The 144179-nt window shown below is 40.5% G+C and overlaps 1 protein-coding gene and 1 non-coding gene across 7 annotated transcripts; both read left to right on the top strand.

Moving 5' to 3' along the window:
• Nucleotides 1-23746: 23746 nt before the first annotated feature.
• Nucleotides 23747-143062, top strand: Prickle1 (prickle planar cell polarity protein 1). Of its 6 annotated transcripts, none has more exons than XM_074083148.1 (9): nt 23747-24005; nt 130846-130956; nt 131714-131899; nt 134069-134182; nt 134821-134958; nt 135571-135774; nt 136916-137102; nt 138016-138879; nt 140739-143062. In XM_074083148.1, the coding sequence occupies exons 3-9, from the start codon at nt 131768-131770 to the stop codon at nt 141596-141598; spliced, it is 2499 nt and encodes an 832-aa protein (XP_073939249.1). In that variant the 5' UTR covers nt 23747-24005; nt 130846-130956; nt 131714-131767; the 3' UTR covers nt 141599-143062. The 6 variants fall into 6 exon arrangements, with proteins under 6 accessions (XP_073939249.1, XP_073939250.1, XP_073939252.1 ...); XM_074083149.1 differs by having other exon boundaries at nt 130846-130960; XM_074083150.1 differs by lacking the exon at nt 23747-24005 and adding an exon at nt 122386-122721.
• On the top strand, nt 52658-52793 carry LOC141410619 (small nucleolar RNA SNORA51). The gene has a single exon (XR_012435455.1). It is a non-coding gene; the product is annotated as a small nucleolar RNA SNORA51 (small nucleolar RNA).
• Nucleotides 143063-144179: the final 1117 nt, after the last annotated feature.

The following is a 144179-nucleotide window of genomic DNA, read 5'->3' as shown; positions in this document are numbered from 1 at the left end:
CAAAAATTTGATAACAGGGGTTATTCCTAAATTTGTATTTAGTCAGTTCATCTGCTTGATAGTTTGACCTATGAGTTGATACAAAGATTTTCTTAGAAAATGTGGTATCTATACACAATGGAATTTTATGCAGCCATGAAGAAGAACAAAATGGTATCATTCGCTGGTAAATGGATGGAATTGGAGAACATCATTCTGAGTGAGGTTAGCCTGGCCCAAAAGACCAAAAATCGTATGTTCTCCCTCATATGTGGACATTAGATCAAGGGCAAACACAACAAGGGGATTGGACTATGAGCACATGATAAAAGCGAGAGCACACAAGGGAGGGGTGAGGATAGGTAAGACACCTAAAAAACTAGCTAGCATTTGTTGCCCTTAATGCAGAGAAACTAAAGCAGATACCTTAAAAGCAACTGAGGCCAATAGGAAAAAGGGACCAGGAACTAGAGAAAAGGTGAGATCAAAAAGAATTAACCTAGAAGGTAACTCACATGCACAGGAAATTAATGTGAGTCAACTCCCTGTATAGCTATCCTTATCTCAACCAGCAAAAACCCTTGTTCCTTCCTATTATTTCTTATACTCTCTCTTCAACAAAATTAGAAATAAGGGCAAAATAGTTTCTGCTGGGTATTGAGGGGGGGAAAGGGAAGGGGCAGAGTGGGTGGTAAGGGAGGGGGTGGGGGCAGGGGGGAGAAATGACCCAAGCCTTGTATGCACATATGAATGATAAAACAATAAAAAAAAAAAACCAAAGATTTTCTTAGAAATAGCTAAAGTAGAGTAAAAGGAACACTAGAAACAGAAATCTTTTTCTCAAAACTTCTGAATTTGTTCATTGATTATCTGTGTGATTGACTCACAACCTCTCTACATTGATTTCTGTATAGTATGGGGGTTAATAATTCAAACTTCACAATGTGATGGGGAGGATTTGATAAACTAATATAAGTGGAAATAGTATGTAAGTACAAACTATCTGTGGGTAGATGATACATTTTAAATGAGGGTCCCATTCAGCTGAGGGAAGCCTGGGACATAGTGACTAATGCCTCTCATTCTATAATCTAGTGTGAGTAGACTCTGAGCCTCTCTGGAGCTTTCAACTGCAAGTCAGGTTAGCAGTAATGCTGAGAGATGGGCCAAGGGCAGTGACCCAGGGTTGTCTTATAAGGCAAAAATGTACCTCACATTTACTATTATTAATTCACTATTGTAGTATACATTTTTAAAACATTGTGCATAGATTAACCTACGTACACCTGACCACATCCATGCAAGGTAAATACTACCATGATCATCTCCATTTTACAGAATAGAAACCTGAGACAAAGAAGAAAGGGTAGATAAAACAAAGAGGGATTTAAGGCCACTCAGCTTAGTAGAATCAGAAATAGAACCCACACTCTGAGGCTGTAATCCCAGTTCCTAAGACTCTCATCCTCACTCTGGAATGGAACAAAGCCCTGAGGACTCCATGTCAACAAAGAGCTGAGAGGACTAAAGGGGCCTGGAGTCTGAACAGAGCACACCTGGGTGCTGGGTACAGAGCCTGGGCACTGGAGCCAATGTTAGGACAGTAGGTATCAGCACTGGTAACCAATAGTTAGGCAGACTAAAGCGCAGAAAGAAAAAACAGTGACCAGACAGTTTGCACAAACCTCAGCGGACACAGCAAGGACAAACACTGATGTGCAGGACAGGGCAAGGCAAGATATTTCACCAGGACCAAATGCTCACTGTGTTACAACCAAACACTTATAGTAAAGGCAATGTGGAGCCCCTTAAGTAGGGCTAGGAGGGACCACTAAGACAAGCATTTACAGAGAATACAAGAGACTTTTGACAAAAACTAAGGGTTTCTTTTCTTAAGAAATCTTGAAGGCTGGAGACCAATATCAGACCATATGGTGAAAACAAATTTTTAGGCTTATGATTGCCCAAGATCTTCTGCCTGCTGTTCCCTCTGCCTGGAAGTCTCTTTCCAGGTCTCTAGAATCTTTCTCTAGCTTCATCCAGATGTCAGTTCAAATGTTGCTCCTCAGTGAAACACCCCACTGCTTCTATGTCCTTCTTCTGCTAGCTGTAAGCACTTTGTTTATGTGTGCTCTATGAGAAGGATTTTGCTCCTTTACTGCTTTATTTCCCATGCCTAAAACCATGCCTAATACACAGTAGATGCTCAGTAAATATTTGACTGATTGAACAATGTGATTATGTCAGCCCCAATGCACACATATTCAGGATAATAGAGCTACAAGGGAACTTACAGTGTGATCTGGTAGCTAATTTTTTTTCCCTTTAATTGGCAAGATGAATTTTTTTAAGGCCTGAAAATAAGCAGGAAACATCCTAACAGCTCTTCTTGAACCCTGAAAGTGTGGGGGAAGGCACTTTCGAGGAAGAATTTTAGACAACTGTTTGGAAATCACTTAGCTTGACCAATTACTTCATTTCTCAATTGAGGAATTGAAACCTGGAGAAGTTATATAGTTTCCCCCAAGTTCACTAAGTCCAAAACAAATTTTCATGAACTCCAGTCTAAATGAATACCATATTTGCAAGTTACCGTTCTTGTACTAGGAAGAGCAAAGTTTCTGCTTCTAGAAGACCCTCATTTATGGGATGATTATCCTGAGTGCAGGCTCCAGGAGTCATGGAATACTACAAATCATAGCTCTGAGTAAAGAGTTTTATTTCTTACTTTCAGTTCTAATAAATAAAATCTGACAAGCACAGGTAATGGTGCAATGTGAGCTTCCTCTACCTTATTTACATCAAGCCCTAGTTTGCTTACCCAGGATCTTAGCCTCATCTCTTTTTGCAGTTCAGGGATGTTCCTCTCTCCCCCAGTCCTCCCTCCTCCTCCAGACAAAGTTGTGCTGCACATGTTCCACATCTGTCAAAATGCCTTGCAGCTAAGCACTCCAAAATACTTACACACACATTTTCTGAGTATGTCTGCATGGTGCCTGTGTGCTTTCTCTCTTTCTTTCTCTCTCTCTCTCTCTTTCTCTCTCTCTCAACACACACACACCCCACTCTGCTAGAGTAGGATTTTCCATCCAGTCCTTGGCAAGCCAAGCCTCCCTTCATTTGGCATACCTCTCTTCCTCCTCTCCTCCTCCTCCTCCTCGGTCTCCTCCTCCTCCTCCTCCAGATTCTGCCAGGCCTGACTCATTTGACACTTTACTCCATTCCATGGTTCCTGCAGATGTCAGGGGGAGTAGGATCATTGGCTATGAGGACCAAGTGATATGTTATTATGGAAAATTCTTCTCCACATGAAACCCAGCCATCTGGCAAAATGTGTAAAGAGGGGAAATCAAACCAGGAAGGAAAAATCCATGAAACTTTTGCCCATTTTAGATTGGGAAGGAAGATAAAAACAGGAGATGATCTACTCAAACCTACTTGTAGTTAACCCAGAACATAAAACAAAACAGGAAAGATCAATGATAGAAACACCTGTATTCCAGTCCTATGTGCATAATACCAGGTCTGAAATTAAGTTTTGCCAAGAGAAACTTGTAGGAGGAAACATTTTTAATGGTGTTAGTTGAGAAAGAAATTTGTATCCTTGTCTGACATAACATGTGAATAAGATTTCTTTGTCTTACTTTTCCCAAGCAAAAGTAAAACTATTATAAGAAAGAGTTTTCCTTGGGTTTCCTGTTTGTTTATTTCTAAAAAATTTAATGTTGACAATAAAAAAAATTAGGCTCAGTGGTAGAGGGCTTACCTAGCATGCATGCACAAATCCATCCCTGGGTTCAATCCCCAGCATCACAAAACATTTTAATTTAATTTAAAAATTATATCACATTGCACTTTTATGCCTGTGCATGTTCTGAATACTTGCCCTGATTTTTAAGTATTCTACTCAGGTAACCTGAAATCTGAATGGAAGGTCAAAGGACAGAGCTAGATTCATAATATATTCCTTCTCATAAAAAGCTATAGATCAACCACAACGAAGATTTTTCCACTTTATTTTCAACTGAGACAGAATGTTGGCAAGAAGCAGGGAAAGAATGTTCTTTATGAGAAACAGGCAATGCTGACTTTCCCCTAGCATGGCTCTGACAAGCAGAAAGTTATTTTCTGGTAATGAAAATACAAGAATATTTTGTGTTTGAATAATAATCACATTTGAAGCAGCCATGTCATAATTGGGATATGAATGATCTATGTCAAAAGGGAGTGGTGGATTATCAAAGCAATTTTAAGGGATTCTTGGTTCACCTGATATGCAAGAAGAAGACAATATACAAATTTCAAAACATCCTGTCAGTGTTTCAAGGATAAATGATGCCTGGTTCCTATGAACACTATGTGTACTATGGAAGGATCCAGGAGTCAGCATTTTATCTGCCCTAGAACACCAGGGTCTTCTGGTTGGTTGTATGTCCATGGATGTGAAACTTCAAACTTTGACTCTGTCTTTTAAAGTTTATTTCTTTCCTGTTTGTGACCACATCGTGCTCTTTGTCATTTGTTATACTTAGTTTGGGTCTCTGCTTCTTGCACATGCACAGATTTCCTCTTAGGAATGAGTTTGTCACTGTGAATAAAAAAAGAAACTCTCCCATTTCCCAGCTTGATGATGAACGGTTTGTTTACATTTCTCTCCCTTCCTCTCTGTATCTTCCACTGCTTCTTGCAGTATGGCAGGACTGGCAGAAATACTGACTCAGGAAGTGCACAGTAGCTAGGATTCCTTCTACGAGAAACAACAGAATAAAACCTTACATTTGATCAGGCCAAAAAAAATAGAGGAGGAGGGATTTATCATAAAGATACAGAAGTGATTTGCACAACCCAAGGACAAAAAAGGAAGACTAGAACTGAAGTGGAGTGGGGTGAAGAATTTGTGCACCTCTACTCACAACTCTCCTGCATCATCCTTCTTCTTGTGGTACTAGTTTGTCTACCAAGTGAATATAAAATGGATCCCATTGTTCCCAAGTTCAAATATAAAGGCTCTAGTTTCTTAAAGAGCAGAATGCTCCTTCAAATCCCAGGTAAAAGATTTTAATTGGTCCAACTGCCCATCCTTGACCTAATTCACAGTGGCCAGGGAATAGGGTTATAGTCCCATGACCTTTTGGGAACCCACCATAGGAAAGGGTGAGCAAGTGGTTGACATGATAGGAAGGCACAGAGTGATAGTGGCAACTCTGTAACTAAACCAGGAAAACCAACTAGGAAATGAGGTGGGGGGTGACAGGAAGTGAAAAACCAATTTTTTTATCCATCAAGAAAACAATCTGTGACAGGCAAGGTTTAAACTGTAAACGTGGAACATAATACTAAGAGTAAACGGATAACTTGGGTGATCTATGGGAAAGCATACTTTTTCTCTCCTCAGGAATCCTCAGGAAGATAACCCCACCACTGCACTGTAGTGAGGAAGGCATCTTATTCTGATGCCTTTCTTTGCAAACTTCCTGTAAGATTCTGAGTCAGGGAGAAGTGAGGAGATTTGACTGGGGTGGAGCAAGGGACTCCATTCCTGTGGTGCCCTAGAGACCTAAGGAGAGCAGCTGCCAGAAAGCTTGTGTCATCCACAGAATTAGAGTGGCTTCAATCTGCTTCTTTGGCTGTGGCTTCTACTGCCTAAAGCAAGGAACAGTTTAAGACCAGACTCTCAGTAAAGACAGCTCACACTACTGAACATCTCCCAGACCCAGAGCCCAGTGTCCTGGGTGTTGTAAAGTCCCTGCATGTCTGTTCTATATCACCGCAGCCACAGCGTTTCCTAAATATAAACGAGGCATTGAGAAAATGAAGTCTTTGCAAAAAGCGAAGGATGCACATTGCGCAACACAAAGCAGGAGGCTCTTATGAACCTTTCCTAGAGACCATCACAGGCTGAAGCCCAATGGACAGTTGTGGAACACGGCAGGGAATTTGGGATAGCGCATTTTTAAAAAAGAATGAGTGGCCTTAGGATGTCTTGGGTACCAACATAAAATTTAATAATGTGCATTTGATATGTGTCTAACATAGGACCATCCTAGAATATTTGCATCTTTATAAAGTTAAAGCAAAAATAATAAAATAAATAAAATTAAAGCAATTAAACAAGACATCAGCAGGCAGGAAACAGCACTAAGAGTTTAGCGTTGGGCAAGTTTGCCAGATCTCCCACATACACAGCAGCCCACTCCCAGGACTCAGGAACACTGATGTGTCACCTTCTTTCCCATCTGTCCTGAACACTAGTTCTCTATGAAAACATGGCAGGAGCAACAGAGCCTCTCCCTGTCTTCCTCTCTCCTCTTCTGCTTAGAACCTTATAGAGAACAGGAGAGAAGAAGGAGGAATTAAGAGAAGTGGGCAAATATGAGACTGCTAAAAAATCAAAGAATGGTGCTGCTCACATTAACACCAAAGCAGAAGTGTACAACAGACATTTTGTCAACTCAGTAATGAAAAAGATGCCTTAGAGCTCGTACACTCTCTGAGAAGGAAGATGAACTTTGTGAGTTGCTGCACTTCTTGCCAAAGAGTTCCCCAAAGACTCTAGGACCTTTTGTCTCCAGAAGGAGTGCTGGTTGCAGAACCTTCTTAAATATCTTTGAGATTTTAGTTTCTGTCACCCTCATCTTTCTTGGTAGCATAGCATCAGTGTTACTGAAATCTAAATCTGCTCTTTATCTAAGAAACTTCATTCTTTCTTTTAGTCATCATTAATTTATCAAATACTTTTGGGGGTCTACTAGGTCCCCAGCACTGTCTCAGAGGCTGGGGATGCAACAATGAATAAGAAATAGACCTGGCTCTTCAAGGACTGTTGTTGGATAAAAATAATATGCATCAGCTTCCTGGAATCCCCTGAAACCTGAAACCCAGCATGGTCATTTCTAACCCTACTGAGCAATGTGCAGCACAACATTTCTATACACTTTCTACAGTCAAATGGTCACAGTGTTGAAACTGTGACCTTTTTGGCAGTACTGGGGTTTGAAATCAGAGCCTACACCTTGAGCTACTCCACCAGTCCTTTTTTTGTGTGTGTGATGAGTTTTTTTCAAGATAGGATCTAATGAACTGTTTGCCTGGGTTGGTTTCGAACCGCAATCCTCCTGATCTTTACCTCCTAAGTAACTAGGATTACAGGCATGAACCACCAGTGCCCGGCTAAGATGATATTTTCTGATAATGAAAGTACCAAATGCCAAGGTGATGTACCACCCAACATATAAGGAAAATCAAGTGTAAAAAAAAAAAAAAAGGTAAATAAATGACAGTTTTCAGAGAGACAGTCAGGCTGTCGAAGTACAAAACAATGCAACAAAGCTCCTTCAAATGAAATGTGTAAGAAAGAAAGTTAAAGTGCATGTCTCCATTCTGAGTGAGGTTAGCCTGGCCCAAAAGACCAAAAATCGTATGTTCTCCCTCATATGTGGACATTAGATCAAGGGCAAACACAACAAGGGGATTGGACTATGAGCACATGATAAAAGCGAGAGCACACAAGGAAGGGGTGAGGATAGGTAAGACACCTAAAAAATTAGCTAGCATTTGTTGCCCTTAATGCAGAGAAACTAAAGCAGATACCTTAAAAGCAACTGAGGCCAATAGGAAAAAGGGAACAGGTACTAGAGAAAAGGTTAGATCAAAAAGAATTAACCTAGAAGGTAACACCCACGCACAAGAAATCAATGTGAGTCAATGCCCTGTATAGCTATCCTTATCTCAACCAGCAAAACCCCTTGTTCCTTCCTATTATTGCTTATACTCTCTCTACAACAAAATTAGAAATAAGGGCAAAATAGTTTCTGCTGGGTATTGAGGGGGGGAGGAGAGGGAGGGGGCGGAGTGGGTGGTAAGGGAGGGGGTGGGGGCAGGGGGGAAAATGAACCAAGCCTTGCATGCACATATGAATAATAAAAGAAAAATGAAAAAAAATAAATAAATAAAGTGCATGTCTCAGGTTAGAGGCAAGACTCAAGTATAGCACCTGCCTAGCAAGCATGAGGTCCCGAGTTCTAACCTCATACCATCAAAATAAATAAATATTTTTTTCTTAAAAATTAAAGCACGTCTCAAGAGTCAAAATACCAGGACTTAGGTAGAGTTAAGTGCAGTCAAGCGTGTACTTCTAAACCATAAATCTTGCTGCACCTTTACTGAAAAATCTTCCTTGACTCTATATTGCTCAGATAACAAAACCTAAGTACACAAACTCACAAAGTAGTTCATTCATTCAGTAGAACCTACAATATGTTATGCAACATTCCATGCAATGAAGACAAGCCCATGGTCATTGCCCTCAAAAGTCAATCCAAATGACAACACAGATTTTTTAAAAATGAAATAACCATAATACATTATCCTCAGTACCATAATCAACATTAGTACACTGTGCCATGTAAGTACAATGATGGAGAATCAAACACCCTCCCAGAGAGCAGGAAAATAAGAGGAGGTCCTAGAGAAAATGAATATTTTGCATGAAGACAGCAGGATAAGTGAGGACTCCTAAAGAGATAGAGGAGGAAAGCGCAACATGGCAAATTAGGGAAGACAAAGAAAGCAAAGTATGACTTCACTCATCATTGTATACGGAATTATCCAGTTCTTTACAGTATCGGTCAGCCAACCCAGCCAAGATGGTTATGCCTTGAACACACACAGGCTGTGGGAACGTGTAACTCTGGGCTTGGAAATAAGAATTTTCCTAGGAATGTGTTCACGTATGTGTCCTTCACCTTTAGGGAGATTTCTCAAAAGTATTGGTTATGAGAGTAGAAAACTACATGTACCACTGGCAGTCACTAGTTTTATATACTTATGTGCCTTAAAATTGTATCAATATATTTATCAATTGCTTTTATAATCTAAAAATCAAAGATGCTTTAAGTAAAAAGCGAAAGGAAAATTTGCCAATGATCCAGCTTATTTGACACATGTCAGTAATATTAATGGTATAAGCATAAAGATAACTTGTTAATAACCTGGCAATTTAGACTACACACACAACTGAATGATGGTATCTATTTACTCAACAGACATCTTTCTGGTACCAGCCTTGCAGCTAAATCACAGAAATGATGCAGCCCTTCCTTCATGAAGCCTGCATTCTGGTAGGATAAAACAGATGCTAAGTAGGAATATGAGTTTAGAAGATAATGAAGGTGTGACAAGTGCCAGAGGGAAGTACTCACAGTGATAGGCAGGTGCTCCTCTCTGGGGCAGGAATACTGAGGCACAAGGTCTCAAATGAGATGGAGAAGTTTTACTTCCAGAGTGTAACATCTCATTTGAGTTTCTACATGGATAGAATGAATAAAGATGGTATAATGGGAGAAAGAATGACTTTGGAACTGGATACATGGAATCTGGTTTGGCCACTGTAGGTAAACTGCTTCTCATTTCTAAGTGTATTCTTCCAGATTTGGCCATAATACTCACATAACTGAGCAAGTGATGGAATTAAAGGATGAAAAGGTGATAGAACATGGGCGCTATTATTATCCCCATTATGCAGATAAGAATATCAAGCATTCAGAAGATAGAAATGGGCTTAAACAGACCTATCTCATGCTTTTGGAATACTGCAGTTTGCTGATCCCATATTTGTTCCAAGCAAACAGTCAGGACTCAGTCAGCTTCTCTTCACTTGAGACAAATAAGGGTTTAGAACACAAAAATCCTTTTATAAACTTACCCTGAGAAAATAACAAATATTACCAGATGCTGGTGGCTCATGCCTTTAATCCTAGGTACTTTGGAGGCTGAGATCCGGAGGATCTTGGTTTAAGGCTAGCCCAAACAAATAGTTTATGAGACCCCATTGTCAAAAGAACCAGAGCAAATGGACTGGAGGCATTAGAGAGCCAGTTTTGTAAGCATGAAGCCCAGTCTCGCTAAAAACAAAACAAACAAAGAACAAATACAAAAAAAATTAAAAAGAAAATAATGGATAAACAAAAAGAATAATCTAAAGAATTCTCATTTCTATGCAAGTTCATTAAAAGACATTTTAACATAATTGTCTTACAAAGTTATCATATAGTCATTAAATTGTGGCAGTAGACTAATAAATGATAGGTGAAGTGTTTCACCATATATTAAGTGAAAAGCGAGTTTCAGTGTAATCAATTTTGTAAAACTCCACAGCACATTTTTTGTGTGCTTTTCTAGATGTTTCAACATATTTAGAATGACCTCGTGTTGAAATAGAAGTTATCAAAACATTGCTCTTATGGAATGGCCCATTTGTCTTTGTTTATTCATACAATACATTTTTCCTTATGAAATAGTACTTCTCTTAACAAAGATTAAACGTTTCATCCATCCGTTGCATTCTCTGGAATTTGACCACCACTGATAGAAAAGTACAGCCCCCTGGCATTTGGTCTTTCCCTGTCTGGATGCTGTAGAATGCTTTCCTCCAAGTTCAGTGCTTCCCCACTCTTCTCAGAGGCAATGAAGAGGGCAGGTGAAATGTGTGTTTCTCCAATAGTCAGGAGAGGTACCTGGTTCTTTGCTACTTAAAACAATTAAAGCATTGATCTTTAAAGTGGAACAGAGGTAAAGAATGGGTGTGAGAATGACACACTTAATTTAACAGCCATCCTGCCACAGTAAGGAAACCGGACCCCATTGTCTCTGACTTTAACTGCAAATCTCATCAGCAGTCTTCTGTGACTATAACTACAAATGTTACCTTTATGGTTAGGCGGCCCTAAAGCACAATAACCTATAAAACAGATAAATAGAGGAAGCATTTTTTGCACTGTTTACAGGTCATCAACTATTTGGTTGAAAGAAGGGTGGGATCCCGAGCCAGGCCACTGTGCACTAGAGATCAATTAAACCCGAACAGTTTCCGGTAAAGAATCCTACCTTTTCTTCTTCTCTGTGTCTGGCAAGGAACTGCTAGCTAGCCAAGAGACTACAGGAAGATTAGCAAGGAAGTAATTTTAGTGTACTTCTGAGAAAGCACAATGGGTTCACGTGTAGGAGGTGTGAGGAAGGAGGAGGGAATGGGCCTCTGTAACTTGACTACACGTGGTAGCTGGGGCTTTGTTGCTTCCAGCAGGACTGCAGTGGGAGGAACCTTAAATCAGACCCCTGTCAGTGTTTGCCTCTGCTGCTGTAGCTTTGGGACAGGGCTCTTATTTTGCAGATTCCAGAATACTCCCCAGGAGATGTCTTAAACCAGAGAAGAAACCCAAGGAAGACTGGTCACCATCTCTAGGGCTCTTTAACCACTACTGTCATTAACAAGCCCTGCGTTTTGTAGAAATCTGAATGAAGGGATCCAAAGACTACTTAAAAACAACAACAACAACAACAAGGAAAGGGGGCAGGGGTTATGACTTAGTGGTAGGGCACATGCTTAAGATGCATGAGGCTTTAGTGTTGATCCTCAGCACCAAAAAAAAAAGGAGAGGAAGGAGGAAAGGGAGAAGGGGAGGAGGAAGGAGGGGAGGAGGGGAGGAGGGAAAAGGGGAAGGGAGAAAGGGAGGGAGGAAGGAAGGAAGGAGGGAGGGAGGAAGGAAGGAAGGAAGGAAGGAAGGAAAGAAGGAAGGAAGGAAGGAAGGAAGGAAGGAAGGCTATACTCAATTTAATTTCTCTGATTCCCTCACAATTCTATGCTGGTATCTTTTCCTCACCACATTACAGGCCTGGGTCTCTCAGTTTATCATCCTCCCTGAATAGTAGATTGATTTAAAGTTTAACTCCTCACCCTTGCTTTTCTGTTTCACTAAATGAAAAATTTAGCTTTTCTGGCAATTATTGATCTGATGTCAGTTCTTCATTCTGTGGGAAATGATTTATGGCCAAGTTGCATGATGGGCATTGATCCAGGGCTTTTGATACTCCTTTTGCAGCATTTATTTTTCTAATAGTCTGAGGCTGGTGGCATTCACTTTCTGACCAACCATAGCATCATCTTCAGTGGTACATACAGGAGTCAATGATAACCTCCCCCAGGTTTTGACTTGTACCTGGACTGTTTGGTACCAGATCCAACTCCAAAGTGCCTACATGGGCCAAGAGAAGATAAGGATCCTTTCCATCTGACTACATGGCAGGTTCTCACATTCCAGGAGTGGCCTCTAAAGCAGTTGGACCTGTTGACCAATTACTACCTTCAAGAAGAGTGAAACAGTCATTATGTCAAACTCAACTCCCTCCTTTATCAGACACACTGTCACATACATAGGCATGGGCAGCACTGAACAATTTCATCCAAAAGATTTCCCATTCAGTAGCACAGGACTTCATTCTGGGGCTGATCTTGGAAGACAAATTCTGAATGGTAGCCCCGATTTTGAATGGTAGCCCTATTCAAAATCAAACATGACTCAGGATTTCAATTAAGATTCCTATTGATCAGAAATAAATGATGATTTAGGCAAATTTTTCTCTCAAAATACTGTTGGCCAAAGTCTGATCTCTGCTTTTTCCTGGGAAAGAAATTGGGGAACTAAGTGAAGTATTTCTTTAAATTCTTAAGCAGATGAAGAGCTCAGAAATGAGAAAATCTCCCACATTGTCTGTAGAATCTATGGCACCTATTGTTCAGTATTTTACGCCAGTGCCTTTGGGTCAGTATCCCATTGGCAAATTTCTTAAAAGCTTAAGATTCTCCCCTTAAAGGTTTTTTATTACAATTTTTAAAAGCCTTTCTTTTATGATAAACCTTAATCCTTGAGGACTTTTCAGCTTGTCATATTTCCTACACCTTATCTTGCTTAGGGAGAAAGACTGGGGGCCAGGAGGAGTGAGCTTTTTCATTATACTTCATTTTACCTTTTGAATGTTGAAACTTATGCATGATAGCAACTTAGAAGACTGTCTGTTATCCTGTTATTAACTCCTTCCCATTTTTTGGTGAGAGTGACTAGGTTTGGCCTTGTTTTATTTATTTTCATAATCTCCTTATTAAAGTTTGTGGCATTATTTGTTTGGAATTAGACTAGATATATTCAAATGTATCAAATAAATATTCAAATACAAGCACATGCCAACATACCACACACACATACAAACACAAGGTCATACATCCAACCCTAGTTGAAAACCCACTGTTCCAACCTCCTTACACTGACAAATGAGGAAGACAAAGGTGAAGAAGACTTATACCACACTCTGGTAATGGGGGATCAGGGCCCAGATATCAGGTCTTCATAATCCCGTCTCTTGTTCTTTTCATTAAACTTGAAAATGTATTTTAAATGATTCAAAAATTGGTTTGATTTATGAAAGCACAATTGCATACCACTTGAAAAACTTAACAATAGCAAAAGCAAAAGGTACCTCCAAGAACTAATTTTCATCTTCATAGGAAAATGAAATGAGCCCAAAGATGTTTTTTCTTTAGTTGTGCTATTTATAGTCAGTAACTTGTGTTATTTTGAGGAAAAGGTCATTCATACAGTGAGTTTCTGCTCTGCTGGTTCCTTCTTTCCCGTTGCTGTAAGCTAAAATATAAACTCCTTAGCCCAGCATCCCAAGTTCTTCAGATTTCTTTTTTTTTTCTTTTCAGTGTTGGAGTTTGAACTCAGGGCCTCATACTTGCTAGACAGGCACCCTACCCTTGAGCCACTCAACCAGCCCTTTGTTTGTTTGGGCTGAGTAGTTCTGTGATAGAGTCTCGCCAACTATTTGCCTGGGCTGTCTTCACCCTGGGATCCTCCTGATCTCTGCCTCCTGAGTAGTCAGGATTACAGCATGGGCTGCTGGCTCCTGGCTAAATTCTTCAGATTGCTACTTTCCCCTACTCTATTCCACACACAATGTGTTCTGGATTCCTAGACATGCCATTTCCTCTGGTGTTTTCATGAGGACTGTACATGCTGCCCCCTCTGCCTAGGACATCCCTCTTTTTCTGACACCACCCTGCCCCAGTAACCCTTCCAGGCAGACTCACTGTTACTTCCTCCAAAAGACTTGCCTGGCCTTACACATACCATTGGTCTACCCTTCCTCTGTTCTCCCATGAGCCCTGTGGAGTTGCCTCTTTGGACATTTATCTCACTATTAGGTGAAAATTTATGATATTTATCTCCTTGAGAAAATCAAGCTCAAGAACAGGACAGCTGTCTGTTTTGCAGTTGTCTACCTAACATTGTGCTCAGCATATAGCAGTTGATCAATACATGTTCTCAGAAAGAAGACAGAGAGGGACAAAGGTGGGCTCTCATTTAGGATGCAAACTGAAAAAGTCCTCCTCTATGCTTCCCTTTGGATTGTGGTCAAGGAAAAGAACATCTTCCCCATGGCTAGTAGTCCAGAAATAGCTACTTGAAAAGCACCTTTACAGAAAATCATGCAGCCTGGGTCTTGGGTAAGAAGGCAAGCAGACACACACACCTTGATGCCTTTTTCTCTCTTTACATCTAGGTTCGTGCCTGGAAGCTACAGCTCAGTGGAGCATTCTCTTTGCCCTAAATAAAGGCAAAGGAGCATAACTCTTAAGGTGTTATGCTTACTTAATAGGTATTATTCACAAAACTGGGAATGGTAACTTACCAGCCTATGATGAATGCCATTACTTTGTTTTACCACCCAATCCCTACTCTCTTGAATTTTCCTTAATGACACTACTGTCCATACCTGGGACAGAACAGAAGGAAAAAGTAGAAGCTTGACTGTTGATTTCTAATTCCTACTGTGCCAAGTAACTGGGAGCATTTTATCTCTTTCAGGACTCTCAGGTTTCTTGTCAATAAAAATTGAATGTTTGAACTATGTCTACCACTGGTCTTTTAGATTTTAAAACTATGATTCTGGCCAGGCATATTGGTACACACTTGTAATCTCAGCACTTTGGAGGTAGAAGCAGAAGAATAGTGAATTTGAAACCAATCAGGTCTATGTAGCAAGACCCTGTCTCAGGAAAACAAAAACAAGAACACAAAAAATTATGGAAAATATGGAATGAGATACTGAGTAAATATAATAGTAATAAGTCAATATTTAGTGCAGGTATAATACCAAGTATACAGTTACATGTGAAGGATCTCAGAAGTCTAAGAAATGACTTGTGCCTTCCAAGGACCAAGAGTCAACACTGAAAACATGTCAAAAATTACCAAGTCATGCAAAGTGCAGGGGAGGGGTTGAGATGATAAAAACTTAGAGGCCATATAGCTGATATGCTACCAAAACTCCCCCAGAATAGGGAGAGAATGAACCACCAAGATGACAGTAATTCAGCTTGCTTCCCCATCCATATCATGCTCATGAACCACTGCAGAAAATAACCTGTGGTTTTCTGTGAGACACATTAAATCACCTTCAACCTTTAGTTCAAAAAGAGAAAACAAAGAAAATGCGGTCTTCTGTTATTAACCTTCAAGACCCTGATAGAAATAGTGTTAATAATAATAATATAACTTGCCAAGTGCCAGTCACTGAGTCAATGGGCAGTTGCACTATGAGAAATTGTATTACTTAGATCTGTTTTCAACAACCTTGCATCTCTGGAAAGCACTCCCTGACAGCCACATCTACCTCAATTGCAGGACGAAAATAGCATCAATACCTTCCTGTCGTGGTTGTGACAAGAGCTTCATTTTCCTTCTCTGTGTTTTGAAAGTTCCCCTTTTTCTTTTCCTTTTCCTTCCAACACTTGTCACCCACATACTTCTCCTGATTGTTGTAGAGGGAACCAATGAGCAAAGATACAAACATTCGACTGTATTCATATTTCTTTCTGCCCTGCTCTAGGATTGCCTATTTCTGCCTACTTAACCAGATAGGAAGAATGAGAGAACTATAGCTGCTTATAGGCACATTCCAACTTCTGATGAGAGATTTCATACAACTTGCACATGCAGAAGGTCAAGTTCCAGGCAGAAGTATGGTCTGGGAATCTCACCACCTTGAGTCATTCACTTAAGGAAAATTTATTCCTGATTCTTTGACTTCATTTTAACCTCCTTAATCACATGGGATTTTTTTTTCTCTGTTCTCATATTGAATTATTTTGCTTTGGTGGCTAAAATGGTACTTTTTAGCAAGAGTGGGTTGTAAGTCTGAAACTCTATAAAAAGGATTAAGTGTGCTGATTTGTGTGGCATCCTAATTTCCTCCATTTCTCTTGAAGCCTCCTCAAACTTCATTATTTTACAATGTAGAAAGCAAATTAAAAGAGAAATTCCCTGTCAGAGCACTAATTCTGAAAATTAAAATATTGCCATCTGATTATTGTTTTGGTCTCCCATTTGCTTTTTAACCTAATGGATTTAGTAAACTAATTTCCTTTATGCCTTTCATTCAATCACATAATGAGTGACACATTATTTTGTTAATGCTTAAGGACAGTCATGTAGAGGAGAATGTGTTCTAGTCACATGATTAGCTCATGATCACAAAGCTGATTTCTAGGACATCACTGGCTCTCACTTGCCAGAAAACCACATCCTGTAGGGAAAGGGCTAGCTTGGGAGCCAGTTCCAAGGAGCTCAAGAAAGGGCTGCCCTAAACCCCTTACCGCCATTTGACTACCATATCTGGATTTTTAGAATTAGCAAGCAAAACTAGTAGTTTCTGCCTGAGAAATGGCATGGTGCCACCTTCCAGTTTCCCTGCCTCTTATTAAACACTAGGGAAAAAAACAGAGTGTAAATCTAGCACTTTTCCTCTGAAAGTTGGTCCTTTTTTGTACTTATATCCCATAATCACACTATTGAACATGCAATTTTTCTTCTTATGCTTGCTTGAGATTTATTTTCATGCCCCACACATCCTAGACTCTGGGGGGAGTTGGGATAGGGAATGCAAGTGTGCCTCGGAATAGTGGAAGGGTAGAATTACCCAGACACAAACATCTGGGACCTCTGCCCCAATAACACTGAGATGGAGGGGGAAAGCTGCTTCAGAAACTGCAGGTCATACTTAAAGATATTTATGGAACGTCATGTGCTATCTATAGAAGATCTGTAAGCCCGGGGCCAAAGGCAGCACAAGAAGAAACATTTTGAAGCTGGAATCAGTGAGAGTTTTTTTTAGTAGAAAGGAGTGTACATACAGTAAAGCCTAAGGTCTAGCGTTTCAGAGGTACAGGATTGATTTTAGTGCTTCAGTGACTTAGCTATAAATTCAAGCTTTTTTAGATGGAGAGATGTGTGAGAGAGAGAGAGAGACAGAGAGAGAGAGATTGAGAGAGAGAGAGAGGAAGGGAGAGAGAGAAGAGAGAGAACAAAGTACCCAGGGGTATTTTGAGAAAGGACATCAGAAACCATCATGCCCCTCTCTTAAGTTTTTATCAGCTGCCAAAGTGAACAAATCAGTCTTGAGTGTCTCTATGTTGAACCAAGAAGATCTTGGAATATAGCAGATGGGGTTGTAATAGCTGTGAGCAAAGGGGACATTTGTATTTCCTTTTTCTCTCTTTCTCAAACTCAGAGGTATGTGAGATCAATAGTGTCAAGTTTGAAGTATAAATAAGGAAGCCAGAATCAGAGAAGCAAAATAAACAAAACCACAGTCTGTTCTCCAGTCTACATCTTATATTTGGGTGGTGATGATCTGGAATTAACCTTGCTCCCCCAAATTGGGTATTTACTATGTGGTTCCTCCAAGTTATAGCTATGTCCCATGATGTAGACACCGTTGAGTTGTTGCTCCCTAATTTGACCACTGAGACTCTGGTCCACACTTGAACCTCAGCTCCTTTGGTTGAGTGATAACAACCTGATTCAACTTCTTCCTTGAAGGCTGGACTCTGCCAAATGCTCTGTCACTTAGCAGAAAAGACAGCAAATGAATGATTACAAAGATTTCTGTCACAAAGGAATAGGCCCTGACCCAATGTCCTCCTTCCACTCACCTTTGAGAAGAAGAAAAATGGTCCTCGGTTTCAACACATGTACTGGGTAGGCTCAATTTCCTCAAGAGATTATCAATTGGGCTCAGTTAATTTTTAAAATGGAATAGTTGAGTATTGCCCAAGGATTATAAAGTCGAGATTGATGAAGAATATACAGATGAGCTGGTCCACTTTACAGATCTACTGTAAATGACTGAACCCTCTGTGGTCCCTGAGGCTTAACCATCAGGCCTCTGAGGGCCTCCAGCAAACCTCTAAGTTTGGGGATTTGATGGAGCCCCAGAGTTCCATAGGATACAGGTTTTCTCTGGACAATTTAAAACAGTAGAAGAGAGCAGGCACTACTCCCTTCTCAAAATACTCTCTTCTGTATTCACTCACACCACTTTCTTCCTGACTCCTTTCTTTCTCTTTGGCTTCTTCTTAGTCAATTTTCAAGGCTGTTACTTTCTCTTGTCATTCAGAACTGAACTCCCCATGTTCCCCCACCAAACTCGGCCCTACTTTTAAGCTCATTATGACCCAATCTCTTCCCCCCCTCCAGACTCATCCAAACATTCACCACCTCCACTCTTCCCTTCCACCCCAACTGTAGCCAAAACAGATGTATTTCAACCCTTTTTATTCACCCTGTTCATAGTTACCTCCTGTCCTTTATACATGATATTTCCTAAAATGCTTGGCCATGTATATGTACACACATCTTTCCCCAGGTGAACACGTTTTTTTAGGTGTGTCTTCTTCTAGGAAGTCTTCCCTAACTCTCCCTCTGCTCTGTGAGGATGATGTTGGAGACATCACTCTTGATTCTTCTAGTCTTTTCCAGAACAGTGCTTCCATCTATTCTTTGATTTAGCAATAAGTTGGGCTTCTCCTAAGAACAGAGTTGTTTAACCTTTGATAATGTTTCAGTTGTGTAAGAGTCACATAGCCTTATCACACTGGCTGCTGAAAACCTGAACACTGAATTGTGCTCCACTCTTTAGGGATGAACTTAATGAGTTTGTCTCATTTGTTTCTCATCTTTTGATGCCTACTTTCAAATTGTATTAACTTGCTATGTCATCTTGTTATATAGCTGTAAGTAAACATTGATCTCTTTTTGGAGTGAGGCCAGATATAACTAATCAAATAAATAAATGAAGTGATAAAGGAGTGGGAAGCTGAACAGAGAAAAATAGCAGCTAAATGGCAGAAGAATATATCAGTTAGTATTTTTCAATTTGCAAGTCACTTACAGCCCCAACTAGTTTCAACAACAAGAAAGTATTAATTTAGCCTGAAGAGATCAGTCGTACATTGTTTTCAGGTAGGGTTTGATCCAGAGGTTCAAAGCATGTATTAGATCCTGCTGTCTCTTCATCTCTCACTACTGACCTCCTTATGCTTGCGTCATGCTCAGGCTTCATGTGGTGGCAAAAACTGTTGCTGCAGTCTAGACCTTAGTACAAAAGGTTTACAAAAGAGCAAGAGGATACCTTCAGTCTATGGGTATGAAACCCATAGGAATAGAGTTTGTTTTACTGTTGAATTCTCGGCAGAGAGGAGACTGATATTTAAGTAAAAAATAAATAGTTGTTCAATTGTTGTTGGAGAATTCCTAAAAGATCTCACACAAATCTTAGGACCTGATCCAGGCCACATGCCCATCTCTGAATTAACCTTTCAATCAGGGGATCCAGTGGTCCCTTTATCCAGGCCTGGGCCACATGATCTTAAATCCAAAACCAGGGATAAGTCTGTAGCTAAACCCTGGGCACTGACAGCAGGAGGAAGGGATTCCCTGAAGGAAATCTGGGGCATTACAAAGAAGGAGAAAATGCTGGGCAGACAAAACACAAATATGCACATCAGTGGACTACCAAGAAGGTGATATTTGCGTAGAATTTGGAGGATAAGCAGGAATTAGCTAATAAAGAGGGCAGTTATCAGTGGATAACTTTCTAGGTATGGTCAAAGCACAGAGGTATAAAATAGCTTGATGTTTTCAAAGAATTGTAAATAGTATAATATGGTTAGAGCAAACAAAGATAGGAGTAGCAGGAAAATGAGCTTGAAAGATAGGCAGAGTGCAAACAGGAAGGACCTTTTGAACTAATCCAAGAAGTGTGAACTTTGTCCTGAAACCCCAAGAAGCCTGTGTAGGATTTTCAACATGGTAGTATGCTTCCAGCTAAGCCCTGGCTGGTCACCACAGGGTGGAGACTATGTACCTGCAAAGACTGGGTACCCTGTTGATTCTGCAGGTCAGAGAAGGGAGTCCTGGATGTGGAAGACCAAGAGCCTCAGGGAACAAAAGCCAAGCAAAGCCTAAGAATCAGTCCACTGGGTATAAAATGGGGACTCAACACTGTGGGATCCTTGCTAGTGTAAATCCCACACTTGTGGTGTAGCTGATGTGCACTCTTCCTCTTTGGTGTGTGCTCTTCAGTGAGCCAGGAGTGCTCATGGCATGACTTGGCTGGGCATTCCATTTGATTGCTGTCTCCGCCATAACAAAGCACAGCAAATCGAGTGGCCTCGACAACGGAAATTTATGCTCATGGTTGTGAAAGAGGGAAGTTTGAGATCAAGTTGTGGTTGACCTTCTGAGGGTTGTGAGGAAAAGTCTGTTCCTCATCTAAGCTGCAGGTAATGCTTGGCAATTGTTGGCTTGCAGAAGCATCACCCAGATTTCTCCATTCATCTTCACCTGGTTTTTCTGTGTGTCCAAATTTCCTGTTTATAAAAAACAATCACCACATTGGATTAGGGCTCAATCTAGTGATCTCGTTTGAACTTGATTATCTCTGTAAAGACTCTGTCTCCAAATAAGGTTACATTCTAAGGTAAGGACTTCAGCAGGTGAATTTTTGGAGGCATAATTCAACACATGGGTTTAATTTTTACAAAAGGTATGATATCATGTTTATTTCTAAAGACACAGAAGAGAATCCCATTAATAGAAGAGACTCAGAAAGTAATCCAACAGTCTAAAATGAAGAGTGCTTTTATAGATTAAATTTTTTTAAGTTTCTTTTTTTAAAAAACTGGGCCTGGTAGTACACACATGTAGTCTCAAACACTTGAGAGGCTGAGGAAGAAAGGATGGCAAAATCAAGGCCAGCCCGGACAATGGAAACAAAATAAAAGAGCTGGGGAATAGCACAGTGGTCGACCACTTGTTCAGCATACGTGAGGTTCTGAGTTCCATATCCAGTACTGTGGTCTGGGGATTGTTTTTCTAATGTGCAGGATTTTGCATGGAGACTGGCATAAAGAAGGGTGATTAGGAGAAGATGGAGAAGATGTCTTACAAAATGGCATCAACACAAGCTTTCCACCAGTTGAGTCTTTCCTGCAGCCCAGACATCTGATCTTCCCAATAGAATTGGTGAGATTGGCAACATTCTTCTAGGCTCCATTTGGTAACCAATAAGGCTGAGGTGTGAAGTCAAACTGCTCTGACCTTAGACCATCACCTTGACTGCTCAGGTAATTCTCCTGGTTGAAGACCAAGTGTTCATATTTGCACTGGATCCAAAAGATGCTTCCAGCACACAGCCAAAAGATGCAACAGCCTCTTGAGGGAACAAATTTTTTGTCACTCACAGTGCATAACATGTTTGATCAACATAACAGATGCTCAATAAACAAAAACCTTTGTGAAGTCACTATATAACTGTAAGTCCTCTGATTTCAAACTCATTTCTTCCTATAAGATAGTAGCATTGCTCCCAATTAATAAGGAGGTCCAAATGCAGGCTATAACAATATCCTCTCTTGCAGGCACTGATGGCCCACACCTGTAATCCTAGCTGCTGAGGAGGCAGAGATCAAGAAGATCAAGGTTCAAAGCCAGCCAGCAAACAGTTTGCACAAGACCCTATCTTGAAAAAACCCATCACAAAAAAGGGCTGGTGGAGTGGCCCAAGGTGTAGGCCTGAGTTCAAGCCCCAGTGAGGCAACAATAATAATAATAATAATAATAATTCCTTTCTATAAGTTTCTCTCAGTCAACTCTGCCAAATGCCTACTGGCCCACTGGAGAGGACTTTCTCAGACTATGAGGCACAGGAGTTAAATGATGCCATCTTCTCTTGATTCTATTCCACTCCATCACTCAGTTTTTTGAGAACCTACATTCAGTTGAAGGTTTTAGGTAAGAAAACAGACAGGAGCCCAAAGATGCTTAATAAAGAGAGTGGACTCATTGCCTTTAAAAGTACTAATTTTCACTACTTCTGTGAATGGAACGAATCATTTTGTCAGTTTTCTTGTACAGTTCTGGAGGTTAGCTAGAAGCCCCAAGTTATAGCTTCATAGAAGTATTTGGATGCCTGGTAAGGCAAAGACACACAACTTAAAAGGCCAAGTCCAATGAAATGCTGAGGGAAAAGACAGCCTAGTTTCTTCCCAAAATTCTCATCAGTTACGAACACAACTAACGGGTGAGCTATTTCAAAAAGCCACAGGTTTGTTACCTGAGTGATCTGCCCTGCTTGGGTATCTAGAGTTTCTATAGTGTAAGGAAATCTGAATTAGACTTGTAATTAAACAACACACAGAGGGGAGGCCAAACAGTCTCTCTGACTTTGGCTTTCGGTGAGTGTTTTGTTGCTTTACTCCCAATGAATATGCAAGAGACTTGCTGTGCTTAAAAGTCTCAAAAGTTCTTAAAGGGATAAAATAAAAAAATTATCAATCAACATTACTACCCTCCCCACTCGCAATACACACACACACACACACACACACACATCCTTATCTTCTTGAAGATGATAGGGCATCTTAGAAGGTTATTGAAGGGTTGGAGAGGTCCGCAGTGCTCCAGCTTTGCAAAGACACCTGTCATTTCAGAGTGACCAGCTGCCACTGGGGTCTGCCCTCTGCGGCCCGGGGGAAATAGTACCCCCACGGTGTGAGACTCACTGATCCGGGGCTGGAGAGGGTAGGGGGATGAAGGGTTTAAGGCGACGCAAATGTCAGTCAGGGCAGAACTTTCAGACAGGCTGAGTCCCAGTTCGCCGTGGGCGTGGGCTAATGTGCCCAGAGACCAGGCCTGGGAATTGGGCAGGCTGAAAACATGGAGAGCAGTTTGGTCAATGAAAAAAAGATCATCAGCATCGAATGAACGCGCTGAATGCGGCATTGAGTACGCAACGCTAACTCGGGTCTGGCTCCAGACCCGGTAGTGGGCTGAGGTCCCTCAAGCATTCCTCACGCGCCAGGGTTTTCTTTGAAATGACCAGGGCCTTTGAAGACGGCAAGGAACGAACTAGAGACTGAAGTTTTGGTTTCTTGCTCTGAAATACCACTCTTGTGGCTCCGAAGCAGAGGCTCAGAAATGCCGGTGGGATTACAGGAGATAGGATAGAGTCCAAATGGGTCCTCTACCGGACAAAGCGCGCCGGAAGGAATCTGAAAGTTTAATTAACTAAGACCCCTGTACACGTACACCAAAGGAAAAGGAATACTAACAGGCATTCCCCAAAATTGTTTGATCAGAGGAAATTGGACTTGTCTTTTTCCCCCCTTCACCCTTCCTGTCCTTCAATCCATCAAGGTTGGTTTAAAAAAAAAGGGGGGGGGGGAGAATCCAATCGGGGGCGGGGTTAGAGGAGACCACTGAGCTACACTTGAGAACCTGGGCCGCGCCTCGGTGAACTTCTAGCAGATCACCCGCCTGCAGCGCAGCCAGCCACAGCGCGCGGCGCCAGTCCCTGTCCCGCTCGCGGCTGGCACGCACACCTCGCCCCGCAGTTCTGCACCCGGGCGCCCGCGAGATCCAGGCACCAACCTCGCCTTTCGGGGCCGAGCACCCATTGCGCGTGGGCGCGCGCCGAGCGACCTCAATCCCGCGGTGGTGTCCGCGCTCCGCGTTTTCGCTCGCGCCCGGCCGGGCCGGCAGAGGGCGGAGTGTTCGGTGGCGCCGCGGCGCGGAGCTCGGACTCCAGAGCGCACTCCGCCTGCAGCCGGTGCCAGCGCCGCCTCTCGCGGCCGCCGTCGCCCGACAGCGCGCCTGGAGCATGCCAGCAGCCTCGCGCCGCCTGCGCTGACTCCCAGCGACGCACTGCGGCCGGCACGGTGACTGTCCCGGCTCCCGATGGTTCGCGCGCTGCTCACCCTCGCCCGCCCCTGAAGCCACCTACCGCAGCCCTGCAGACGAGGACAGAGGAGCAGAGGATCTGCCGGCCGACTTGGCTCTCCCTGGCGCGGGGTGAGTGGCAGCCGGGTTCCCGGGCGGGCTCTGCAGAAGGCGCTGCGGCGCCGCGGTGCGGGAGCAGCGCCGCAGGGCCGGGGCGCCCTCGCTGACACCACAGGGGACTCTGAGACATCCATACTGAGTTGGTGTCGCAGAAAAAAGGGAGAGGGGCATAATCGGTTTGTTGGGCTCTGTAGACCCTGAAAGCAGGTACTGGGCTACAGCACCAAGAGGGCTTTAATGACCCGCATGCCTCCTGTTTGCTGCACCACCATCTACACTTCCACTGATAGCTGCTACGTGGAAACCAGTTCTCTGGCTTGAGAGTCGGGGCGTTGCGGGACGCCGAGGAGGCCGGGGTGCGTTGCAGGTCTTGCAGCTGAGGATCGCCTGTCACCTACTGGCGTCCGGAGGGGAGGGTCCTGCTCTCTCTAAATGCGGCGAGGAAAGGGCCGCCGATTGCTTTTTTGGCAGGGGTGAAGCAGATTTCCCTCTGTCTAGGTGACCGTGTTTTCTGGATGCAGCACGTAGCTGGGAAAGAATGGGAGCGTCTTCTCCCTTCAGGGAGAAAAGTTGAAGAAACTAGGCATGTTAATGATTAGCCGGAGCGGGACTCAGGATGCAGCAGAAAGCTGTTGAATTTTCATTGCCCTCTAAGAAAAACAAACTGCATTGCCAATGACTATTGCCGGTGCGGGTTATTTGGGGGACTTTGGGAAAATTGTCCACAGATTGTCTTCAGGAGGCTGAATGAGGAACGGGATGCGGTGGGAGGGGGCGTCCAGGGGAGGTTGGAGGGGGAAGAGGAGGAGGAGGAGGATGGCTGGCACCACGCTGAGTTCCAGCTCGCCTAAGGAGGATTCAGCAATCACTAGCCAATGCGTTTTGTGGCTGATTTTTTTTTTAACGGCAGAGGCAGAACTGCGGCCATGAACAAGGTGAAGAACGCACCGTGAACATGTCTAAATCTTGCCTCTCCTGCGGAGCCCAGATGCATTTTTGTTGTAAAAAGAATGCCTATATTAGTGGCTTTTAGGATCTGTTTTATGAAGGACAAATTACACCTAATGAAATTGTGTCTCCTATCTGTCCCTGCATACAGTTTTGTCTACGGCCTCGTTTTCATCATCACTGGGAAGGCTAGGTCTGCGTTGATGTTATATAATTGACATGGTTCACCATCGGATATTTGAAAATGTACTTTTGGAGTGAAGGGAACTTCCATCTGTCTGTTCAGACAGGCCCAAGGTGTAGACGTGAGGGTTGCTAATGTTTGCCCAAGTCCAGCTCCAGATGTGTGAGCTCAGCTGTTGCCTGTCACTTAGGTGACAACTGGCCCTTTCCCACTAAGCCTTTGCTGTCTCCATTATCCTCAGTGAAGTGTCAATGTTCAGCCAGCCTTCTATTATCAAGAGTGGGACTCTAGCCCCTTGGGAGGTGGCAGCCTTGTTTGACCATCCCCAACAATGTCGGTTTTCAGACTGTAGAAAGGAAGAAAAAAAAATCCCATGACAGCAAGGTAGATACATTTTGAATTGAGCACCAACTTAATCTAAAAATCCTGTTTTAATCAAGACAGCTCTGTAAGGATGACGCAATATTTGTCAAGCCTTTTTCTCTGGAACAATATTTACTCCCACCAGGGGATTTTAAACTTAAACAGCAGCCATTTATCTTGCTGTCTGGTGGATCCCGGTTCATTTTCCCTCGGATGTGGTCCTAGCCTACGTGGTTGGGCTTGGCCTGGGACAGGAATCTGTCATTGTAGCCAGCTGGAGTCTGAAGAAAGCAAAATGCAGCACCTGCTGGTACCAGAGGGTTTCTAAATGCCTTCAACTGGCGATCAGGAAACACAGAAGGAGATATTTTACAAGCTCTTCCAGAAATGTTTATACAAAGGATTTAAAGGTTAACAATGCATGTGCTCTACATATTAAAACTGAAAGGTGCTAGAAATAAATGGATGTTACCCACAGTTAAGGGTTATCACACTTGCCGATGAACTCAAAAAAACTCCAAGTTTAATAAGTCATGCCTAACCTAGTGATTCTACTTATACATAAACCTGAAAAGAAAAGGAAAGGGGAGAGCAATGGAGGGAGGGAGGGAGGAGGGAGGGAGGGAGGAAGGAAAGAAGGGGAAGGAGGGAGGGAGGGAGGGAGGGAGGGAGGGAGGGAGGAAGAGAAGGAGGGGATGGTGCATAGATAGATCAATTGATGCGAGTGAATGGGTTTAATAAATTATTTTTTCTGTCCTTAATTTGGTACTAATTGGTAATTTACCACTTAGCCTGTTGATTTTTAAAAGAAAAGTGATATATTTTGCTAAAGTGACAGATTCAATCAGTTCTGCCAGCAATACCAATGAAGCTTAAAAAGTTTTTAGAATCAAGGGCCATGGGACCACCATTTGTTTCTACAATAAAAGGTATTATAATGAATCAGCTTGGGGCACAAAAATAAAATCTAATATGAGCTGGAAAGAAAAAGAACCCTTACAGTTCCTGAACACTTGAACTATTATGGAGTTGTTCCTAATATTCTCTCTTAGGATAACTCTGTAAATGACCAAAAAAAGTTAATTTTTGTGGTTTCCTTCAGGGTTTTTCAAAGTAAGCTGATATAAGCTTTAAAAGTATCATCGTAAGATAATATCTCTAAAATCTATAATTACTTGAAAGTGAAATGCAAAAGGTGGAATATTGTGAGTGACTATTTCTAGTACTCATGAAATGGAATAAGAATCTTTGAAAATTATTTTCCAATAGTTAAGTAACTCTTTAATGGCCTATACCTATATTTTAGGTTGTCTAAAATGAACAATTTGCAGTAAAGATTGTCGTTTACTTGGATTCTAATTACGGCAATTAATTTCTTGGATAAAGTAGTTTATAAAGAGTAAAGCTTTCCTTTCAAAGAAGAAAAGTAATTTAAAAAGTTAAAGTGATTCTCATATGTGCATAAAATGCTAATGATGTCATCTGACCCGAAGAGACTCCTCCTCTTTGGCAAAATAGTACTCTCTGTCTCAGTCTCTCTCTCTCTCTCTCTCTCTCTCTCTCTCTCTCTCTCTCTCTCTCTCACACACACACACACACACACATCTTCAATAGTATCCACTGTTTAACTTTGATTACTTTGAGAAAATTAAAATTGCTTGAATGCATGTGTAATTGTCCCACAATAAAGAGGAGTTGGGAAAGTAAATGAGTTGAGTTTCCTGGTTGGCTGGGGTTCCCAGAGACCATGACTGCTTTATCTTCTGGTCACAGAGTGAAAGAGTGCATATTTGGCACTAATCTCTTTAGAAGGTGTGGGTGAGAGAATGAGGAAAGTACAGTAATCCCAGTCCTGCATTGTTACAGTTCCTCAAAATCTCAGGCAGCATATGGAGCCAGTGCTCCACACACAGTGCCAGGGACCAAGATGGCCAGGGGGAAACTGCAGTGACCCAGAGCTTCTGCAGTCCCCACCTCTGGACACCCAAGTGTGGTACCTCAGCACCCCCAGTTACTGGTGATGCACCTCCTTGTTTTTGGTGGTGCTGAAGCCAAGGCAAGGAGGCCAGCCTTGTGTGTTGATGAATGAAGATTTTGGAGCAGTGGAAAAACTTGGTCCAAAGTTGCTTGGGGAACCCAGCAAGCCTGTGTTTCTTCCCTGCTCTTCTCTCCTGGAAAAGGGAGCAGGAGGGAAGAGGCAATGCTTTACCAGTTGGAGTATGTTGATGTCATGACACTTCTGGCACAGATATGACAGAATAATCGGATCACTTTCATGTGCCAGAATGACACGATTTTTCCAAGAGCTGTTCCTGAGCCCCTGGTCCACTGGCACAGACTATTTCCAGTTACTGAGGGGATCAAACCTCTTAAAGAGAATGCAGTAATTCTTCCTATGTCTCAGCTTGTGCGCTTGTTTAGACTAAACTCTAAACGCACTTGGTCACTTTTGAAGGGATCTCTTGAGGAACAAGAATGATTGCCCAGCCTGAACTGATTAGACCCTTCCGAGTTCATTTTCCTTTGGAGATTTGACAGTTAAAAGTCCAAATGCCAACTAGGCAGAAGCCAATGTAAATGTTTTAAAACTGGGAGCCTTAAGTGAGCAAGCAGCTGTCATTCACCTTACTTAACTGCCCCCCCACACACACACCACCTTGCCCCTAAAAGTTTTGTCTTGAATGATCCTATAAGTCAACTGGCCAGTTAAACTGTGGCTGCATTTTGGTCACTGATAGATTTGGGGTAAACTCTGGGGAGGAATGCCTTCCGTTTCTAGTGGATTAAACTTCAGGAGAGAAGTTTGGGCTGTGTTATTTCAGTTGTTCTGGGCTTGAAGTCGCAGGCTTCTTCTAAGAGTTTTACTCTAGTTGCTAACTTATAGCTCCCACCAGCTTCTCTCTGTGTCCTTCTTTTCTCATTGGATCCCTGGAAAGAAAGATTTGTCAATAATGCTGTGGAAATACTGCAGTGAGCTGCAGCCCCGTGGTCCACTCCTCTGTGCTGCGTGCTTTCGCTCAGCTGCCCTTCTTTTATCCAAGGCTCAGATCCCACAGCTCACAATTATGGTCTTTGACTTTGGTAACAATTCTGTTTGAAATGTTTCCAATTACACACAATATTGGCAGCACAGAGCAGCTGCATGCCAAAAAGCATTTCAAAGTGTGTTCCAAGAATCAGGCTGTGATTGCTTTTAATTTAAATAAAGGCTATTTGGTTTCCTATGATGTTTTTTTATAACCACCTTTCCCTCCATTTGTGTTGCCTTTTTAGAAAAAAATAAAAAAGTCTACTATAAAGTAGCCAGCCCTTAATGTGATGTAATATTGGCCCCAGTTTTCTAGTATACCTTTGCTTTCAGCAAGTGCAAGAGACTTCTTAATAAAGGAATTTTAAAGAAACATTGTAATGCAATGTGGAGTCCCCAAAGAGGGGAAGGTTATCTGATAACAAATTGGAAGTAGCTAATGTTTTCAAGTTTTCCTCTCTTCATCTTTAGGGACCTAACATTCATAATTATCTTTTTTTGTCACTGGATATCATTTGATACATTGTCGTCTTTCTTCAGAGCCTCTATTTTTCTTTTTGAATGCCCATGAAGAGGTTTTAAAAAAAAACATAAGGACAGAGATGGGTTAATAAGAACATTCTTAAAACTAAAGAGGAATGAACAAATAATTTCAGCATTCTGTAGGAAACCAAACCCTCCAAATCTGCCTCCTCTGTGGACTTGAAATTTCTGAACAGTGAAGCCTTTGAAAACTGTGGTGGCTTAATCTTTTAATAGCTACCAGTTATATTTGACTTATTCGATTTGAAAATAAGCAAATAGCCACTCTAAGGACTTGGAGTGAATGGATGGGTAATAGGACTTCAGGGCAGGGTGGGGAGGTTCTGTTTTCAGGATGGCTGGCTGCCCTCCCCCGAAGCATAATACCCATAGCTCAAGGAGACCCAATGGGTGAGATGCTAAGATGACCCTAAATAAGGTATTTTCACGTAGGCTCTTTCAATCCTAGCAAGCATGAACACTAGAATATAGTGCTTCTTTGGGTTGAACAGTAGTCAACTTGCATAAATGCCAACATCTCTTCTGGCTTTTTGGAAATTTTCCATCACATAATAAATAGTGCTGTATAGTCCAAATTTGTAAATGCCGTGTTTCACATAGCCTCTGTAGAGACAGCTGAAATTAACCCAGGCTGCCAGGATCGTAGGGATTCTGGAGGTAAAGTTACTGCTTAAATCCAAGTATGATGAGTAACCAACACTATTAGAGGCCTTGGATCAGATTTAGAAGGTGTGAGTTAGTCTTAGTGCAGCAGGTGCTATGAGAAATGCCCACCAACCAATATTTAGGGGTTCTTTTTTCACCCCTTTCAGTTAATCAAACCTCCTTGGAGTAAATACACTCCACAGAGGTAAAATGAGATTTGAGTTACTCCACCAGCTGAGCATTCCAGCCTGCCAGACACACCCACCCCAACCCCGCCCATCACCATAGTAACAGAACTCACAGTAGCTTTGGTTGAATTAGAAAGCCTGTGAAAACCTTCTGTATTGGCCAGTTCCTCTGCCCTAGTTAATACTGCTTTCTGTAGACACACACACACACACACACACACACACACACACACACACACACACCCCAGTCTAATAATAGTAAACGATATCAGTCAACTGATTTAAGCTATATTATAGCTCCACCAAGGTCAAGGGTATTTGTGCTTCTTTTCTTTCTCTTATTTCAGTGACAAACAGATAATCTGATAATTTTTTGAGGAAATTCATAACTTGTTAGCTGAAATTGTTATTTCCAGTTCTGCTATTTATATGTGTGAATAATCAGAAACTTCTTATGGAGGATCTGAAAAAAGACTAGGTAGTGTGGCATTTTGTTTTGCTTTAAAAGGTCTCTTCCAAACCATCTAGGGAACTGTTAGATTTTATGTGAGAAGACTGCCTGGTGCTCTAATGTGGAAGTACTTGTTCTCAGGTATGTGGAAAGGAGATGACATTGAAACCCTTCCTGTGACATTAATTAATAGGCATGTTCAGTGCTTGATGTATGTGCATGTTACATACTTTTGAGAGAGAAAGTTAGTTTGTGGTGCATTAGAGAGCCACAGATGTTTCTGGTAAGAAAATCGGTATGCTTTGTGGGAATTCTGGGTTGCTTCCTGATTCCTTGCTCGTTACACTGATCTGATGAATAATTTCACTGAGTTGCCTCGGCTGTCGTGTACATGAGTCTGAAGGAAGGAGCTGAGCGGATCAATAACCTGCCCCCCTCACCTGGTTCTGAAATGCTTTAGTCTTTTATGTCTTCGTGAATGTGAAGGGAGGGAATAAAATATACAGAGGAGGTGTTTGTGTTTCACTAACTTAACCCCGTAAGGTCCCATTGTGGGACTTCAGGAAGTTTAAACAGCATGGCAGGCTAATAGCCAACGTGTCCTCAAACTCTGCCAACAGCGTTAAAAGCAGACTGGGCACTCTCTCTCCATTTTGAGGATTGGAACCATATCTTTAACCTTCTGAGTTGTAAGGAATAAACCAGGAAAATCATTCTCTTTCTCTTCCACCTCCTTACCCATGGGAACCAGAGTTACAATTCATTCCCTTGCTGAAAGGAGAAGCTGATAGGAGGAATGATGTTTGTTTGTGCAGAAGTGTTTAAACCAGCCTGATTTGGTTGTTTAAGCAGGAGACAACCAGATTACTATAGTATATGGTGGGTCTTTCCTTGATTTTACGTTTGTGCTGCCTGTAGATAGTGGCTGTCTTTAATTTTGGTTCAGTAACAGTTGACAAAGTATGTTGTCAGTTTATCCTGTTTCTTCCTGTGCAGAGATTTCAGCATAGACAGCAGTGAGGTGATATATGAAAATAGTGCAAAAAAAGACTGTTTCCCTTCAGGCTTTATCAGAAAACTTCTTGTCAGTCTCTCAGCCTCTCTCTTTTCTGGGCCTCAGTTTCCTCATACATAAAATGAAGGAATTAGGCTAGATCCATGCACATGGAGTTAGCCATAAACACCTGTGGAAATTTTTCAGAGTACAAATGTACAGAGATTTGAATGCAATGCAGTAGATTTGGAGTGGGTTTTCTATGTGTGTGTTGTTTGTTTGCTTGTTGGTTTTGATACTGGGATTGAACCCAGGATCTTAAGTGGGCTAAACATTAGCTCTGCCTATGAGAGCATCCCTAGTCCTTGGGTGGAATCTTGAACATCTAGCTGGAACCAGGTGATTACAATGCACAGCTGTGGTTGGGCCACTAAATTAGATGGTGTCTAAGATTTCCTTCCGGTTCTAAAATTTTATGTTGCTAATCCTACTAGAATGAACTGGTTGCCTGTCTGACTTTCTTTTTCTTCCTCCCTGTCTGTCTCCTTCCTTCCCTCTCCCTTTCTCCTTCCCTCCCTTCCTTCTATTTTTCCCTCCATCCCTCTGTTTTTCTTTGCTCATTCATTCATTTATTCATCCTTTTATTCTTCATGGCTACTTTCATTAACATTGCTGTCAAACTACTATAGATGTCATTTTAGCCTAGTTCTCGTAAGACCTTTGTTCCATGCCTGTGACAGATGGTAACTCATGTCAGAGAGGAAATGTGTCTGTTCACCAATGCATCCCAATACCTGCCACAGGGATGATACGTAGTAGACCCTCGGCAAATATAAAGAGCCCAGAAAGCCAAGAAGCTTCTGAAAAATACATTATATTTTCAAATAATTTGTTCAGTATATTTTTTGTCAGCCTGTAGATACTTTTTAGGTAAAGTTCCTCCAATTTTTAAATAGTGTGTATAATTGTTCCTCTGAAAAACAACCTACATCTATTATTTTCCTTATTCTTCCATACATTTAGCATACTTATTGTATTTTTTCTCCAGATTAAAAATTGGCCCCATTGCTTTAAATTTGGAGGAACTTTGCTTGAAAAGGTATCTGTCCAAGGTGCAATAGTTTTAGAAAGTACAATTGATATCTATTGCAAAATAAGTTTATCCTATGCCCCCTTACATACATGTTTTAATTAGCATGTATTAATTGTACAAAGGGGTTTCTTTGTGATATTTCCATATATGTATGCAATGTTCTTTGATCAAATTCAGCCCTTCTATTACTCTTTCTTATCTCCCCCATTTAAACTGTTTTTAACAGGTTTCACTATTCTACTTTCATACATGCATTTGAAGCACGTCGATCACATTCAGCACCCTTCACCCTCTCCTTTTGCCCACATCCTTCCACTCCCCCTCCCACTAGTTCCCACATCCAAACAGTACCCCCTTTTGTATTTGTGTATTTCTTTTATTCTTTTAGGTCTGAATTCTACATATGAGAGAGAACATGTGATATTTGTCTTTCTGGCTTATTTCACTTAACATGGTGATCTCTGGTTCCATCCATTTTCCTGCATACAACATAATTTCATTCTCATCCATTCGTTGGTTGGGAGGCACCTAGGCTAATTCCACAGCTTGGCTATTGTGAATAGTGCTGCTACAAATATGACAAATATGAGTGTGCAGGTGTCTCTAATGATGCTGACTTACATTCCTTTGGGTATATGCCCAGGACTGATAATAGCAGGATCATATGGTTGTTCTATTTTTAGATTTTTGAGGAACCTCCATACTGATTTCCATATCTCCTTACATTTTGAGTTCCTGCATTTGTTGAGTGAATGAATTGAATGAATTTCAATTTCCTATGATCATACAATATTTCTCAATTTAAGAGATTTAACCTAGCCAAGGGAAGGTATGGTTGCATACACCTGTAATCCCAGCTACTTGGAAGGTAAAGATTGGGAGGATCACAGTTTAAGGCCATCAGGGGGAGGTAGCAAGGCCCCACCTCAACAAGTTAGGCCTGTGATTCCAGCTATCTGGGAGGCATAGGTAGGAGGATCATGATCTGAAGCCAGTGTGGACAAAAGTGCAAGACCCTATCCAAAAAAATAGCTAAAGCAAAACAGGGATGGGTACATGACTTAAGTGGTAGAGCACCTGCCTAGCAAGCATGAGGCCCTGAGTTAAAACCCCAAAATAGCCCCAAAAAAGTGTGTGTGTGTGTGTGTGTGTGTGTGTGTGTGTGTGGTGTGTTTCCCAGCCATATCACCATAAAAATTTCAAAACTTACCTGGTAATTTATAAGTTTACTACAATTTTAAGTCCTGTTTTTGGTGATACTGGGATTTGAACTCAAGGCCTCACCCTTGCTAGGCAGGCACTCTACCACTTGAGACACTCCACTAGCCCATGACTCCTATTTTTAAATATTTCAAATTGTAAAGATCAGAATTTTTAAGTAGATTTTCAATAATACAGGTTACATAATTGTGTATGTGTGTATATATATATAATATACATTATGTATATAATATTATATATATATAAAGAGAGAGAGAGAGATTTTTGTCCTTTTCAACAGTGAAATTATCAACTCCCATCTCTTTGGACTAGCAAAGTGATCTTTAAACTTGTTAATGATAGTTATTTTCTATAGCCAGCCATTATTTCATCCTTTTACAGAGATAATTCACACCCTATCGTTCACAACAAGAAGTGCTTTAAAGTGTCTAATCTATGCTATACAGAGGTTATGTCCACAATGAATGCATTTTTGTTCCTGGTATCAGAGAACCTCAATAACATGTGATTAACACACTCAGTTTTTCTCATAATTACCATAATGTATTTGAAAGTTTCTTTATCAAGCAAGGGAGAATTCTGATTGCATATGTTACCTAAAATTGATTGATAAGAGTTTGTTGTTCATCTTGTTCCTTTGATTTTTGTCTTCCTCTGTCTTTAAAACTTTGAGGGTTTCTTACCAGTATTGTAATACAGTAGAACCTACACAGACTGCACAGAGAACTTAAGAATGTAAACCCATCAGCGTTTCTATGCTGTCTCTATATAGCAGAAATAAAAGGGGACATTGACTATCATCTAGATATCATCTAGTTTCCTGGATTTTGTTGTTGTTATATGTTATCATTCTTGTTGGAGGGCTTTTTTTTTTTTTTTAAATCCCCTTCCTTCATACTGGGGTTTGAATTCAGGACTTTGTACCTGAAAGGCTCTGTCACTTGAACCATACCTCCAGCTCTTTTTGCTCTGGTTATTTTGGGAACAGGGTCTCACTTTTTTACTCAGGCCATCCTGGATCTTGATCCTCCTATTTTAAGCTTCCCAACATCACTGGGATGACAGGTCTCTGCCACCGTACCCAGCTTTTTTTCCATTGAGAATGGAGTCTTGCAAACTTTTGACCTGGAACCTCCATTCTCCCAGTCTCAGCCTCCCAAATACCTGGAATGACAAGTGCAGGCCACCACACCCTCCTAGTTTGTGAGCGTGGGTCTTGAAAAGTTTTTGCCTGCTCTGGCCTCAAACTGTGATCCTCCCAAACTCAGCCTCTCAAGTAGCTAGGATTATGGGCATAAGCCCAGTACTTGCGGGACTTTTTTGTTGTTGTTGCTTTGTTTTATTCTTAATTAAAAGATCAACTTTAAAACCCACCATTCTAAAACGTAGCTAACTGTCTAACCTCCTTTGCATTTCTTCACCATGTAGGTGTGGCCAGTTGCAAAGTCAGCTGACTTCAGTGCATTTTTTCCCTTTTGTATGCACAGTGACAAATCAAATAGTCCGGGTCTCAGAATAGAAGTTTCTACCTGAAATATCTACCTGGGCTGCTTGCACAGTGTAAAACAAAACTCTTGCTTTTAGATACTATGTTAAGAGATACTGTGAAACATTTTAATCAGGAGAAAAGATTAAGCCATAGCTAAACAGAGTTTAAAGATCATTGGAAATAAACTGAGAGCTGATTCAAAGTATGGCGTCAGGCCTCAATCTTCACAGGTTTGACTCTCCTGAAGTTTCACAGCTAATCTCCTTGTTTGTTCTGGATTTCAAGTTAATAGAAAAGCACACGTGGGATCATAGCTCACCTCACCTTTCAGGTCTCAGCTCAAAAGTTATCTGGTATCAGATAGTCTTCCCTGATCTCTATAGAGTAACAGCCTCTCTGCCTTCCCCAGCTCCACCCCCACTCCCCAGAGCTGGAATCTGCTGCCCTGTTCTCCGTAATAGTTATTGCTCTCAGATCCCTGGCAGCTTTAGGTGCCTGCTACAAGAAGGTGCCTCTGTGCTTTCGTGTCTACTGCTTTATCTGAAGCTCCTACAGAAGTATGTGGTGCATAGTAGGTGCTTAATAAATGTAAGCAGAATGAATCAGCTCCCAAAACAATAATGTGTGATGCTGAGAGAAAGAATTTGGAGCTTAAAGAATCTCTTTCTGATAATAAGACAATACAGTTAGCAAGTGCTACCCTCAGTTTACAGAATGGGCACTGTGGACTATTTTTTAAATTACTTTATTAATTAATTAATTAATTTTTGGTGCTGAGGCTTGAGTTCAGGCCTTCACCTTGAGCCACTCTGCCAGCCCTTTTTTTGTGTGATAGGTTTTTTCGAGATCGGGTCTCACAAACTGTTTGCCCAGGCTGGCTTTGAACTGCGATCCTCCTGATCTCTGCCTCCTGAGTAGCTAGGATTACATATGTGAGTTACCAGCGCCTAGCTGGACCATTTTAATATCATGTGTAAGGTAAAGACAAGTAGAAGTCTGAGATGTAAGGTTTATTGTTTGGGAGGGGTGGAGTAATTGTTTTGTTTTGTTCCAGGAGAGTTTGGGCTGGCTTCCCTCTTATTTAAACAAAGCCAAGAGTGGTGATAGTCAAAGAAAGAGACTGATCAAATATCCCTCATACTTTTTCTCTACCCCACAGTGATCGATGAACCATAATCGCACTGCAGAGGAATTCCATGGTAGTACAAGGTGGAATATCTGCAGTAAGGAGGTTATCCGACTTACCTCTTCCCAGCGCACTTACGCTAGCTGGTTAAAACAAAGCCAAACAAAACACATAGAAGTAGTTGAAGTGGGGACGTGACTTAGTGATAGGGTACTTTGCCTGCATGCTCGTTGGCCCTGGTTGTGATGGGTAGCACCAGGCACACAGAAGAAAAATAGAGGTAGTATCTTGAGAAGCTCTGGTGTTTCCCTGTAGTTAAAAGGACAACAGACCGTCCTTCACTTTTGAAATCCCCGGATCTAAATTCCAGGGTTGAAAAGCTAGTCCTCTAAGTGATTTCAACCAACTTGCTGAGAAACTTAGTTGCTTGAAAGTATTATTTTAATGTCTCAGGTTCCAAGGTCTAATTGACAGTGAGTCGCAGCTTCCCTGTTAAGAAGCTGTCCAGAAATTATCATGTTTTAACCTGGGGTTCCTGACTGTAATAAGACTAACACATGTAGAGTATGTCTACAAAGCCCTTTCAGATTCATCTCATTCATCTTCACTGATCTTTGTGTGGCAGCCTAACCAAGGTTATTCTAATTTATTACTGAGGGATGCCTAGGAACTTGGCAGTTCCTAAAGAAATGCATGTTTGCAGTTAAAGTTTTAGAAAGAAAGTAAAAACAGCAGGAAGGGAAAGTAAGCAAGCACTGTAGATCACCCAAAATTATTTGGTTGATGTTTCATTGTCTGCAAAATATTGCTGTGTTCTACGTGAAATGCTTTCAGATAATTATTGCCTCTCCTACTACTGACTTACATGTGATCTTGGATGAGTTACTTAATTTTCTGGACTTCTTATACCATGGTGCCTCAGTTTCCTAATTTATAAAATGAAGGGTATGGTACTTTTTCTTAAACTCAAATTTTATTTGTTTCTAAAACATTGGATTTTGAGACTGTACCTTTTGTGATATAAATAATAAGTAACAGATCTGAAGTGGTATTGTTACTTTTTTATTAACATCACTATGACATTACTATTTGAATTTCTGACTCAAACTACTTAACAATCTTAATCTTGAGCTACTTAATTTTAATATGAATTAAAAATATTCATATTACAGCCCTGGGTTCAAACCCCCATTCCACCAAAAAAAAAAAAAAATTCATACTAGCTAGGTTCAACTTACAGCTTTATTCATTATTCAGTGTGGTCAATTGAAAATTCAGCAATAACTATATTTAAGTATCTAAGAGAATATACACTTCCTCTTACCCAAAGTCTATTTTAAATAGGTTATATAATGTTCAACATGACAGCTTTAAAAAACTGCAGTGACATTAAAGAACAAATTATTAATCTGCTGTAGTTACAACTACAGCAAAAATTATAAATGTGAGTACTGTGTTAATGCATGAGAAATGTGGAAGATTTTGAAAGTAGAACTTAAAGCACCGTCTACTTACTTGTGTAATTACATGGTGATATGACTGTTTAAGATGTGTGTGTCCATTGACCAAATTAGAATTAATTTGGGGAGGTTGATAACTCAATTTCCATTCTTAATATTTTAAAAACCCTGGTAACATTCTTTGTTCCACAGTCTCTAGATAAAAGGTGATGAAATGAAGTAAATAGTGAAATTCTTTCTGTGTTCATCTTAGCTGATACATGTTGGCATATGTCACCATATCTATTGGCCTGGGCATTCCTCTAGTAGCATTGTGATTAATTAAATCACTGACTTTTCAGCAAACCCTCAGGACCTCAGATCTTCACATTCTAATTAGGCTGAGCCCAAAGTTGTGAGCAGCTCAGTGGGGAAGCATTGTGTCGCCTGCATTATGTCTAAGAAGGCCCAGTTTGTGAATTGCTCAGATAAGCACAGCAATGCTCTGTGACTGTCTCCTAGCAAATTCCTAAGTGATTGTGAAGTGCTCTACCAATCGGAAGGACTATATAAATGTGACATTAATAATCACCAGTTTGAATCTGGGTCACTTCAGCCATGACTCAAAGATCAAACGCCATGCAGCGGTAATGAGTGTGTGAAAATGCTGGGGGAAGGTCTTGCTTTTCTTAATGACACCTTTGCGGGCCTTCTCAGCACACTGTTAGAGGTGGAGTGGAATCCAGTGGCCTGTGCCCAGAGTCTGAAGGCCAGCCCTCCAGGGTAGAGTTGGCACACTTTCGCAGAGATGCTTTACCGAAGGCTCACAGTGGCTTATGTTGTTCTTGCTCCTTAAATAGCTATATAGACCCCTTCATCTTTTCCTGACTATTTATTCACTTCAAAGTGATGAGAGCTTTTGGCTCTGCCTTTTTTTTTTTTTTTTCTCTGAAAAGCAAAGAGAAATGGCACTCACAAATGCGGGTTAGCTGTTTCCTATTAAGCTTTGTCATTTTTGTTTCAACTTGGAGACATGGTCTTCCTTATAGCATACCTTTATCAGATGCTTGTGGTATGCCAGGCATGGTGCTAGACTCTAGGAATACACATTAGGTAAGAGTGATCCAGTCTTTAAAGAACTCACTGGTAGAGAATGAAGGCCTACAACCACTTATTGCCAATATATTGTAGTAAAGGCAGGAAGAGAAAAATGTTCTGGATATCATAGCATCACAAAGGGGAAGACAGAAGTCATCTGTCCTGTGTGGATTGTTGTGGAAGGCTTCAAGAAAGAGGAGAAGAGTCTTAAGGATGAATGTGAGCTGGCCAGATCATTTGCATTAGAGAATGAGTTATTCTAGGGCTGGCAGAGTGGCTCAAATGGTAAGAGTGCCTTCCTAGCAAGCAGGAGGCCCTGAGTTCAAATTCCAGTGCTGAAAAACAAAACAAAACAAAAAATCCTTAGAGAATGAGTCATTCTAGGTAGGAGGCAAAATATAGGCAGGAGAGAAGGCATGATGCCCAATGAGTTGCAATCTTTCTATTTGGCTAAAAGATTCATTCTACTCTGACACCCCTTTACAAAATAGAAGGAAGACAGGAATTTTGACAACTTTCATTGTGATCCTGGCTTTCTTCTGTATGGCTAAAAATAAGAGCTTGCTCTCTCTCTTCCTCCTTCAATGTTGTCTACCTGGTCAGCTTACCAGCTATTGACACTTGTGTCTTTTCATTGTTTAGTTGGACCAATCGGAACTAATTTACTTTTCAGTTGTACTGCCAGGTTTGCGTTTCTGCCCCTCAGTGTTTAGACAACATTATAAACTGAATGTTACATGTTTATGACATTTGCTTTTAGTACTGGAAGAACTTACCATAAAAGCCAATAGTTGGGAAAAAAGAACCCTGAATGTCACCAAGTGGTCTCCAGATGTGTTTTATTGTGTCATTATCTCTGTTTTGTTTTCGTAAAATCTTTTCTTTTTATCTTAAAAAAAAACCTTACCAAGGACTGGAGGTGTGGCTCAAGCAGTAGAACACCTGCTACAAAGCCTGTCTGCTTTGTAAGCTCAAAGCCCTGAGTTCAAACCCCATACCACCAAAATAAATAAACTTACCAAGTAGAAATGGTAGACCATAGGCTACTAAGAGATGAATTATTCTCTTCACTTCTTGATTATTTCTTGAACTGTTTAAAAAAAACAACAACACTATGATTCAGCAGGAAAAATTAGCAACTATACATTAAGCAAATCATATTTATTTGTAAAGAAAAACTCATTTCGTAGGTTGGAAGGTTCTGCTGAGTTTCTATGTAGTTCATCAATGTGGCATTATTAAAATTGTGATTTAACACCCTTTAAACGTCTGCCATCTAGTTGTTCCCTGAGCAATCGGGACATTTTCAGACGGTCTGGCACGGGGTAAATACTTTGTAGCATATGTGGTTGAACATGCCAGTTTCAGAGAACTTTCCAAGCTTTAATTAATTTCCACAACAGCCAGATGCACTTTGCTTTACTGATGGGATGTCCACAGACAGTGGGGCTCAAGGGTATTGCCCGGATTCATCCAGCAAAACAACTTTCAAACTTTTTTGCTTAGCTAACACTTTTCTCAAACATAAGAGTATCTGGAACCCTCGCATGTCAAGCTCTCTGCTTTTATTGGGAGGCAAAAAGCAGTTCATTACAGGGCTCCCATATTTACCCAGAAATCAAAAAAAAAAGGTGATGACCAGTTAAATTTGAATTTCAGGTACACAAAGAATAACTTTTGAGTAACAAGTGTGTCCCAACTATTGCATATCCCTAAAAAATGTTCGTCTATCTAAGCTCGTTTAATTTGGCATCTTGTGTTTTTTTCCCTGGCAACGCTAAGCTTGTGGGTGTAGTGTCACTCCTTCACCTCCCTAGTCTCCTTCCAGCCAGGTGAGGTTCCTGTTTCCTTGAGCACAGTTTGAAAACCACAGATAGGAGAAAGGCATACAAATGCTAAGAAAGAATAATGCATTTTTCTTCTCTGTCTGAAATTCAGGGAATATTGTACTTCCTTGGCCGTAAATCTCCATGATTTATGCATCCGACACTACCGGTGATAATTTTAAAGAACTGTGATTTTCTTTTTTCTTAGGATAAAATCATTTAGTCTTCCAATCTTTGGCAACACGGTTTAAGTCTTCCACATGTAGAAGCTCACAACTTAACTCCCATGAGTAAGGAGAGCCGATGGTGTGCGCCCAGTTGCAGTTTGGCCCATAGAGCACATAAAGAGAAAAGTGAATAGAAGTGATGATAGCGACTCTGATGTGACCCAGGGTAATTGTCCCTCACCACCTACCCTTTCATTTTAGTCTATACGGCAAGTGTGTCCTTTAGTGGCCCTGGCTTCATGACAATGTCTGGTGAAGCAATTCTGTTATTCTGCTGCAATGTTTTAAAGCCACCTTTGGATATTACTCTCATTTCTCAAGCCATCTATTCCAGAGTATTTTTATTTATTTGGCCATTAAATTTCTCAGTGTAAATTAGTACAGTCTAATTAGCAATTAAAAGCCATTAAATTTGTTTGGGGGGGGAGGCAGGAATAATCCTCCAATGCCCAAAAGACTCCCAGATTAACTGATTAAAAAATCTTTTTAAAAATATACTAGAAATGAAGGAGCCTGCCTGTCCTGGAGCTAAGGCACCCCAACTGCGTTAGGTTTGATATTCTGCGTGGGTGGCCTGCAACTCTAGGTAAAATGTTAGGAGTGGTTTATTTCTTGGTGGCTGCATTAGGAAGGGTAGGATTTAGTTCTTTGGGCCTCTCTCAGTCTTCCTAAAAACTGTGCTGTAAGGATGTTACTTTTCAAAAAAGAAAAACATTAGAGATATATTTTAAACAATGTTTTCATGTTTAAATGTTCCAGAGCTGTAGATGGAGACTGTTTGAGATGTAGATAATGTTTTTATTTACAAATGTTTACATGTCTTTCAATCTTAATTTTAATATGAAGTCTACCCAAGTTGCTTACACTTAAAATTTATTTCTTATGGGTACAAGACCCTGAGTTCAAGCCCCAGTACCACAAAAAATTACTAATTATTCTTTCATTCATCCAGCAAATAGTTGTTGAGGAAACATAACATAGACATAGTTCTTTATGTCACAGGAAAGGGATGGTGACTGGAAGGAAAAAGAAAGGAGAAAGACACAACCCGTGATCTCCTTTTTTCAGGACTTTACTCTGCAATGGGACAAGGCTGGGAGTATACTCATACCAGTCACCTGAAATGGAGAGGAAAGATGGCAGGCCTCGATTAGCACGGGAGCTCTTTGATGCTCAGTGATGGTGGGGACTTTCTCACCAGGCTGTGTGTCACTATCTGTATCTGAAGACCCAAAACACCATAAAAGCAAGGGAAGCTTCCGTTGCATAAGGTGGAGTTAATTAAAGCCATGAGAGGCCCTGCTTATTTCCCAACCACAGGCCTGGGCCAGTGGATTCAGCTGCTTCCAGCCCCAGGACTGGCTGGAACTGAGGCTGGTGGAATGCCTGGGCTGGAAGGGATAGCTTCACCATTAAGTAGGCTGCTTTTGAGAAGTTTGCTCTAGCCCACTATATAAGTATATGAGCATTTTCTTTTTTCAATTAGCTTCTTCTTATGTTCTTTTAGAGGAGGAAATAGCCTGTGGCTTTATTCCTCTAACACCTCTTCAAAAAAATAAATTAAAAAAAATCCCTGGAGGTGTGGCTCAAGTTGTACAGTACCTGCTTTGCAAGTGCAAAACCCTGAGTTCAAACCCCAGTTCTGTATTGGTGGTATAGTGGTGAGGATAGCTGCCTTCCAGACCCCAGTCCTACAAAAAAAAAAAAAAAATTCCTTTTTTACTGGGCTTGAGGTGAAGTTAAGTGTTAGAATGCTTGCCTCGCACACCCAAGGTCTCTGTTTTGATCCTTAGAACTGCAAAAATTAAATGAATATATAGTAGATAGATGGATAGAAAAATCCCTTTTACTGTTTTTGTTTTCTTGGTGGTACTGAGGTATGAACTCAAGGCCTCACACTTGGTAGGCAGGCTCTCTACCACTTGAGCCATGCCTCCAGCTCCCAGCTCTGTTTGCTTTAATTATTTTTCAAATAGGGTCTTGCAGTTTTGCCTAGGGAGGCCTTGAAAAGCAGTATCCCTACCTATGCCATCCATGTAGCTGGGGTGACAGGTGTGCACCAGCACACCTAGCATTTTTTGTTGAGATTGGGTCTCCCAAATTTTTTTTGCCTGGCCTTGAACTATGATCCTCTCAATCTCTACCTCCCAAGTAGCTGGGATTTTAGATGTGAGCCACCGCACCTGATCCCTGGTTTATTTTTATTTTTGTTTTACTATGAAACCCATACCAACTCTATAATATGCAGCAGCCCAAAATATGTGAATTTATCTCTCTATAATAGTAACATGTGAGGATACCGCAGAAAAGGGAGACTACATTTTACTCTTATTTCTCAGTGGTCAAATGTGAAATTTGTTAGGTCATTTGAGGGGATTTGTGTGATAAAACCTAGGAAATTCAAAGGTTTTGTATTTGCTAAGACAACTTTTAGGGTCAAAATTAAATTATTCATGCTACTTTTGTATATTAAATTGAACAAAGTCATTGTTACATTAATATGTAAATGTGAAAAGTAATCTCCCACACTTATAATTATTTTTAAATAAGGCCAAACATTTTCTTCTTTCTTTTGATTACCTATGTAAAAGATACAGTTTTCAAGAATTAACTGAATATGAAACTTTTTATTTGTTAAGGTGCACATTTGGATTTAGAAATCCGCTGAAATAATTATGAAAAGTTTTTTAAAGAATTTACTTCATTTAAAAATCAGCTAGGTGTTTTCTAGAAAGAGAGATAAGAATGCTATTCACAATTGCTTAATCATAGTTCCGTGAGCTGTTGAAATCAAATGTCTTGATTCATTGAGCTGCCAGGTGGAATTTTATCTAAAACTAGTACTGCTTCTTTCATACTTTAGGACTCCCATGAATTTTATCACAAAATCACTTCATACCCCATTTGGAAGGCAGCCACTTAAGCATGGAATATGACAATTGTTTAACAGTGCATGGTAAAACTTAAGTAATTTCTGACTCATGGAAGGGAACTGCATCTCATTGAAGCGCCCAGGGTAATTCAGATAGGTGGACAACCACCCAGGTGTCTTGGCACTGCTCCAGTGGGGATTGGCTAATGAGCTCATAGCGCTGAGGTCTACTAGGCCGTGCCTCCCTTCTAGGCCTACTCGTCCATTATCACCTAACATCATGCTAGGACATTGATTCCACATTGATTCACAGAGGAATATGTGAGCCTCCATGACGCTCTAGTCAGTGGCAGGTGTCCTCTGTGGATCTCTAACTTCAGAATCTGTGCTGTTTAGCTGGTGACATACTTTCAACTCTATCACCCTGAACACAATATCCAAATGCCACACTGCTCATCTTAAACATGAGCTTGGTGGAGTGATAGGGTCCCATGCCTGATCCATCTGTTCCAGGGATTGTCACCACAAAGGGGTGAATTTGTCTTATTTGGAAGGTCGTGTTTAATTGAAGAGGTCAGTAAAGGATGATAAATGACTGCTTTTTACTTTGCGTCTGTGCCTCACTTTTTCTTGAAGACCACTGAACAGTACAATCAATTTCTTTAATCGGCATAGCTGAGGCCATAAGAATGACATACATCTCAAAAAGGCTGCTATTATCTAAAACCGGAGTTAATGAGTCCAGATAGTGACATGTATAAAGAACATCCAAAAACTAATTTGCTTGCAGAAATCCTCCCGCATCCAACAGGGAAGAAAGGAGGCACTAGATGGCAGTCTTAAACAAGCTTGAAATGACCTTTCCCCAAACATGCAACACCAAAAAGCAGCCACTTCTATTCTAAATCAACTTGGACTTGAGCTCTGCTTCATAGAAACTGTCAATCTGATGGCGTTATGAAGTTCAATGTCACATTATAGAATTCTGTATTTTAAATTAAAGATGATTCCATACACCATTGTGTCAGTCCATTGCTGAGCTAATTTTGGTTCTGAGTTATTTTAATGCCTTTTTAAATTTCACATTTTAAAACGCTGTCAGTGAGCTTTTTAGACTTCAAAAACTAGACAAAAGTGATGGTATATCCATAAAGTGGAAGATTATGCAGCTCTTAAAAAGTAAAGATATAGAAGTAAAGTCATGAAAAGATATTAAAGGTGTTTTTAAGTGGAAGAGGAAGATTATGAAATAGTCTTTGGAAGTGATTGCTCTTTTTGGAGGTGGTATATACTCACCTGTGCTAATCTGGTGATTGGGATGATGGATTTTTTTTTTTCTTTCAACTTATTATTTTTCTACCAAAAGCATATTTTTCTGCATTTTGATAGAGCTTTTAAAATACACATAATAACATCAAATTACCTTCTTGATCTAATATGGGCTTCTTCAGAACTCTACTTACTGTCACTGTGTTTTTCCATCAAGTGTACTTACTACCTTACCTTGTGTGCTTTCTCTTGGGAGTTTTGTTCTTTAACAATATGAAAAGTGTCACTCATGTTTCAAAGACTAGTGAAAATGATGCCATATATATCAGCAAATTCTAACAGATCTCAAGGACAATTGATGCATTTAATTTAGTTTAATTTTGTGTCTTTGGTTCATCTCTGGTGGGTGCTTGTGGACCAGATTCCATTCACAATGAGTGTTTATTAAACATCAAAGATGTGCAAATCACACATTATTAGAAATTTTAAATATTGGGGTATACAATAGGAGGTGAATTTTGTAAAGGCTCTGATGTTTCTGTGTGTGCGAATCTCACCAGTATCTGTGGATTGGTTTAAAGAGCAATGTGTGTCCCACCTAAATTAGGTGATTGTCCTTGTAGTTCTTACCTTCCGTCTTGGATGGCATTAGAAAATTGATGTTCTTTATAAAAAAAAAAAATAATGACAACACATCAAAAGTTTAATTCTAATTCCATTTGGGAAATGCCCCCAGAAACAATCTGAAAATTTCTGTACCAGATTATTATTATAAAGAAAGTTCATGAAGTGCAGTTTCATTCAGAAGTCAGTATAGACTTTGAAGACATTGGAGATTATTAAAGAATGTATCCTGCCCCTAATAGAATGTCTGGCACAGAATGCGTACTTGTGCAAAAGTGCAAGACCCTATCTGAAAAATAACTAAGCCAAAAGGGCTGAAGGGATGAAGCTCAAGTGGTAGAGCACCTACCTGGCAAGCTTGAGGTCCTGAGTTCAATTCCTAGTACCACCAAAAACACAACAAAATTAAAAATGTAATATTTGTGTTTGTTTACACTGACTCAGATACTTTTGAGTAATAGTTTTAAACATGGATATCTGTTAACTCTTCTTAGAACTCTGTTTACTTTCAATTTGATAGTGGAAGTGTTCTTGTCTCAGATAGTTAAATAAATGCAAATTAAATGTAAGTGAATCCCTTTTGTAATAATTGAATTATTGTTCTTCATTCCCGGTGGAATTGAGCTCCTGGATACATAACAGTAAACATATCCTTTGCTTTTGTTTACATTCCATTAGAACTTTGGAATCCAAATAATTCTGAGACCAAGAAAAAGAAATACAAACACCAAACTCCTTCTACAACTACATTTCCAAAGATAATTCTTTGAATTCTTTAGTGTTGAAATGATGAAGATCAAGAAATATAAGTTACAATGCCCATATTTTAAAATACGCCTTCCAGAAAGTTTTCAATAGTGTTTGGACTTTGGCAAGATGAGTCAGATTTTCTTGACATAATTTTACTTTGGAAATTGTTCCACAATGGGGTAACCAGACATCCTGGTCTACACACATCATCCGTCCTAATTATTAATTGCATCTGTTGTACTCTAAAAATGTCCTGGTTTACATAATAAATGATAGGTTCTTTGTTTAAACATCAAACAATCACTCAGGGTATCTCTTTGTCTTACAAATAAACGCAAAAAGAAGTTATTGGGCTTTTTTAAAATGTCATATTTGAGTAGTTTGAGAAAAAAGAATTCATAGTCTTCTTCCTCATCCTGCTTGTGCTTTACTTGCCATGTGGCTGTAATTGAGCACTGTCTTCCAGGGCCATGACATGGTCCTGGTCATAATTTAATCATTTTTATTAAGTCTGCTGAGACTTGCATGCAAACTCTGTCTCCGGTGGTAATCCAGTGTTTAGGGACAGTAATCTCCCTCAAGCTATCTTTGCAAAGTTTCTTCCTCTTTATATATTTTTTCCTCTCATTTTTTAAGATATCAAAGCTACTTGTCATGTAAGGAGAAGGTTCCATCTCTTCTCCAGTTTATGGAATCATATCTAAAGTTTATCTTGCATATCTGCCTACAAATTTCTTGCCTTATTTTGGCTCTTCCTTGTGTTTTCATTGTCCGATCCTCACACCTTTGTTTATTCTTACACTCATTCATTTAGTCATTTGTCATTCATTGCTAGTTCTACTTTTTTCAAGCTGTCTTCAGAATTCATTGTAGTTAGTTCTGTATCAGCTGATTTCTAGTACATTCAAAGCTCTTCTTAACTTTAGTTCTAATATGTACATAAGATTTTGAGTTGTTGTCTTCTTTTCTTTCTTTGATGATCCTGGGGTTTGAACCCGGGGCCTGGTGCTTACTAGACAGGTGCTCTGCCATCTGCCACTTGAGCCATGCCTTGGATTTCAATCCTCCTACCTGTATTTCCCACAAAGCTGGGATGACAGGCCATGAGCCACTTTGTCCATCTTATAACTTGAGATGGGGTCTTGCTAACTCTTTGCCTAGGCTGGCCTTAAACCTAGATCATTCTAATCTCTGCCTCTCGAATAGCTGTGACTACAGGTATGCACCATCTCACTCACCAAGTCTGCCTTTGTTAAATATTACTAATATCTTTCAATCAATTTTATCTTTTATTTAATATCCTCAAATTCAATTCATTTTCTTTTCACACAACCTCTAGTGAGTTTTCCTTTTTCATCCTAATCTTTCTCCTTATAATATTACCACCATGCTAGAATGTAGACTTTAATTTTTTCTAATACAAAAATAAGGCCTCTTAACTTTTTGGTTGATTTGAAAATGAGTGGGAGGTTACATTTTACAGTTTTCTTCTGCATAGCCATAAAGTGGTAGCTTAGTGATCTTGACAAAGTCCCAGTGTGGAGTGTGAATGTGTGTGTGTATGTTTGGTTTGTTTTTGTTTTGCGACAGCACCTTGCTATGTAGCCTAGGCTGGCCTTGAACTCCTGATCTTCCTGCCTCAGCTTCCTGAGTGCTGATATTACAGCCACAGTGCCAAGCTCCCAGCGTGGTTTTCAATTAAGAAATACCTTAATACTAACTAATACTCTGGCCATTCTTAGACATGACTTTTCATCAGTAGTATAGATAAGCGTCGAGTCATTCTCATTAAAAAGAGACATCTAAGGGCTGGTAGAATGGCTTGAGTGGTAAGAGCACCTGCGTGGCAAGTATGAGTCCCTGAGTTCAAACCCCAGTACCGTTAAAAAAAAAAAAAAAAAGGATTTTTTTTTTAAGGTAAATTTCACTTTACAACCCAATCAAATTTCTAGTGAGGACTTGTAATATGCAGATTAGCCTATAATTAAAAGCTGTTTGGGACCTTTTAAAAGTATGACCTTGAAATTTAAAGCAATTTACTTCATTAATTCTTGGACAGCATAGAGTAGACCTGCTACAGTCTATGACATATTAGAAGCACACACCCACAGAAGGTAAATGTCATCCATCAGCTGTCCTATGACTGCTACAAAAATTCCTAAGTTAAATAGAGTAGAAAAAAATAGTATTCAGGAAAAAAGCTTGGGTGGAGTAATGGGAAAGTCTGGTAAAGAACAAAGGTCAGAGAGTGACTGGGAGGGGTAGGAAAGGCCCTTTCTTAAAGAAAAATGCCTGGACCACACATAACTTTTCTAATGTGTGTGTGTACTTAATGGATCTTTTCCTCAACACACACAACAAAGAAAAAGCAGAATAAAGTTTGTTTCTGAGTATGTCGTCCCACTCTCGGCTATATTTCCCCACCCTGCTGTAGCAGGTGACAGTTTATTATTAGCAGTAGGCACATGAGGGATGCTGACTTGATAAGTCTAACCTTTACGCCACTTCCCTAACATGATCTTTCTAATATCTTCAGAAACTTTCTGAGGCTTATCTCCCTCTCATCTTGTCTGGCAGTGTGACAAATGCCTCAGGGAAGGGGAAGGATATAACCTGTCCTCAGGGGTTTATAGCACTCAGGCCTCACAAATCCTGGGAGGCATTTGGGTTCTTTTTGAGGATGGAACTTGATTAATATTTTTCCTATTACTTTCCAAAGTTATCAGAACTCCCAATGGCATATGGGCTTTTTTTGCATGAAGATGGGGCTTTTAACTTGCCAAGATTAAAGTATATTTTTTTCTAGAATCAGATAGACATTTTCACTTGCCTAAACTTCCTTGTGAATAGTGGTAGGACCTGTGTGAGATGCCTGCCCAGGATTGGGGAGACTGGCTTCAGCCATGACAAAGCACAAAAATAGCTAAATCGTAGTCCACAGTAAATATAGAAATAGTAAATATTATCCTTTAATGGAAAAAATTCTCTGTCTCTGTCTCTCTCTCTCTCCCCCTTCCTCCTTCTCTCACTACTTCTCTCCTGCTTCCCTCTTTTTCTCTGGCATCTTTTCCACACTGTCCAAACAACAGTCCCAAATAATATATAGACTTCAAAGATCAAAATTCCTAAAAGTTGAAAAGAAATTTACCTGTGGTATCTAAAAATTAAATGCCCCACCTTAAGGTTGAAGCTCTGGGATCTGTTTCTTTCTCTTCCACCATATTGACAACCATTTGTTAGCACGTTAATTTTGTGAAATGTTTAAGAAACATGGAGATAATCGTTTTATTTGCCTGTGATCTGTGTGTTGCATTAGGCCTCTCAGCGCAGGCTCCAAACTTCACACCTGGAATGCAATGTCCCCCAGTGTTTGAACTTGGGAAAGATGTGGTTTGTCAGTCAAATCCGGTAGAATCAATACCAGAGCCAAGAGGTAGGCCAGCTGCCTGTATCTGATGAGAGAGTTCAGGGAATTTCCCTGGAATAGGTTTTAGTGAGGTTATTTTGGTCTATGTGCTTAGACATCTGTACATCAAAATAACTCTTCTAGATTCAAGGTCTTCAGCAGCGCAGGTGCACGTAGCAGGCTGTGTTCTACAGCCTCTGGGAAACAGTCTGAAAAGAGATATGGTGGCGGTAATGAGGAAGAAAAACTGCTTTTGCTGTGGCAGTTTTCATGCATGGCTAGTACTTCACAGAGACAAAAGCACATTTTTTGTTTTTTCTCTTCCTTTCGGTAATAGAATGCCCCCTTTTTTAGAATTCCTTAGTATCTGAGATTCTTAATTTCCTACAATAATTTGCATGTAAAACTGCAGCCTAAAAGTAAGACTTGGTGCAAATGAAAATGTGTACAATCAATCATGCAATTTAGTACACCTGGTTCAATGTCAGGGTTTTTTTTATTTGTTTCTTTTTTTTCTTTTAATCCCCTGCCTTTTTGACTAAGGAAAATTAATTCAATATACTTGCACTTTCAGCAATGTCTTTGCTTTCTCACTATGGTACCCCTGATATTTATACTGCTATCCACCATATAGTTCAGCTCTCTGTTATTTGTAGGAAAATGAAGTTCCTTAGATGAAAACAAGGTCATAAAAACCAAGAAAGAACACTTTATTACTTTCTGTAAGAAGACTTTTAATTTTAAAACAGTGTTGCTTTGTAGTTTAGTAACCCAAAGGCAACAGACAGGCTTGTCTCGGGAGCCTGTGGTCCAGCACCGATCCACTGGCCCCGGGTAAAGCCAGCCTAGACCCAGACAAGCAGCGTCCTGTTGGGAGACCTTCCCTGCATTTTCCACAACAGCCTTGGAATTTTCCTAAGGCAATTTCACATCTGGAATTTTAAAGAAAGTTTGCCCTTCAATAAAATGGTAGTAAATCTTAGGAAACATTGTGCCTTTTTTTTGTTTTAATTAACCGGGCATTTCTCTACTAAACCATTAACAAATTACTGACTGTTCCCTCCCCTTTTCACCCCTAGGGGTAATAATGGACAAAGATGCAATTATTATTAAGGATGCATTAATTATGAAATGCTTTTTGCATATTATTCACAAATTAAGGTGACATGATTATTCTGTGAGATTACCTTGTACATAACACAGATTCCCTTGTACATTTCTCACAAAAGATTATGTATGCATTGATCTAAGGCATAACTTAATTATGTTTTATTTATGCACCATTACTTTAATCTGAAGATGCACAGTTTGCATGGTTAAATAGTACCGAAACACATTTCTAATAGGTGGCTGTGTGTGGCATGTCTTTATCCAGCCGTTAGAAACACTGCCTAGCTTGGAAGCCTGATTTGGAGGCTGTCATCACTCCAATCTGCCAGTCACTAAGCATGTGAAGTGTCTCTTGAAAAGCCAATTTTAATGACTGCAGCCTGCTATTAGAACAGTCTAATCAAACTCTGAAAGAGACAGTTTCTTATTTTAAAATGTCAAAGCTGCTTACAGATTGATTGAAAAAAATTGTGATGTTTTTGCAATGACTAACTTAGTGTGTATTTGAAGAGCATTTTTTTTAATATATGGGAAACTGTGTGGTTGCATAAAACAATCATGAAACCTAAAATTTTGATTTGCCAGGTTTATAAAAACAAGATGACTCCCACAGAAACCTTGGAGTTGTAATAACTCAAGCATTCCCCAAATTGTTCATGACAGATAATGAGGGATAGATCCAGTTTTTTCTGACTCTAAAAGCAACTTTTAATGGACAGCAGTAAAAATAGAGCATTTGCAGAAAGGAAGAGAGGATGGGATATAAAATCTGGAGTTCTGTTTCCTGTTTTGATTATCATGTCCCCTATCTTATGGGAAGTATCTATTGGGAAGAGAGCCCACAAACTAAAGAGTATCTGCTGCTCTGGTCCAAAGGAAAGACTCAGATACTTGATCTTGCAAATTATTTAGAGTCTCAATAATTAGAGACTCTAAATTATTAGAGTCTCAATGCATTTTTCCCAAATGAATGTCCATTTGCAGCTAGCTTGTGTCCTTCCTTTTGTCCCAGCCTTCATCCATTTTGACAAACATTTACTGAGTCAGTCCTCGCTCCAGGCACTGTTACTAGGCCAGTCCACAAAAGGTTAACACTTACTGTGTACATGCCCAGTATTCTCATTTTCTCTTAAAAGCGTTCAGCCATTGTCTCAAACAGTCCACAAAGCTCAACACGTGGTGCGGATCTTCCTGTCACTAAGTGGGACCCAGCCACCATCACTCCAGTGGAATTGAATGGTCAGGTCTTGGTCCGGGACCAAACACCAAACCATAAAGGTCTCCAAAGGCCAGGAAGCATCTCACTCTAGCCTGGGCATCCCACGCCGTGTAGGTGCTCAGAAATATTTGTTGAGTAACGCATAAAGGCATTTGTGAAGCACAAAGACTGCACGCCTCAAATTTCTCCATTATGCATTTTAATCCTTTGAAGCCCACAATATTATAAAAAATTAAGAAGTTGGGGATTGACCTCTTGGACTTATTGACTAATTATAAAACGCATTTGTTCAGTCATTGGATAAAGATTTATATTAAGGCCCTACTTTACACCAGATCCTGTCTCTGAACAAGGGTCATGAGCAAGATGCAAGGGCACAGACTTGTCTGACAGCTTGTGTGTGGAGGAATACTGACTGTGACACTCATACTTACTAGCCAGATGATCGCAAGCAGGCTGTGGAACCTTTTCTGTAAAGTGATAGTAGTCCCTCCTTGATAGGGTGGTTGTGAGGACTGCATGAACTGCCGAATATAAAATATTTGGACCCCGGCCTCTTGGTACTTATTACCAAGAGTATGTGTTCTTACACTGACTGTACAGAAAGAGGAGGGAAAGTAAACTCATCCCACATACTCCTGAGCCCAGGGCTTGAGCCTGGTCTGCATTGTGAGTGGGAAGACATGGGATGGGAGAAAAAAAAATGCTTGGACCCCATGTGGGTCTTAGTTGTTATTTGCTTGGTGGCTGTGGGGGTGGTTGTTGTTAGAACATGTCTTGTGTCTTGTGATAAAGCTGAGCAGAGGGAAGTAGCCAGGTGTCCCACGGTCTTCCTGGCCTCACAAGAATTTGAAGCTTCATCCTGGGCTCTGGGAAGCCATTGAAACCTTTTAGGCAATGGGAGTTGTAGGATCTTAGCCTTTTGCCTCTGCCAAGACTGGAAAACCTTGTTTAGAGAATTCTGCAGGCAATTGCTTAAGGCAGCCTTGCAAGTGGCCATTTGAACATAATCAATAGTGCTTTGTGCCCAAAGCACAGAAAAGAATATGGAGTTCATTCAGTCACTGAGTGGGGTAGAAAATGTTTGCCTACCTTCTAAGTGAAATTCAGAGATACTGTAATATTACAGGCCTAACCTCCCCAGGCTATTTGTAAAGAAAATCAAATTTGGTGATTAAATAGTGTAATTGTTTTTATTTTCTAGGCCCTCAGAATAATAGAAGGTTTGTATGCGTTGGGGTTAGGAACTAGGTTATTGCTAATACTATGCAACCAAGTCGCACAGAAGAAAACACTCCAGAAATAATGGTCACTCCAGGAGGAATCTGGAGAGATGGCTTTGAAAAGCTGTTGCTTATTGTTACCTTGATTTCTTACTGTTAGAGTTTTTAGAATATATTAGAGTTTGCAAGTACTCATTTGTCATTATTTCAAAATTTGTGTATTAAGCCATGAGAAGCCATAGCAAAAACATTTTCAGTCCTGAATGCTTGGGTCTTTTAGAACTTGACAAAACATTAGAATTATGATCTTTGTGTTACCTTCTGAGAAAAAAGTTGATTCTGTGTATGTAGTATCCATGTATGTGTTAAAGTGGGAATAAGAAAAGCATGAAAAGAAGAATTGCCATGCTGATTTTATACTCCTGCACAAAGATTATTGTTTTCCACATATGCGAGCACGATAATGCTATTTAATAATTTAAGAAAGCAGTAGGGTTAAGTTATTGTACCATTTTGTCTATTCTAACAAAATTTACATATTCTAAAGGACTTTGAAGTTTTTTTTTTTTTTAGAGCTACCCATCAGGAAGAGTTGAAAGTCCATTTTGTTATATTCACATAGGAGTTTTCATAGCCTACTGACTGCCCAGGAGAAAGAGTTGGGGAAAGGCACCTGAGCCCAGGTTTTAGTGGGAAGTTCTGGTTTACAACCTGCACTGGGAACACAACTTGGCTTTGTTGGCATCAACAACTTCACTCCCTTTATTCTCTTGGGTTTGGCCAAAAGTCTTTTGTAAACTTGAAACTTCTCATTTGCTGATAGGAATTTGCCTTTGCCTTCCTTTTCTATAGTTCTTCCTTGAATAACTTGTGAAGTATTAACCAGTCAAGAAGGAAAAAAACGGAAGTCATCTCCCACCTTTGGAATGTATCAGCAGCCTAGTCCATTCTCCTGTTTACAAGATAATTAAGGAAACGTCCACAGTTTTCTTGGAAATGGAATCTTTCTCCAGCTACTATTTCCGTCATTTTTATAGACCTTAGTTCTAAAAGTTTCCACTTTGAAACTATGAATTATTTTTCTTTTTATCCTTTTTGCCCAGATATGTGTTTTTTTTTTTCCTAATTCCTTTCCAGTAAGAATAACGGCTTAATTACACGAGAGGCTCATGTGCACTACCTCTGGAGCTGAAGGAGTTCGGTTATGAGAACCTTTATAGCCTCTGCTTCTGCAATGCTCTCCTCAATCTGGTGGGTGTTATTATCTGCAGTTTTTCAGAGGAGGACTTCTCCGGGTCATCTGAGTAGACTGAAAAAGCCAGGCGTGAACGCTGACTCCTGGCCCTGTTCACCCCCTGCTTAGCTGCTGGGTGGTGGTGGCTTTCACTCCATCGCCTTTGCTTTTCCTAACGGTGATCCATGTTTGACAGGTGAGGAAAGCCAAGGTCAAGCTAAGAACACAACAAGGTGATCCAGCTGCTAAATGATGATGCTGGGGACACTTACATCCCTCTCTGACTCTAGAGCCCATCTGTTTCAATAACATGATCCATAGTATAGACTTGTGTGTTTGAACAACTGTAAGGAACCAGGCGGCTGGGGGGGGGGGGTGAGGGGAGTGACCTATAAATATTCATGTTCTAGGCAACCATCTCCCCGTTTGCCAAACAATGGGTTGTGTTTACGGAAGTAGGAAGTGCAGTGTAATGACATGAAATTACTTTCCTGAATGCAGACGAGTAGTGAGTGGTTGCTGGAGAGCTCGGTTGGTATCCATTACACTCCACACAGTCCATCTCCTTTACCCACTTGCCATACTGCAAGTGAAAGACAGTACTAGTGACTAGTGGAGCATTATAGAAATGGAGTAAGGGTTCTTGTTTTGGGGATGTTGGGACTGAAGTTTGAACTTACAGCTTCATGCTCACACAGCAGGCACTCTACTGCTTGAGCCACACCTCCAGTCCCTGTTGGGTTTTTGTTTGGTTTGTTGGTTGGTTTTTTTTGGCTTGGTTTTGCTTTGGAATTTTTGTTGTTATTATTTGGTGGTTTTGGTTTTTTGCTCTGGTTATTTTGGAGGTAGGGTCTTTCTTTATGCCCAGGTTTACCTGGACTGAGATCCTCTTATTTATGCTTCTCCTTGTAGCTGGAATGACAGGCATGAGCCACCACACCCAGCTATTGGTTGAGATAGAGTTTTGCTACTACCTTCCCCCTAACCCCCATCCATGAACCATGATCCTCCTGATCTCAAACTCCCATGTAGCTAGGATTATAGGTGTGAACCACAGAGCCTGGCTGGTTTAGTTAGTTTTTTGTTTTTGTTTTCTTTGATGGACTGGGGTAGCATAGGTCAGCTACTTCTTACTAATTGACTTCAAAATCCAAATTCCTAGGCTGGAAGTAGTGGCTTATACCTATAATCTCAGCTACTCAGGATGTGGAGATCAGAAGGCTGTCAGAGTCCAGCCTGGATAAAAAGGTATCAAGACACCTTCTCAACCAACAAGTCAGGCATGGTTGTTCACTTCTGTAATCACCACCACCACCTACTCAGGAGGCATATGTAACAGGATCACAGTCTGAGCTCAGCCCTGGGAAAAAAGCACAGACCCTGGGGGGGCAGGGGAAGCATGGCTCAAGTGGTAGAATACCTGCCTAGCAAGCACAAGACCTTGAGTTCAAACTCCAGTCCCACCAAAAAAATAATAATAATAATTAAAAATCCTCTTGAAGTTGGTTAGTAACTACATAGTCTCTACTTCATGAAATTAACTGGGCTCTAGCACCAGACCCATTCAAAAGCAGACAGTCTACTGGCTTTTTTTCAGAAGGGAAATGTCCAAATAAACATCTCTTCCTCCCTTGGGCCACACACGGAGAGAAGACCCAGCTTGCAGCTCTTGGCTCGCTCATGTGTGTTTCTCCTTTCTTTGCCCTTCTCGTCCCTTATTTATTTGCTATCAGACAGAGATGGCACTCTTATTCTTCACAGGTGGATCAATATTTACAGCCATTCTGAGGAGAGGGTGTTGGCTGTCCCAGTTCTGCAGGCTGCTGTGTAACAAAAGCCACCTGTTGGCCTGGGACCCTCCACATCTGCCAGAACTGCCATTCACGTTGCCAGCACCATTTGTTTGGAGTTCCTATGACCATCTTCCTGTTTGCTAAGAAAGGAAAATAATTCTGCTCCACGGAGAAGTATCAGACCCAAAAGGCAGCTATGTCGTTCACAGCAGACATTTCTTTCACCATCTTTATTTTTTCTCACGATCACCTCAATGTTCTGGTGTGTGATCACAGCCATCTGTACAATTATAGTCATTTAGCTGACTACAAGTTTAAAATTGAAGGTTGCATAGGTGCATATTAACAAGGGCGGTGCTGATAAATAAAAAATAGAGGCAGCTGATCACAACAGTATTTTTAAATTAATGAATGCAATTGGCTTTAATTATAAAAAGTACATATGTCTCACAGCTTCCTCAATAAGGCTTTTTTATGCTGACTGTGGCATATTTTGCCTCAAATAATTGCAGAGCTGAGCTTTATCATTTTGCAGATGGTCTCTATTAATTCTCAAGGAGAGTAAATGATTGCAATTAACCAAGGACTTGGGATTTGGGAGTTCAGACCTACTACTTGAGGCCCAAATCTATATGTCATCCTCTTTCTCAAGGTTTGTCAAAAAAAAAAAAAGAAAAACCCTTTTGACAATTGCATGATGTCTCCCACTTTATAGAAGGGCTTTTCTGGAAGGAATTGTGAGAGTTGTGCTAACTCCCTGTTGCCTTGCTGGTTCTAAGCTTTCGTGGGTGTTTTTTGTTCATTTGTTGTGTCAGTAGTTTGGGGCATGTGTGGAAATAATTCTAGGTAAATTTTGGTGGTACTGGGGTTTGAACTCAGGGCCTCATGCTTGCTAGGCAGGCGCTCTACCACCTGAGCCACTCTCCCAGCCCCAAGGTTATTTCTTTTAAGCAAACGTTACTTTGCTTCTTTGTACAGATGTTGTACAACATATGTAAGGCTCAGAGAAATATCCCTAGTCAAGTCCCCGATTCTGCATTCAATCAACTCATGTTTGTAGCATGTTTCATCACCCTTGTTGGTTTAACCAAATGGCACCAATACTGCTTTCTTGCTTCCTCATTTTAAAGTTTAGTCATTATCCAACAAATTTGGGGTTGAGTGGGCTACAGTGTGCCTGGCTGGAGGCTGGGCGGAGAATAGTTTTGTTCCTGATTTCAAGAGCAGGTCAAGCACTGTGAGCCGTCATGATACTGTGTGGCATGTGAACAGGGGAACATCTCAGCACCCAGGGAGGTGGAAGAAAGAATCAGAGCAGAGATGCTACTTGAACTTAGGCAGAAGGACAAGTAGATGTTTCACTAATTAGACGTTGTAGGAAGGCAAATTTCAAGGGAACAGTGTTGGAAGCTCAGGGGAGACTGGTAGACTGGGACCAGATAATGATGGCCTTTGCTAAAAGGAGTTCAGATTTTATCCTGTAGGGGATTCTCTTATGGCAGCAGTCTGGAGAATGGAGAGATTTGAGGAGGTGAGCCCAGACTGGGAGATAAGCGAGCAGGCTGCAACAGAAGCTGGGAGGAGAGGGAGAAGTCTACAGGCACTTACTTGAAGGTTTCCAGTTGAGACAACCATGCTTTCTATGGGACGGGGTGAGGGAGGAGTGATGTGTGCCCTGTGTCACTCAGATGGAGAGGGCCATGTGTGGTGGTAATGGGGTGAGGACAGGGGATTCCACAGAAGAATGATATGGCTTGGAGTCACAATAGTTCCTAAGTTGAGAGCTCTGCATATGACTCACGAGAATGTCAAGATCAGCTTAATAAGAGCTCTCTTACCCTTTCCTGCCTCATGTTTTTTCAACTTTCAATTTTGTGTCACACAGTCTCCTTTGGACATGGATGCTGCTGGAGCTGCTTTGGTGTCCTTCCCCTTTCCAGGCTTCACAGCTTGCTACCACAGGTTTCTGGAAATTGAGGAATGCAAGGATGGGTGCAAACAAATATTATCCCTACCATATATAGAAAGCTAGGAGCCACGTGGGTTCTCACCCTCCTGCTTAAACCAAATCAGTGTCTTGGGAGGTTCAGGGGTGCATCTTGACTATTTGTATAAATTGGAGGTAGGCAGACAGGACAGCACAAGAATGATGATTTCCAACTTGCTCACCTCCCTTCCAAATCTTGACCTGTAAGACTCAATCCAAATTCTGCCTCCATTTTTTATCAAATTTCTGCAAAGCGAACCAGTCCTAACTCCTGGGAGCTCCAGTAGTGTAGGTTATTCTTTTCTTTATTTACCACATGGGACTTGCTACCTGTGTCGTTATTCTGGGGCACATGGATGCCTGAGGATGAACTCTCTCGTGGAGTGGCCCACCTTATCCCTTTGGGGTCTCCCATGCTGTCTTCTGTATTGCTTTATGCTTACGAAGCACATGGAGGTTTTTTTTGTGTGTTAACACAGTAGGAGAATTTAAGGTGTATTTTTTCTACTCCATATACTTTAAATTTATAGCCTTCATTTTCCCTTCTCATAAATAAACATTAACAATTATAAATAGATTGCCAACTTTATTACATATATACGTTTGTCAATATTGTAGTTGTGGAAGTGGATGTATCCAAATTGCAGCTTTTAATCTGAATTGACCTAATGATACCAGTTCATATTATTCGAACACAGTGTATTTTAACTTTAAAATGTTATTGGTTAGGGTTGGGGATGTGACTCAGTGGTATAGCACTTGCTTAGTATGCATGAGTCCTTGGATTTGATCCCCAGCACAGCCAAGAAATCTTAAAAAATAAAAATAACATCATCGATTAGGTTTATTATTTTCTCCACTTTGAAGATAGCAAAACTGGGCCTTGGAGAAGATAAGCAGCCTGTCTAGAAACACCCAGATGTGAAGGGGCAAAACTGGGTGTGAACCCAGCTGGGTTCAGCTCCAACTCCAAATTCTGGGCTTTTCCTCTCGTATTGTGTCCCTGGCTCTGGGGCATCTATTATTTCACATAGTCTGTTCAGGACTTTATAACTACCATTGTTACCTCAATAATGTGAGATAACAAACTGAGGTCATTAGGTCTGTCTGTCTGTCTGTCTTCCAAGCCCTTGCTCTTTGCACCATACACCACTTCCTTATTAGCACTTGCCAGGAAGATGGTGGATGTTTGGTGTAGCTCACCTCCAATATCCTTTCCATTCTAAGATTCTAGGTGATAGGAGACATATTGGTCATGGTAGTAACATTTTAGGGATAGAAGTTATCCTAGCTCCACAAGTAACCTCACATCTCCTATAAATATTCCTTTAAATGGGCTTGGAGCTTATTCAAAGCAAAACTGGGTATGTTTTGTCAGAACTATTAGCAAATTATCAAAATAGAAAGAATTTCTCTTTCTGTTCCTTTCTTGCCAAATAGTTGAAATACACTGAAGGCAAAAGTCCCAAAGACAGATAACAGAAATGGAAGCACTGGGAAGTCCACAGGCCACATAAGTCAGCCAGTAAATTTAAGAGTGTTATGGCCAAGTACTAAATGGAAGATTCACTACTTAAAAAGGTTCCAAGTAAGGAAGGCTATTTAATTCCTTTTTCAGTTTGCTTCAAATACCACAACAACCAGGCTATAGAAACAACATGGGTCCTGTGACTCTGTTTTCATTTAACTTTCATTTATGTCCACTTCTCTCACTTTGTCTCTTTATAACATAATTTTCAAATTTATATATATTAAGATTTAATTAACTGTGCCCTTAAGCAATATGTTCCTGTATTAGTTGAGACCTATTAGTCAGGAGGGAGTCTTTTCAGAATATTCATAATTTATACTTCTTTTTTGGCTGAGAATCAACTTTGAAATTCTACAAGACACAGGGCTGAATTTGGAGCCTCCATGACTCCAGAGAAGGCATATTTGCTCATCTGTGTTTATAAAGGAGTATTTTCTTATATCAAGATTCTTCTTTCCTCTATTGCTGATTAAGAAATTCCTTGGAAGCCAGGCACAGAAGAAGGGAGGAAGGGAGGGATGTTACTTGGGGCAAGGGGTAGAAGTCAGTGATAGATCATCTGCTTCATATGTGTAAGGTCCTGGGTTTAATTCCCACCAACCAAAAATGAATAAACAAAAGAAGAAATTGATCACAGACTTTTTTTTTGGTTGAATCATTCAAATTAGTTTCAAGATAATTCTCCCTCTGAAAATATTTTAATGTGTTGAGTTTTAATGTTTTCTTGGAACACATTAAACCAAGATACAAATAACCAACTTAATACTAGTAACTTTGGGAGATGGAGTATTTCTACATTCTGCTCAGTGCATATTTACTGTGAAAAACTGCAGAATGCAGCCTGGCTTTGTGCATTTGGATATCTGTGTCATTTATCCAATGACATTTGCCACATAGTTCATAAGGTGCTATTAACTCAGTGCTAGGTGCTTTCAACATTCAATATGGTAACCCTTTCCTACTTCTCCATAGCCAGAAAAAGAAAAACCAGCTGCTCATCATTTACTATAACAGGAAGTCAGAGGTAATGAATCAAATTTTAAAATCAAGTAGCCTAGATAGTAGAAATATAGAAGCAAACATCAGAAGAAATAGCTATACGGGATACAGGTGGCTGCCTCTGGCAGCAGGCAGCTACCGTTTCTGCTGTAAGCCTTTAGCGCTCACTGTTTTGCTCTTAAACACATGTGCGTACATATTACTTTGATAAAATGAAAGCTTAAAAAAGCATCACTGGTTTTAGCAGATGGTTGACAGCATTGCTGGTGCTCTGGATAGAGAGTGAATCCTCTTCCTCACTTTCTGATGGACCTCCTCTCTGCAGAGTAAAGTTCAAGTTCTGCCTCTGCTGTGGTCTAAAAGTTAAGGAGACTTTAGGGAACAGAAAGAATGGTGCAGGGGGATTTTAATTGCTACTGATAATAGATAACATGCAGAACAAAAATCACTAAAAAATGGCTAGGTTGTTGTGGAATAGGATATTGACAGAGTACCCCAAAATTACACATACATATAATTACATATATATTGCATACACTGGCAAAGGGGAAAAGCATATGTTTCTAATGGAGAAATCTGGTGCTTACAACATTATCAAGTGCTCCCGTCTTTAAAAATTTTTTTCTTTGGAGGGAGAACAAAGGAGAATGATGGAGGGGATGAATTAGACTATGATATATTGTAAGAATGTTTGTAAATGTAGCAGTGTGCTCTCTGCCCAACAATAATATAAATAAATAAATAAGTTTTTAAAATAAGTAAATAATTTATTAAATGAAAGAATGTATGAATAAAGAAATCATACCAAAAAAATTTTATTGCTTGCCATGCTGGTTATTGAACCCAGGGACTCATGGGAGCTAGGCAGGAGTTCTACCACTGAGCCACATTCTCAGAGACCTCAAGTGCTCTCTGTCAAATTCATTAGGAGTGAGGCAAGCTAATAAGTTTATGGCGTGAAGTCATAAGAAGTATACAACATCACCAGTGAAATCCTAGTTCAAAAAATGCTTAATCTGGCAGATGCCTGTACTCCCAACTACTCAGGAGGTACAGATCAGAAGGGTCACAATTCAAGACCAGCCCAGGCAAAAGTGTTAGTAAGACTTGTCTCTCAATAGGCAAGACAAGGTGTGGTACATACCTATAATCCCAACTATGTGGGAAGTGCAGATAGGACGGTCATGATCTAAGACCAGCCCCGGGCAAAATCTGGAGACCCTATCTAAAAATCAACTAAAACAGAAAAGGGCTACAAGTGTGGCTCAAGTGGTAAGACTGCATGAGTTCAAAACCCCAGTACCACACACACACACACACACAAAAAGAACATTTAACCTGACAGTGAGCAACCCTTATGCAGCTTATAGGAAACAGAAGGGTATCTTAGTATATTTGGGCTTCTCTAACAGAACACCTTAGCCTGTAATCTTAGAATCCACAGAAATTTACTTAGCGCTCTTCTTGAGACCAGGAATCGAGATCAAGGCACTGGCAGAATGCATGTTGGTTCATAGATGTCACCTTCTCACCATGGCCTCATGGTGGAAGGAGCAAGGCATCTACCTGGTACCTTCTCTGAAGACACTAACCCCAGTCATGAAGGCTCTATCCCCATGACCTAATCACCTCCCACAGCTTCCGCCTGCTAGCCCCACCACACTGGGATTGAGGTGTCGCAACAGAATATGTTCCATCACAACGTAAACAACTGAACCCAGAATGTACATCTTCCACAAGACAATTGTCTTTTGATCCTTCCAAAAGTCAGTAAGAGAAAAATGGGGACACTACTCTAGATTAGAAAGGCTAAACAGAGACTTAGCAACCAAATGCAAAACACCCAGTTTTGGATTGTGGGTAGGAGGAAGAAAGGGCTGCTATTAAAAGTTTTTAAAGCAAAGTGAAAATTTTGAATACAGATTGAGTATTTGAAGACGAGCTGGGCATGGTGGCACACATCTGTAATTTCACCACTTGAGAGCCTGAGGCAGGAGGATTGTGAGTTTAGGACCAGCCTCAAGACCTTGCCTCAAAACACAAAATTGTAGATGGAGTGAACTTGTCCAAAGTACACTGAACGCACCTATGGAATTACCACAATGAAACCCCTTCGTACTATTGATGTATGCTAATAAAAATAATTAATGATATTGTGAAAAATGCATTAAAGTCTTAGTTTTATAATTTTATTCTCTTTGACAGCATAAAAAATAAAACCAAAGGCCACAAGAGCAATACCCTGATGAGATCTAGCACTGTCCCCCCAACATTCCTGGTGTTTCCTTCCCTTGTACTCTGCCCATGGATTGACATCGGCATAGCTTCTGGCTCCATTACTTGCTAGGTTGCTGAAATTTCCAAAGCAGACCAACTTCCATTCAGAGCTTTATTCTCTTGGTAAAATATGATCATGACACTAGCCACAGGAGGAATGTATCCCGGTGAGTTCTAGTGTGACTTTGCTAACCTGAAAGACTACATAAATGTAAAGTCTGGATCCCAGCTCCTGTACCATGGGGGGGTCCTGCTACTGACTTCCAGGGGCACAAACGTGGCCTAAATGTAACCATCACCACTGCTGCCCCTCACAGAAAGGTCAGCCTGATGTAGGGAATGGGCACATCTGAACTTTCCCTCTTGAGCATGCAGCTACACAAGTTGGCACCCACTAGGGTGTCTGGCCAGTCTTTGAGGTTGGCTCTGGGACCACTGTCTCTTGATGCTGATAAGGAAAATGGTTCTTGCTTTGCCTCCATCAGTTCTGAGCTCAATAGAGAGGAGAGGAGCTGGCGCAATTCTTGGATAGGCAACAACCAAACTAAATAAGTAAGGACAAGAACAATCCTCTTTATGACCGAATAATTTTTATGTAATATAAATTATACATATAATTGCCAACCTCTATTTATTCTGTGATATCTAGATCTCACTCATTTGAGCAACCCCAGGGCTAAAGTTTTTTTCTAGAATACCATATCTGACCTCATCAACTATATGTGCATATTAATATATTTCTTGAAATTATACTTCATGTTTTTGAATGGGGGCTATAGGGCAATTTCTAGAGATCAGAGTTTATAGTTTGAATCTGAAATGTCCCCCAAATACTGTAGATTGACATGTAGATAGGCTTGGTTCCCCAAGGTTTGGGAAGTAGCAGAACCTTTAAGAAGTGGAGCCTCGACTGTAGGTGTGGCTCAAGTAGAAGAGTGCCTGCTTTGCAAGTGCTAAGCTCTGAGTTCAAACCCCTATCCCACCAAAAAAAAAAAAAAAAGTGGACCCTCATGAGAGGCTGATAGGTCATTGGGGATGTTCCCTGAAGGAGACTGAGGGACCCTTGTCTCCTCCTTGCTCTCTTTTGCTTCCTGGCCATGAGGTGAGCAGTTTTGCTCAAACCCTTCCCCCTCCACACACACATAGCACTACCATTTGGTACCTTCATCAGATTCCTAAATACAATGGGTCTACCCAGTCGTTGACTCTAACCTCCAAAACTGTGAGCCAAATTAACTCTTTATAAGTTAATTATCTCAGGTATTTGTGATAGTAATGGAAAACTGACTAACACAACAGATAACATACTTGTTTAAAGAGAAAAACAAGCCAAATACCCCTCTTACGCCTCTCATAAATAGATATTTTTTGTATCCTAAGGGAATATTTCTAAATATAAACCAAAGTAAGGGGACTGAAAGGGGCTTGATGGAAGTAAAGGAAATATTTCATGGCCATTGAGCCAGCATAACTCTCCCTCAGGTCTAATAAAGAGTCTAGCACTCACTTGAAGTTTACTTTATGCTAAATGGTTGTTTACTACATTACATGCCATGTGATCAGTATTGTATATAATGCCTCCAACAGTTCTGTGCGTTCCCATTTGACAGATGAAAAAAACTGAGTCTTAAACAGTTAACTGGCCTAAGGCCAACATGATGAGGAGGCTGAGTGGAGAATTTGTATTGAGGAAGCGACTCCAGCTCCAAGCTCTCAACTGTTATACTGCCGCCATCTTTCTTCCCAGGCAGTTTATCCTCCTCCTGGGGGAAAAAAGATACTGCCACTTAGTGAAGTGGGAGTTTGAGGAATCTTAGCACAAACTTTTTATGGTTTATGTTTTGCAGCATAAATAAAACTATTGATTTAACTCTTGAAGTATTTCCATCCTTTAATGTGTCAAACATGATCTTAAACAAAACCAGAGAGGTCCATGATGTACTTACAGTATAATTCCCAATTAACTTGAGTCGGTGGAATGATGTTAGGTTGTACCAATCACAGTTGATATTCTTCTCACACGGACTAGAATGCCAACTGGAAGAGATACCAAATATTTGCAAGGACACTGCATTGTAATTAGAGGGCTCTGTTCCACTGCTCCTTTGCCTTCCTCTGAAGTCCAAAATCAAAACCAGAACCCTAGCATACTTGGCATTTCTTTCAGTCTTGTGCATTAATAAAACTTTTTTTCTTGCTGCTTTGTAAGGAATACATTTAAGAAGGCACAAGGACTCTTTAAAACTTATTGCATAAATATTTGACATTTTAAAATGTAAAAGTGACCTTTTAAACTTCACTGCAAATTTCTTAATTAATAAGTGTTTACAAACAGCAATCACCAAGATTTCTAGAAAAATGGGAAATTACTAATGGATAGCTATCATAAGAATTACAGAGGTGCCTTCTTGTGTCAAAACAGCTGCCAGCTGTCCCATTCAAAAATATCACTTTTCATTTTCAAGGCAAGATGTAAAGACTCAGGAACATAAGGACATAAACTTTTTGATGGTGTAATTTTTGTAAACATTTTAATCAATTCCTAACTTTAAGGCAGAACTTTATTCAGTTGCGCCTTCATGAAACTATTTAGCATTCCTTAGCTGTCTGATAAACATGTATTTTTTCCTCAACTATTTCTTTTTTTTTTCTTTTTCTTTTATTATTCATATATGCATACAAGGCTTGGTTCATTTCTCCCCCCTGCCCCCACCCCCTTCAACTATTTCTTAAATCAAGTATGCTCTAGTAAGATTTGCAATTCATTTTAAATCCATTAAATAGAAGTAATTCCCATGTTTATTCTTGAAGGTGAGACCAGACAGCTGCTGGTGTCTTTTGGGAAATTGAAGGCAATAAAAATTAGGTTAAAGACCTAATGTCTTCTAAAAAGAAAAAGAAAGTGTACGTGTAATATTGCAGCGAGTTGCAGCCAATTACACCCCTGAAACACAGCAAAACTGACAGTCCAGCCACCACTACACTGTGGTCCACGCTGAGGACATAAAGAACAGTAAGATGTGTACTCTGACAATCTAATTGAGAAGATGAAATAATACACCTTGAACTATCAAGGCACTAAATCTTGTAGTAGTAACTCCAGGAGGAACTCAGTGATGGGAGAAAAACTGTAAGCTGGAGTCTTTCTATGCCACACTCCACATGCAAGTCTCAGAACAGAATTCTTAGGATTGTAAAATTTCAGGTCCTCCATTCCGACGTACTATGTAAAGTCAGCAGTTTTACATCATTCCCAGGTGAATACTATGCATATGACAGATGGGGAAATACTGAGTCAGAAGGATGGTTGTGACCCCTCCAGTACTGCCAATAACAGAGCTTTTAACAATGATGGAGATAGATTGTTTTCTTTGCTGCCCAAAATGATAGTCACAACTTAATGTGTCTGTTGAGCACTTGATATATCCTTCAGGTAGTCCTGCTGAAGAGCTGAAGTTTTAATTTGAAATCTGAGTTTAAATAGTCAGAGGGGGCTAGTGGCTACCACATTGGACAGAACAAGAGAAGAAAGAGATTTAATGTACCAAAACAGACACTGTTTGGATAGTTTTGGGGTCATGTCTTCAACTTCCCTTTTTCTTAGTTTCATCTTCTATAGGTGGTTAAATTAATTAGATTATCTTATAGTTTTATTTCAGTATCACTGGTACATGAAAAGAATGCACCTTTGACTCCCATTCTTTTTTTCTTTTTTTTGGTGAGACTAGGGTTTGAACTCACAACTTTGTGCTTGCAAAGCAGGTGCTCTACTACTTGAGCCATGCCTACAGTCCAGAAAAGCACCTTTGAACAAGTTTTAAGAGCATATCCTAGGCAGAGTTGAGGCGAGAAGAAATAACGGTTAGATTCACTAGATGGTGGTTCCACAAAGGAGAGCATAGTTTGATAATCAGCACATATGAAATATTCAGAAAGTGCCTTCTTACCTCCCACATCTCCAAGGCCTCAATCACTGTCTGGTACCCAGTAAACCCTCATTGAATATTTGTTGAATGACAAAATAATGGCAAATCGAATTCAGCAACACATCAAAAAGATTATTCACCACGACCAGGTAGGCTTCATCCCAGGGATGCAGGGGTGGTTCAACATACGAAAATCAATAAACGTAATAAACCACATTAACAGAAGCAAAGACAAAAACCACTTGATCATCTCAATAGATGCAGAAAAAGCCTTTGATAAGATCCAACATCATTTCATGATAAAAGCTCTAAGAAAACTAGGAATAGAAGGAAAGTTCCTCAACATTATAAAAGCTATATATGACAAACCTACAGCCAGCATTATACTTAACGGAGAAAAATTAAAACCATTCCCTCTAAAATCAGGAACCCAGACAAGGATGCCCACTATCTCCACTCCTATTCAACATAGTACTGGAATTCCTAGCCAGAGCAATTAGGCAAGAAGAAGGAATAAAAGGAATACAAATAGGTAAAGAAACTGTCAAAACATCCCTATTTGCAGACGACATGATCCTATACCTTAAAGACCCAAAAAACTCTACTCAGAAGCTTCTAGACATCATCAATAGCTATAGCAAGGTAGCAGGATATAAAATCAACATAGAAAAATCATTAGCATTTCTATACACTAACAATGAGCAAACGGAAAAAGAATGTATGAAAACAATTCCATTTACAATAGCCTCAAACAAAATCAAATACCTAGGTGTAAACCTAACAAAAGATGTGAAAGACCTCTACAAGGAAAACTATACACTTCTGAAGAAAGAGATTGAGGAAGACTATAGAAAGTGGAGAAATCTCCCATGCTCATGGATTGGTAGAATCAACACAGTAAAAATGTCGATACTCCCCAAAGTAATCTACATGTTTAATGCAATTCCCATAAAAATTCCAATGACATTCATTAAAGAGATTGAAAAATCTACTGTGAAATTTATATGGAAACACAAGAGGCCACGAATAGCCAAGGCAATACTCAGTCAAAAGAACAATGCAGGAGGTATCACAATACCTGACTTCAAACTATATTACAAAGCAATAACAATAAAAACAGCATGGTACTGGCACAAAAACAGACATGAAGACCAGTGGAACAGAATAGAGGATCCAGATATGAAGCCACACAACTATGAGCAACTTATCTTTGACAAAGGAGCTAAAAATATACGAGGGAGAAATAGCAGCCTCTTCAACAAAAACTGCTGGGAAAACTGGTTAGCAGTCTGCAAAAAACTGAAACTAGATCCATGTATATCACCCTATACCAAGATTAACTCAGAATGGATCAAGGATCTTAATATCAGACCCCAAACTCTTAAGTTGATACAAGAAAGAGTAGGAAATACTCTGGAGTTAGTAGGTATAGGTAAGAACTTTCTCAATGAAACCCCAGCAGCACAGCAACTAAGAGATAGCATAGATAAATGGGACCTCATAAAACTAAAAAGCTTCTGTTCATCAAAAGAAATGGTCTCTAAACTGAAGAGAACACCCACAGAGTGGGAGAAAATATTTGCCAATTATACATCAGACAAAGGACTGATAACCAGAATATACAGGGAACTTAAAAAACTAAATTCTCCCAAAACTAATGAACCAATAAAGAAATGGGCATGTGAACTAAACAGAACTTTCTCAAAAGAAGAAATTCAAATGGCCAGAAAACACATGAAAAAATGCTCACCATCTCTAGCAATAAAGGAAATGCAAATTAAAACCACACTAAGATTCCACCTCACCCCTGTTAGAATAGCCATCATCAGCAACACCACCAACAACAGGTGTTGGCAAGGATGTGGGGAAAAAGGAACCCTCTTACACTGTTGGTGGGAATGTAGACTAGTACAACCACTCTGGAAAAAAATTTGGAGGCTACTTAAAAAGCTGGACATCGATCTACCATTTGATCCAGCAATACCACTCTTGGGGATATACCCAAAAGACTGTTACTCCAGAGGCACGTGCACATCCATGTTTATTGCGGCACTATTCACAATAGCCAAGTTATGGAAACAGCCAAGATGCCCCAGCACTGACGAATGGATTAAGAAAATGTGGTATCTATACACAATGGAATTTTATGCAGCCATGAAGAAGAACGAAATGTTATCATTCGCTGGTAAATGGATGGAATTGGAGAACATCATTCTGAGTGAGGTTAGCCTGGCCCAAAAGACCAAAAATCGTATGTTCTCCCTCATATGTGGACATTAGATCAAGGGCAAACACAACAAGGGGATTGGACTATGAGCACATGATAAAAGCGAGAGCACACAAGGGAGGGGTGAAGATAGGTAAGACACCTAAAAAACTAGCTAGCATTTGTTGCCCTTAATGCAGAGAAACTAAAGCAGATACCTTAAAGCAACTGAGGCCAATAGGAAAAGGGGACCAGGAACTAGAGAAAAGGTTAGATCAAAAAGAATTAACCTAGAAGGTAACACCCACGCACAGGAAATCAATGTGAGTCAATGCCCTGTATAGCTATCCTTATCTCAACCAGCAAAAACCTTGTTCCTTCCTATTATTGCTTATACTCTCTCTACAACAAAATTAGAGATAAGGGCAAAATAGTTTCTGCTGGGTATTGAGTGGGGGAGCGGGAGGGGGTGGAGTGGGTGGTAAGGGAGGGGGTGGGGGCAGGGGGGAGAAATGAACCAAGCCTTGTTTGCACATATGAATAATAAAAGAAAAAAAAATTTGTTGAATGAATGAATCAAAATGATGGCTAAATGAACACTTGATCAGGGTCGATATTAAAGCCCGTTTGATTTGAGTATTACTGGATTTTGTTTTGTTCAAGAGTAGTCTCAGCTTACACCCCAGGTAAAGCAAAACAGATAATTCATTACATATATTTATGTTGAGAGATGTATTTTAATTTAGTAACACTTAAGTAGGATCTTTATGATGAGTTTTTTTTTTTTTTTTTGGTACTGGGGCTTGAACTCAGGGCCTTCCCCTTGAGCTACTCCACCAGCCATTTTTTGTGATGGTTTTTTTCGAGATAGGGTCTTGCAAACTCTTTTCCCGGCTGGCTTTGAACTACAATCCTCCTGATCTCTGCCTCCTGAGTATCTAGGATTACAGATTTGAGACCCAGCATTCGACTCTATGATGAGATTTTTTAGAAGAATCTCAAATATAAGAACGCAGAAGAACCATGCTGGAGGATAGCTCAGTGGTAGAGCACTAGGTTCGATGCCCATTGCCAGGGAGGTAGTAAAGACCTGAGGAACCAAAACAACACTATAGGTAGATTACATGTGATTTTACCAAATGGTTCACATAAAAACACTGCCAATTACAACACGTATACTTAACGGTACCCTCCCCAGATGGATAATTTTGCTGTCATATGCACATGAAACTTAATAAGTCATGGCAAATAAAGCAATAAACCTACACACCTGTACACCAAATAAGGAAAAGCCCTGAGAAATGAAAGCTGGCCAAGAGAGGCATGAAGAAGTAGAAGAAGACAATGATAAAGTCAGGTACAACTCAGATGACCTCAGCATCAGATGGCCCAAAGCCGGTGGTAGCATCCTGGCCAAGCAAACAGAGATTAGGAACTCAGAAATGAAAACCTTCTGCACCTGTGCTGAGGGATACAGGTGAGAGAAGCCATGAGAACTAAGCAATGTCACAGGAACCAAAGAAAAATCCCCAGTTCCAAAGCCTGGGACACATAAAAATGGCGGACACCATAGCCTAGGATCCCTTAGTAAGTTCTGAGACACTGTATCCTGAGTTTGGGAAGGCGGCTAATGTCCACTTCCACTAAGGAGGACGCTGGTGTATAACTGATTGGGAAAACAGAGTAAGTGGTCAGGAGGAGAGAGACACTAGACGGCCTCTAGAGGTAAAGACAGTCAAGTGTTCCCAGGGCTAAAGTCAGTTTGTAGCCACTACAGACACTTTTGATTTCCATTCTATCCTTGGGTTCCAGAATTGATTTCTTTCTTTAGCATCTTCAGTTCTGGAAATAGACTAAAGTTCACTTTGAATCCCTCAGTTCCACTGTCTAGGTCTTTCTTCCCATAACTACAGCAGCTACTAGTGCTGATACTCATCTTTTGGTTCCCTTTCTCTTTTGTCCTCTGCATATGTATCTTTGGGCCTTCCATGATGCTGGTCTATGGGAGATATTGCTGTATAGCTCCGACAATGAAGATTTCTTTGTAATCAGTTGCTTTTTAATTTTTTTTTTCCTTTTTAACAGTGCTGGGGATTGAATCCAGGCCTTCCTACATGCTAGGCAAGCGTTCTACCACTCTGCTATTCCCCTAGCCCTGGTGATTTATTCAGTTTGTAGATAGATGGTGATGTGAGTATACTAACTCATGCTTCCTTCCTTTAACATCTAGAGTAGTCAGTGAACCCCAAGGTGGAAGGGACTATGTCTTGTTCATTATCCTTTTCCTGTACCTCACAGAGTCTGGCACACATTAAACACGCAATAACTATTTATTGACTGCTGGCTGTTTGCACCTGCAATTTCAAAGCTGTGTTTTCCACGTTGTTGGCTGCTTGCCCCAAAGGAAGAGCATTTTCACTCTAGCCACGTGAACTCTCAGGCAGTCTTCTCAATGTTCATACAGCCTATGGGCTTTCTGACCACCTGTCTACCAGTTCAGCTCATATTGATTTTTTTTTCATTTTTCCTTTTTCTTTTATTCACATGTGCATACAATGTTTGGGTCATTTCTGCCCCCTTCCCCCCATCCCCTCCCTCTCCCCCTCTATCCCCTTGCTACCAGGCAGAAACTATTTTGCCCTCATCTCTAATTTTGTTGAAGAGAGAGTATAAGCAATAATAGGAAGGAACAAAGGTTTTTCCTAGTGGAAATAAGGATAGCTATACAGGGAGTTGACTCACATTAATTTCCTGTGCATGTGTGTTACCTTCTAAGTTAATTCTTCTTGAACTAACCTTTTCTCTAGTTCCTGGTCCCCTTCTCCTATTGGCCTTAGTTGCTTTAGTTTCTCTGCATTGAGGGCAACAAATGCTATCTAGTTTTTTAGGTGTCTTACCTATCCTCATACCTCCCTTGAGTGCTCTTGCTTTATCATGTGCTCAAAGTTCATTCACCTTGTTGTGTTTGCCCTTGATCTAATGTCCGCATATGAGAACATACGATTTTTGGTCTTTTGGGCCAGGCTAATCTCGCTCAGAATGATGTTCTCCAATTCCATCCATTTACCTGCAAATGATAACATTTCGTTCTTCTTCATGGCTGCATAAAATTCCATTGTGTATAAATACCACATTTTCTTAATCCATTCGTCAGTAGTGGGGCATCTTGGCTGTTTCTATAACTTGGCTATTGTGAATAGTGCTGCAATAAACATGGATGTGCAGGTGCCTCTGGAGTAACCTGTGTCACAGTCTTTTGGGTATATCCCCAAGTGTGGTATTGCTGGATCATATGGTAGATCAATGTTTAGATTTTTAAGTAGCCTCCAAATTTTTTTCCAGAGTGGTTGTACTAGTTTACATTCCCACCAACAGTGTAAGAGGTTCCTTTTTCCCCACATCCTCACCAACACCTGTTGTTAGTGGTGTTGCTAATGATGGCTATTCTAACAGGGGTGAGATGGAATCTTAGTGTGGTTTTAATTTGCATTTCCTTTATTGCTAGAGATGGTGAGCATTTTTTCATGTGTTTTTTGGCCATTTGAATTTCTTCTTTTGAGAAAGTTCTGTTTAGTTCACTTGCCCATTTCTTTCTTGGTTCATTAATTTTGGGAGAATTTAGTTTTTTGAGTTCCCTATATATTCTGGTTATTAGTCCTTTGTCTGATGTATAGCTGGCAAATATTTTCTGCCACTCTGTGGGTGGTCTCTTCAGTTTAGAGACCATTTCTTTTGTTGAGCAGAAGTTTCTTAGTTTTATGAAGTCCCATTTATCTATGCTATCTCTTAGTTGCTGTGCTGCTGGAGTTCCATTGAGAAAGTCCTTGCCAGGGGGTGGGGGCAGGGGGGAGAAATGACCCAAGCCTTGTATGCACATATGAATAATAAAATTAAAAAAAATAAAAATAAAAAAAAGAGAAAGTCCTTGCCTATACCTGTTAGTTCCAAAGTATTTCCTACTCTTTCCTGTACCAACTTTAGAGTTTGTGGTCTGATATTAAGATCCTTGATCCATTCTGAGTTAATATTGGTATAGGGTGATAAACATGGATCTAGTTTCAGTTTTTTGCAGACAGCTAACCAGTGTTCCCAGCAGTTTTTGTTGAAGAGGCTGCTATTTCTCCATCATATATTTTTGTTGAAGAGGCTGTCTTTTCTCCATCGTATATTCTTAGTGCCTTTGTCAAAGATAAGTTGGTTATAGTTGTGTGGCTTCATATCCAGGTCCTCTATTCTGTTCCACTGGTCTTCATGTCTATTTTTGTGCCAGTACCATGCTGTTTTTATTGTTATTGGTTTGTTATATAGTTTGAAGTTGGATATTGTGATACCTCCAATGTTGTTCTGTCTACTGAGTATTGCCTTGGCTATACATGACCTCTTGTGTTCCTAACGGTAGATTTTTCAATCTCTTTGATGAATGTCATTGGGATTTTGATGGGAATTGCATTAAACATGTAGATTACTTTTGGGAGTATAGACATTTTTACTATGTTGATTCTACCAATCCATGAGCATGGGAGATCTCTCCACTTTCTATAGTCTTCCTCGATCTCTTTCTTCAGAATTTTATAGTTTTTCTTGTAGAGGTCATTCACATCCTTTGTTAGGCTTACACCTAGGTATTTGATTTTGGGGGGCGGCTATTGTAAATGGGATTGTTTTCATATATTCTTTCTCAGTTTGTTCATTATTAGTGTATAGATTTTTCTATGTTAATTTTATCTCCTGCTACCTTGTATAACTATTGATGGTGTCTAGGAGCTTTTGAGTAGAGTTTTTTGGGTCTTTAAGGTATAGGATCATATCATCTGCAAATAGGGATATTTTGACAGTTTTTTACCTTCTTGGTACTGGGAGCGTGGCTCAAGCAGTAGAGCACCTGCCTTGCAAATGCAAAGTCCTGAGTTCAAACTCCAGTACCTTTTATTCCTTCTTCTTGCCTAATTGCTTTGGCTAAGAATTCCAGTACTATGTTGAATAGGAGTGGAGATAGTGGGCATCCTTGTCTGGTTCCTGATTTTAGAAGGAATGGTTTCAGTTTTTCTCCATTAAGTATAATGCTGGCTGTAGGTTTGTCATATGTAGCTTTTATAATGTTGAGGTACTTTCCTTCTATTCCTAGTTTTCTTAGAGCTTTTATCATGAAATTGTGTTGGATCTTATCAAAGGCTTTTTCTGCATCTATTGAGATGATCAAGTGGTTTTTGTCTTTGCTTCTGTTAATGTGGCTTATTACGTTTATTGATTTTCGTATGTTGAACCACCCCTGCATCCCTAGGATGAAGCCTACTTGGTCGTGGTGAATGATCTTTTTGATATGTTGTTGAATTCGGTTTGCCATTATTTTATTGAGGATTTTTGCATCAATGTTCATTAAGGAGATTGGCCTATAGTTTCTCCTTTTTGGAGGTGTCTTTGCCTGGTTTTGGGATAAGTGTAATACTGGCTTCATAAAATGTGTTTGGCAGTTTTCCTTCCCTTTCTATTTCATGGAACAGTTTAAGGAGGATTGGTATCAGTTCTTTTTTAAAAGTCTGATAGAATTCAGCAGAGAATCCATCAGGTCCTGGACTTTTTTGGGAGACTCTTTATTGCTGTTTCAATTTCATTTTGTGTTATAGCTCTATTCAGGTGACTAATGTCCTCTTGGTTCAGTTTTGGATGATCATAAGTATCCAGAAATCTGTCCATTTTGTCAAGATTTTCAAATTTATTTGAATATAGGTTCTCAAGTAGTCTGTGATGATTTCCTGGACTTCCATGGTGTTTGTTGTTATCTCCCCTTTTGCATTCCTGATTTTACTAATTTGGGTTTTTTTTTCTCCTCATTTTAGTCAAGTTTCAGGGGTCTGTCAATCTTGTTTATTTTTTCAAAGAACCAACTTTTTTGTTTCATTAATTCTTTGTGTAGTTTTTTGGTTTCTATCTCATTGATTTCAGCTATTTTTATTATTTCTCTCCTATTTGTTTTGGGATTTGCTTGTTCTTGTTTTTCTAGGAGTTTGAGATGTATCATTAGGTCACTGATTTGAGATCTTTCAGTCTTTTTAATATATGCACTCATGGCTATAAACTTTCCTCTCAGGACTGCCTTTGCTGAGTCCCATAGGTTCCGGTAGGTTGTGTTTTCATTGTCATTGACTTCCAGGAGCCTTTTAATTTCCTCTTTTATTTCATCAATGACCCATTGTTCATTAAGCAATGAGTTATTCAGTTTCCAGCTGTTTGCATGTTTTTGTCTTTATTTTTGTTGTTGAGTTCTAGTTTTACTGCATTGTGATCACATGGGTTTACTTCAAGAGATAAATGTCTTTCTTCCACTTACCTGAAAAGACCTATTTGGAGGCCATGTATTACCTTTGTGGGCTTGGCAAGTCCCTTGATCTTTCTTAATGTCCATTTTCTCAACTGAAAAATAGGGAGAATGATATTTTCCAAGGCAATCTATAACACTGCTAGAATTAAATGGGATAACCTAAACTTTATAAATTACAGCAATCCTTTCTATAGGAACATAAAAGAGAAGAGGACCATCTGGGGGAATAGATAGAATGCATGGTATAATTTCTATTTTCTTATATTTGCTGAGACTTAGCTCATATTGATTTTGTTCATCTCTGTGCCATCATCTCTAATTCAGATCCATACCAGATCTCTTCTGATTGAAGACTCTAACTCAAGCATAGATGAAAGTATCATGGTTTGAGGCCAGCAATGGCAAAAGAAAAGTTAGCAAGGTCCTATCTCAAAACGCAAGCCATGGCTAGGCACAGTGGCTCAAATTTGTAATCCTAACTTTTTAGGACGTAGAGATTGGGAGGACTGAGGTTCAAGACCAGCCTAGGCAAAAAGTTCATGAGACCCCCCAACTCAACCAATGGCTGGGTGTGGTGGTGTGTGTCTGTCATCCCTGATAATCCGTGGAAGCACATATAGGAGGATCATGGTCCAGGTGGCCCCAGGCATAAAGTGAAAACCTATCTCAAAAGTAACCAACATAAAAAAGGCTCATGGGGTGGCTCAAGTGGTAGAGTGCCTGTCTAGCAAGCACAAGGCCCTGAGTTCAACCCCCAGTACCTCCAAAATAAAACAAAAGCCAAGTGTGGTTGTTCACATCTGAAATCCCAGCACATCTGTAATCCCAGCTATGCAGGACCCCCACAAAAAAAATCCAGCTCAAAATGGCTTCTCTGAGAAAAAGGAATTTATTGGTTCATTCAACTGAAAAATCCAAGTTAATCTTACTTCTAATATGTTTGAATCCACTTGCTCAGTGAGTCTAACAATGTCACCTCTTCATCTCTAGGTGCATCTTTTTTTCCTCTACTGGCTTTCTTCTCAGGCGGTATCATCCAACATGGAGGCAGGTATATACCAGGCTGTGAACCTGCCTCTTTTTCAAGAAAGTTCCAGAGTTGAGCTCATATGCCATCAGTCATAGACCACCTCCAAGCCCATTTTTGACAAAGGAAATGGAATGTTCCAGATGCCTAGGTTTATAGAGTCATTATGTCCGGCCCTAAAGCCAGACCACCATTGACTGACAGTTTGAGGGATAGCTTCCCAACGAAAAATTGTGCCAGAAAAAAAGGAAAATGGAAGACAAAAACCATAGATATCTGCTACAGCACACTATATATACTTCTTTGTCCTTACTCCATGGGTTTTAGATATGAATGAATTTGATGTGTAGTGTCCATAGGTGGATTTCTCATTCTAGGAACTAAATCTCAGTTTCTTTTTTTTTTCCCCAGTGTTTCCTTTCAAAATCTGTTCTTTTCCCCATAACAGCAGACATCAGAATGTAAAACTTGCAAGACAGTCTGCCAGTGAGGGTCAGAGCCTTGAATCCAGAGTCAGCAGATCCCTGCTCTGGCTTCTGCCAGTCATGTTACCTTAGATAAATTACTAACCTCTCAGATGGTTACGAAGACCCACCTCAAAGGGTTCCTCTAATTAATTAATCCATTATTGTCTGAAAAGTTCTTAACATGCTCCTGGCTCACTGAAAGAGCCAATGTACTTTGTCTATTGCTGTCGTTGTTAATAAAATCATGGCTCGCTCTGTTGCTGGCTCCTCTGCTGGACTCCCACAAGCTGAGAGAGCCCCGCCATCCTTTCCATCCCAGACCATGGTCAGCCAACCCTGGCTACCCGTCCAGATTCTCCCCAAGCCCCAGCCACCATCCTTCTTGCACCTCTGCAGACAGGCGGTCCTTCTCACTCTGGCCAACTCTCATTCTGCAGGTCTCCTTGTCAATGGGGAGGACTTTCCAGATCTTTGTCCCTACCATAAGTCTGTCATTTTCTTTCATAGCCACTCTCTTCTTTTCCTCCAGTGCCTGGCCGCCATCTGTAATTATTTATGTGTATTTCTTTTTTCTGGCTGTGAGCCCCACTTTATAGAAGTAGGATACTAGTAAATATTTCTCAATAAAATAAAGTACTGTCATATCAGATATTTCCTGGATCTATAGGGGTAATGGCAACTTTGTTGAGAATTCAGTAAGGAATATCCCAACAATGTTGAAGAGACAAGGTGGTTGGTTTTGTCCTTCGGTGGTGGTGAAAGAGCTGTTGTGTGGACAGGAGATGAAGAGGGTCAGCAGAGTAAGACTGGTACCATGTGAAATGGATGCCATACGTGTGACATTCTGATTTAGTTTAGTCACTTTTTCAGAGTGGTTTATGTCTATATTTAACATCTTTGCCAATTTTATGGTTCTCTCTTCTTTTTTCGGGACATGGGATATAAGGAGGTGTTGGTTACATTGCTTATTTGTTGTACAGTTTCCCCCAAAGGCTTCGAATGGCCATGTTATCAATAATGACTATTATTGTTGTCTAGACTTAACAAATGGTTATTTAACAAGCAATGAAATAATTTACCCACAATTCTTAGACTATAATTACACACAGCACATTTAACAGGCAAATGTCAAGGTTTATGCTCAAAATATAAGTCTAACTCACATTGTTGAATTATTCTCTATGGATAATAAATACTGGTATGAAATGCAGAACAAAGACAAATCCAGTCATCTTTCAGGGACCAGGTTCTTAGACTAGAATGTCTACCTCATCATAAATCTAATCAATGCTGATTAGGAAATATTAATTAACCTATCTGTTCATTAACTTCAAAACAATATATATTGATTATCACTTAGAAAACAGAAAAGAAGAATAAAAATTATCCCCAGAAAAACACTGTAAATGTTTTGGTATATACCCTTCTAGGTTTTTCCTCTATTCTTGAATTTTTAAAGCACACTCTTAGGATCAATCAGGTGGCACATATGTCATGTAAACATGTTTTTACATTTTAATATGATGATTCTCTAGATCTAAACAGTGTCTTAGCTCTCCAGTTGAATATCGTAACCACTAGCAACATGGGCTCCTAAGCACTAGAATTGTAGCTAGCCTGAAATGAGATGGGCTCTAAATATAAAAGCCACAAGCCGAGATCTGGCTCACGCCTGTAATCCTAGCTACCTGGAAGGCTGATATCTGGAGGCTCGAGGTTGAAGGCCAGTGCAGGCAAAAAAATTCCCAAGAGTGCATCTCAACGTAAAGAGCTGGGTGTGGTTGCAGTTGCCTATCATTCCAACTATGTAGAAAAGCACTAATAGGAGGATAGAGCTCCACACCAGCCCAGGCAAAAAGTAAGACCCTATCTCCAAAATAACCAGAGCAAAAAAGGGATGGGGGCATGGCTCAAATGAATATAATTTACAGGAAATGAGTTATGGCATTTCTGAGTCACAAAATGAGTGTCTGCTTCACTATGTTTTAATTTGAAATAATGAATTACTCTGTCTAAGACAGGAAGAAGAAATAAAAACCTGTAATTTAATTCAACGTGGCAAATTCTTTATTTTTCCTAATTTTCAATCTAAGAATTTGAAGAATTAACCCTACCCTCTCTGACCAGGAACTCCAAGCTGGAGTTTTTTCTATGAGTAAAGTAGAAGAGGCAGACTAATTTTAAGTAGAATAGTATTCAGAACTACCGGGAAAAAAAAAAAAAGAGTTTTTGCAGGGAACTATCCTGAAGATAGTGTTTTATAAGACTCTACCATTTGGACAGTTTGAATTTTTATTAATTCTTTGCTTTATCTTTCCTATAGACAGCAATCATCCAAAATGAAGGTAGGTCAGAAGGTCTTTCATTTTTTATTTCTATTACATTTTCTCATGTTGGCCATCTGATTGCAAACATATATTAATCTGAAAAATGCGTCTTCAGTGAAACCTATCTGTTATACACCCCGTAGTCTGCCTTTCACAGAAAGTGCAACATGTCAAACTAACATGGGATACTTCCAATTTTAGAACATTTATACTAGAAATAGATCTGAAATAATCTAATTTCTCTAAGAATCACATTTTTGTCCTTCAGTGGTATTTTATTGGCAACTTTTTGCAGTGCTGGGGATGGAACCCGGGCTTCACACATGTTAAGCAAGCAGTCTACCACTGAGCTCTGCGCATCCCTCTTCGTGGTATTGTAGCTAATATTTCATATAAATAAGTAGCAAAGTGTAGGCACTTCATTCTTACTCTTGGTCTAGTTTGGCTCATTTCTCCCAAGTAATTAGACAAGCAGCTGCCACTTTACCAGTTACAAGTGTGAAATACTTTTTTTTTTAAGCAGCTATTCATTTAGATTTCTTTCAACTTGTGTATGTAATTAATAGCTTAGTTTAATTCCATATTAAGCCTTTGCCATCTGCAGGACTGTCATACGGTGGTGACATAAAGTCCCCTAGGAACATGTTTAATTGAAGAATGAAGACTACAAAAAAGGATACCAGAGGAATATTTTGATTACAAATAAAATTCAAAGTAAAATATCTAGTTTTGAAGGACTACCTATTTTTCCTAATTAAAAAAGAAAAACAACTAGAAACCTGCCATTTATTTGAGGGTAATTTTGTAAATGTTTTCATGTGTAATGCCAGAGAGCAAAAAGTGTTAAGTCTGATACATCTATTCATGTAATTAAAAAAAGAGTAGAGGGAGAGGGGCTGCTTCATAGGAGGCCTCCCTTAGTGGGGGGACTGAGAGGCACACAGTTGTCATTGGATTTCCTTATCAACAACTATTTGAGATGCCACCAAGACTATTTCTAATGGTTAGAATTTAGAAGAAGCCGGGCGCTGGTGGCTCATACCTGTAATCCTAGCTACTCAGGAGGCAGAGATCAGGAGGATCGTGGTTCAAACCCAGCCCAGGCAAATACTTCGTGAGACCCTACCTCGAAAAACCTTTCACAAAAATAGGACTGGTGGAGTGGCTCAAAGTGAAGACCCCGAGTTCAAGCTCCAGTACTGCAAAAAAGAAGAAGCTGTGCGATCCTTTTTAAAAATACAGAACCTGGTTCATTCACACATTCAGTGCATAGCCCAAACACACTAAGTATGTGCTGAATATTTCTTGGTTTTATTCACACACTCAGTGGATAGTTTTTGAGCATTGACTATGAGCAGACCAAATAGAACCTCACTAACTCGTGTTTTCTAAACATTTTCAATGCATCAAATTCTACCTGATCAGTAGAGTAGAAAAAATTTCTGATGACTCAAATGTTTAATACAAACCACTTAACTTTTTCATAACTTATTAAATTTATCTATTTAATAAGTTATGGTTTTGTAAACAACACCGTTTCATCATGAAATGACATTTATAGACAGATGTAAAGCCAGGACCTGAAGGTCCGGGAGGGTTTTGTTTGTTTGTGGGTTTTTATTTTATTGTGTTTCTTTTTGGTGGTACTGAGGATTGATTCCAGGGTTCACACATGCTAAACACACTCTACCACTGAGCAACACTCTTGGCCTTTGATTTTTTTGGGGTTTTGTTGTGGTAGTGGTTGTTGAGACAGGGTCTCACTATGGGCCCAGGCTGGCCTCAAACTCACAATCCTCCTGCCTCAGCCTCTTGAGTGGTGGGACTACAGATGTGCATACCACACCTGGTTCTTTTCTTTTTAAGTGAAGATTTTTAGCAAATGTTCAGTCTTTTCTCAAAATTAAGAACCTTCCTTAAACAGAATTTTTTTTCAGGCACTGTAAGACCTCCAAACAAATTTAGCTTTCCCATATAAATCTGAGAATGCTTACATGTCATTTTACTTGCCTAGTTGCTTTATAGCAAAAAAGATAGATGATAAAACTTTACATATAAAACAGGATAAGGAGAATATATATATATATATGCACATATAATATATATATTCATCCTTAGATACAGATCTCAGATAGTTACTCACTCTTCCAATATCAATACTTCTTGATCATGTCTTAGTTAAAGAATTTTTTTCCTTTAATTCCTAAACTGTTCATCTCTGTTTTGTAAGTGAAGCGATCAGGGCACAGAGCCATGTGATTCTCAGGCCTGGTCCACTGCTTTATTTGCTTCCAGCTTAATGAAGTGCGCACTAGCAGCCAGTGCCAGCCCTGCTTCACAAGCTCTCAGGAAAGGCTCATCGTAGGCCTTATCTTGAAATGGGGCTCATGGTAGAGCTTCATCATGCTGCCTGCAAGGTGGTCCTGAGTTGCTCTTGACTTCCACAGCAGCAGGAAGAGGAAGAAAGCAGTTTCCCTAAGGAAACACACTGCATGTTCTTGACCCACATTTGACTTGTTCCCTTCTCCTTTAGTAGCTGTTTTAGTCATCTGACTGTGCAGAGATGTGCTGGCTTGGCCACACTGTCTTCAACAAGGCCCTGTTCCCTTTGCCTCTGTATCATTCAAGCCCCATAGGTTTTGATGCCACCTGGAAACTTCCCCTGGGAGCTAAGCCTCCTGCCACGCACAGGCTTGTACTGCCTTAAGCACAATGTCTATGTAACAGCTTCCTATCTGATCTTTCTGCCTCAGCCTTTTTCTGTGGTCCTCCCAGCCATGGGGTGTGTGTGTGTGTGTGTGTACATATATATATACACACACACACTTTATTTTTATTATTGTTGTACTAGGGCTACATTATGACATTTACAAAATTTCTTACCATTTATCATAGCTGCATTCACCCCCTCCATCATTCTCCCTTTATTCCTCCCTCCTCCATTGCTGGTAATATTCTGAACACATGTATGTAAATGGAAAAATAAGACCCATTGAAATTATCCCAGCCTTGTTTTACACTGTAGCTGCAATCACCACTCTAAAAGGCAATTCTAAGCACAAGCTTAACTTTCCCTGAACTTGCCAGTGCATCACACTTGTCACCAGAGTTCCCCAGCAAGGCCCTTGGCACCATGGCCCCAGCTGCTCCTCCTGGCCTCCCTGGTCACAGTCCTCCACATGCACTCTGAGCTCCTCACCGCACAGATCCGCTCATATCTCTCTAGGCAGGAAGTTCCTGGGTTGCCCTTCCCCACTCCTAATGACCTGTCCTCTAGATTTTTAGCTCTGAGGTCCTCTGTGAAGCTTCTGTAATTCCCTAGTCAGTCTTGCTTGCTCCATGCTGACTGCCAAGCTCTTCTTCAGACTTCATTCCTGCCTCCCTTCTACCACTTACTGTGCCAGTGTACCACTCCCCTGCCAGACTGTAAACCTGCTCAAATACAAAATTTTTGAAAAATTATTTTTACTGCTCCAAACTCTAGAATAAAGTGTCAAGAAATGTGCATGGATTTATCTCTGGCCTGAATTGTTGTCTACATATTCCATGAGCTGCCCTCAGTCTGGCTGAGAGGTTTCCATAAGTCATTGTCAACTCGAGTTGGGGTGTAGCTCAGAGGTAGAGCACATGCTTAGCAAGCACAAGGCCTTGGGTTCAATCCTCAGCACCACCACAAAGAAAAAAGATATGGCTGTCTTCACTTTGCTGAGTAGACACATTGACATTTAAAAATCCCAAAGCACGCTACTACTTGATTCTGAACACATAAGATCCCATGATTCTGTCTTGAACAGAAGACAGCTCAAATGCTTTCTATCACCTTCTGGAAAGAGGCATCCAGCCCTTTCCCTTTGTGATGGATTTTGGTCTGCTACAATGGACTAAAAATGGCATTTTGCATCTGATAAACAGTGTTAATGGGGCAAGGAGGGCACTTTGTGTGCATTACCACTTTGGCCCTTCAACAACTTCACTTCCACTGCCCACTTAAGATAGAGCTGCTATTATAACCTCCATTTTCGAGAGCAGGACATGGAGGCACAGGGAGATGACATAATAAGTGACAGAGCTGGCAGATGAACCATGACTGGAGTTCCAGAACTCATGTCCTTAACCACAGCACATCATCTCCCAAGAAAGTATCTGTTCCAAAACAATCACAACTGATATAGGAGCATTTTAACAGATGTAAATTTTTATTTTACTTTATGTTATAGTTTTTGTGGTGCTGAGGATCAAACCCAGGGCTTCAGGCATGCTAAGCAGATGCCCTACCACCAAGCCATATCCCCAGCCCAGTGTACAATTGTAGACAGTAGTTATTAGCAACAGTTTTACTCTGTGGTTTAATTTTGGTCCTTTTATTACTTCAGGAGAGCTTAGACTCTACTACTGTTGGATTAGTTGATAAAATTCTGAGGAAAAAAAAAATCAAGCCTGCTTAGCTTAGACTCACTGTTCCCTTGTTGTATAATAGGCAGTGCTTCAGAGTAGCCTTGACTTTACAATCATTCTATACAAAGCACTTTGCAGTGCTGCTGTATTATGCATTTGCTTGCTGTTTCAAATTACCTATGTTGCACAGGCCATTTTAATGGAAATAAAATTAGCTTAAAGATAGGAAGTACCTTTGATTAGCTGAACAAAGCCATGGTCAATTCAATTAAAGTGTTAAAATATATTTCAGAGGAAAGAATGTTGAAGATCATAAATTAATTCAACACAGTCGCTACTGGGACTTACTATTTACCTGGGAATGTGCACTGTGTTTGGTTCTTTGAAGATAAATGCTATTTGCAAAGTGCCTAGTTAATAAAAACTTGCTTCAGGATGCTGTGTTTAACATCAAAGATTTTTATCCTGAACTTTGTGGTTGACAGGTTTAATTTCATTTAAGTATGGGATAGGCCAGCCTTACGGATAAATTTGCAGATAGATAAGAGTTGCAAGTATCCAAATCACCTGTTCTGACTGCATTTGTAGATGTATTTCCATCTGAATTACATAACGTCTCCTCAGAATTTTGCCCTTTAATATGGCAATAGGGCTCTGATTTGTAACTGAGCAGTCTTGAAGCATCTGAACCCCTGTGCATGTATGTAGAGGAAAAGTCACTATTTCCACCATTCTCCTTTCTAGTTGTTTGAAGACTCAACAGAAGTAGCTAATATCTGCCTCTTGTTTCTTTTTTTTTTTTTTTCATTTTTCTTTTATTATTCATATGTGCATACAAGGCTTGGTTCATTTCTCCCCACTGCCCCCACCCCCTCCCTTACCACCCACTCCACCCCCTCCCACTCCCCCCCTCAATACCCAGCAGAAACTATTTTGCCCTTATCTCTAATTTTGTTGTAGAGAGAGTGTAAGCAATAATAGGAAGGAACAAGGGGTTTTGCTGGTTGAGATAAGGATAGCTATACAGGGCATTGACTCACATTGATTTCCTGTGCGTGGGTGTTACCTTCTAGGTTAATTCTTTTTGATCTAACCTTTTCTCTAGTTCCTGGTCCCCTTTTCCTATTGGCCTCAGTTGCTTTAAGGTATCTGCTTTAGTTTCTCTGCATTAAGGGCAACAAATGCTAGCTAGTTTTTTAGGTGTCTTACCTATCTTCACCCCTCCCTTGTGTGCTCTCGCTTTTATCATGTGCTCATAGTCCAATCCTCTTGTTGTGTTTGCCCTTGCTCTAATGTCCACATATGAGGGAGAACATACGATTTTTGGTCTTTTGGGCCAGGCTAACCTCACTCAGAATGATGTTCTCCAATTCCATCCATTTACCAGCGAATGATAACATTTCGTTCTTCTTCATGGCTGCATAAAATTCCATTGTGTATAGATACCACATTTTCTTAATCCATTCGTCAGTGCTGGGGCATCTTGGCTGTTTCCATAACTTGGCTATTGTGAATAGTGCCGCAATAAACATGGATGTGCACGTGCCTCTGGAGTAACAGTCTTTTGGGTATATCCCCAAGAGTGGTATTGCTGGATCAAATGGTAGATCGATGTCCAGCTTTTTAAGTAGCCTCCAAATTTTTTTCCAGAGTGGTTGTACTAGTCTACATTCCCACCAACAGTGTAAGAGGGTTCCTTTTTCCCCGCATCCTCGCCAACACCTGTTGGTGGTGGTGTTGCTGATGATGGCTATTCTAACAGGGGTGAGGTGGATTCTTAGCGTGGTTTTAATTTGCATTTCCTTTATTGCTAGAGATGGTGAGCATTTTTTCATGTGTTTTCTGGCCATTTGAATTTCTTCTTTTGAGAAAGTTCTGTTTAGTTCACATGCCCATTTCTTTATTGGTTCATTAGTTTTGGGAGAATTTAGTTTTTTAAGTTCCCTGTATATTCTGGTTATCAGTCCTTTGTCTGATGTATAATTGGCAAATATTTTCTCCCACTCTGTGGGTGTTCTCTTCAGTTTAGAGACCATTTCTTTTGATGAACAGAAGCTTTTTAGTTTTATGAGGTCCCATTTATCTATGCTATCTCTTAGTTGCTGTGCTGCTGGGGTTTCATTGAGAAAGTTCTTACCTATACCTACTAACTCCAGAGTATTTCCTACTCTTTCTTGTATCAACTTAAGAGTTTGGGGTCTGATATTAAGATCCTTGATCCATTTTGAGTTAATCTTGGTATAGGGTGATATACATGGATCTAGTTTCAGTTTTTTGCAGACTGCTAACCAGTTTTCCCAGCAGTTTTTGTTGAAGAGGCTGCTATTTCTCCATCGTATATTTTTAGCTCCTTTATCAAAGATAAGTTGCTCATAGTTGTGTGGCTTCATATCTGGATCCTCTATTCTGTTCCACTGGTCTTCATGTCTGTTTTTGTGCCAGTACCATGCTGTTTTTATTGTTATTGCTTTGTAATATAGTTTGAAGTCAGGTATTGTGATACCTCCTGCATTGTTCTTTTGACTGAGTATTGCCTTGGCTATTCGTGGCCTCTTGTGTTTCCATATAAATTTCACAGTAGATTTTTCAATCTCTTTAATGAATGTCATTGGAATTTTTATGGGAATTGCATTAAACATGTAGATTACTTTGGGGAGTATCGACATTTTTACTATGTTGATTCTACCAATCCATGAGCATGGGAGATCTCTCCACTTTCTATAGTCTTCCTCAATCTCTTTCTTCAGAAGTGTATAGCTTTCCTTGTAGAGGTCTTTCACATCTTTTGTTAGGTTTACACCTAGGTATTTGATTTTGTTTGAGGCTATTGTAAATTGAATTGTTTTCATACATTCTTTTTCCGTTTGCTAATTGTTAGTGTATAGAAATGCTAATGATTTTTCTATGTTGATTTTATATCCTGCTACTTTGCTATAGCTATTGATGATGTCTAGAAGCTTCTGAGTAGAGTTTTTTGGGTCTTTAAGGTATAGGATCATGTCGTCTGCAAATAGGGATGTTTTGACAGTTTCTTTACCTATTTGTATTCCTTTTATTCCTTCTTCTTGCCTAATTGCTCTGGCTAGGAATTCCAGTACTATGTTGAATAGGAGTGGAGATAGTGGGCATCCTTGTCTGGTTCCTGATTTTAGAGGGAATGGTTTTAATTTTTCTCCGTTAAGTATAATGCTGGCTGTAGGTTTGTCATATATAGCTTTTATAATGTTGAGGAACTTTCCTTCTATTCCTAGTTTTCTTAGAGCTTTTATCATGAAATGATGTTGGATCTTATCAAAGGCTTTTTCTGCATCTATTGAGATGATCAAGTGGTTTTTGTCTTTGCTTCTGTTAATGTGGTTTATTACGTTTATTGATTTTCGTATGTTGAACCACCCCTGCATCCCTGGGATGAAGCCTACCTGGTCGTGGTGAATAATCTTTTTGATGTGTTGCTGAATTCGATTTGCCATTATTTTGTTGAGGATTTTTGCATCAATGTTCATTAAGGAGATTGGCCTATAGTTCTCCTTTTTGGAGGTATCTTTGCCTGGTTTTGGGATAAGTGTAATACTGGCTTCATAAAATGTGTTTGGCAGTTTTCCTTCCCTTTCTATTTCATGGAACAGTTTAAGGAGGGTTGGTATCAGTTCTTCTTTAAAGGTCTGATAGAATTCAGCAGAGAATCCATCAGGTCCTGGACTTTTCTTTTTGGGGAGACTCTTGATTGCTGCTTCAATTTCATTTTGTGTTATAGGTCTATTCAGGTGATTAATTTCCTCTTGGTTCAGTTTTGGATGATCATATGTATCTAGAAATCTGTCCATTTCTTTTAGATTTTCAAATTTATTTGAATATAGGTTCTCAAAGTAGTCTCTGATGATTTCCTGGACTTCCATGGTGTTTGTTGTTATCTCCCCTTTTGCATTCCTGATTCTACTAATTTGGGTTTTTTCTCTCCTCATTTTAGTCAGGTTTGCCAGGGGTCTATCGATCTTGTTTATTTTTTCAAAGAACCAACTTTTTGTTTCATTAATTCTTTGTATGGTTTTTTTGGTTTCTATTTCGTTGATTTCAGCTCTTATTTTTATTATTTCTCTCCTTCTATTTGTTTTGGGATTTGCTTGTTCTTGTTTTTCTAGGAGTTTGAGATGTATCATTAGGTCATTGATTTGGGATTTTTCAATCTTTTTAATATATGCACTCATGGCTATAAACTTTCCTCTCAAGACTGCCTTAGTTGTGTCCCATAGGTTCCGGTAGGTTGTGTTTTCATTTTCATTGACTTCTAGGAACTTTTTAATTTCCTCTTTTATTGCATCGATGATCCATTCTTCATTAAGTAATGAGTTATTTAGTTTCCAGCTGTTTGCATGTTTTTTGTCTTTAATTTTGTTGTTGAGTTCTACTTTTACTGCATTGTGGTCAGATAGTATGCATGGTATTATTTCTATTTTCTTATATTTGCTGAGGCTTGCTTTGTGCCCTAGGATATGATCTATTTTGGAGAAGGTTCCATGGGCTGCTGAGAAGAATGTATATTGTGTAGAGGTTGGATGAAATGTTCTGTAGACATCTACTAGGTCCACTTGATCTATTGCATATTTTAGATCTTGGATTTCTTTATTGAGTTTTTGTTTGGATGACCTATCTATTGATGATAATGGAGTGTTAAAGTCTCCCACAACCACTGTGTTGGCGTTTGTATATGCTTTTAAGTCTTTCAGGGTATGTTTGATGAAATTGGGTGCGTTGACATTGGGTGCGTACAGATTGATGATTATTATTTCCTTTTGGTCTATTTCCCCTTTTATTAGTATGGAATGTCCTTCTTTATCTCGTTTGATCAATGTAGGTTTGAAGTCTACTTTGTCAGAGATAATTATTGCTACTCCTGCTTGTTTTCGGGGGTCATCGGCTTGGTAAATCTTCTTCCAGCCTTTCATCCTAAGCATATGCTTATTTCTGTCGGTGAGATGAGTCTCCTGTAAGCAACAAATTGTTGGATCTTCTTTTTTAATCCATTTTGTCAAACGGTGTCTTTTGATGGGTGAATTAAGTCCATTAACATTAAGTGTTAGTACTGATAGGTATGTGGTGATTCCTGCCATTTAGTTATCTTAGTTGTTTGAAGGTTTGATTGTGTACCTAACTTGATGTTACTCTCTACTGTCTTGCTTTTTCTTATCCTGTGGTTTGGTGCTGCCTGCCTTTTCATGGTTAAGTTGGGTGTCACTTTCTGTGTGCAGGATCCCTTGCAGAATCTTTTGTAATGGTGGCTTTGTGGTCACATATTGTCTTAGTTTCTGCTTATCATGGAAGACTTTTATTGCTCCATCTATTTTGAATGATAGCTTTGCTGGGTAGAGTATCCTGGGGTTGAAGTTATTTTCATTCAGTGCCCGGAAGATCTCACCCCACGCTCTTCTTGCTTTTAATGTTTCTGTTGAGAAGTCTGCTGTGATTTTGATGGGTTTACCTTTGTATGTTACTTGTTTTTTCTCTCTTGCAGCCTTCAATATTCTTTCCTTAGTTTCTGAACTTGTTGTTTTAATGATGATATGTCGTGGAGTAGTTCTATTTTGATCTGGTCTGTTTAGTGTCCTGGAGGCCTCTTGCATTTGTATGGGAATATCTTTCTCTAGATTTGGGAAATTTTCCTTTATTATTTTGTTGAATATATTACGCATTCCCTTCGCTTGCACCTCTTCTCCTTCTTCGATGCCCATGATTCTCAAGTTTGGTCTTTTGATGGAGTCAGTGAGTTCTTGCATTTTCTTTTCACAGCTCTTGAGTTGTTTAATTAATAGTTCTTCAGTTTTTCCTTTAATTACCATTTCATCTTCAAGTTCTGAGATTCTGTCTTCTGTTTGTTCTATTCTGCTGGATTGGCCTTCCGTTTTGTTTTGCAGTTCTGTTTCGTTCTTTTTTCTGAGGTTTTCCATATCCTGGCTGTTTTCTTCTTTATTGTTGTCTATTTTTGTCCTGAGTTCATTTATCCATTTATTCATTGTGTTCTCTCTTTCACTTTGGTGTTTATACAGTGCTTCTATGGTTTCCTTTATTTCTTCTTTTGCTTTTTCAAATTCTCTATTTTTATTGTCTTGGAATTTCTTGAGTGTCTCCTGTACATTTTGGTTGACCCTATCCAGTATCATCTCTATAAAATTCTCATTGAGTACTTGTAGTATGTCTTCTTTTAAATTATTCTTGTAGGCTTCATTGGGTCCTTTGGCATAGTTTATCTTCATTTTGTTGGAGTCTGGCTCTGAGTTTCTGTTCTCTTCATTCCCCTCTGGTTCCTGTACTAATTTTTTGCTGTGGGGAAACTGGTTTCCTTGTTTTTTCTGTCTTCCTGTCATTGTCCTTGGTGTTGTTACTGTCCCTGTACTTTGTGCAATTAAGTATTTTCTAGCTTGTAATAATAACAATGGTAATATTGAGAATGGAAGAGTGAGCTGAGATGGAAAGCAAGAAGTTAAAGAAAAGGGGAAAACAAATATACAGACAAGAGGGAGAAAGCAGAACAAGGTATCAGACAAGAGAGTTTCAAAGGTATAAACAGGGAGTGTTAGTGTACTAATCGACAGTAAACTGAACAGACAATAGAATGACAGAGAGAGGATTGAAAATCAAAGATAAAAAAAAATAAAAAATAAGTATATGAAAGTAATATCTATTTATAAAAATGAATTAAAATAAAATGGAAAATAGAAAATTAAAAAAAAAAAAAAAAAAACCAAAAAACTTCCAAGTTTATATGCAATGCAATTTCAGTCTTAATAATTTCGATGTCCGTCTCAATCTCCAGTCCTGGAGTTGGTGCCTCAGATGTTGTTCTGTAGTTGTCTCATCAAAGGGGATGCATAAAGTAGAACAAAACTACACTCACACACACACAGAAGAAAAAAAAAAAAAAAGCCCCACCAAGTGTCCCCAGTTCAAATGCAATACAGTTTCAGTAAGTTTTTCGGCTTGCAGGTGTAATTCGGTTGTTCTCTCATCAAAGGTAGGGAGAAAAAGAAAAAAAAGCATCTGGAGGCAGTTCTGAGAGTGGTATCTGCAACTGTGGCTCGCCTGCCTGCTGCTCTCAGCCTGTAGCTGGCGGCGTTATTTATGCAGATCTCTGGGGTGAGCTAGCGTTCACCTGGTCCCACAGGCTTTGTTTGCTCAGAGTTCTCCTGTGCGGGGGCCTCTGCTACAGGCTTTCCCCTTTCCAAGCACTGGGAAAGGTGACACTGCCCCACGTTGTCAGGCCTGCGTGTTTATTTACAGTTCACGTGGGGAGTGGGTCTTCCCTCCTCTCACAAGCGTCCCCGCTCCTGGTTGCTGGGTGCGCCCCGCTCCGGCCAGAGCCTCTCCGGCCCGCCCGGCTTGTTTATTTACAGTCCGGGGAAGGATTCCCTTCCCCCAATCTTCAGCACTCAGGGCGTCCCACCCTCTTTCCAGCGTGTCTTAACTGTTCTTATTGCTTAGTACTCAGTTTCTCTTTTTTTCCCGGGTGGAGGTCAGTCTGTCCAGGGGGCTATGCTGCTCTGGCCCAGGCTTGTCTGTGGGGCTACCGCGGTACTGCAAAGCTCACCTGGTCCATGTCTTCCCAGTGGGTGCCAGCCACTGGCGGCCCGGGGGCCCTCCTCGGTTCTCCATTTAACGCGAGGTGGAGATTCTCTGCGCCGGCTGGAGGTGTGGAGGGGTCAAAGTTATGCCTTTTCTCGGTGATTATGCCTGCAAAGTGTGTCTCCAGCATCTCTCCAAGATTTCACTATAGGAGGGTCGCTTTCTGCTTCCTCCCTCTAGCCGCCATCTTGGAATTCCCTGCCTATTGTTTCAAACAAGGTTGAGGAACACATGCCTGGTGTGGAAAAAGTACTTTGTTGAAATAGTTACATGATGGTTTCTTTAAAGTAGCCATGGGAAGACCTAGTTCCCTTTATCTTGTTCAGAATTCAAGAGTTGCCCCTGTGAAAACTGGGTAGTAAGGAAATTCAGATAATGAACATCTTAGGTAACCTTTAAATGCTTAGTCCAAGTTTAAGGGGGATTTAGGGAAAAAAAAAAAAAACACCTCTTAGAATCACCTTTCAGCTAATGTGAACTGCTTTGGGACATGGGTAGCTCTTATAATTAAAAGTTACTAAGGATAAAATGGAGTAACATAAAACTTATTTTCGTCATGAAAGTCCACTAAAAATTCCTAAATCCCTTAAGACCAAATTTAGGTAACATATCTACTTTAAAAATAACTGTGCCAACTTCTTTAGAGAAAGACTCTAAGGCTGGGTATGACAGTTCACACCTGTAATCTCAGCACTGGGGAGGCTGAGACAGGAAGAGCTCAAGTTTGAGGTCAGCGTGGGTGCCGTGGGAAGCACTGATATATGTCCCATAGCAAAATGCCACATGGGATATTAAGGAAAGGACTGTTAATATGATCAAGACCCAAACACAGCTATTGTACACAGAACTCACTTCCCAATTTTAGAGTGTTTTTAAACTATGCGTTATAGTTGTTAAAACAAGATACATTTTCAGATAAATATATTTTCTCTTGGCACATTCAATGGTACTTTCATTGGCTGCGTTTTGGTATAATTCAGAAGCCAGATTTATAAGAACAAACTTGCAAATCTCAAGACAAAGATGTATCTTGAATTATCTAAGGGGGAAAAGTTAATAAACTTCTTTGATGCTACTACAAATGACACTTCTGCACAATTCTCATTGTAAAAGCCACGTAGAAAATGGAGCCCCGGCTGGTGGAGTGGCTCAAGTGGTAGAGTGCCTACCACTAGAAAATGCAAAGACCTGAGTTCAACCCCAGTACAGCTAAAAAAAAAAATAAGGAAAGAAGGAAGAGAGGGAGGGGGGAGGGAGAAGGGAGGAAAGAAGGAAGCCCTAAAAGTGCTGCTTCTGCTTGGAATACTGAGATAACGAAAACCAAGGGAAGTTGTTCTGAGAGTCACGGTCTCACTCTTCACTGTTTATTTAGACACCGTCTTCTTATGAGGCATTCTCAGTACTGGAAGAATTGAGTTAGAAGACAGTTTCTTGTGGATTTTAACTGGTTGGCTAATTTCTGCTGTTATAGCTGTTAAATATATCCTTAAATATATTCTGCTTGTAACCATTTTGGAATTGAGTTAGTTTCATTTCAAAGGTACTTCCCTTTATTAAATATGTAGTTATTAAATACAAAACATTCATCAAAATAATGTCCAGGCTTAGACAGCCCTTAGTTAGAATACCACTCTCCCATTTACTGACTTTGTGATTTGGGGTAAGTCATTTCATTTTCCCCGGCCTCGTTTTCCTCCACTGTACAATGGAAACGTAGAATGAACTTCACGGAATTGGGATCAGAATTTCAATAGAAGGCAAGTGTTGGGTATTGTGAGGAGCTATTGAACAGGATCGATGCACACGGTCTACCACATTGTTTTAACTTGGAACTTCACTGTATGAATTCTCTACATTGACTTCAAAATATTCTTTTAATTCAAAAGAGTTTTAACTTTTAAAAAGTTCTCTCTTGGGGATGATGGAGTGGCTCAAGTTGTAGAGCACCTGCCTAGCACACGTGAAGCCCTGAGTTCAAACCCCAGCATCAACAACAACAAAAAGAAGTTCTCTCTTTTTTGGTTCAACCCCCACAGCCTCATTCTTGCTGAACAGGCACTCTACCGCTTACACCAGGAACCTAGTCCTTTTTTGCTGTAGTTGTTTTTCAGATAGCAGCCCACTTCTTGTGGGTCGTGTATCTAGAGCAGGAAGTAATGAAACTCTTTGCAAAATTTCAGGTCTGACATTCCTAAGTAAAGCAGAGATTCATCCATTCTCAAGTCAAGGGACATTTGATCTTTACTTCCTCCAGTGATCCAGAAAATGTATCTGATATTGGTGCCATGTTGTAATATTTATACTTTGCAAATTCTCTGATCAATAATTGCAATTTTCAATTTTATCAGAAAGCTATCAGGATATGAATGCTGCTGTTTTGAGGAATATAAGGTGTGTGACTATGGCTTCAGTCAGCAGTTCCTGCCAAGTATGTTTCAAGATCGTGTTACTTGATGTGAAATGAATTGAACACAGTTGGTTTTAAATAAAAATGGGATTAAAATAACATCTTGTAGTTTCCATTGAGGTGGATTCATAGTTTTTAGTTTTAAAATTGGAAGACAGATGCAAAGGACAAATATAGGAAAATTAAGGACCACTGAGCTATTTTTAATAGTTTCAGATTAAGTTTGCAGCTGTTGTTAGTGTCAGGACTTAAATAACTTTGCTCTGTTAAAAAATAAATTCACAACGTATGGATTTCAACAAGTTGTATATTTAAGATTTGTACTTATTAGGGAAAGACACTCAGTTGAAAAAATAAATTCTTCAGGGTATGAGAAAAAGTCTTCCTCATTAGTATTATCAAGACATCTGTCCTCAAAATTTTCTGGTGCTTTTAATGTAGTCCACTTTTGTAGTAAAATTCATCTTCTTGCTAAGGAATAAAGGCATTGCAGAAGACTGGGCTTAAAAATCTGTTACTTTTGGAATTGTAAACTCAGGTCTACAAGAGACATTCTGAAACCTTTCAATTTTTCCTTCAAATTTTGTAAACATATGCCTATCTGGTATGCAAAAAGAAGACTGTTTATTGTACAGAAAATCATCTTCAGACTACCAAAGGAAACATCCCTCTCTTCTTGTTAAGTAACCAGTGGAGTGTGAATTTAATGACACATTTGCCTTTTATCAACTGAAATTCCTATCTTCTCCCTTCCAACAGGAATCTCAAAGCCTGCAGAGCGTCCTTGACACAGGAAAAGGCAACAGACCGACTGGTGGTGGGGAATAGCCTTAAAACCCAGCTCATGGAAAAAAATAGAATAGGAACCTTTGGTTTTAAACATGGTAGGCTGAATATGCAGATTTAGCTCTGTTGCCTTTCAAAATTTCACTAAGATGACAGTAAGAGAATTATGTTTTTAAAAGAGATAGACTACAAGATGGAGAAAATGGGGAAAAAGAAAAATGTCGGCAGCTAGAAACCCAGTCATTGATTATTGACCTAGATGACCAAAGGAGAAAGGTTCTGAGCAGGAAGTGGAGAAAGCTGAGAAGCAGCCTGAGTTCTATCATGGAAATTTCAAAAAGCTCAAGGAGGTTTATGCCTTGACAAGGCTAGAACAGAGGTCTTCTCTACCAGGAGACAGAGGCACAGCTGGGGAGGGACACTGAAAACTGGTACCATCCCCAACTTGGCTTCATACATTCAACCAGGTAGCAGCCTGTAGGCAGGAGATGGGAAGACTAGAATCCACTTAGCCAAAGTGGTGGGGACCAAAACTAAAGAAAGTGCACTTTTGGGGTTACCCAAGGAAATTCCCAAACTAGATCATCTTAGGTTTGGAACCCCAAAAGCCCCCTTTCCCTGCCCCATCCTTCCAAACACATATAGCTTTTAATCAGCTTTTGGTATCTCACTCTTGTTTAAAAAATATTTTTATTAGCATATACTAGTTGTGCAGGGAGGATAAATTGTGACATTTACATAAGAGCTTACAATATATCTTAGATTCACCCTCTCCATCATTCTCCCTCATCCCTCTATCCCCCTCTTCTCAGAATGATTTCAACAGGTTTCATTATTCTATTTTCATACATGAATACAAAATACATCCATATATATATAATCATATATGTATTTATGTGTACATTTATCTCATAATTCTAGCATCCTTGCATGAGAGAAAACATGCAACCTTTATGGACAGACAGCTAAGGACCACCAGAGATTAGAAGAACTATCTAATATGAAATCAGCAGAAAAAGGAAAGACAGAGAGGGTAAAAACAGAACAGATACCATCCAGGGACAATTATATATATAAGATCTCCAACATCTAAATAGAAGGAAAAAAATGGAGGAAAAATACTATCAATGTACTAATTCCAGAAAATTTCCTGAACATAAGGGCAAACCAGGACATTTGGATTGAAATTGCCCTGTGCAGTGTTTGAACATAGGTTCATACCAACATATATCGTTAGATAATTTTTAAATACTGGAAACATAAAAGGTCCTGCAAACTTTCAGAGAGGAGCAAAAACAGGTTTTCTGTTATAGATGGAAAATCAGTATGATAGCATGAGAAGCCAGAAGACAGCTGAGCAAAATTCTTCAAAATTCTAAATCAATTTTGGCTTAGAAGTCAGTATTTCACCCAAGTATTATTTGAGGTTAGGTATTTTCAGACACGTAAGATTTTAACAAGTTGCCTTCCATGAAAGGGAGGAGAGGGGAGAGAAGGGAAGGGGGTAAACATGGTTGCATTTCATAAGCAAAAAAGGAAAGAAAATTGAGAACTACTATTTTTCAAAACAAGCATTTTGAAATTGTTTGCTTTTTTAAAATATGTGCTTATATAATTTTGCATTTTTAAAAGACAGAGAAAAACAGAATAGGCCAAGATGGAGACTTTAGTCTCATTTTTTACTTTATTCTCATTTTTGTCAGGTAAGACAGATCTTCATTTTGACAATTCTCTGAACACATATTTTTATTTTTATTTTTATTTACTTATTGCTGTACTGAGGTTTGAATTCGGGGCCAACACTTAGAGCTACTCCACCGCCCTTTTTTTGTGTGTGTATGTTGGGTATCTTCAAGATAGGATCTTGATCTCATGAAGTATTTGCCCAGGCTGGCTTTTAACCATGATCCTCCTTGATCTCTGCCTCCTGAGTAGTTAGGATTACAGGCATGAGCCACAGGTGCTAGGCAAACTGCATATAATAGATAAATTACTCACATTTAATTTTAGCTCATCCACCTTTGAATTTCCTAAGGTATTTCTGTTGGTTCACATGTCCTAGTGAAGTCATTCTTTTGTGGCAATAATTAAGCTATATTTGGATAACTATTTCTTATGAGAACATTGACAAGAAGTTTACACACAAAACCTTTCTTTCTTCTCCCGAAGCTCTGTGAAATAAGAGATCTAACTGGTAGGAAATTTAAGTTTCCTGGCACACAGAGAGGAAAATACGAAAAGAAGAAAAGAAGACATTTTAAAATTCCACAATAGAAGATGTAGTTTCAGTCACAGTAAGCTGAAACTAATGCTTTTAGAGATCATTTGTGTTTCATGATTTGGGGATACATTTGTGTGCTGTACTATTGAACTACTTTATTGCAATGATGATGCCTTAAAGGGTTTTGAAAAGCACCAAATGAATTTTGGAATGCTTATAGTTCTGGGACTGCTGTAGATACTAAACTGAATAACTTTCTAATATATAATGAGATTCAATCCATGTTTTATTGCATAATAGTTTTAGAAAGGATACACATTAAAGCTTGAGAGAGAGAGAGACAAAAATGAAGAAGGTGCAGGTGACTCACACCTACAATCCTATCTACTTGGGAGGCTGGGATAGGTAGAGTAGCAGTTTAGGCCTTGGCAAATAGTTTGTGAGACCCCATCTCAACAGAAAACGCTGGGCATGGTGGTATACACCTGTCATCCCAGCAATGTAGGAAGTATAAAATAGGAGGATCATGGTCCAGGTGGGCCTGGGCAAAAAGTGAGACCCTATCTCCAAGATAACTAGACCAAAAAGGATTGGAAGTGTGATTCAAGCTGTAGAGTGCTTGCCTAGCAAGCATGAAGCCCTGAGTTCAAATCCTAGTACCACTAAAGAAAGAAATGAAGAAAACATTAAAGATAAATAAGTAGAGGAAATACATAGTAAATTACTTAAGAATAAAAGACAAAGGAACACTCATTTATCTTTCTACTCCAGTGTCCAGCACAGTTCTTTATAAACATTCACTTAACAAATGTAGAGCACCAGGTACAGTAACTACATCAGTGCACAGAACAGAGAGTAATCCTTCCCTTTGTGGAGCTTATCTTCTAGGGTAAGAGCAGGCCCCAAACAAAAGGATTACCAAACATACACAGTATGCCAGATGGGGATAGATGCCATAAGGACAGCTAGCTCTGAAGAAAGAGATGAAGAGTGTAAGGATGAAAGAATGTAGAGGATGTGATTTAAATAGGATGGACACATAATAAGCATACTGCAAGGCTTTTTATTCATTCATTCATTCACTCATTCACTCATTCATTCATTTATGGGTAGGGATCATACCCAGGTCTTAGACATGTTAGGCACATGGTCTACCTCTAAACCATATCCCTAGCCCCCAAAATTATTTCTTGATAAAAACAAATTTGTCCATCTCTCTGGGAACTTTTTCTGAACACTTTATTTGGTTTAGTAATAGAACCATCCTGTTGGGCATTCAAACATATTTAGGGTGTTGAAGCAAAGATAGGAACCTGACAAGAATAGGGCAAGGTAATTGAAAATCATGGCCCGAGAAGGGGTAGAATGACAGTATAAAGTAGAATGGGTGCAGACACCCTCCTCCTCCTGGACCCCAGACACATTGGTCCTTAGCAAGCAAGCTCTTTGCAAAGCACAAAGGATTCTCTATAATAATGGGAGGTCATTTGCTTGTTTTTAAAACATCCTTGGCATCCAAGAATGTGCAAAGCACAGGCCCTCGCTTTGAGAAGTACAGAAAACCTTGTAAGTAAACCTTTGATCCTAAAGAGATCAAGCTGTTCCCCTTTCACCTCCTGCTTCCAGCATCTAGGTGCCTGGGTTTCTTTGAAATAATCCTATTTATAATGTCTCTGATATATATCTCCCTCCAAGAAAGGGCTGGGGAACCCCCAAATAAGCCTTTCAATCCTTTTTACCGATACTGGGCTTCCATATCCCTTCTGCTATGGAAACGGACTTGGGAAAATAGGTTTTTGTTTTTGATTTTCAGAGAATTTAAATAAGACCAACAGATCACAGCCCTTACCATAAGGCCAGAACCTCAGAAGGAATTCAATAAATACTGCTTTCTGTTAACCTCATGCTACATCTTGCAAGCCAGTAGTCTTTCCTTTTTATTCTTACCCACATCTGCAAAGTACATGTGCATACCTGCAGACACTGCTCCCTTCCCCAACCTCACCAAGTGCTAAGGATGCAGTCCCTGAAGTCATCTTCCATTCCTTCCCAGCCTTCTTGTCTTGTTGAATAGAGACCCTGTCTTTTGAGTGCAGGGTTGAAAGGAGATGGTTTCCCCCTTACTTTATTGGCAAAACAGAGTCTTTGCCTACTGCACAGGCACAGTGCCCTTGACTCTGCAAATAGGGAATGACCTGTTTGTAAACATCACAGCAAGGAGCAAACTTGGTGCTGGGCCTGCTTCTTTTGAAGTGTGGTGACTGTACCATTGTCATGCCAGCTGGAGGGGTCCTTTGTTTTATGATGGCGGTGCAGAGGCTCTGCAGAATCAGCTGATAAGACTTGGGACCCTGGTGTGAAACTGACCCTTTGAACTGGGAAGAATCTTTTCAGATAAGCAAGGCTTGGCATTTTTATCACACAACTTTTTATTAGAGCTCCTCACAAAGCAGGCTAGTGTCATTGCAAGGCATGTAAATAAAGGCTTTTCAGGTTCTTCTGTAATAACACAGACACAGGACCTGGGCTCCTTTATTATAAAAATGCAGACTTTCCAGTTGCCCATCTCAATAAGGGTCTTTGGAAAAATAGCATCCGTTTGGGGGGTTCACTTATAGTAACTCATTAAAAGATTAATTATACCAATAACAAAATACAAATGAAACCCAATTAAAGGCTTTTTAAAAGAAAATGTTGAGCTGTGGAGTGGCTCAAATGGTAGAGCTCCTGCCTAGCAAGCATGAAGCCCTGAGTTCAAACCCCAGTACCGCCAAAAAAGAAGAAAAGAAAATGTTATGCTTTCTGCTTTAAAAATGGTGGTGATTGCTGGGTGCCCAGTGGCTCTGAATTCTAGCTACTTGGGAGGCTGAGATTGGGAAGATCATGGTTTGAGGGCAGCCTAGGCAATTAGTTCATCAGACCCCATCTCCAAAAAATATCCAGACTGAAATGGACCAAGGTGCGACTCACATGGGAGAGCACCTGCTTTGTAAGTGCGAAGCCTCTTGTTCAAATCCCACTTCCACAAAAAAAAAAAAAAAAAGATGGTGATTATCTTTCAGACTAAATGGCATAAGTTACTTCTGAATAAAGGCCATTGTTAGAAAAAGGAGAGAATAAATGGCAATCTTCTTTAAATTGACATTTTTAAGTCCTGAGTGTTCCACATCTTGGGTATCCTCAGAAAGTTGTGCGTTCATCCAATGGGGTTGGACTTTGAGCACATGATAAAAGCGAGAGCACACAAGGGAGGGGTGAGGATAGGTAAGACACCTAAAAAACTAGCTAGCATTTGTTGCCCTTAATGCAGAGAAACTAAAGCAGATACCTTAAAAGCAACTGAGGCAAATAGGAAAAGGGGACCAGGAACTAGAGAAAAGGTTAGATCAAAAAGAATTAACCTAGAAGGTAACACACACACACACAGGAAATTAATGTGAGTCAATGCCCTGTATAGCTATCCTTATTTCAACCAGCAAAAACCCTTTTTCCTTTCTATTATTGCTTATACTCTCTCTTCAACAAAATTAGAAATAAGGGCAAAATAGTTTCTGCTGGGTATTGAGGGGGTGGGGGGGAGAGGGAGGGGGTAGGGTGGGTCGTAAGGGAGGGGGTAGGGGCAGGGGGGAGAAATGACCCAAGCCTTGTATGCACATATGAATAATAAAAAAAAAAGTTGTGCATTCATCAGTTAGCCATTCAGTCATTCAACAAACTTTTGTCACGTTCTGCCATGTGCTAGCTGCTAATCCAGTTTTTGGATACAGCACTGAGCACAGCACTTCGTTTCTACACTGGGACTATAGACATCAAAGAAACACCCAAGAGGAAGGGTGGACAGAATACAATGGGAAGTGATGAGGGCTGCTGGAACGTTCTGTTTGGTACTGGAAGTCCTTTGGAAGTTCATACCTCCATATGCTTTAGATGAAGAACTTGGTTTTCCTTTTTCATCAGTGCTTTGAGCATTTCCGTGTTTTATGTTCAAACTTGCTTTCCAACTTTCTCTTCATGTTAGCCTGAATGCGTCTCGAGACAGTTTCCCAAAATAGAATTTTCCATTCCTAGCTAAGGAGCTGCAGCTGAGACGGGGAAGTTCGGGTAAATGTCTTGGAACTTTCATTTGCAGGAGTCTAAAGAAGATGAAGGGCCTGTGTGGCAACCCTGTCATCGACTGGGGTCTTTCTTTGTAGGCACAGGGCTCAGCACACCACAGGCTGCTGCTCTCAGCGGCAGTACTTACTGTGGTTGCTGTTTGTGGAGCAAACAGGTTGTGAACATCCTTTTGGCTTCACCTGGTCCCTGCGTATAGAGCTGACCTCTGCCTCTCAGTTTTCTAAACTGAAGAATTCAGAAAATCACAGGATTTCACAACCTACAGACCCTAAAGATCATCGACCATTTTGTGCTGAGAAACTGAGATCCAGAGGGGTGAAGATCTTCCAGCCAGCTAGTGGCAGCTACAGTTCCAAGGCTTGTCCTCCCCCACCGCCCTAGAATTGGAGTAGAAGACCACAGCCTCCAAGGAGCCTGAAGGCCCCCTGTGTCAGATCTCCCCTTCCTTTCCACCATTCCTGGTACCTCTCAGCCCATTGGCATTTGATGCCAGGCAATTTTGAGGTGTCTCCTATGGGTACCACCTGAAACAAATTTTTCTCCATATTTTTAACCTCTAAAGAATAAAGGTATTTATGAAACAATCCTTTATCCAAGCGTCCCACTGATGAATTTTACATTTCAGATTTGGAATATGTTATATCTCGTGTATAAAACTGTTGAGCCCAGCCCAATAAAGGTTGTACTGAGAACTGCAGTAGGGATTTACAGATTTATTACCATTTGCCTTTTTTTTCCCCTACACACACACAGTAGCTCATTTGTGAGGATTACATTATGCATAATCTTCAGGTGCACTTGAATTTTAAACCAAAAAAAGTTCAAGGTAACGGTACAGGGTATTCTAACGGGAAAGTATGTTGTGCTGAGATTGTTGCTGCATAATAAGGTTCATGGTGCCCCTAAGCAGTACAGCATGGAGGATCCTTTATAAAAATACTTAGTCTGGGGCTGACATTCCACCTCCTTCCCCCTTTCCTGTTCTCTCCCTCCTTCTCAGAACCACAGTCTCTGTACTTTTCATTTTCCACTGTAACCATTATAAAAGAAGAATTATTATCTTTTCATGAGTTTTGTAAAATACAATAACAGTGTCTAAGTCATCATTAAAATACATTTTCACTGTTATTTGTTTATCCAGCCAGCTTTTGTAACACCCCAAAGTGACAAATTGATGGATTAATTCAAATAAGACTGACATCATTATGCTTCATATCCTGATAAAACTCACACAGGAACAGGAGTTGTAATTTTACCCCTACTGTGTATCCTCAGATACGTACTTACCTTGTTCTCTGGCTAATGAGGAAAGATTAATACTGTCAACACTGTGATTGAAACCAGTGATAAGCTGGTGTCTAGTCTGTCACATGACCGGTCCTAGTCATCTTCTATTTCTCTGCATTAAATCAACACAGATGCTCTGGCTTTGTAAATGTCACTCAACATCGTTTAGGCTGTGCAGCCTGCTCAGTGCAACACAACCTTCAGTGATGGGGTGATAGGGATTGGAGGTTAGTTCTTCCAAAAGAACTCTGCCTTACTGTAATATGATAATAGTGATTCAGGAGAAATTATCACATGCAATAAAACAAATCAGAAGAGTGAGCAAGAGACGAGCTATGGAACTGGTACAAGAAGAAAAGAGAAAGATTATAACAGAGAAGAGCAAGAGATATAACTGTAAATATATGGGCCAAATAGCAAGTCGTGGGACAGGGGACACCTTTTCTGTCCTCTGTCAAGACAGTACTGACCCAGTGAATGAATGGATGTTTAGTTCAAAATGTTTCAAACCCCTTCCCAGCTTTTGTCTGTAATGATTATGTATTTTATATTTTTTCTGCTTCTTCTCACAACTTGATATGCTTAGTATTTTCAGCAAATATCCTCTGTCCCCCAAATGACATGTGATCTGCCTGCTCTGTGTCCATGTGTTGGGACACTAATGAACACTCAGGAGTCAGGAAGACAGCAGCTGCCCAGCAGCTCTCCCCGGCAGGACAGCAGCTCATTTTATCCATGGGCAGCACTCGCCTCAAAAGCTTCATAAAAATGGAACTTCTGCAGAAAAATGTGTTGAAATTGCGGAAACTATGATTAATTAAGATTAAGCACTGCAAGTCCCCAAATGATGGGTTTAGATATTAGATAATGAAATGGCTTTGATTTCTCATTTTGTGTTTTTTTTTTTAAACCCCTTCCACAAGCATTTTTGAGAAGCCATGGTTTTCAAAGGTTTTGTGCATTAAAACCAGTATCACAGGCCAGACCAAAAGAAAAGTTTCAAAAGAGAAGTTCGAGAACAACATCTCAACTAGGCTGGTCAGCCCCCTCAAATCACAGGTGTCCTTTCAGAACTTCAGGAAAGAGTAGTGAGGTTCAGCCATCAGCATCAGTGACTCACAGGCAGCATTAAAGATATGACATTGCTGTGCCTAGATGAAATGTAGGTTTGTGGATAGTAACCCAGATTTACTGAATCAAAATAGACAAGGATGTGGTTAAGGCTTCTGTATAGTTTAAGAAACTTTCCAGGTGATTCTTATATTGCCAGTGAGCTCGGCATCAATTGCTGTTTGAACACCATTAATAAAAACCACTGAATTGGGTGTTGGTGGTTCATGCCTGTAATCCTAATCCGGAGGCAGAGATCCGGAGGAAGCCAGCCCCGGCAAATAATTCATAAGACTCGGTCTCAAAAATACCCAGCACACCCACAGAAAAGAGCGGAGGGGGGGGAAGGCCTGGTACAGTGGCTCAAGTGGTAAGAGCACCTGTCTAGCAGGCATGAGGTCCTGAGTTCAAACCTCATTACCAAAAGAGAAAAAAGAAAAGAAAACCACCGAATTTCCAACTGTAATGTCCAAGAACCAGTTCTCTTGCCCCAGTCTACAAACAACTTTTTTTCCTTACAGCCGGAATCATGCTGTGTTGCCCAGAATGGCACTGAACTCCTGGGCTCAAATGATCCTCCCATACCCCCTGAGTACCTTGGCTGCCATCTGTAGGTACAGCTCCCAAGTGACCCCAGCTCATTCCGATTTTCTGCCCATTAACTGCGGAGGGAAGCAGGTACTGTTGGATTCCCAGTTGGAATATTCTCCCTAAAATCACTTGAGTCAGAACTCAGTAGTTTCCCTGTCTCTGCCCACCAAATTTCCCTGAATACAAGTTTGCTTGCTGGTCCTACACCCAACACTGTTGTCCAGTAGCTGCACCTCCAAGCTGGCCCTGGCTGCATTTAGAACTGTGCTTTCAGCTTTTAGCTCCCTGGCTTTTGAAGTATCCTCATATTTCACAATAGAGACTTTTCCTTAGATCCTGCTTTTGTTCACATCTCATTTCCTCCTTTTAATAAAAATCATCAACAGAATTGACATTCTATTGTCATTTATTATTTAACATTTAGAGCCTAAAATCTATATGTGATTATTTTTGTGAGGAAGCAGATTTTTTTATTCTAGTATTTTCATAGTCTTAGAATTTAAACTACATTATTTCTCTCAAACTTCTTTTTCCCAAGAATCACTTTGTTACTTCATTAAATAACCAGAATCCACCGCTTCTCCCAGCTGTTTTAATGGGAAGAATTTCTGGAGGCTGGAGGAATCTCAAGCTTGACCTAGCATTCATCTCCTCATTCAGTGAGATGAATTAGGGTCTAAAGAAGGTATGGGCTGGCTGGAGACATGGCTCAAGTGGTAGAGTACCTGCCTATCAAGCACAAGGTTCTGAGTTCAGATCCCAATACCAAAAAAAATTTAAGAGGAAGATGTGAGGATAAATCAGGCATTCATATACCTCAGAATGACTGCAGCAGCTGGGACTATTCTGATGTGAACTGATTTTGTGTGTTCACATTTCCTACAACTAGATGACCCAGAAGAAAAACCAGCTTTCATAATTTCTATTCTACATTTAGTGTTTTCTTTGCAGCAGATATTGAAGTCAAGGGGCCTTTTTTAGCTTCTGCACAACAAAAAAAATGGTCTCTAAACTGAAGAAACCACCCACAAAGTGGGAGAAAATATTTGCCAGCTACATATCAGACAAAGGACTGATAACCAGAATATACAGGGAACTTAAGAAACTAAATTCTCCCAAAATTAATGAACCAATAAAGAAATGGGCAAGTGAACTAAACAGAACTTTCTCAAAAGAAGAAATTCAAATGGCCAAAACACACATGAAAAAATGCTCACCATCTCTGGGCATAAAGGAAATGCAAATCAAAACCACACTAAGATTCCACCTCACCCCTGTTAGAATAGCCATCATTAGCAACACCACTAACAACAGGTGTTGGTGAGGATGTGGGGAAAAAGGAACCCTCTTACACTGTTGGTGGGAATGTAAACTAGTGCAACCACTCTGGAAAACAATATGGAGGCTTCTTAAAAATCTAAACATAGGTCTGCCATATGATCCAGCAATACCACTCTTGGGGATATACCCAAAAGACTGTGACACAGGTTACCCCAGAGGCACCTGCACACCCATGTTTATTGCAGCACTATTCACAATAGCCAAGTTATGGAAACAGCCAAGATGCCCCACCACTGACGAATGGATTAAGAAAATGTGGTATTTATACACAATGGAATTTTACTCAGCCATGAAGAAGAATGAAATCTTATCATTTGCAAGTAAATGGATGGAATTGGAGAACATCATCTTGAGCGAGGTCAGCCAGGCTCAAAAGACCAAAAATCCTATGTTCTCCCTCATATGCGGACTTTAAATCTGTACTAAGGCAGCACTGTTGTTGGACTTGGGTCACACACTAAAGGGAGAGCACATACGGGAGGAATGGGGATAGGTAGGAAACCTAAAACATGAAAGTGTTTGATGTCCCCACTGCAGAGGAGTTAATACAGTAACCTTAAAGTGACAGAGGTCACTATGGGAAGGTGACCTGGAAGTAGTGAAGAGTCCAGGTAGAGATGAATAAATTCAGGTTGTAATACACTTGTGCATGGAAGCAATGCTAGAAATCTCTCTGTATAGCTATCCTTATTTCAACTAGCAAAAACACTGTCTTTCTTATTATTGCTTATGTCTACTCTTCAACAAAATTGTAGAAAAGGGCAGAATGGGAGTGGGGGGGGGAGAGGGAGGGGACAGGAGGCTGGGGGGAGAAATGGCCCAAACAATGTATGCACATATGAATAAATGAATAAAGAAAAAAATTAAAAAGGGTTCTTTTCGTTTTTGAGATAGGGTCTTGAATGCTGATCCTCCTACCTTAGCCTCTCCAGGGCCAGGACTACAGGCATGTGCTACCATAACTTGCTCAATGGATCTTGCTTCTTTGGTGTGCACATGACACTGAAAGCTCAAATAGGCTGTCTTTTGTGAGGGTTGTGTATGGTGACTGTAATGAAGATCTGCATTGCAACAGTCTATTTGGGGGAAATTCCAGGGATTTCAGTGTGTCTTAATTTCTTTACTACCCTGCACTCTAAAGAACAGATCCCCCTCCCCCACCCCATGTAAAATGAATGGGAGGGCAGTCTGGACACGCTCATCCCAGGTGGGCATAACCAAGCACAGAACTTCGCTAGGTGAGTAACAGGTGTGAAGTGCTGTCAAAAGGCTCTTCTCTTTGACAGCTGGATTGAGCCATAAAACTCGTAAATAACTTATGCAAGTCTGCAGAAGTCCAGATACAGATTATTAATTCAGGGCTCACAATACACTAGTGTCAATTTCAGAAGGAAATGCTTAAACTTAACTTTTTATTGTCTCTCTTATCTTTGGCCTAAGCAAAAATACTGAGACTGCCCATAAGTCAAAATTAATTTAGTAAACTCTTATCCACGGATTTAACATCTTCTGTTTGCTCTTAAGTGGAATCAGTCTCTCCTAATCATATGCTTCCATTTATATTTTAAAACACTACAAGATGGCTACATGGGGGTTAAGAAACCTTAAAACAGCTTTCATTTCAGTTTAGCTGCTAAGTTTGCACACTTTTCTTATAAGCTGGAGTTTTCCCCCTCAAAGAACGAAAAGCAAAGCAACATGTGGTTTGTTACATCCGTTGCTCTTCTTAGCCTGTTTTGCATTAGGAGGTTATAGAAACCTAAAACTGAAAACTCAATAAAGAAAACTTTACAGGGAAGGAAAGAAATAGAGAAGAAAAGAGATATCTGAGACTCAGTTCTTTTTCTCCATGTGCCCAAAATATGCATTCTGGTGTAAAATGTGGGTCTTTGGTAATTGAAGAATTTTAAAATCATACTTAATATGTACCAGTTAATAGTCCCTATACTTCCCCTTTAAGAACTATCTAAAACATAAAGCCATCTTAACAAAAAAAACCATAAAATGATAAATAGGTCATTCTGTCTGTTAACTGTTGACTCCTCTCCTATTCCAAACAAAAACTATTACCAAGAATCCAATCTAGGGCCAGGCAAGATGGCTCATACCTATAATTCCAGCTAATTGAAAGGCAGAGATTGGGAGGATTGGGTAGTTAATGAGACCCATCTCAGCAAACAAGCTGAGCATGGTGCATCCTCCCTATGATCCTAGCTACACAGAGGGAATAGTAGGCGAATTGAAGATCAAGTAGCAAAAAATGCAATGCTGGAGGTGTGGCTCAAGTGGTAGAATGCCTTCCTAGCAAGCATGAGGGACTGAGCTCAAACCCTAGTTCCACGAAGGAGAAGGAGAAGAAGAAAACAGCTATACCTATTGGTTCCCTTCTATTCTAAGAGTGACATGTCAGAAGCCCCACCTACTTTCTACTAATTGCTCCTAGCAGTGTTGATGGTGACAGCAAATATCTTCCTCACTATTCACAGGACCTTTGCAATTAGATAATGCACTGGAGATCATCTCATTCTTTCTATAATTCTGTTGTAAATTTAATTTTACATTACATAACACCAGCATCATAATGCCTAGATTTTCCTGTTACAGCTTTCAAGGACTTCAAATATTTATGTGTGTGATCATAATGTTTATTCTCCCTTGAGAACCCTCTTAATTAAGTGTGAGAAACAGCGACAACACTTTTCTGTAGTAGGTTTTAATTTGCTTGACTGTGTTTTAAAAAAAACAACATACTGCACTTCATGAAATGTGTTCTTAGGAATCACTTGCATGTCATTTGAAAACCTCCTGGAAGGCAAGAAGATGTTCTGAAGTTCTTCTTATGTACAAATTTGGCCTCTTTTTAAAGTTTTTCTGAGTTTGGCTCCATTGGAAGAGATTGTTTAACTGTATCATTGGATTCTTTCAAAACAACTTTTGACTTCACATTCTAAAGCTGCACCATGTCATACTAGTATGCAGGTACTCCACAAGGTATAAAACTATTTCCTAAATAATACTTTTAATCTGCACTAATAGCGCCTACCTCCCAAATTCACACTTCCAAAAGGTGAAGTAATATAGGAATGGAGTTCAGTCCCTAGAACCACACACACACACATATCAAAGTAGACAGAAGCATTTTAGAGACTCCTGGACTCTCGTTCAACCCTATTGAAAGAGAAGCTAAAAACTTCACAAATGTTTGGCAATAGAAACATGCTCTGGTCTATTATGTGAGTAACTATGTAGTCAGCTTTCTCACTGGATCTAGGATTTCTGTTAAGTAAAAATATTTGGTCTTCAGAAGGAAGTGAGTTTCTAAACCCATGGAATAGGAGTCCTGATATTCTCTCATTATTTGACCTCATCTGCAGTAAATATTGATAGAATTGCCCAAAAATGCTGCCAAACAGATTATTCTCTTGCTTTTTTTTTTTATTGTTTTATTCATATGTGCATACAAGGCTTGGGTCACTTCTCCCCCCTGCCCCCACCCCTTCCCTTATTCCCTTACCACCCACTCCACCCCCTCCCTCTCCCCCCCAGCCCCTCAATACCCAGCAGAAACTATTTTGCCCTTATCTCTAATTTTGTTGAAGAGAGAGTATAAGCAATAATAGGAAGGAACAAGTATTTTGTTTTTCTTTCTCATTGTTGCAAACGAACTGAAGGATTTTAGGTTTTTTTCTTAAAAAGTATTATGGTCATATGAATTGAGCTATAATAAATTTTGTCTGACAAGTTTATTAATAGCTGCATTACTGCAGTGCCTTCTACCTTCAGGGTATCACATGAGGTGTGGCCTCACGTGAAAGGGTTACACAGTCTATGAACTGAGCCATTCTTGAAGTCTGTTCCTTGGGCTGCTGAATGCACCCAAGAGTGATATCCTTACTTGAGTAAGAGCTTAGTACGCACTGATACTGGCCATGACTGATGGGCAACAGAGCAACTATTATATCAAGATCTCAACAAGTCCAGTTTTATTGTATTTAGACAATAAAATGATTTTGTCTTTGTAGAAATTAACATGGTACAGTGAGCTGCTTCAAAAAGCTCAAGGTCTCATTTGTCAGAGGATATCCATAGTTAGATTGGGAGAGGGTCCTCTATGATTTTGCCTTAGAGTTGCCCAAATCTTTGGTTCTACAGGTCAGCAAGGTCAACATATTGTCTCTGAGCTGACCTAGGTGAGAATGACAATCATCACTTCATTTGTGGCTGAAATAACATGGCATTAGCATTTCTAGAATTATCCTTCCCATGATCAGGTGATGTGCTAAGGGAATAGTGAAGGAAATCACACTATATGCCAAAAATGACTTATAATTCTAATACTTACCTGACTCCTCATTTCCAAACTGATTCCACTGTCCCTAAGTCACTAAATATCCCCTGAAAGGTCATCATTATGCCAGGTCCTCAAGAGATGATATAAGAAAACGCTCCTTTCCCCTCAAGGGCGTTGACAATATTTGTGGCCTCCAGATCCATTTGAACATCTGTTAAAACACACACACACAGTTTTTCCTTTCAAAATCCATTTTTCCTGATGATCCTACCCTTGGGTTTCACTATTTCACAGGCTAAAGTTACAAGTCTCCTGATACTTTACTTTTAATTTGGGGGTCTTAGAAGTTATCTTTCACTGTGGTCAACAACAGGCTGCTAACAGCCTGGGGTTTGAATTTGAAGGAGAGCACATATGGGTGTTGGATTAGACCATTTTGCCTAGCAGATTTTCTAACATGCTACTTCAGGTGGCCACAGAGAGCCTGGGGAAGAGACCTCTCCTTGAAGCCTGGCTTTTGCACCTCACCCAACTTTAACCGTGTTAGCGGGTCTCCTCCATCAGGTCTTCTTCATTATGCTCCCCACTGAAATAGGAGATGGGCAGATACTGCTCTCAAGAAGCGGCTAGAACAGATTTCTGTCTGACTCCTGAGTATTGGGCGTGTCATCAACAGAATGGGATTACAGGAGGGTGTTGGTTTGGAGGTCTCTGGACTCTGTGGTTTAGAAAGCTAGGCTCTGTAAAGAGATTTCAGGGTAGCCAATTAATTTGAGTTTTTCTCGGATCTTATAAACCAAAATGAACAAGTGACCTAAGTAGTAAATTTGATGAAATTCCTTTAAATACTAGAACTGAGACATTGACTCTCAAATTAGTTGACTCACTGTTGTTTGTTTGTTTGGGGTACTGGGGATTGATCCCAGGACCTTACACATGTGAAACACCAGTTCTATCATTGAATCACACCTCAGCCCTCACTTTTTAAAAATCCAAGTTAGGCTCAAGTGGTAGAGTGCCTGACTAGCAAATGCAAAGCCCTGAGTTTAAACCCCAGTACTGCCAAAAAAAAAATCCAAGTTAAAATAAAGAAAAGCAGAATATACATGTGGTATCTATTGCATTCACTTACATATATATATCACTAATGAATTAATGTATATACGTGTGTGTGTGTGTGTGTGTATTGTTCAAGGTCCCAAGTCAGAGTCACCAGAGTCTATGGAAGATCAAATATGAGCAAGGCAATCATTTACAGCTCAATAGATATTTAGTGAGAACCCACAGTGTGCCAAAGTATCCAATGGACCAAGCCACAGTACCAGGAAATTTTATGCAAATTCAGTGCTGAAGAACTTGAAGCTGCAAACATGACAGAGGTGAAATACTAAGAAGCTGCAAACATGACAGAGGTGATATACTAAGAGTGGTTCAGTTACTAATCTAGGACCATATGTGATTGGAGACCAGTAGAACAACTTGCATTCCAAAGCCTGGTGCTAGCACAATGTAATAAAAGCTTGTGAACCAGCCTGTACTACCTGACCTCCTTTCAACTCCCATAGTTGCAGAAGGGTCTTGGGACCTCAGATAAGATAAAGAAATGTTATAGAACACTTTGCTGACCTTTTTCTGTTTGGGCCAGAGGCTTCTGGCTGCTTGAAACAATTCTTTGCTGACACCTCTCTGAAAGCATCTTGGGTAGTTACAGCACACAGTCACAGTGTTAGAAGCTGGAGTGCCTGAATTTTCCCTTGTGGGAAAAACTATCTTAGCTGGTGGGGAGTTGTAATAGCAAAAAAGTTACATCATGAGCAAAATAATTTTGAGCATGTAGTTCATGAAATAAATGTTCTATGGTTTTCACATTTGAGAGGGAGCAACATGTATCACTGAGGTGTTTTGTATTAAATGCTCACTGCAAGACTGTAGACCCCCCACCACCACCACCATACTTTACGTACTTACTTGGGATGTTCTGCACAGATTATATTCTGACTTGAAAATCTTGTCTATTTCTTTCATACTGATGAACCCCCCAAGCTCTTTTACCCTGGAGGATAGGTGATTATCAAGATTATCAACAGGAAGATAAAGTTTAAGCTTAGCAATGTAAATCCTTCATGTTACCTTGAGTTTGTCTCATGTGGGCACTGAAAAATATTCGCAGTTCCAAGTCAGACCTCACATCAGGGCTAAAGCTGTTTGTTATCTTTCAAGTAAACTCTGGGAATGCCAACTTATTTAGGAATGTCAGGGGCACATCTGCACCCCCTACTTCTGCACTCCCACCATATACATAGGGCAGTCACAAATACAGTTTGCCTCCAGAAACTACTCCCTCAGACATACTGTCCTGTCCTCTCTGTCATTAACTGATGGGGTTTCTCCAAGCTCTTGCCATCTGGTTTCCTGGCACAGTCTCTTCACCTTCCTCTGATTAGAGCATACATAGGATCATGCCGCTCCTCTCTGCTTAAGCTTCTGTGGCTCCCCATTATCCTGGAACAACTTGGGATCCTTATGATGGCTTATGCCACCATCCACAGCCTGGCCTATCTCTGGGTACAGTTTCCAGCCCCTCCCTCTTATGCTGCAGCTCTATTGGCCCTCAAACTTTGGCCCTCAACCTGCCAAACCCCTGTTCCCTACCCAGACACGTGCCATTGATTACCCTGATCAACTACTTAGAGTCCTTGAAGATGCTGCTCAAATGTCACCTTTCCTTAAGCCTTACCTTTTATCTTATAAATACAAGCTTAAAATGATTCCTTTATATTAATCTGCCTACCCCTAGAAGCCATGTTAACACTTCAGTATTTCTATTCTCTAATTTTGAAGTTGTACCTTTTTTGGCAGTACTGGAGTTTAAACTCAGGGCCTCACACTTGCTAGGCAGGTGCTCTTACCACTTGAACCATTCCACAGCCCTTCTAAATATATACTGTCATATAAACTCTAGGTTATTACAGTGGAATCGTAATCTGTGTTGGTGTTTGCAACTTAATATATCATGGCTACCTTTCCATGGTACAGCTTTCTCAAAACTTATTGGAAGATTAATTCTTAACATCTTGGCAGTTTGTCAGCAGTGAAGTTTAAGAATGTTTGTATTAAACCTCAGATCTACAGGAGTCAAGAAGGTTGTAGAACCTAAGTAAGTTCAGAACCTAAAGTAAGTTGATGTTAGTTTGGTTTTGTCTAGCATTTCCTGGGCAGGGGAAGAGGTGCTCAGAATGGGTGGGAATGAGAGTGGGGTGAGCAAAGGTGGCTGCTGGGTTTGCCAGCAAGTTCAAGTCCTGGCCAAAGCTGATTCTGTATTCTCCCATTCAACTTGGGCTGGTCTCAAGACAGCAGAGCTGTAAACACCTCTCTGATATTAGTGTTAGACCAGCTATCAAGCTTATAGACACTCAAAATTAATACTTCTTGGAGTATGTAGCTTAAGATGGAGAAGCCTGGGAGCCCACCTTAGAAAAATGGGGATATGGTGCAGCAGGAGTGGCTCTGGAGGAAAATAACCCAGGACTTCAAGACAGCAATGTCCTATACCAAAAGTCCTATTTTAGTTGAAAAGTAGATTGTGTTCCCTCCTTGGAAGTTCTAAATATTGACCTAACCCAAACTTCAGCATTTTTAGAGATGAAAAACAACAACAGCAAAACAATAACACCTGAGAGAAGTGACTTACCCCAGTGTCAGAGCTGGTAATTGAGAGAATAGGCATTTAGTCTCCCAAGTCCAACCCAATGCACCCTAGCACTTTGAAGGAAAGATTTGCCCCACTTACAAAGGAGAAGAGGTGAGGGGAGGGGATTGATAGCTGGAGGGATTGGAGTAGTAAATCTAACCGGGATGGGGTGTAGAAAATGGTAAAGAACCAGTGCTCTCTAATCACATTGCTTTAAATATAATCAAAGGGTAAAGAAAGTAATTGGAGACTAGTGAAACTGCAACCTGTTATAAAACTCCATAATGCCTATTAACTGTAGGAAGCGTTTGATATCTGCCTCAGGGTCCTTCCCTGGGGATGGTACAGACTCAGCTTATGGTAACTTTAATTTTCAAATGTTCAGTGTCCAATCTCATATAAGTGTTTAAAATTAACCAGAAAGTAAGACATGTTGCATAAAACTTCAATGAGAACAAACATGGAGAATCACTGCAGTAATTCTTCTGAATCTCAGTTTCTTTATCTGGACAAGATATAGGATCCCACAGAATTATTATTAGTTCTGCAAGTATATATTTTGTGATTGTTTTAGTGACCTGCCTCTACATTGTCAGAACAACCTATCTGTTGTCCTAGATGATGCCCTTACTGAAGACTAAAACTGTCACCACACTTACTACTTACTACCTTTGCCAGTTGCCCTTCAAATTTAGGTGAGTGAGATGGCAAGATAAATATGAAACACTTGATCTCCCCTTTATGTTAAGAAAAGACATCTAATAATATAAGATTGCTGGCATTTGATTATAAATCCTTTCAATTATCTGAGACTGAGAGCTATTCTTAGACTTAAAACTAAAAAAGGAGGTCTGTTTTACAAGTGAAAAAAAATGGAGACAAGGCACTGAAAAGACCTCAAGATCACTTGATACAAATCATGGAAGAACCAGGAAATTACCACTAAAGTTTGCTTTATTCTGAGTACTTTATCTCTTTCTACTGGACCTGGTAGAGAAGGCTGGCATTTGGAAAACAAAATACTGTTGTGGGTGTTGAAGCTGTGGGTTAGTGAAAGAACTTACTGAGGCAGCAGAGTTGGAGAAAGCAAAGATTTATTAGGATACTACTAAAGAAAAAATGGCAGGCAGCCTAGCAACAAGGGAAATGTCACTACTGCTGCCATCAGTGTGGGGTTAGGGACATATTTTTATAGAGTTTACTTGGAATTTTGCTGATTGGTTGTGTCTTTCTTGTGGGCCTTGTTGATTGGTTATTTATTCCTCCTCATGCTTTGAATTTCATGAACGTGGGAACATCTTGCAAGCTTGGCTTCTGGGTACCATTCGGTCCATTTCAAGGGCTTAATCCACCTCCACATTCCATCTTGCCCTTGGTATTTTTTTTTTTTTCCATCTATCATGTCTCCTTAAAAGGGACATGACACCCTGACAGAATAACAAAACCAATCCTGGTTTTAGTGGAGTGATGTCTCATCTTCTTATAACTTTCCTGCTGGGTAAGGTCATAGAGATGCTTCTACCTAGGAATTTGGTGTTCTGGCAGAGGACTGTGGAGCAACTCTCTGGGAACAGCAGTGTCTAACTGAATACCAGAATAAAGTTGTGTGAAAGCCGGATTCCATTCCCTGGAATGGAATCCATGCCACAGCATTATCTGTAACTTCATAGCCTAGAAGCAGGAAGAAAGAAATCTGGTTAGAAGGTTAATAAAGGAAGGTCCAATGATAAAAAGGAGTAAAATAGACACTAGAGGTTCCATGAAGGAGAGAAGCCAAGATAACCATGACCAGATGTTTCCCATGAGAGCCATCCTTGTGTGGTTTGTTCTCTGAGAGGCTTAGTGGTTATTTTATGAATATTAGTTTAAACTTGCCCTGATTTGTTAACCCAAAAGCAGCCATTTTCCCCCAAACATAGTAGGTTCTACCTTGAGCTGCAGTGAGCATACCTAAGGCCCTTTTTTTCTGTAGGACCATGATCACTATGAGAAAATTTTGTCCTATAAGTTCATGAGGGTTTGAGCCACCTCTAGAGGCAGGTTTTCATAGGTTAGGGAGGAAGAAGTAATCCCTCCCACTCCTGTCCCTGTGTCTGATGTAATTTTGAGTGCGATTAGTAGAGGTATGAGTGGGATAGTCCTCCTGTTTATAAGAGGTTGTGAATGACCATAGGGAGGTCTGTCTGGATTTTTTCCTGAAGTTATGGGAATAGCAGGTGATAGAAAGGCTAGTTTTTTGTCCAATTGGAAGGTAGATAGGTGTGGGCTTTAGTGTTAGGTAACCATGTTTATGAAACGTTTCTTTACAACCTTTAGTTACTCTCGGAATGTTGGCGTAAGTGTCTCCATTTAGAATCTGAGAACTTCTCCTCTTGTCTGAACAGTTTTTGCTGAACTGTTTGTCTCTGAATGGTCCCTCGTTACCAGGATAAAGCTTTGTCCTGCTGGGTCTTTTCTCATTGCCAGTATGGGTTGTCCTGGTTGGTATAATCTGATCCCATGTCCAAGAAGAAGTGACAGTCAGGTCAGGTGGTAGTCAGTGCCAAAAAGACTCTTATTGGCCTAGCAACAAAGAGGTTTAAAAGCAGTGGCTCTTAGGCTGGGCCTACCTGGAGTCCATTAAGTTTAATTTCACCTGTCCTATAGGTGCAATCCTAGAATCTCAAAGAAATCTTTCTCAAGTTGTTATTGTAAGAAGTTGTACTTCTGCAGAATGTCAGCAGATAACAGTTTCAAAGTTTTACAAGGAATATACAAAACAAAACCTAAGAAAAGCAAGTATTTAAAAGCTAACTTGTTTGACAGCTAGTACTTGCTAGAGTCATTTTCTATAAGTTAAATTGTAAACACTCCAAAAGGATCAAAACTATAATGGTGACTTAGCTATGGTTAAAATTTTGTAAAACTGTTTAGCAATTGGCAGAAATCTAGTTATTTCCATTGCATGCAGCATTTTGGGATAATTACAATTGACAGCATTGTACCAACAACATTCAGAATTCTTACTACAGTTAGGAACACATGGATACAAACCTATAAAAACCTAGCATCACTAATGATTTTAGTTTAGAGAAATGTATTTTGGATAAAAGAAAGCATTACTTGGTTATTTCATATGTATTAGACACCCACATTTTTAATGTTTGTATACATTTAGATAAAGCTAGACACACAGTTTTACCTACTTTTAGACACAAACAGAGAGGACATTGAATGTATTACTCTCACTTAAAATAATATTTGTTCAACCAGTTAAGGTCAATTATCTTGATAAAACAAAAATCTTTTATTTAAGCTAGTTTTTTAAAATGTTATTCAGAGCAGAACAATATTCTTAAGATAGCCTTGTTATTATAGAAAATTAGGTTTTAGTTTTACATCAGTATATTAAATTTTGACCGTAGGACTTTTTTTTGTAATTTTTAAATTATAGCCAACTTAATTAAAGTCATAAATTTTTTTTCTGTCCCTTTTTTCCTCCATTTTAGAACAATCTTTTAAAGCTTTCTTTATAAAATACTTCCTCATCCAAAAGCATTTTTCCCCTTTTAACTTCCATACCTTTCTTACATCTCTTTTCGATTTGCTGATATTTTTCTTTTAAATAAAGTTTTGAACATAGACAAAAATTTTCTTAAACAAAAATACTCTTAGTAGTCTAATATTTTAATGAGGACTCAGAAAAGAAAGCAATCTTATACTGTTCCTCTATATAATAACAATTTACAAAAACACATTTGTTGATGGACTCATACATTATAAAAGAGTTAAATCCAAATTATATTTAGGACAGAATGAAGCAAATTAAAATCCTTTGTTTAAATAACCAAACTTTCAGGTCCCTTTACAAGCCCCCAATTAGGCAATCATACAGCTACTTGAGTTTTAAAATGGTCAATTCTTGAATGACTGCATTTTGACTAGGCATGATTAAGATAAGAAAACCAATTTTTTTTTTTTTAGAAACCAGCTTTTACATGTTTATAAAAGTAACACATATAAACAAGTACATTGATTCAGAGTACTCTCAGATAGCTCTTTTAGCCACAGATTAACTACAGTTCTCCCTAGGGTGTAATAAGGTGGCTCTGACCCTGTGCCTGAGTCCTAGCACCACCATGGCGCCCTAGCACCACCTTGGGGGAGATGGCCCCTGTGGAATCAGGCAGAGTGGCAGAATGGCAAAGTTGGTCCAAGAGGTTGGAGCAGTAAAGGCAGAGTGGAAGGTTTCCAGAGAAAGGAAAACAAAGAAAGGGATTTAACTTCTCTGGAAGCATGCTAGAAAGTCAGGAGAGGATGAATTGAACCTTCACGGAGTTTTAAACATCGAGAAGGTTTCCATAAAAACAGACCATGAGCCACATTTTCACTCATGACCAACACAGTAGTTCTAGAAGATGGATGGGCAAAACCACAGGCAGTGCTAGGGGGAGTGGGAAGAAAGAGCAGGGTACTGTACAGATGATGGGGGAACACAAGAGAGCTCAGGGTGGTCTAGAATGTCCTAAATAGGCAAGACCCACCTGGCATCCCTCCCACAGGTCCTGATATATGAAGGCCTGGACATAAGGGACCTTGGACCATTTAGAGGAATTTGACCAGGATGAGTCAGAGGGATTTGAAGACTGGGGGAGGGATGTTCCAGCACCCCTAAGTCTCATCTGAGCATCCCACCAAGAGATGGTTTTTACCTAGACATCTGTGTGAGACTGAGGTGTGACTTCTGATAGCAATGTCTTGTATAAGAAGAAGGACTTCCAAAAACCCATTGCAACCCTCAGAAAAGAGGGGACTTAGGCCAGCAGAGGGGCTCTCAAGTGGTAAAGTACCTGCCTAGCAAGTGTGAGGTCCTCAGTTCAAACCCCAGTACTGTCAAAAAAAAAAAGGAAAGGAAGGAAGGAACTCCAAGTATAAACCTTCAGAAATGAGGGAACTTAATGTCAGTGTGATCAGTCCTGACTTGGAGGGCTGGGGTGGGGGACGGGGGGGACCACTGGCTCCAGATTGTCCTCCAGTGGGTAGAGATGTCTTCTCCAAGAAAGATCTCAAAAGAAATTTGAAAGTAAAAGAGTCACTTACAGTGTATACAGATTTGCCCAGCCCCTGCTTCCTACTGTGTAGTATGTTGGAAGTGGAGACTTGAAAAAGAGGTGGATGCACTCTTTATCCTGATGTGGTATAGTGATGTGGAAAAGGATAGATAAAGTCCCTGGAAAGATCTCCTCATACACGACACCACAAAGTCATGAATTTGGGGCCACAGGGTTGATAAGGCATTTACTGAGATGGGAGAGTAGGAGATAGCAAAGATTTATTAGGACACCAGTAAAGAAAAAATGGTGGGCAATAAGGGAAATGTCTCTACTGCTGTGCCCATGTGGGGTAGGGGACAGGCTTTTAAAGAATTTACTTGGGATTTTGCTGATTGGCTACTTCTTTCATGTGAGCCTTGTTGATTAGTTGTTTCTTCCTGGGATCATAATTTGAATTTCACCACTATGGGAACATTTCATGACCTCAGCCCCTATTTCTTCATTTCAGCATTCAGCAGGCTTAGCCCCTCCTTTCTCATTCTACCTGGTTTTTGTACCTGCCATGCTTCCCTAAGTGGAGGAGAGGAGGGACTTTCCTTCACAAATATTACTTCTTTACTTTTCTGCCCTTGGCGTATTTGTTTTTCATATTATAGTCTCATCCATTTGGATGATGGCTTTTGACTAGAAGTAGATTTACTTGGATAGGCATGGTATACCTGTGAGGGCCTGGAAAGAAAGATGTGTGAGAATCATTCATTCACTCAACTTACCTTTATTGCACTTGTCTGCTTATGTCCAAGTGTGATGCTAGGTGCTGAGAACACAGTAACAAACACCCAAAGTCCCCAACTACCAGGGAAGAAGATGGTAAACCAATAAATAAGTAGCACATAATTCCAGCAACACCAAGTGCTCTGCGGCTGAATATTCCAAATGGAGACAAGGGTGATATTTTGGGTTGAGGTAGGGAAGAAGTTCTCTCTGTTGAGATGACAGTAGGGCTGAGACCAGGATGAAGGAAACTAAGCTCTGAGAATTTTTGTGTTTCTTTTCTCAGTCCCCCACAAGTATGATCAGCAAGCAATGCATATTCCACCTGGCTAAAACAAAATGATTCTGGGTGGGGGGCCTTGCTCCCTGTCCTGCATAAATTCACCCTTACTATAATAGTAATGCCTTTCAAACCAAAGTCTGCTACATAAATTGAAAATTAGTTGGAAGCTTTTAACTGTCTCCAAACTGTTTCATCAGTAAAAACACTTAAAATAGATAATAAAGCTGACAGTCTGTTGAAAAATGGAGCAAAGGTATTTACAAGTAGCTACCTTAGAGAAAACATTCTCAATGACTGACATTTAGTACTGATACTCTAGTTGGGAGTATTTTGTGGCCTCAACTCATGTGAGGCTCTCCTTTAACAGCTATTCCAAAAAGGGTCAGCCTAGCTGTATGCATTCACCTGTCAATACTCTCTGTATCTTAATGATGTGACAATTTAGGATTTGGTTTAAATCAGTAACTGATTGCACATTTGTCCTCCAGATACTGTTAGTTCAATTCTTCCCTGAGGAAGCTCCTACAAAATACAGTAGGAAAAAGGAATTCTGATCCAGATATTCATGGATAATTTCTCAGATCCGCAGGGTAAGCTTTGAAGTCTTCCCACAAATTCCCATACCCTAAGGCAAAGGAGCTCTGTGTTAGAACTTTGGGGAATCATCTTGAAACTGGAATCCGTCACCAGATGAGAGATGAAGGGGTTCCCTCAGATTCCCAGTTTCCATGAAAAATCACAGGTACTTGAGACGCACACATGTGAAAAGAATTTCAAGGCATCTCACATGCAAAATGGGGAGTCTCACAAGATAGAAGTTTTAGCAAGACTTAATTTTACGATAATAGGATAAAAGTAGAGAGAAGTGGGCGGGGGGCATCTCCTGCTCCCCATGAAGAGAGTGGGAGTAAAGACTCAAAATAGTGACTCTTATGGGTGTTCTTTATATATTTTCTGAGCTGGGGACATGTGGACATGTCCTCCTCCAGTAACCCCTAATCATTAGACAATGGATATTTACTATTTAAAACATGGTGATATGATCTAAGTCAACCCAAGCTACAGGGTCAATAGATTTGTTTTAGAATTTCTCTTTGCCAGATTTTAGTCTCTTTACCTACTAGTGGAAGAGTTAGTAAGTTTTTAAAATCTCAAAGGGGAAAGCAGATACAGATAGCTACTTATGTCTCCCTGTTCTTTTAACTTAATCTCTGTGGTGGGAGGTGGGGGAGCTAGCTGCTCTGGCTTTTCAGTTTTTTGGTTTGGTTTGGCTTGATTTTTGATGGTACTGGGGTTTGAACTCAGGGTTTTGCAAGCCAAGCACTCTACCATTTAAGCCATGGCCTCCAGCCCTGGCTTTTCAGTTTTACTTCCTGATTCTAATGTCTAAGTCGGGTGCTTTAAATATTTATTAATAAATAAATATTCGTTTAATAATAAATATTCTCATCATCTATCTATTCTGCCTAGGAATCCATTTGGCCGATAGATTATTTGAGTTACAAATCCTGTTGTCTGAATCAGTGTTTCCAAACTAGTCTAACAGCAGAGCCACAACTTTTTCGTCTTTTCACTTTAAAAAGAGTAACTTAAAAAAAAATCAGCTTCTCCTCAGCTGCCTTGCTTTTGCAGTAGAGATAACAGAGTTTGGCCTCAGAGTTATTTACTTGGCTGGTCTATTTATGGCAACTTGTTTGTGTATCTTTAAACCACAGGTACAATAAACTATTGTTCAGCTGTATACTGTAGAAATATGTATGTTGCAAAGCACTCCCAAGAAATCCTGATGATAGTTTTTTTTTTTTTTAATAGGGTACCTAAGAATCTGGGATCTGGTGAGCATTTTAAGTTGCTTTTATTAACTAGCATGTTAGAGATGGAGAAAGCTCCCCACCCCCACCTTGGCATCCCATCACCTGGTGATAAGGACGCTATTGTCCAAAACTGAAATCTGTAGTTCAACAAAAGTGTCAGACCTCTGCTGCTGGGCTTACTTTGAGGTCCTGTTTTTGCTTCTTTTCATCCTTTCTGTGGAAAACTGGAGCCCACTGCCTCCTTCTCTTAGTGCGCCCATAAATAGCTCAGAAACAAGATTAACTTTAACATGTATGGGACATTTCCTTGTCTTTGAATAATGACGCTCACTCTACTTATTTGTAAAAATTCTTACTGGGTACTTAGTATCTCGTGTGTCCTGACTCCTTTTCTTCTCCTGTTATTTACTGATAAAAATAAATCTTCTTCTCTAAGCAGCAGGTAGCACTTTAAAATGCAAGGAAGTCTTAAGAGGAGAATTCGTATGTTAATGATCCCTTCCAAGTGAGAACTTGGTTCAACATGCCATTTGCTGACATTGTTATGGGCAGCGTGGAGATGATTTCTTTCAGTGGTAGCCTTTGTGGGGCAGGAGTTATTGCTCAGTGGTAGAGCTCATGCCTCGCATGCATGACGCCCTGGGTTGATCCTCAGCACCGCCCCTCAAACCGAAGTGGCAGCCTTGCATTTTCTCTCTCCCAGCGTTTGTGGCTGCGCGTGCACCTGCGGGAGGGGAAGTTTACTTAAGCTCCCTGGGGTTTTTGCATCCCGGCGGCTCCACTCACTGGGGCTCCCGGGAATGGAGCGGGCGGGCGGACGGAGGTAGGTGCTGCAGCTGCGGGCCAAGTGGGTGGATAATCTTTTCGAGGACTCGCGTGCGCGCTGGACCTAGTGGACACTTGCCAGGGGCACGGTCAGCAGTGACAGTTCCTAGAAAGCGGGCGGCGGCGCGATCTGGCTGGGACCGGCGCCTCCTGCGGACCGGAGCCCGGGAGCGGAGCTCAGCTGAGGTCTGGAGCGGGTCGGCCGGCCTGCAGCACTCGGCTCGCCCGGGGTGGGATCTGCAGGAAGCGAAACGGTTACTTTTTTTTTTTTTTTTTACTGCGGGCTCTGGTTACTTTTGAAGCTCGCTGGCTCCGGGCGCTGAGCGGGGATGGTTTTTTTTCTCGGCGCGGTGGAGGATCTTGGGGCGAGGCAGAGCTGGGGTGTGGGGGATGCGGTGGCCTGGACTAGGCGACTCAAATGGAAGAGAGCAAAGTGCCACGCCGGTGGGCACCGGAGGTCGTCTCGGAGCAGGAGGACCTTTTGCTGGTGTACCCCCGGCTGGTGAAAGGGCTGCCGCGGGTGACTCGTCAAGGACTGGCCCTGGGGAACGTGCGTCACGGGGGGCGAGGACGGGGGAGGACCCTGCGCTCACTCACTGTCCTGCCTCTAAGTCTCCGCCCTGCTGGGTCTCCTCGGGAAATGGGTGGGCGCGAGGGCCCTGCAGAGCACCCAGTCCTCTTCGCCTTCGGGAAGGTACTCAGGCTGGCCGCTGCTGCGCGGTGAGCAGCGGGTTCGCGCTGCGGGGCCGTAGGCCGCGCTCACTCGGCTCCGCGCCCGCGGGTGGGGGAAGCGCGGCGTGGTGGCCGCGGACGGCGGGGACCGACCGCGGGAGGGCTGCGGGTTGCGCGGCGAGGCGCGCCCGCGGGGAGGGGACATCTGTTCGGGAGTTGGAGGCTAAACGTGGGACCCGCGGGCAGCGGCGCGGCTGGTGCTTTTCTGCGGAGGGGCGACGCTGCGCTGAGAGGCGACGGTGGCCTTCTGGAGGTGGTAGGGAACTTCGAAGGTGACCGTCTTGTCCCCGGAGCTTGGGGTCCGCGCCTGCGCGGGGGCGCTCCGTGCCACTGGGACTGGACTTCGGCCTCGGGCCACCCAAGGCCGGGGAGGCTGCGGGGTGGGATGAGGGGGACCGGAGCCGGGTCGCACCCGCGGCCCGGGGCGCCCCCTCGCGGTGCGCGGTGCTGGGTCTTGGGGCGTAGGGGGCGCTGACGCCTGCTGGAAGGTGTGTCCCTTTTCCTCCTGCCGAGACCGGTAGACCCAGGGGTCCCCCTTCATCCAGCCCAGTTTTCCCGAGGAAAGAAGGGTGACATCCTTTCCCTGTCGTTGTCCTCGGGCCCCGTGTTCGAAGGCTCGGGCTTTCGCGTTAATCTGTATCGGTGTAAACCAGGCTGTGTGTGGAACTTGTTTTTACAACTCAAGCCTTGTGAGTTCTCAAACACTTTATTGAAGTGTTTTCTCTGGAAACTTGTTTCAAGTGAGTGCTGTAAGTTTCACAAAGAGGAGTGTTGTTCGAGAGCCAACAGGTGACGGGGTGAAACCCGAGTCCCTGTGTACATTGGAGTCAAGTCTGGCTGCCGTTTCCTTGCGCCGCCGTGGAAAATAGAAATTCAAAAAAAAAAAAAAATCAATAGGAGACTGACGGGAACATGGTTTTGAGAAATGTCTGCGTCCCGCTCTCAGGGGAATTATGAGCTTGTGGGGACAGTGCCCGGCGTGGGTCGCCACTCATCACAGCGTGCAGTTTGGATCTTCTTGTATAACCCAGAAAAGTGTCCCTCCCCCAAAAGCTTCGCTCTGGCAAAGGACCAGGCCTTGTCATCCTATTTCCTCCTTTTGTTAAGCAGTCTGTCTTACTGTCGTGGAATGTATTTGGACATTAAATTAGAATGCTTTGAAAATGTTCCACGTTTCCTTTTGGAAAAATGGATAGTTTTTTTTGGCAACTGGTGGCACAGGACAGATCAGTCAGCTGTTGGAAAATGTGTGAGTTGGATGGAGGTTTACCTGGAAAATACAGAAAATGCCAAAGGGCAAGTGACCGAATGCTACTAATTACTAGTCTGAAGTACTTTTAGTAAAGGAATGTCTCCTGAGCAATATCTGCTGATAGATAACTTCATTATGCTTTTATTTTTCAACACAATGAAATGGATCTGGTTCTGTTAGCAATGACTTGTCTCTAGCAGACAGGCATTGAATGTGCTGTGGGTGTGTGAAAACTTTAAGGAAATTAGAGTGTTTGCAATTCAGACCTTGATTTCCATAGTTTTGATAGCTCTGAATTGATTTTAAGTTAAGGACATCCCCTAAAGAAATGTGTATGTCCCTAAAACTTATATAGTTTTTGTGTTGTGAAAAATGGAAGTGTTACAGATTTCTGCATAACCAAATTTGTCTGTGATTAAATTTAATTCACCTGCATATTTAGCCCGGAAGAATTAGTCGGTTTTTTTGAATGGGGATCCTGTGAGCTACATCTCCTATGCAATAAGGCCTTGTTAACAAGCAGTTTAACAAAGGAGTTGTTAAATAGTTTGTGGCCCACAGGGTGGCCCCTAGCAGCAGGGGACATTTAGGGAATGTTAGCCCAACTGACTTCACAAATCAGTATCTGTTCAGGTTTTTGGTGATCAAAGGTTTTCTAACTTCCCTGGGCATGTTCACACAAGAAGTACTTTTTCCATAGGCATCCTAGGATGCTGTGGTAATCTTCATACAGGGTCTAGTGTGAGATTTCATTGGGAAAAGTATTGGTAATAAAGAATGTGACCTGGGACTTCTGAATATTATTCTGTTTTATATGTGCATGATTTTGATTTGAGTTGATGACTTGGTCCACAAAAATGATGAGCAGTGAGAATGATGCCATAACTGACAGACAGTTATAACCTCAGTATGTGTGGGATTGAACTCAGCTCCTGAACTCCCTCAAATCTCACTCCCCTTCTAAGTTGCCCTGTAAATATTTATAGATTTGCATGCTATTTTTCAATCTAGTACCTCAGTTTCTCCCTTTCCTACTAGTTTTTTTTTTACTTTCCCCAGGCCACCATGTTTAGGTTTCCTTAGGGGCTAGTTCCCCGCCCACCCCCCCCAGGTTCCTTTTGTCTTCCTATGATGCCAATCTTATTAAAGATCAGAAATACATGTGGTGTCTTCCACTTTTGCACCTTTTGTCATTTCTCACCACCTGTGGTGTCAAGTCCAAAGTTTCCTGCTTGGGATGTATGATTCTTAAATGCCTGATTCAAATACAGTTGCCATCTATTACTATTTTTTTGGAAAAATCTGTCATCTAGCAAAACCATCACGGCTTCTGAACCTTTAGGTACTATGCTGACTTACTAAGTGCTCTAGTAGAAAAACGGTGAAGACTCATTGATGTATATGTCAAGGTCAGTCAAAATAATAATCCTTAGTTATCCTAGATACAGCATACTGCCTTGGAGAAAGTAAAAGAATCCCCAAATAAACACAATGGCAGAGCAAAATAATAAAGCTCAGTTTTGGTGTGAATAACACTTTCTCATACTGAATGCCATCTGATTCCACCAGTGATTTCTTAGCTTCTAGGAGGACCACTTAAACCCTCATCCACTGTGTACTCTGTGTAGTTTCAGACAAACTTTTTCAAAGACTAGTGGCCTAATTTACAGAACTGTTAGTTAGGAACTAAGGGAAAGACTACTGAGTAAAAGACAGTAGTGGCAGGAGTCAAAACATGACAGCAGGAAGAGAAAAACCTACAGAAAGTTTGCCACTTATCATAAAGTCATGTCAGGAACTGAACTGAACTGTGCAGATCTAGATAACAGCTCCTCACATTCCACATGAGGCAGCAGGCTCACAGGTCACACCCAGCTGGATGGCTGCAGTAGAACTTCTACTTCTCCATTTCTAAAGCCAGTACACTTTCCACTGTGCTCAAAATGAAAACAAGAGATGAGCCAAAGCCTAAAACACATAAGTTACACACATGCCACCATTAGACAAAAAGGAAACCTATAACGGAATTTGGAATCATTCTTAGCAAACTGGCTACATTTTTTTTTAAGTTCTGTCTTTTAATGGAATAAATATCAGTTGTTGTCTTTCTGATATTCCCCAGAACCCATCAGTAGTGATGTTTAAATATAAGGATGAATGAGTGAATGGATGGAATGAATGCATCCAGAAAGTCAGTTTCACAAGGAGCCCCTCATTACATCACTGGATGACACTCATACCCAACCAGAGAGTAAGAGGTGTTTACAACTGTTGCTCAGCCTGAGACTCCTGGAAAGATCCTGCCATGATCCACAGACCATCACACAAGCTGTTATATGTGCATCTGTTGCATGGTGCCCCAGGTTTTATGTGGGGTATGATAGAAACTGACTGCAAGGCAACTAGAAATGGCAGCCAATCCTTTTTGCAAAATTGTTTACACTTGAAGATGCTAGAGGCCTGTGAACACAAAAAGGCAAAACCCAGGTGTGAACATGTAACTTTTGTTTGTTGTTAACATGTTTCTATTCACAAAGGAAAACCTGCCATGAGGGGAGGTGGGAAGGGAAGGTGGCTCTGTGGTAAAGCCCTTCCTAGCATGCACGAAGCCTTGGGTTTAATCCCCTGTACTCCAAAAGAAAAAACAGAAAATCTGACTAGTCACTGTGGAAATAAGGCCAGTTGGTACCTTGCAACAGTAACTAATTGTTTGTATTCTTATAACTCTTTCCTGATTTAAAACTCTTGCATCCTTAAACCATCTTTGAAAGGAGAGTAATTGCTATTTTAAACAACCAGGTCCCAAGACGTTTAGTGAGTTTACTGCATGCTGAGAACTCTTACCTCCCGGGTCAGATGTTCTCTTGACAATTATATGATGATTGAGAGAGAAGTAATATATCTGCAAGCTTTGTGTGTTTCATTTTAAATGGTGAGAAGCTACTATTTAGCTATTTTCAAGGAAGAGGAGAAAGGACAAAGGAGGGAAATGGAACTTCCATTTTCTACATTATAGCTTGTATAGACTACACCCATGATAACCCTTGTCTTTCTAAGAAAAAGCATCCCAACTCTCTTGGACTTCTCACCTTTCTTATGTCCAGGCCCTTTTCTTCTATTTGTCATTCCTTTCTCTACTTGACTCTTAGAACTGGCCTTTAGTCTTCAAAATGGTGTCTACAACGAATTTATAATCTGCTCAAATTAAATTCAAATATATTGTCTGGGCTTGACCTCAATGACATCCTTGCTGCTGTTCTTAGCCATTAAAGGTTTTGCTTCCTTCCTCTACACATTCCCTATTGGTCAAAACCCATTCCTGAAAATTACTATGACATTTATTTACATTTGTAATTATAAAGAGACACCAGAGAAGTGGGATTCCTATTGATTCATTTCCAAATCTAGTATAGGATTGGTTAATATATCATGTCATTCATTTTTGATTAAGTTTATTCACTTTAATTACAGTACTTCAAGACCAGAACAGTACCCCTGCCCTAGAAGAATCACAGGATGCTGATGGTTTGAGCTCTTTGAACTCTTCATTGTATGTTTCCAGCATCTAACATCCTTTGCCCATAGGTGGTAGTGGTATTCTGTGGAGCGGGTTGGGGGGGCAGTTCTAGAGATTGAACCAGATCCCCAACACCCTCACTCAAAGATTTTATTGTTTTTAAATAAGTGTTTTTTAGAAGATGCATTTAATTTAACTGTGGTTTATATAAGAGAATGTGAAAGTACTCTCAAATAGATCTCATAAAACAGACTTGAGTGTGTAGGGGGGTAAGTAGGGAGAATGAGGGGGGATAAAGCAAATGGAGCAAAATGAGCAGTTGATGAGTCTGATAAAGAACATACAGGAGTTGCTTTTCCTACTGCAATTTTTCTGATCGTTGGAATTACATCAAAATAAAAATTTATAAAAAATAAATTCAGGGCCAAGAGAAGTTCTGCAAAAGAAAAATAGAAGGCATGACGAAAATTGTTTTGCTGTATAGCGTAACTCCATTGCTTTGAATACTTTGAATACTTCCATTGCAACCCAGCTGAGGTTGCAAACCTGATTTCTGCCCCAAGTTCATGTGATCGTCCTTAAAGACAACATCAGAAAGTGAAAATGGTTATTTTTCTATTGATCTGTTTTTCCCATGGTTTTGTGTGCTTGTATTTGGGTAGACCAAATATGATTATTTAGATATCATCAGAAGATATCAGATCTCATTCATAACGAGAGCAGAAGTAATGGCCAGGTCCCCTTTTTCTTTTGTGCTATCAAAGAAAATACTACATAATAATGTGCATGCTCAGGTTAGGGATGTGTGTGAAGTTTGTGGGATCACATTTTTACTTACCTTTTTTATTGTAACTTATTACAAGCACAAGTGTCATGCTTGGAGCAGCCAGCTGCTCACCCAGCACAGTATATGAGTCAGTGATTTACCAAAGAATAAACTGGGTCTGCTGGCAAGTATACATAATTTCAAAAAGTAAGGAAACTCTAAATTCAAGCTTTTGTGTTACCAGGTAAAGAAGTTAGTGGTAATGTGGCATCTTTTAACCATAACCTGCTCCAAGTAGAGGTCATGCTACTTGTTTTTATTGTTTGTCATTTGGTCAGCACTGAGAACTTATTAATAAGTGTGATGTTTTCATTTTAAGTAATTATCCTCTCATGCAGAGATTTTCTCCAATAAGTAAACTGAACCAACAGTTCAGAACTGTGAATGGGGTTTGAATTTTTCATGCTGGCAAACAGTTGAACTACTGCTTGAGCAACAATTCCAGTCCATTTCTGTCTGATTATTTTGGAGATGGGGGACTCATGAAGTATTTCCTCGGGCTGATCTCAGCCTCCCAGGTAGCTAGGATTACACCCGTGAACCACTGCGCCCAGCTCTGCAACTCCTTTTTGACTGTATATGTTCCTCTGGCTTCTGTGGGTGGATGGAGTGTCTGACCTGCCACAGTGTTACTTTGTGTGTCTGCAGTGCAAGTGACATGGCTAGTGCACAAAAAGGAAATTGGCTTGATCAGCTTTCACCCCTAGGAGGCAGTGTGGGGTCATAGGCTTTCTCTCTCTTGCTCTCTCTTTCTGTTTTTGGTTTTGTTTTTGTTTTTTTTTGGTTTGGTGGTGGCACTTGCAAGGCACTTTACTGCCTTGAGGCATACCTCCAGCCCTACAGGGGTTTCTGATCACAGGGGCCACTGCTTGATAACTTACTGACTTTAGACGATTTGCCCTGATGCCAATGGTTCTGAGGTTCTGTTTTGTATCTTTAAGTGAGGTACAGACTGTATCTGGTTGCTTGATGTGGCAATTAAATACTGTGTGACACTAACAGTTTCAGGCTAGGCACAAAGGAGTAAGTTGGGTACAAATAAAACCGAGTAGCATGCTCTTAATGAAATGATTTTGACCCTTATGTTCCTGAAGTTGTGCCCTCCACCTCATCAGCAAATGACAGTCCTCAGAGTTTAAAGTTTTCCTTGAAAAACTTTAAAATGAGTGCGTACAGGTTTAAGATGTGGCCAGTGCATCCAGGTGACTGGGAGGAGAGAATGGTGGCATCTAACCGTGATTTGCCTTGAGTAGGATAGGAGTTTACTCCACATTTTTACAAAAAGCAGATCAAGGAATATAGCTATAAAAGTAATTCAGATCTTTGACAATCTGTATTTTACTGCTAGCCTGGAGAGAAATCCATGGTTTGTCATAATTTGTGGTGTTTTCTCTTGTTTTATAATATAGTGACATTTAATTTTTAGTTACTATTTAATATTTATGTTCTTTGTAAATCTGCAGAGCACATAACATACTGTTCCCCCCACCCCAGCCAGCCTTGGCAAGGGACAAATATTCATATTTCTCACTCCTTGTTTAAATTGCATTGGAGGCACCAGTTCTGACAGGGGCTTTTTTGAGTTACTAATTAAAGTCCTTCCTTTGACTTGTGGGAGTTGTTTTTTTCAAAACAAAAGGGAAAGAGGCTTAGATCCAAGACATTTTCTGACTTTCATTAACATGTCCCTTTTTATTGAGGAGCTACAGGAATGCGCCTATGTTTAGAAAGCCTTTCCTGAGTCAAGACGAATGAATTGCACCTGTGTGAAATGATGACCTGTTTGAAAGGTCATAACCTCCCAATGGTTGTGTAAGAAATGAGGTCTTTACTTTCTGCTCGCAGTGGATGAAAATTACATTTTTTAGTTGAACTAATACCTACTGTGTGGCAATGCTCTATCCTGCTAGAAAGACTGTAGCCATGAGGTGCTTGGCCTTACACTGTGGACTATGTGAATTTTAATTTAATTTATAAAAGAAAAACCAAATTTTGATAATCACAGATTTTAATAGATAACATTTAATAACACACTTTATAGTCACAATGAGATAATTGCTGAAAAAATTTCCGTCTATCTGGGGCCGAAATCGTTTAGGTTTTCTACATTTAAGCGAGTGATAACATCGATTAAGGCAGCACTTTTGGAAGTCTGACTCTGGCTTTTAGCTTGTGTGACCTTGGGAAAGTCACTTAACTTCCCTAGCCTTGTTTTCTCTAAAATGATGATGCTGGACTCATTACTGTTTTGTTTCTTTACATTTTTTGGGGAAAAGGCAAGTATAAAATTCTTCCTCCTCCTCCTCCTCCTCCTCCTCCTCCTCCTCCTCCTCCTCCTCCTCCTCCTCCCCCTCCCCCTCCCCCTCCCCCTCCCCCTCCCCCTCCCCCTCCCCCTCCCCCTCCCCCTCCTCCTCCTCTTCTTTTTTTAATAAATGCCTTGGGGGAGAGATGATTTTTGAGAATCAGAACACTCTTAAAAAAACGATATGTGGTGGTAACAAAATTTCTGGTTTTTAGGGCAAGGAATGTTGTCTTGATACCTTCATACCTTCTGAGGCAGCCTTTCATTCAGAAGAGGATTTAACATCTCACTTTGCCCAGTAGTCAGCTGGTGGCCTTCCACACACAGTAGGTACTACATAACTTTTCAAGAAATGCTGACTTTTAACACAATTAAACATGAATAGTCATCAAGCTGGATTCAATGACTTTTTGTGGAAAAAAACTCATGGATGAGCATCTGGCTGACTTCAGCCCTTAGTGAAGGCCTGAGGATTTAATGTGCTATACAGGAATTTAACTGTGCTATTTCTATTTAGTGTGTAAACCAAGCTTAGTGTCATGATCAGAAGCCTGAAACCTAAGCAGTTTGGCCCTGGGCACCCACTCTCAGCAGGCAGCACTGTCTCAGTTGGAGGAATTGCTTAGGAAGAAGGGGAGCTGATGGGTTTCTGTAGCCATTTTTCATGGCACATAGTAATGGGGAAGGCAGGTGGTAACTTAGTTGCTAACACTTCTTTCTACAACTCTTGGGACTTCAGAGGGATTTCATTTGTAGGCGAGTTAAAGAGTCAACAAAGCAATTTGGAGTACTTTTCCAATGAATCCTGTGAAAAGGCACCTTGTAAAAGCAACTGGAGACAAACTAGCTTTGTAGCATTTTTTGTTTGTTTGTTGTGAAATACTAAGCTGGTTTTAAGGGGGCCACTTCTGAATTCAGTAGTCTTGAGATTTTCATTTTCTGTGGCCCTAGGGATGAGAGGGTGGTAACTCCAGTCACCCTGGGGCCAGCTGTGTATAAACAAGCATTCAACAAAATGCTCTTGGAGGGTAAGAATAATGCCTTCAGGTTTTTAATTTGCCTTTTTTCTTATTTTGTCCACAGCAACCATTATTGCATGTCCTGTGACTAAAAAATTGGGATTTTAACTTGATTATTATGCCTTTGGAGATGGACCCCAAAATGAGCAAACTGGCCTTTGGGTGTCAGAGAAGTTCCACCTCGGATGATGATTCGGGCTGTGCGCTGGAGGAATACGCCTGGGTCCCCCCCGGCCTTAGACCAGAGCAGGTGGGAACTCAGTCATTCGGGTTTGTATGTTTTCCAGTGTGACATGAGACTAAAGAACACTGTTTTAGAAATGTATAGACCATCTCTGCGACACTGTGCCTCTCCCTCCTCCATGGATGGCTTTGTTTGCTTTTTCAGGTGCTATTTAGTTTCTCAATGATATTTTTTGTCTCTGTTCCCATGGATTCCCTAGTCATCCCACAGCACTGCTATGGGACGTCAGGATGAATGAAATCCACACTATCGCACATCCGTGTGTTATATGTGCATTTCTGATAAGTCGTTCTTCAGAGAGAAGAATTAACCTGTGATTAAAACTTGAGTGATAACAAAAAGGTAAAGAAAGGGCAGCTTCCAGGCCAGTTCTCAGAAATGCTTTTGCTTTGAAAGAGAAATGCAGAGCTCTAAGAATCAATGCCCTGTATAGCTATCCTTATCTCAACCAGCAAAAACCCTTGTTCCTGCCTATTATTGCCTATACTCTCTCTACAACAAAATTAGAAATAAGGGCAAAATAGTTTCTGTTGGGTATTGAGGGGGGGAGAGGGAAGGGGGCGGAGTGGGTGGTAAGGGAGGGGGTGGGGGCAGGGGGGAGAAATGAACCAAGCCTTGTATGCACATATGAATAATAAAAGAAAAAGGAAAAAAAAAAAAAAGAATCTACCTGGTGAGTGGTGTTGCCTAGAAATCTGACCTTTGATAACTTTGTATTGAAGAGTCTGTCACCACACAGTGGGGAATGGAAAAATAATTAAAGAGTTAATCTTTTGCCTTGTTTATTTTAAGGAACATGGGAGCACTCTATATGCCTATTTTTTATTTTTCCATTTAATGATGAACTTGTCGAAAACCATTAGTGATAGATATAATTATAAGGGCAAAAGCATCATTTGAAATAAAAGATGACAACTGAGCCAGGTACAGTGGCTCACAGCAGTAATCACAGCTACTCAGGAGGCAAAGAGATAGAGGATCACAGTTCAAAGCCAGTCTGGGGACAAAAGTTAACAAGACCCTATCTTAACAAGTAAGCTGAGCATGATGGTACAGACTGTCATCCCAGCTACTTGGGAGGCCTTAGGTAGAAGTATGATAGTCTAGACTCACTCACCCCAGGAAGAAACTCAAGACCCTGTCTCAAAAATAACCAAAGCAAAAAAGGACTAGTGTAGTGGCTCAAGTGATAGAGCACCTGCCTAGCAAGTTGTGAGGCCCTGAGTTCAAACTCCAGTACCACCAAAACAAAAAGACCAATTTGGTGGGTGGTTGCATCTGAGTTATGGCTGCATTTTCTGTAAAGTGGGAACTCCTTTAAGAATGGTTACTCTTCCAGGGCCTAGGGTAGAACCTGGCACAAGGTAAGTGTAAGTGTAAAAAGCTTCTACACCTGATACAATGGGACAGGGTAGGTGATAGTGCAGCAGTAGGGAAGCAACAGTTGGACAACCTGCTTATTAGAAAAAAGGTGTGTGTGGCACTGACATTGAACAGACAGGAGCCAAATTCCCTTACCTGTCTACTCCTCAAATCCCTTTCATTCCTTCTAGCATTGTAGTATCCTTTCCAGTATCCACTGTTCCTTATTTAAAAACATCAGAAAAATAAAATTTCAGTTTTCCTTTCAAAACACACTAACTCCAGTTCAGCATGGCTCCTGTCCAGTTTCCTTGGGAAAACTGATTCGAGATATTGAGAAAACTAGCACCATGGAAGCCGACGACGCTGATGCCTGTGAGAACCCTTCAGGGAGCACTTATATGTAACAAAACAGCTTTTGTCTGGTAACATGTAAAATTCAGAGGGCAAAGTAAACATTTGTGTGTAGTGACTAGATTTTGGACAGAATCACACAGCCTGTGTGGTCATTTGTAGAATTCACCCAGGACGCTCAGCTGATCCCTTAGCTGACCCCTAGAAGACTGGCTGAGCAGTAGTAACATTAAATGTGCATATTTTATGGTGCATAATTTATGATGCCCCTAATTGTCACCACAAATTGCATTCCTGAAGAGCAATTTAGCAGCTGAGTGCTAGTTATCTGCAGTTCGAAGTTCTGCTGAGTTGGCTCAGCTGGACTTCTCATTAGAAGAGAAAACCTTGTACCCAGGGAAAGGTGAATTTAAAGACGTCAGTTTCATGGACTGATGTCATTCTCTGTCTCTTATGCAGATCCAGCTCTATTTTGCATGCTTGCCAGAGGAAAAGGTTCCGTACGTGAACAGCCCTGGAGAGAAGCATCGGGTTAAACAGCTTTTATACCAGTTGCCACCACATGACAATGAGGTAAAGTAACAGGAAGCAGGTAATTAGAAAAGAAACGGGTACACATGGTGATGCTGCTCATAAACCCAGCTCATCACAGCTAGGTCTCTCTTTGGCCTTTCTTCAGTTAAAATTTGGCTGAGAACACAGCTTTCCTTTCTTTAAGGGAACAGAGAAATCGGAGTTAAGGCAATAAACTTAACACAAGTTGGTTTTTATAGTGTTTGCAGCCACCCACCAATTGTCAGGAGCTGACAAATTCCTGACATTTCCCTGTCACTGTGTCCAGGTTGAATGCTTTGTGGTAGCTCAGGCCTGAAGTTGAGTTTAGGGCTGGAGAATGTGGAGTGAAAGTGGCAATTAACAGTTGAAACCTTTTGTGAAAAGGTGAATGCTTTACTTTTATCAGTGTCTTTTGCTGATAAGAGTTGAAATGAAACATTTCCCATTTTAAAAACCAGTAAAACAAAGCTATTCCTCCAGCTTGCATGTTCGTTATCCTAGAGCGACAGAGGCTACAAGATTTAGCTATGGTGTCATTTTAAAACTGGGGATTCAAGGCAGGACAGCTACACTTACTGTTTTATTTCCTGAAACTCATTCTGACATAAATGGGTGAGAAGCTCCAGCATGGGCCTTTTGTTTTCCTTTCTGTGAAGGTGCGGTATTGCCAGTCTTTGAGTGAAGAGGAGAAGAAAGAATTGCAGGTGTTCAGTGCTCAGAGGAAGAAAGAAGCTCTCGGGAGAGGATCCATTAAACTCTTGTCCAGAGCAGTAATGCATGCCGTGTGTGAGCAGGTAGCCCACTTTGAGATGAGTGGCTGGTGGGAGTGATGTGGATGGAATGATGGGGGCGGGGGGAGCAGGTGATGGCTAGCACTGTTGTGTACCCTTAAAAGCCTCCAAAAAGTAAGAGACAAAATCCAGGGTTTTTTTTATGGCATAGTGATGCATATTCATCACTGGCTGCACTGCTGTGTATAACAGTAGGACTGTCAGTCGGCCTATATTAAACACAGGTGAAACTGTTCCTTGCATGGGATGCCGGCATGGATAGAGGCACTAGGATACACTTAGGAGTATTTGAAAATGGGGAAGCATAACAAAGACATTCAGAACTTTACTGGTGGTTCTCAGACTAGCAAATGTATCCAGCAGGAGACTGGCCCAGGAAAATCACGTTTAACATGGATCAGATTATATGGTACTTAGAAACAGCCTATGGGGATGTGTATGCGAGGCAAGTTCACTATAGCTGAGGATCACAAGTAATCCAGTATTAAGGAGCCATTAAATAACAGGAAGAGGAGACACAAATAAAGCATCCCTGATGAACTTGGAATATATTGTAAAGTGAGAATCCAATCGTTAAAAGAAAGGACTATTTTAACTTCCAATCTTTGTTTTCAGTGTGGATTGAAGATAAACGGAGGGGAAGTTGCAGTGTTTGCCTCTCGTGCAGGCCCTGGTGTGTGCTGGCACCCATCCTGTTTTGTCTGTTTCACGTGTAATGAGCTGCTAGTCGACCTCATCTATTTTTATCAGGATGGAAAAATTCACTGTGGCAGGCATCACGCAGAACTGCTCAAACCCCGGTGCTCAGCATGTGACGAGGTAAAAAAATTCATGCCTTAACACTGGAAAAAAATAAGCTGATAGTAAGCCAGTATTCCACTGTTCCCATCTAAACAAAATAAAATGTCTCCTGGGTTTTATTCTGTGTGCTTTTAAGATAACACTGTATATTCATACAGTGGAGAATTGTGCAGCTAATCAAGAGAGGGCAGCAGGTGACTTTGTGCCTCCCCAAATATAATGCCTTCGGTGAGGGTGGGGAAGAAATAATATCACGATTTTATTATTTAAGTACAGAGGGGATGCCCCAATACACTGTACACATTTATAGATACACAAAAAAGTTGTAGAAAGACGCACACCAAGTTAACAGTGGGAATGTAGGAAAGAATGATGGTGTGAAAGGAAACTTCTTTTTCTAAAGCTTTTTATTTTAAAGTAACTTTAAATTTATAGTAAGTTGAAAAAATATTAGAGTTCTTACATATCCTTCTCCCAGTCTCCCCCCCCCCGCCAACATTTTACATGTAACTGTCAAAAATAAGAATTAACATTGTTATAATATAATAGACTTTATTTACATTTCCTCAGTTCTTCTAATGTCCCTTTTCTATTCCAAGATTCAATCCAGGGTACCTCACTGTATCTCCTTAGAAACCAAAACAAATTAAAAGTTCTCAATCTGGAGGTGACCACGAGGTCAAATGAAGCCAGCATCTACACAAAAGCTATTCACACAACTCCAGCATCCCTGTGGCTATAACTGTGTGGACTCCACAGATATTTTAATAAGTTTTTTTTTCTATTAAAACACATAGACACCACTAAATTATTTCATTGCAAGTGTGTTCTTCATCAGATTATGCTACCCAAGTGTTATTGGTGAACAAAAGTAGGACAAATAAATGACTTTCCTTCAGACCTGTGGGCTGGTTGTGCTGTTGAGCCTGAGAAAGAAAAACTCTCCACCAACTGACTTTTTGCCTCCTCTGGAGGTCTTCTACCTCTAGGGAGAAGGCGACCAGGCAAGAAGTCATAAGATTGCAGCAGTGCCCCTCTCATACAGCCCCTAGTTGTCTGATTCAAAAGCCAGTATCAGTTGTCCAGAAAAGTTTTTTGGCCTTTGAAATAGTTCACATAGATTTTATTTCATCTTACGGTTTCATGCTTCCTTCTAAAGATAATTTTTGCTGATGAGTGCACAGAAGCTGAGGGTCGCCACTGGCACATGAAACACTTCTGCTGCCTTGAGTGTGAAACCGTCCTGGGAGGACAGCGGTACATCATGAAAGATGGCCGCCCTTTCTGCTGTGGCTGCTTTGAGTCTCTCTATGCCGAGTACTGTGAAACATGTGGAGAACATATTGGTAAGTCCACTGTACAGCCTGTCTCCCTGTCACATACCTACTGGTCACCTAGGATGATCCACAGTCTTTTTTTCACTTACTTTTGTGAAAATTGAGGTAAAATTTACATGCAGTGAAAAATACAAATCGTAAATGTTACTGTTGGTTGAGTACTGACAGATAGATATACAGTCAATTCTGGCTACTCACAGCCCCAAGTACTGAAAGTGAAATCTGAACCATTGCTCCTGAGAGAAATAAAGGGTTAGGTTTCCATGAGCCTCTGGTTTTTTCTTTCTTTTTTGGTGGTACTGGGAATCAAATTCAGGGCCTCACACATGTTAGGGAAGTCCTGTACCACTGAGCTACACTCTAGTCCTGGTTACAACATTTTCATCCATCCATCAATACATCATCTTGTTTCATGTGTGTTTGGAGTTAAGGCCATTTATTTATTTATTATTTATTCACTCATTCATTTATATTATTGCTCACAGCCAGCAGCACTGTCATTCATGATTAGGGGCTTATCTAATGCACACATTTTTCTCTACGAGGCATCTTGCACCTAGGAAGACAGCTTCTCAGCATTTTAAACAGAAAAGTAACAAAACAAACAACAAGTACCACAAAAATGCATCATAGCACTGAACAGACCATGAATAAGACACTTGATTATAATATGGGAACACATGAAAGTGTTTTATATGTATCAATTTTGGGATTTCAGGTAAATCTTGGTTGTCAAATTCACAAATATTAACTTTACAAGTAATAAGGATCAGTTGTACCCCCATAACCAACATCCTGGTCAAGACACAGAATATTTCCATCACCTGAGAGTTCCCTCTTGTCCAGTTTCTTTTCTCCATTTCTCCATTCCTTCATTTCAAGCAGTAAGCTAGAACTGTTTTCCTACCCTTTTTCAAAATAGGTGTTGACCATGCTCAGATGACCTACGATGGGCAGCACTGGCATGCCACAGAAGCATGCTTTTCCTGTGCCCAGTGTAAAGCCTCTTTGTTGGGATGTCCCTTCCTTCCCAAACAAGGTCAGATTTATTGCTCAAAAACCTGTAGCCTGGGTGAAGACGTCCATGCTTCTGACTCTTCCGACTCTGCGTTCCAGTCAGCTCGATCAAGAGACTCCAGAAGAAGTGTCCGCATGGGCAAAAGCAGCCGGTCAGCAGATCAGTGCAGACAGTCCCTTCTCTTGTCCCCTGCTCTGAACTATAAGTTTCCAGGCCTTTCAGGCAATGCTGATGACACCCTTTCTAGGAAGCTGGATGATCTGAGTCTCTCCAGGCAAGGAGCAAATTTTGCCAATGAAGAATTCTGGAAAGGCAGAGTAGAGCAGGAAACCCCCGAAGACCCTGAAGAATGGGCTGAGCATGAAGACTATATGACACAGCTCCTCCTCAAGTTTGGTGATAAAAGCCTCTTTCAGCAGCAGCCCAGTGAGATGGATATTAGAGCCAGTGAGCATTGGATATCTGATAACATGGTTAAAAATAAGACCGAGTTAAAGCAAAATCACCAGAGCCTTGCAAGTAAAAAATACCAATCTGATATGTATTGGGCCCAGTCACAAGATGGACTGGGTGATTCGGCATATGGCAGCCACCCAGGCCCTGCAAGCAGCAGAAGGCTCCAGGAATTGGATCTGGACCACGGTGCTTCAGGATATAATCATGAGCAAACACAGTGGTATGAAGATTCCCTGGAGTGTTTATCAGACTTGAAACCAGAGCAAAGTGTCCGAGATTCTATGGATTCTTTGGCTTTGTCTAATATCACAGGTATGTAATCTAGGGATTATGGGCTATTTGAAAAGGGAGCCATTAAAAAGCTTATTCAGAAAATTGTAATTCAAAAAAAGAAAATTGCAGTTCAGCACCAGGAGGGGCCATATTATTTAAAACTGGACTAGGGGAAGGAAGGCATTTCATGTGAATGCCTCCCTAGAGCAAAGCAAACATGTGTCTCTATATGTGAATGCATCTGTATCAATACAGCCTTTTCAGATAGGTGTCAACCCCTATTTTAAGGGGGAGAAACTTGGTTTAATTGACAAGGGAGGCTGCAGCTGTATTGTGTCTCAAAGATTCTATTTTCATTTGTACTGTATAAATTTAAAAATATTAAAATTGACCTGTGCACTTTATAAGCTTATAACTTTTTCATTTTCCTGAATTGTCCTGCAGCAAGATAGCTTAAAAATATGAGCACTTTTTCTCATTACAAAATAGCACTTTAATGTTTTCCATGTATTCTTACTGTATCTTTAAAATGATCTTGAGCTGTACAAAGTAGATATGACATTTTACATAGCAGAAACACGAATTACTAGGAAGCTAAATACCTAACATTACACAGGTTCTGAAGGAAAGACTGGACCTAGAACCCAATGTGTTATGAATCTCATATTTGCAGTAAGTCTTTCGACACAAAAACATTGCCTTTATGTGATCAGGCTAATTGTATAGTCAAACTAATGACATCCCATCCTTTCAAAAAGGTTGTGTTACTGTAAGAGAACCAGGAAAGGGTTTTGTGGATGCCCACTGCCAGGAATGCCCTATGCAAAAGGAATGAGACACAGTTTCCCAACTGGTTCCTATGGACTTGTCACAACAAAGGGGAATGGAGGAAGCATGGGGAACAAGACTGTCTGCCAGGCCCCGTGCTAGGTGTTTAAACATTTAAAATCAAAACCAGACATATTCTGTGCAAGTTCAAGTGTTAGGATCCACGGCTGGAGGTGTAGCATGTAGCTCAGCACAGAATGTGCTTAGCAATATGCACAGCCCTAGATTCAATCCCCAACACCTGGAAAATAAAAATATTAGGGGTTGACATTCCCTGACAATAATGGGCAGTTACAGAGTTTCCAGCTGACAAGTCCACAATACTTCCTGTCATCACTTACAATCTGCTATATGTATTTAATTTTCCTGGCTACAATTATAACAAAAGACACCAGTCTCAGTTTTGAGAAAAATTTTAGTCTAATCTGGAAACAGCATATTTAATGAGTTGAAGGTGATGAAGGGTAGCTCAAGGTCTGGGTCGGGTTGGACAAAACTTTTTTCTGTAAAGAGCTTGATAAGTCCTTTTTAGGCCATACAGTTTCTATCATCTATGGTTGCTTCTCTGTAAACAAGTCAGTACTGCTGTGTTCCAAGAAAAACAGGCTCAAGTAGGCTGTTGAGCTGTGGTTTGCCAGCTACTAGTCTGAGAAGAGGAAGATGGTACATGATGCTGGCCATGTATTTATGAAGAAAGGGATTGACTGAAAGATGCTGAAATGAGGCCTTTGACTTGAATGGACTCAGAAGTTTCCACAGCTTAAATTAATCAATGAATGAAAAAGGCTTCTGTGAAGAGCCGTTAAATTTTTGCTGTTCATGCCATGTGCTAGAATAATCTTTGGCTCCAAGACATTGGGGCTTACAAGGGAGGATGTGGCTTTTGTGTCATTGGCAAAATTCATACTTCTTCTTAATTGGTGAATAAGGTGGTTTTCTCCCATGGGTATTAGTTAATATTGAAATAGGCAATTTTCTTTGAAATGTTTTCCTTTTGGTACCTTGTTTTTAACAAGTGTCAGAATGTAAGAATTTCTGAGAATCATGTCTTGTTTTGGCCTCTGTTGTAGGGGCTTCTGTGGATGGTGAAGGCAAGCCAAGGCCGTCCTTATATTCTCTACAAAACTTTGAGGAGATGGAGGCCGATGAGTGTGAGAAAATGAGCAATATGGGAACTCTGAACTCGTCCATGTTGCACAGGAGTGCCGAGTCCTTAAAAAGTCTAAGTTCAGAGTTGTGTCCTGAAAAAATCATGCCTGAAGAGAAACCAGTCCATCTGCCAGTGCTCAGAAGATCCAAGTCTCAGTCCAGACCACAGCAGGTGAAATTTTCGGATGATGTTATTGACAATGGAAGCTATGACAACATTGAAATCCGCCAGCCGCCAATGAGCGAAAGGACTCGGAGACGGGTCTACCATTTTGAAGAGAGGGGATCCAGGCCTCATCATCATCGCCGCAGGAGAAGTAGAAAGTCCCGCTCTGACAATGCCCTGAATCTCGTCACAGAAAGGAAATACTCCCCTAAGGACAGACTGCGGCTTTACACTCCCGATAATTACGAGAAATTTATTCAGAATAAAAGTGCCCGGGAGATCCAGGCGTACATCCAGAATGCTGATCTGTATGGACAGTATACCCACGCCACCTCAGATTACGCACTGCAGAACCCAGGCCTGAACAGGTTTCTGGGGCTGTATGGGGAGGACGATGACTCCTGGTGCTCCTCCTCCTCTTCCTCTTCTGACTCAGAAGAGGAAGGATATTTTCTCGGACAACCAATCCCTCAGCCCCGGCCACAGAGATTCGCTTACTATACAGATGACCTTTCTAGTCCAGCTTCGGCACTGCCCACCCCTCAGTTTAGTCAGAGGACAACTAAATCCAAGAAGAAAAAGGGACACAAGGGCAAAAACTGTATTATTTCTTAACTGAGTAGCTGTGGAGATCACTTGTCTAAAACTTAACCATTAACCATGACTTGTATCTTTTCTCTTGCATAGGGAAGTTATTAAAATAGTTTAAAGTGGCCCGTGTAAATGAGAACCCTACTGCTGTTTACAGTGTCAGATAACATTTGAAAGGTGTGAGTTCTCCACTTTACCTTCGTTGAATGGTGCCAGGTTCACATGGTACCTTGTGTCTATGTCAGGCACAAAGTTATACTTTCATAGAGCTACTTTGGTCTCCAATCCACAAGAAAATACTCAAGAAACTGTCACAAGGTGATTGGACAGAGGGTGTCCATGTTAGAAGATGGAGAACTCCAGCCACCTTTGTAAACCAATAGTGTTTGTCATTATGTAAGTCAGGTTGGCTCAGGTCCTGACTGGTCTGTCTTGTGAGGCATGCATGTCGTCACAATGACCTAGCTAACACTGTGCATTCTATTGTGCAAGGCCACCTTGTCCCTTTCAGTCCCCAATAGCCAGGTAAACATTGTATTAGTTCCAGCTACAGATTAAAACAAAACTGCTATTTATAATGTAGTATTTCATAGACATAAGTGTATTCCTAATTTAACGGTGCAAATATTAATGTATATACTGTACAGTTCAGATTTTAAAGCTGATATTTTTATATCCCTGAATCGCAAGACGTTTGTTACACTGCAGTGCTAGATTCGTTAGGGAATCAGAAACAGCATTAGTGGATGAAACCGTTGCTTGTATTTTAGTCAGGGTTTATAAGTTTAGAAGGTCAAATTTATATTGCCTAGTGAAGGAAAGTTCTTTTGCTTTTTGATTTTTCAATATTAAAAAAGGCTCTGTATGCATGGTGGGGCTGTGTAAATACTCTTTAAAAAACTATGGCCCTATTAATCTTTTGAGTGTTATTTATGGGTCAAGCAATGTAAACTGTATAAATGTAAAAACAAACAAAAACTCCACACACATACCCCTGGAATATATGGTAAAAACAAGCAGAAGCTGTCTGCGTAATGTTTTTTTCCCTGGGGTGTGGGGTGGGTGCCTCTCCTGCTCTCAGCAAGGTGCTGATTATCATGGAAGAGTCTGAAATACAAAGATCAGCTGTGGCTGATCAGCTGTGTGATCTTTTTGTGGCTGAGCTCACTATAGATTTATTATTTGAAGACAGGTTATTCCTTTTTATCCTTCCCTTTCAGCTAATTTGTTGGCCTTTAAAAAGCCATTTTGAAAACTGGGTCTTCTAGTTACACTTTGTTAAAATCTTTAAATCAGAGGATGCCATGCCACTGAGTACTTCAAGTTCATGAGGTTCTAGCTCAAGGGAAAATTATATTGGATTTGAACTAATAAGCAGATATTTTAATATGTGCCATTCTTGCATATGTCAGTCCTGATGAAAGGTCCCGGTGACATCCAGGCCCTTTTGGGGAGGTATTTAATAAATGCTTAATAAACAACAAACTACCTTTCTGAATACAAATCTTTGTCAGCATACCCAAGTAGCTTCCACTTTGCTCTGGGGTCCTTCTACCATTAACAGACCTTCCTTTGACTCCTGCACTCCCACTAGCAGGTGACAAACAGACCTGAGGTACAGAGGCACATCTTTCCACATTCATCAGAGGAGAAACCATGAAGAGGGCAGACAAGAACCCAACAGGTAGATCACTGGGCAGGCAACCTCCCTGTGCCCATCCCTGGGTAAGGCAAGACTTTGAATCTGGGCTGGAAACATTTCCTTCAGACAAGCTCTTAACAGGAAGAGAGTCCTGTACTCAGTAACTACAACATCATTTTCTGGGTCCACTGCAGGTACACTGTAAAAAAAAAAAAAAACTCTCAGACAGGATAAAAGAAAAACAGTGGATCCTCTCCTTTCTACCTCATATCCCCAGAAATAACCACTATTCGGTTCTAGTGCATTCTTCAGTTGTCGAAAGTGCACTGAAATAAGGGAGTCTCTTAAAAATGGCAGTTGTGAGCTAGAGGTACGGCTCAAGTGGTACAGCACCTGCCTCTCAAACACAAAGCACTGAATTCAAATACCAATACAAAAACAGAAAGAAAAAAAAAAATGAGGTGTGCTGAGCACTGGTGGCTCACCCCTGTAATCCTACCTACTTGGGAGGCTAACATCGGGAGAATCATGGTTCAAGGTCAGCCTCGGCAAATAGTTCACAAGACCCTATCTCCAAAATAACCAGAGCAAAACGGACAGGAGGTTTGATCCAAGCAGTAGAGCACCTGCTTTGTAAGTGCAAAGCCCTGAATTCCAAATTGCAGTCCCACCAAAAAATATTTTAAGAGGCAGTTGAGGCTGGGGGAGTAACTCCATGGTACAGCACAGCTGTGACGTACTTTGTTTCACTTTATACACAGATGTTCCACATAGTGCATACAGTTCTACCTCATTCTTCCAACAACTGTGTAATATTCTTCTTTTGGATATACCATTATTGAAACAGTCCCTTGGTGATGGACTTGAATTTCCTCATATATGCTGAACCCTACTGTGCACATGGGCGTAGCATTGGCTATCAGCATATAACTGGGACAAAGGTCATATGTATTTGGGACACTG

Source organism: Castor canadensis, chromosome 8, assembly GCF_047511655.1.
Source record: "Castor canadensis chromosome 8, mCasCan1.hap1v2, whole genome shotgun sequence".
Classification (NCBI taxonomy): domain Eukaryota; kingdom Metazoa; phylum Chordata; class Mammalia; order Rodentia; family Castoridae; genus Castor; species Castor canadensis.
This window is presented reverse-complemented; position numbering and strand designations above follow the sequence as displayed.

Bases quoted from the DNA above. Each gene is read 5' to 3' on its own strand.
- Prickle1 (XM_074083151.1), top strand. From the start codon at position 131,768: ATGCCTTTGGAGATGGACCCCAAAATGAGCAAACTGGCCTTTGGGTGT. The intron at 131,900-134,068 runs GTGGGAACTCAG...TCTCTTATGCAG, and splicing joins CCGGCCTTAGACCAGAGCAG to ATCCAGCTCTATTTTGCATG. The intron at 134,183-134,820 runs GTAAAGTAACAG...CTTTCTGTGAAG, and splicing joins TGCCACCACATGACAATGAG to GTGCGGTATTGCCAGTCTTT.